Genomic DNA, 144,179 nt, shown 5'->3' with positions numbered 1-144,179 from the left:
AGAAAGCTTGTGCAGGGGAACTCCCATTTATAAAGCCATCACATCTCCTGAGACTTATCCACTATCATAAGAACACTATGGGGAAAACTGGCCCCAAGATTCAATTGTCTCCACCTGGCCCCACTCTTGACATGTGGGGATTATTACAATTCAAGGTGAGACTTGGGTGAGGACATGGCCAAACCATATCACTTTCCCTTCTTGCTTGAAGTCACTAGAGTCAGGTTCTCTCCAGCAGAACTCCATGACAAGAACATTATTGGTTTCAAGTTCATCAGTGACCTTTGTCATGGACAGAATTGTGTCCCTCTCAGATTCACATGTTGAAGCCCTAACCCTCAACGTGACTGTTTGGAGATAGGACTTTTTCAGAGGTAATTAAGGTTAAATGAGATCGTAGGGTGGGATTCTAATCCAATATGACTGGTGTCCTTATAAGAAAAACAAAAAGCTGGGATACACTTGCACAGAGAAAAGTCCATGTGAGAACACAGTAAGAAGGCATTGTCTGCAAACCACAGAGAGAGACTTCAGGAGAAACCAACCCTGCCAGCCCCTTGAACTTTCAGCCTCTAGAACTGTAGGAAAATAAATTTGTGTTGTTTAAGCCACCCAGTCATTGAATTTTGTTATGGCAGCCTTAGCAGACTAATACAACCTCCACATTACCAAATTCAAGGATAGTTTTTTTCATTGTCCAGTTTTACTTTACCTATCAGCAGTATCTGATACAGTTGAACATTCACTCAGGATACCACAACTAATTTGTTCTCCTCTTATTCTCCTACCCACTCTTTCTCATCTCCTTTTTCCACTCCTTTTCAATTATCTAATTCTAAATGTTAGTAGGCTTCAGTCAGTGAACTCATCCTCTTTACTAATTATGCTTTGTCCCTAGATGATCTCTTCTGGTTCCTGGCTTTAGTTACCACTTGCATGCTGATGACTATCAAATTTATGTCTCCTACCTGAATCTCTCTTCTGATCTCCAGACCAAAATATCCAACTTTCTGCAAAACACTGACACTTGGATGTCTATCAGATATCTCAAAATTAACATATTGTAAACTAAAAATTTGCCGTCACCTCCAACTCACCTATGCCTCCTACAGGTTTTAAATCTCAGTTAATAAAATCTCAATTTTGCTCCAGGCAAAACAATTGTGTTTTACTCACATCCAGATCCTGTCTATCAGCAAATCTGTTGGCTGTGCCTTGAAATATATCATGGAACTCGTTTACAAAAATGAAGGTAAATTTAGTTAGGAAGGAACAAATAACCCATTAATTACGCCACACACAGTTTAGGTTACCCATATGCAATTGTTTGAGTGTGTCTCCTAAAGTTCGTATGTTGGAAACTTAATTCTCAATGCAATAGTGTTGGGAAGTGGGGCCTAATGGGAGATGTTTACGTCATAACGACTCCACGCTCATAAATGGGTTAATGCCGAAGGACTTGAGGCTGTGAGTTCACTCTCTTGTCTTCTATCACCCTGTTATGCCCTTCTGCCATGGGATGACGCAGCAAGCAGGCCCTCAACGGATGCCAGCACCTTGGTCTTGGACTTCCAAGTCTCCAGAACTGTGAGGAAATAAATTTCAGTTGTTTATAAGTCACTCAGTTTCAGGTATTCTGTTACAACAGCACAAAATGGGCTAAGACACCATCCATATAAGCCTCCCTTTCTAAGGAGGCATCTCCAGCCACACAACATTAAAGAATTGGCTTAGAAAGCCATGTTTTATTCCATGTGATGATGCTTCTCCTGGGCCTAACCGATGAGACCAGGAATGAGCCACAACAGAAGGACACTGAAATACACAGTCCTGTAAACTAATCTATCATCTTTATAGCCTCATTCAAAGAAGCGAGATGACACAGTAAGAGTCCTCTATCCAGCATTTGGTTTGGGAATGCTGAGAGATTGAGCCCCTGGACAGGCTTAGGACAGAGAATGATCCAGGAATGGCAATGAAGGACCATGTGGACAGCAAAGATAAGAAGGAGGAGCAGCGGGGAACAAAATGAATGCAGATGAAGTTAGTTTACAGGGGAACAAAACTGGAGCAAGAAAAGAGCATAAAAGCTGTGATAATAAAGCACGGTCTCAAGAGAAGACTTGCTTCCTAAACTTAGCAATATGTCTGTAAACCACTGTTTTAAGGTAACTTGAATAGATTCTTATTTTTTCCTTGCAAACAAGCTAGTGTAACAAATTCACCAGCTAAGTGCACTGGGAGGTTATATTTATATTAACGATATAAAAAATGTATCTTACTCAAGCATTTGAGCAAATGTTTGTGAAGTCAGGTGTGTTTGCCTAAGGGTATCAACAAACACAAATGTACAGAATCACAGTTAAACAACTAAATGTTTAGGGCAACTGCAGACAATAGTATCTCTCTGAATGGCATTTTCTTAAAACAAATACATTTAATGAGCCACTTGCAAATGATTTTTGTCCCTGTGAAAATCTAGTGAAGCTTAGAACTATATAGCTGTGATTTAAATTCACCTGACAGAGGTAGGTGTAGCAAAGGTACAGTCTTTCATTTCATTCTTTATTTTCAAATATATGAAGCTAGAGATCAACCACAACAAGAAAAGATGGAGAGTGATCATTTCTAAGGGGATAGAAGGCACATTTTGATTTGGTGATGCTGATTTTGTGGCATCTATTGTGTGAAGGTGACAGAGAAAAATAGACCCCAGAGACATTAATCACACAAAATCTGTCACTAAGGAGGGACACAACCAACAATTTTACCATCAAAATGCAATCCATAATCAGGAGAAAAGGGAATTGCTTCGCTGTGTGATTCCAACCCTGATAACTAATTACTTAGATGCCAACTCCTAAATAGTGGAGCCAAGACAGACAAAGGGTCTATTTTCTCCCTTGGCAACAAAAGCATTTATCAATGAACTATATTCATTTCTTACAAAAAAATTTTTGTTAGTTTAAGATTCGAAATAAATCATTCTTAAAACTTTGATAACTAAAATCCCTCATCTTCAGTATGAATCTGCAAGTAGAAAATCTTAGAAATGTGATCAGTAGCATTTATTCCATATATCTTTAAAACAGCGTGGTATGCTGTTTGGAAAATTCTAAACGTTTGTTGTTACCTTGAGGTAAAATTTCAGTAAACATTAAACCAGAAGAAAGAAGCTTTATGTAAAGGCCAGATTGGTATATATTTTTGTGTACACATGGTTTACATTTCCTGTTGAGAGTTAACAAAGGAAGTAAAATATGCAAAAGAAAGAAAAAAATAGTTGTCTTTGGCTTTCAGATTTCAAATCCATTAAAAGATAGGTTTTAGAGAGGTGGTTGCTTTATCTGAATTGTTTTTTCTTTTTTTTTTTTTCCTATTCCTATCCTAGTTATTAACCAAATTAGAGTTATTACCCAAAGAATAGAGGTCCTAGAATCAGGCCCAGAGGGAATTCAAGGGCAGCAGCTTTTGTGTATGAATTTGTGCTGTTCTGTTTAAAGAAAGCCATTCAGGCTTTCAATAACTTTATTTTTATCAATGTTTTAGGGGGAACAACAAAAAAAGAATGATTATTGTGTGTCCATGAGGGTGGGCGAGGGTGGGGTACTTGGGATTTGAGTGGTCTAAACACAAAACTGGAAGAGGAATTGGTGGAATTTCTATTCAGTGGTGTCTTGGGAAATGTTAAACCTAGTGGGATGTTGTAGTATCTAGATGATACAACACAAAGCATTATCTGGTAGGTCTGCAAATCAGTTGCAGTGAGCAATCAGTCGCAGGTTAAAGTAACCACCCCCAATAATTACCCCACAAGTTTTCTGTGATTTCCAGTAGAAAAGTAAGTCCTCACGCTCTCTAGATCTTACATGAAACTAAAACCTCTTTACTCAGAAATGTTAGTAATTTCTCACTGAAAGCAAATTAATTCAGCCCCTTTTGGCATCAGCCACTACATTTTTATTGGCTACTTACCCTGTGACTAACTTGTACAGTGCCTTCTGGGTATTCCATGTTTATAACACATATTTCCTGCCCTCAAAGAGACCTGCAATCTACAAGTCTGTGGTGGAAGCAGATCTAACACATAAGAAATAACAAAGTTGGAAGGAGGAAAGGCATAGAATGGCGCAAACTGTCTGACTTAAAAAGCAAAAGAAGCTGGGCGCGATGGCTCACGCCTGTAATCCCAGCACTTTGGGAGGCTGAGGTGCGCAGATCATGAGGTCAAGAAATCAAGACCATCCTGGCTAACATGGTGAAACCTTGTCTCTACTAAAAATACAAAAAATTAGCCAGGTGTGGTGGCGGGCACCTGTAGTCCCAGCTACTCGGGAGGCTGAGACAGGAGAATGGCATGAACCCGAGAGGCTGAGCTTGCAGTGAGCCGAGTTCGCGCCACTGCACTCCAGCCTAGGCGACAGAGCAAGACTCCATTTCAAAAAAAAAAAAAAAAAAAAGGCAAAGCAAAACAAATTACCTTATTGTCAATTCCTCAATCCTAAAATAGTTGATGTATAAGTGAATGTGAAGTATTATGACAGTAAAGGATAAACTAATTTTGTCCATGTTTATGCTATTTATTAGAAAAGCTAAAAGAGTCCGGGCGCCGTGACTCACGCCTGTAATCCCAGTACTTTGGGAGGCCGAGGTGGGAGGATCAACTGAGGTCAGGGGTGAAACCCTGTCTCTACTAAAAGTACAAAAATTACCCTGGTGTGGTGATGCTTGCCTGTAGTTCCAGCTACTCAGGAGGCTGAGGCAGGAGAATTACTTGAACCTGGGAGGTGGAGGTTGCAGTGAGCCGAGATCACACCACTGCACTCCAGCCTGAGCGACAGAGCAAGACTCTGTCTCAAAAAAAAAGAAAAAAAGAGAAAGCTAAAAGAACTTATATTATTTAAATTTGAAAACTATGTTTCATAGCTAGTAAGTGTTAGCCAGTTTTTCTTGATATGCCACCTTCTGCAAATGTCTCTAATAATTCGTTTAATTTTCATGACCTGGTTATGTTGCTTAGGGTGACTAAACTCCACCTTTGAAGCCTTCTTTATTGCTCCACTCTCTGTTTCCAAGAGGCCACTACCAAAGGTGCCAATGAAATCTTTTCTATGGTTTAAATATTTGATTAAGGGTTTCCTTTTCTTCACAGTGTAATACATGATGAAATATTTGAATTGATTTTTTTAAAGTATTTCTATATCATCTTTACTTGTCAGAACATGGCAGCTTTAAATTATTTTTATAGTGTTTTATGTAAATTTGGCACTTGGGTACACAAGCATCATTTGTGTTCTAAAATGTATGCAGACAGCATTTGGGTATATTATGCCAGTTTATTTATTGAGAACACTATAGCATTCATACTTTGATATTAGTGGGCTCTGTAAAATACTGTACTAAGTGGCCATTTCTTCAAAATATTTTTTAATCCATTTATTCGTTTCCACAAAATGTTAGAAGCAGAGTTCTATGCTGGGAATCAGGAGTCTTAAGTCTTTCTCTCTGCTATATTGCTAAGCTGCGTTCTGACCTTGGGTCACATCAAAATCTTTAATGATTTCCAATTTCCTAATAACAATAGCAACAATAACAATAAATGTTAACATTTATTGAATGCTTTATTATACACCAGGTGCTACATGATTTAACTCATTTAATCTTCACTCTTCTCTAATGCAGTAGGTACTGTCACAATCTCCATTCACTATTAGGAAACAAGCCCAGAGAGCTGAGAATCCCCTAGCTAATAAGTCACAGAGAGAGTATATGCACAGCCTGACTCCAGAATTCATGCTTTCATCCAGGTTACCTTTGAAACCTAAACTCTGTAACATTCCATTTATGTCTTTCCACCATGTGTTTTATCCTTATTCTTCAACATCTTTCCTCAACTATCTTTCGTTCCAAACAAATTTAACTCTTCCATTGCCAATTTATCTTTTAATCTTTGCAGGCTGTGGATTTTTACTTAGGTTTATTCCTCTGTCTGGAATGTTCTTTGCCCATCTTTACCTTTCCAAAGTGCTACCTACCCCTTCAGAAGTAGTAATTACTAACAACAACAAAAAAGGACAAGTAATTACTAATAACAACCAATAGAAAAATAAAATACTTTTCAATATCACACCAAAACTTTAGCAACCAACTACACAAAGAAAAAGATATTTACAGAGAAATTGGATAAATTTTGAATAAATGGAAGATAACCAATTACATGGATAGGGCAATATATTACGATAAATATGTCTTTCTTCCCAAATTGTTCTACAAATTCAAAGCAATCACAATAAAAATTCCAGCTGATATTTTTAGAAAATTGATAAAACTCCATCTAAAATTACTATAAAATAATAATGGTCTACAAGTATTTATATTGGTTTTGAAAAAGGATAATTAAGGTTGAGTTAGGCAGAATTAATTTACTACATATTAAGATATATTACATGGTTGGCCAGGCACTGTGGCTCATGCCTGTAATCCCAACACTTTGGGAGGCTGAGATGGGTAGATACTTGAAGTCAGGAGTTTGAGGCCAGCCTGGGCAACATGGTGAAACCCTGTCTCTACTAAAATACAAAAATTAGCTAGGCATAGTGGCACACACCTGTAATCCCAGCTACTCGGGAGGCTGAGGCAGGAGAATTGCCTGAACCTGGGAGGCGGATGTTGCAGTGAGCCAAAATTGTATCATTGCACTCCAGCCTGGGCAACAGAGCAAGACTCCATCTCAAACAAACAAACAAACAAAAGAAGATATATTACAAGGTTAAAATAAAACAAAGAGCATGACATAGGTGAAGGAACAAAAATGTCAGTGGAACAGAATGCATAGGTTATGTATATTATGTATAGATCTATTCAGACAAAGAAACATATGTTATTCAAAGAAATATGTATCATTGATACTTCAAAGCGAAGAGGACAGGATAGTTTGTTCTATATATGGTGTTGGTAAAACAAGATCCTTCTACAGGAAAAATTTAAACAGATCTCTACTATATACAAAATGCAAAAGCATACTCCATAAAAATTATTTAAAAAGTTTCGAGAGGTAATACCATTAAACTAATAGAAGCAAGTGTTCCAAAATATATTTGTGACTTAGAGAAGAAGAAAAAAAATTGAAATAAGATGGGTTTTTATCTGATAATGGGTAATATAGACAAAGTTAATTGACAAGAGACTGGAAAAAGAGATTTGAAATGTCTAAAATAAACACACTAATACTCTCCTTAATTACAGAAAAAACCTCAAAATTTTTAAAAAAGACAGAAATCCCAGTTTTTTCAATGGTCAAAAATACTTTAAAAGCAGTTAACAGAAGGGAAAGTTCAAATACAAATTTTATGAAAAGAGGTCCAATCTCATTAGTAATCAAATAAATTTATATTATAAAGATGCTATTTTATATTCACAAGTATTGTAGAACCTATTTTTTGGTGAGATCATGTAGAAATAAACTCAGCCATACAACCTGCTGATTGTGTAAATCAGCATTCAATCTGGAAAGCAGTTTTTTAATACTTAGTGAAATAAACTCAGCATGTACCCTATGACTTTCAAGCACCTTGTTCCTAGGGGTCAGTAAGGGTCCAGGTACATAAACATTTTTCTCAGCATTGTTTGACATAATGATTTGGTAACATTAAAATGATAATGATAACATTTGTAGCACAATACCATTCATGTAAGGATAACACACACACATCAACAACAGCACCACATCAATTTATTTTGCAAAACTACATATATATTTAATGACATATACCCAACACACCATAGTAAATGTCTACAGGATAAAACAATGGGAGGGGAGGTTCAGGATGGAGGGAGAAAACTAAAGGTATGTAAGTAGGAGAGATATTTTGCTTGAACTCACAATAATAATTTGACATAAATGGAAAAGTATGATTATCTCAAATCTCTGCACCTGAAGATCAAGAGGAAAAACAGAAAATATACTTTAGATTCAGATAAATACACCTGGACTGGTGCAATGAGGAACCCCTGGGAGGGGGCTGGGAGGGTTCTTAGGTCTGAGGAGAGAAACAGGGAGGAGCTTTGCCTTCTATTCACTGCAGCCATATGGAGTCCCACCTTCTCTCTTTCACTCTGATGATGTGATGGTTTTGGCTAAAAGCACATTCTTATTTGCAGAACAAAGAAATGGAACTAAGAGAATCCATAAGGCACATGGAGGAATCGTTTAAAGAATGGTTGCTTTGGTATCAGAGTAAAGCTCTGTCCAGCTCTAGACAGGCCATGTGACTTTGAGTGAGTTATTTATTCCTGTTTTATAAGCCTTGGTTTCCTTATCTGTCAACAGAGGCAATAGCACTTACAGTGTGGCATTGTTACAATGCGATAATTTATTCATTTCATTCTACAAGTATTTATTGTCTCTCTCATATTCTACTATTCTCGGGGCCAGAATACAGCATGAGCAAAACAAGTTAAAAAAAATGCCTAGCTCTTATGGATTGTAGCTGGCAGTGGGGAGGGACTACAATAAATAAGGTAAGTAAAATGTCCAGAATGGCAGATGATGATAAATTTAGGTGAAACAGAAAAGAAGGAAAGGAGAAAGGAGAACGGGAAGTGCCCAGAAGTAGGGCAATTCTTTTTTAAATAGGATTGTTGGGAGAAACCTTGCTGAGAAGTTTAAACATAGATCTGGAAAAAGTAAGTGAGTAGGCCATACAGATAACAGGGAGAAGGGCAATCAATCTTGGTGACCATGAGGGAGAAGCTCTGTTGCAGAAGAATAAGGACTCAGTATAATTGGAGGGGAGGGAGCAAAGGAAAAGGCAGTAAGGGTGAGGGGCAAGAGCTCAGCATCCACATCACAAGGGTTTTGTGGACCATTGTAATGACTTTTGACCTCTGCTCTGAGACAGGAAGCCCTTGAAGGCATCTAAATATGGAGGTCATAGGATTTACCTTACTTGAAAAGTGAACTTGCTGGTGACTGTGTTGAGCTAGACTGCAGAAGAGCAAAATAGAAGAAAGAAACAAGCTAGGCTGCGCACGGAGACTCACGCCTATAATCCCAGCATTTAGGGAAGCCAAGGCAGGAGGGTCGCTTGAGCTCAGGAGTTCTAGACCAGACTGAGCAACAAAGTGAGACCTTGTCTCTACAAAAAAAACCAATGTTTTAATTAGCTGGACATAATGATGTATGCCTGTAGTCCCAGCTACTCAGCAGGCTGAGGAAGGGGGATTGCTTGAGCCCAGGAGGTCGAGGTTGCACTGAGCTGTGATCATACCACTGCACTCCAGCCTGGGTGACAAAGTGAGACCTGGTCTCAAAAAAAGAAAAAAAGCAGAAGCTAGGAGGCATTTGCAGTGATCTCATCAAGAGATGATAGTGGCTTTACCAGACCAGACTTGTAGAGCAGAGATAGAGGGTGAGAATCTGGGTCTGTTTTGAATAGGCTGACAGATTTAGATGCAGAGTGCGAAAGAAAGAGATACCTGGATAAGTGCACATAAGCCACCAGGCGTGACGCTTGGAATCCATAAGTCGCCTTCTAAAGCAATCACCTCAAATATTAGTTTATACCAGAACTCCCTGGAGGGACCCTGTTACAATGCAGACTGCTGGTATCTGTGCTCAGAGATTTTCATTCAGTACCTCCAGGATGAGCTGTCTCTGGAATCTGCATTTTTGACTGGCATGTTGGGTAATTCTGGCACACACGGTCTACACAACCACCCTCACAAAAACACTGATCTCTACACAGGGGTGAATGTTTTCAAAATTTTACACATTCATGGAAGAAATGCAATTAAACTAGAAAAAGCTAATGAAAATCTTGAGAAAATTATTGCATTTTAATTCTAAGACAGGGAAAAATATACAGAATAAATGAAATTTATCCCAAAATGTAATAAGTGTGGAGGTAGGTGGTAACTATGGTTAATGCTTTCTTCTTCCAGTGACTATAAAAGTCAAGATGACTGAGTGTACCTGTGAAGATATACTTGATTGCCTTTATATGTGGGATTAATGAGCTATATAAAAATTGAGGTAAAAGCAGAAATGAGAGGAAGGGGACGGACTCTATGACTATTCTTTTACCATTATTTTGTGTTGAGGTTAAAATTAAACACCTGTACATTGGCCGGATCAAAATCAGAGGAAATGAAAAGTACAAACCACTGATCTTCACCTCTCAGCCTGAACTTAAAGAGTCAAGCTGGAGGATTAGAAAACATTGTAAAGCCTTCTTTTTTTAATCTGAGTATTATCTTTCTTTTAAAAATGCAGTGACTCATGCCTCTAATCCCAGCACTTTGGGAGGCCAAGGCAGGTGAATCACCTGAAGTCAGGAGGTTGAGACCAGCCTGACCAATATGGCGAAACCCATCTCTACTAAAAATACAAAAATTAGCCGAGCATCGTTGGGGGCACTTGTAATCCCAGCTACTCGGGAGGCTGAGGCAGGAGAATTGCTTGAATACAGGAGGCCGATGTTGCAGTGAACTGAGATCACTCCAGTGCACTCCAGCCTAGACGACAGAGCAAGACTCCGTCTCCAAAAAACAAAACAAAACAAAACAAAAGTGGAAACTACTTAAAGTACCTCAGCCAAGGTTTCTGCTTTTGTAGATTGAAGGCCCTCAAATGCATCCTAAATTAGGATTCTTTTTTGGTCCAAAATAGCACGTCATGCTAAACAAAGACAAGTGGCAAAGTGTAGGTTGTAATTTTAATTAAATATCAAAGGCTCACATGCAGAAGTTCCCTGCATACACAAATTCCCCCTAAATTAGCTACTTTTCTTCAAAGCGTGAAGCCTAGTGAGAGAGCTTGTTCTCCAATTTCAATGTCAGTATTTGAGATGTGAGATTCAGGAATCCCAGATCATTTAGATAAGGTTCAGATAAAGATCCTAATGTTTGGATGCTTTTGAAACTCTTTAATTCAACACCTCCATCTAACGTGGGAGTTGGGTGTTTGTGGATAAAGCCTAGAGATTGTTTTAGAGATGGAGTGTATAAACATCAAGGTTGCTGGCAAAGAGTACTTTTCAGTAATTTTTATAACTAAAAATACAAATGGCATCATCATCTTGGCTTGAGAACCCCTAGAATATTATAAACAACCTTGTTATGTAACCAGAAAAATTAAAGACAGAGAATGCCAAAAGTAGCTTACTCTAAGGAATCATCACAGAGGGGTAAGTAACCAGGCAAAATGTAGTACAAGCGCAGAAAGGCCAGGCTCAAATGCTTACAGATGACAGACAGTTCAATGTGGACAAATGAAATGTAATTATGACTTTGATGAGTCTTCTTGCCACAAGACAATGCTTTGTAAGAAATAAAATATGAGATTTTTTCTGAAAGGATGAAAAAATCTCCGGAGACAAATCGCTACGTGTCATTAATGAAAGAGAAACAGAAAGAAAAAGATAAATCAATGCAGTTAGCAAGTCTTAATGGCTCAATTGTGTATTCACTTCACCAAATCTGAAAACTTGAGAGAACACAAAACAAAAGACGACTTTGGAATTACAAAATCCTAGAAATGAGTAATAGACTTCGAAGGTCTGGAGAATCTTTCAATGGGGCGGGAGGGAGGGGGGCGGGGGAGTATCCTGCATTCTCTCAGGTTTGATAAGCCTAAAATTAGAAAATGATGATGCTCACAAGATTTCCCAAATGACAGCATTTTAGAATATGTTATTTCCTCTTTCTTTTCTTTTTTTTTCCCCTTCTCCTTGTCAACTACAATCAATCCTTCAAGAGGCAAATAAGGGCAATTCATATTTATGTTGAATTCAGTGACTATTTGGTGGTCATAGGACCAAAGCCAGGAAGAGGAAAAGGTTTGATCTAGAATAATGGTTCTTGACCTCCAGGAAATTTTGCTTCCTAGGAGACTTTTGACAATATCTAGACACATGTTTGATTATCATGACTGGTGGGGGTGTTACTGGTATCTTGTGCATAGAGGCACACAAGGGTGGTGCTAAACATCCTATTATGTTTGGGGAAGTTTCCCTGTAATAGAGCCATCCAGCTCAAAATGTTAGTAGAACAGAAGCTGAGAAACCCCAGACTAGACCTTTAAGGAGCCATCAGTTTATGTTCTTTGAGAAAAATAGAAAGAGAAGAATTCAGAGTATAATGAGAATATATCTGAGGTGGTGATTAGTTTATTTAGGGGTGTGGAGTAGACAAGAGAAATACTTCAGATTGCAAGTGATCTTTGAGCTCCCTGGTTGATAGAGGTGAAAAGAGACTGAAAGCAGAGAGACATAAAAGTGAGTGAGAATGTCAATGTCTGTTAAATAACAATCAGGAAGACATGAGTCTGGGGAGAAGCATGTAACATATTCATTCATAAAGTGTTTACTATGTTGTATTAGTCCGTTTTCACGCTGCTGATAAAGAAATACCCGAGACTGAATAATTTATAAAGAAAAATAGGTTTAATGTACTCACAGTTCCACATGGCTGGGGAGGCCTCACAATCATGGTGGAAGGCAAAAGGCACATCTTTCATGGCAGCAGACAAGAGAGAATGTGAGCCAACTGAAAGAGGAAACCCCATATAAAATCATCAGACCTTGTGAGACTTATTCACTACAACGAGAATAGTATGGGGGAATATGCCCCCATGATTCCGTTATCTCCCCCCAGGTCTCTCCCACAACACATGGGAATTATAGGAGCTACAATTAAAGATGAGATATGGGTAGGGACACAGCTAAACCATATCATATGTGCAACTGGTAAAGATGAATTGCAGAGGGAACCTCCAACTTTGAACACTATGGTCAAGAGGTTGGACTTATTCTATAGCTAATGTGAAGCCATTTAGGGTTTTTGAAGCCAGAAACAATGTTATCAGCCATATAATTTTAGAAAGATAATCCTGGTGTCAGAAAATAAAATGAGCTGAAAGAAAAAGAAGCTTGAGTAAAGTTGTTGGAGTATTTCCCAAAATGCATTCTCAGACTTGTTACGAAGTGTCATTGGATAAAAGTCTTCTGTGGTCAAGTAAGTTTGAACAATGCTTAGTTAAACTAAATCAGACTGAATTCTCTACTATAGCACTTCTCAGAATCCTTGCTTAGCTATTTGCACATTGTGACCCTTCACAAGGAGCATGTTGCAAGTATATTTGCCTACAGAAATTGTTCATGGCTTATACTACAGGAATGTGTTCCAAAGAACACTTCGTAAGAAACGTAAGATTTCGGGGGAAAAATGTTGGCAATGGATTAATCTAAGAGCTATTGGGATGACAGAATTAGCTTTTAGACTTTCAGCTGAGACAATGAGCAGACAGTGATACACAGGGAAAATCCTTAAGGATCACGATGTTCTTGTCACCTCAAGATAGGCCTGGAGGTGGGAAGTAAGGAACTCTAACAAAGTGTTAGAAGAAGGATGATGCTTAAACTATTTGCCAATACTAACCACTTATTATAGTTGTCTGAAATGCTGGGTTGAGAAGGATTCTAAGATTTCACCAGGAATCAATGTGAGCTTACATAAATCTAGTTATACTATATTAGTCTGTTTTCACACTGCTATAAAGAAATACCCCAGACTGGGTAATTTATAAAGGAAAGAGGTTTAATTGACTCACAGTTCCCCGTGGCTGGTGAAGCCTCAGGAAACTTACAATCATGGCAGAAGGGGAAGCAGACGCCTTCTTCACAAGGCAGCAGGAGAGAGAGAAGTGCCAGCGAAGCATGCAGAGCCCCTTATAAAACCATCAGATCTCGTGAGAACTCACTCACAATCACTAGAACAACATGGGGGAAACCACCCCCATGATCCAATCGCCTACTTTTCTTGTGGGGGTTAGAGGTCCCTCCCTCGACACGTTGGAGATTACAATTCGAGATGAGATTTGGGTGGAGACACAAAGTCAAACCATATCAGAAACCTTCCATGGAAGCAAGGAAAATAACAAGTAGTGCTCCTGTCATATGTTTGTCACATATGGATCAGAGGTACCCAGCTTAGATATGGTTTTAAACATTCTTAGCTCATGAAAACTTTCTTAAAAAGAAATTTCACCTGAAAGGTAAACATAACAGATAAAAGTAAAACTGTCTATGTAATGTCTCGCCTAGATACTCCACCTGCTCTATTACTTCTTTCTACCTTCCTTCCCACTGACATTACTATTCACGATAATTTCGATAATTTCTGCAGTTAATTAACTAGTTGAGAAAGATAAGGTTAGCAGATGCTCAGGAAAGCTAGATAGGATGAACACACACATCTCTACCTTATCAGGGGAAATACTTCTTTTTTTCTTTTCTTTTCTGACATTTAGTTCCCATTTGTTCTTTATTAATATTCAGTAAAGACTTGGGGAACTTCCAGAGTAATTCAGTTTTACCAACAGACAATTAAAGGGAGGGATTTTGGTTTCACATGTGAACATCAAGATAAAACATTGGCATGTACAGCTAAGGGACCCAGGTGATGTTGAGGAGTAGATTGGCTGCAGTCACTGAAAGTAGGAAAACCCTAAGAGGAAGACGTTATCTGTGGTAAGCAGAGTCAGTGATCTCTTCTCTCTCTCTCTGGCAATTACCGTTGCTGAACCTCAGAGGTTTTAAGATGTATTTAATTACTAGAGAATGATTTCTTAACTTAATCGTCTGTCTTGTAAACTCACAGTGAAGTGCAAAGCACAGGCTCAACATGTTTTAAAATCATATTTTGTCTTGGAATCAACCAAGAAGTACTACAAGAATAATTTGTCACTTTGACAAGCTTTGAATAGCTAATGAAACTAGCAGATACCTGGTTTTTTAAAAAAGATTAGATCTAGAACAAAAGCAAGCCAATAATTTGGAGTAGGACAATAATTGACAGGTTTTATCTGATACATTCTTGTCAAGTAAAGCAACTTAATATTCTCTTCTACTGGTCGCAACCAAACAAATTCTGAAGGTTCACAGCTAGGACAGCTTCCTCTTCAGCTTTGCATCTCCAACACCTAGCATACATGCTCAGCACAGGTGTAGTAGGTTCTCAGGTATCATTCGCTGATGTAAGGTTATTGTTTTCTGAGTATCTAGACAATGTGCAACAGCTACCTTACTTCTGAGAGATTTAAACAATAAGGTGGATAAAAAACTCTAGCTCTTTTCTTGGAGGCCTTGTAGATATGTCTGAGAGTATAAAATCTGTGCCCAGATAGTTGCAAAGTCCAGAAAGCATGCAGATTCTGCCTTCTGACAATTTTTGAGCAATGGGACTAGCAAAGTTACTAGCAATACATTTTTATCCATAGGTTGATGTGATTAACAAAGAAGATGGGGTAATTTTTGCTAAATTACAAATTCCAGCTTATTATAATACAGATTAATAAGCATATTTTAAGCAGTGAATCTCTGAACATTTTCCACATAACTGGGTAGTTATTTGGTGAGATATGACTTTTTAAAATGGGTTTTTTTAAAGCATTGATTTTGTGTTTTGAATTATCTAAAATGTATTCTGTGCACTGTGGCTATGAAATTTTGAAGAGGTATGGTCTTGATCACTTACTCTGGATTTGTTTCAGCCAAAGCAATATGTTTTTTTCAACTAATTGTAAATATCACCTTTCGGTGGTTTTAATGAACCTAATAAAAAGATATGGTAATTTGTCTGCTCTATACAAACACTCAGTTATGAGAAAATTAAATAAGAATGAAGCCATATTAACCCTCATTACTAAGTCAAAGTAGGTATATATTTGTATAACTTAAGACAATAAAACAATATTATATCTGAATCTTCATAATTTTTGAAACAAACATCTGATAATCTTTACAGTTATATTTCAGATGCAATAGATGGGATTATTCCTTATACTTCGAATAAGGTGAAACATCTACAGGGACATTTGGACTTGAACCTGGATAGACCCAGATTTATTCTAACAATATACTTGGTAAGAAGCAGGCACTTTTTCTTTCCATTGTGTGTGTATGTATGTATGCCCTGTTTCATTAAAATGAACCCTGTCATTAAAGAAAAAACTCAAGGATATGTTGTTAGACCTGTGTAGTCCTGTCTACATGACAGACAGTATAACTAACAGGATCTTTTAAAGCTGATAAAACAATTTTTAAAAAATAGTGAACCCTAGGTTCTGCCTTTTGGAACATAGAAAAGCATGCATTTTGCTCTCTGGACAATGGATCCCTCTGAAAATGTAAATCACTACATATATATATACACACATATATACACACATATATACACATATATATACACATATATATACACACATATATACACATTATATATATATATACACACACACATACACACACATATCACTACAGACACACACACACACACACACTCCAAATAAATAGTCTTCAACTGTATGCCTCCACGTTATTTTCTGAGCACACTAAATGAAACCTTATTCTCACACATCTGGACATACTCAGGGCTTGTCATGTTGAAATTAAGAACTCAAGATGGCAATGACCCTGCTGTCATTGGGTTTCAACATTTGTATCAGTGTCCTCTCTTTAAAATAGGGGAATTTAGACAGTTCCTGGAGGGGTTCTGGAGATCTAAGGCACACAGATGTGTGCCTCATCTACATGAGAAGGAAATGTTTCATTGTTTGGTAGTGGTTTCCATGCCAAAAGTTTGCAGACACCGAAGATATTGACACCAAAGTTTCAGAGAATAGGAACTGGTAGAGTGGCAGGGAGTGGGGATATGGGCAGAATCTCTGGATTTTGGATGCTAAAACCAATGAAAGCTTGAAGTCCCAAGTTATATTTGCCAGGAATTTAAAAGCTGCATCTTCTCCATTTGATGGGCTCTGATGGCCCACAAGAGAGGCCTGCCAAAAAGGAGGAGCAAAGAAATTTCCCTTCCTTGTAAGAGTATAATATCTCCCAAATGTCTTGCAGAACCCAGTAATTAGGAGTTGCCAAAACATTTTAACATCACATTTGGCACATTATGGCACAACCCCACTGACTTCATGTTCATCTGCAGAAAATGAAGGAGGGAAGCAAAAATGGAGATGGAACGAATGAGAAAAAATAGCATAAGATCACCAGGTCATCAAGGCAACAGCAGTGATATTATCTGGGAAACTGGAAGAAATCCAATTGTGGATAAAGATAAATTACAGATGAAACCAGTGCTAAAAAGAAAAAAAAGAAATGAAATAGAAACTAGAAGGTATGTAACTTTCAAAGGAGAAAAGGCAGATTCTTCACTCATCTTATCTTTTAAGAATGAGATATTGCACCATCTGCTCCCCAAACCGTTATTTCATTTCACTCTGGATTTCTCCTTGGTCTCCCCCCTGTGTTCTCTGAATTTTCAGATTGGCTCTCTTCCTGTGAGTCACATCCTTTCTTTAAATGTTTCCGTATTTCCCCCTGTCTCTGCAGCTTATGTATGACTCTTTGTTAAGCATTTCAAAATATTACATGTTACTGTGTTGTAATACTTTTCTTGTATCTAGCACCTTTTATTTTTAGAACCTGGTGTTTAAACAAATATTGTCTAACTGCTGTGTTAAAAAATGCCTATACATTTTATAGGTGTAAAGTTACATCATAATTTTTTAAATGATAGAATGGCTAGCTCACACTCTCATACTACAATGCTTACTCTAACTTTGTGTTTGTGTGTAGCATTTCAAGATATACTCCAAATGATAATAACTTCTATTATTGTATCATTGGCTTTTTCTATAACATTCTACATGGTATATTAACACACATGCCTTAGAATTATTCATTGGTAATTATCTGCTTCACGTTGACTAAGCCAGAAACTTACCATCTCTGTCTCCCTTACTTCTAGCAGGTGACCAAAACCTTGCAATTTACCTTATTAGCAGCTTTCTAGGTTTTGCAAACTCTGACCTGTGGGTCAGTTCCAGCCACCCACTTAGTTTTGTAAATAAAGTTTTATTGGAACACACTCATTTGTTTACATATTGTATATGACAGAGTTAAGTAGCAAAATTACAAATTGGATGTTATTACCTTCCTGTTTAAAAACCTTCAATGCTCCTTATTTCCCTCAATATAAAGCTCACCCTTCTAAATTCAACCTGCAGAGACTACTTCTACCTCTGACTCTTCTTTTATCCCCTTCCTCCACATAGACATTTCATGCAAAGCGTGAATGACATTAAATCAGTTTCTGCAGTATTCCATGCCATACCAGAAAAAGCTTCTGGCTCCAAAAGAATATGTTAGGTGCCTCTTCTACGCTCTTACATAGAATGTTATGTTTCCGCTAATCTAGTCCTTACTAGAATTGCACTGTAATTTTACTTATTTGTCTGAATCCTCTGCAATAATCTGCTGCAGAGCTAGCATCCTTGCTGCCACATTTAATGGAATCAAATACAGCACCTGAAACATAGTAGGGTTTCAGATATATTTAATAACATAAGTAATAAAATGCAGATACCATTCATATACTAAAGAAAAAATCTATAATATCAAGATGAAGTTTAATCTGGAAAAGTGCAAAGAAAACAACTGTTAAGGAGAAGTACACAAGGCCCAAGAGTGGTAGAATGAACATGAATTTTTGTTGGGACATCAGGGAAATCTGAGAAAGTGGTGATATAGCTATGAGAGATAATGATGTAATAACTAGACATTTATGGATTGTGATATATAAGGAAGAGGAAACCATTCCATGACTATATTTCACACTGCTTTGTCCATCATTATAAGCATGCGGATGTCTCCACATCCACATTTTCTTGTTATTAATGATTCTAACTTACCCACTGCAATTATTTAGATATGTATTTTGATTAATTCTTCTTCTTCTAAATAATTGCATAGTTTGAATCTCACTGTTCTGAAATATGTTAAAAGTAGTAGCATGAAAGTGGTAAACTTCTAGAAGGTAGAAGAGACATTAGGGTTGCTGCTGAATCAGAAGAAGGTTGCAGGTATAGGCATAGGAAATACATGCTTTATTTTCCATAAACACATTTTACAGATGGTGACCCATTGTCAGCATATCCTATATCTTAACTAGTTTATCTGTAGTTGGTAATGAATTGTCTCAGATACAGCTGTATGCCTTTTCCATATGTATGAATATCATCCTGTGAGACATATGAAGTTTTCTTTCTTTTTTTTTTCCTTGAGACAGAATCTCGCTCTGTCACCCAGGCTGGAGTACAGTGGTGCAATCTCGGCTCACTGAAACCTCTGCCTCCCGGGTTCAAGCGATTCTCCTGCCTCAGCCTCTGGAGTAGCTGGGATTACAGGTGCACACCACTACATCCACTAATTTTTGTATTTTTGGTAGAGATGCGGTTTCACCATATTTGTCAGGCTGGTCTCGAACTCCTGACCTCAGGTGACCTACCCGCCTCAGCCTCCCAAAGTGCTGGATTTACAGGTATGACCCACCATGCCTGGCCTGAAGTTTTCTATGTTACCTAAATGGAAGGAAGACAGCTTGCCTATCACATTAACTCCATTTGCCTCGTTAGACCAATCCCTAACCACTGTAACCATCGCTTTAACTGAAGTAAAATGAATGGAGGGGTTCACAGGCAAGAAAAGCAGCCAGGAAATTAATGTTTTAATTCAGCTTAGAGTATCTGGCCCTCCCAAAACAACTTGGAAATTGGGACTGAATATAGTCTTCTTCAAAAGTATTGTAAAAGTAATTACATTGAAATATACTTTTATATGTTCTGTACAAATTTCACCCACACAATTTTTTAAGTGGTCTTGTTAGCATTAATCCTGTTGGAATCTTTGCTTGTATAACTACAAAACGAAAGTATACTCCAACTAATAGATGTGCTTTAAAACATTTCTAGGAAGGAAAATATGAATAGAATATCAGAAAATAAATAATAAAACATTCACAAATGAAAGAATTTTAGAGGGTTTGGAAAGCTAAGTGTAACCAAAATATAAAAAGGAACCTTATGTAAATGCGTCCTAGTGAATAAAGAGTGTACTCTGACCATAGTCCCAAAGGTGGTCTGGCTTCTGGCTTGTCTCAAAGTAGCCTCTTCCTACATAAAAGACTTTGCCAATAGAATTTATGAATCCTCTAGAAATAACATTTGCCTTTTAATCTTAAAATATCCATGGAAAGAATTGTCAGCATTCTTTTCTAACTATAACTTTATAGCATTGGTTTCTAAAGGCAAATAAATGTGGAATATTATCTGAGTCACATAAACGACTTGACTTACCCCAAGAAAGGAAAGCCCTCCTACTGTTCTTAATGGTTATGTGACGGGGACAAACCATGTTTGAACTGTTTGAATACATATCCCCTTACTTCTGCCTGGTGGGATTCATAGTCACCCACTAGGCAGGGTTAACTAATGACTGAAATGAAATCCAGTCATTTAAAGAAATCTCAAAGGCTTCCTGGAGTTAGGCTGGAAAGATGTCACTAAGAGAAGGGCCGTACTTTATGCTTTTGCAATGTTTACAGAACCTGTAACACAATGGAGCATGATTAATGAGACTCTTCAAACTCTAGCACAAGCATAGGACTTTGTACTTGTCATGTCTGAAGATCAGCCTTTATCACCCCATAACATAAGAAATGTAAACCAGAACCTAATCATTTCCTAAAGGAGTTACCTTGGCTTTTATTCTCAAGTAAACTTAGGGGTTAAAGAGGAGACGTTCTCATTTTTTAATAAGAATGGCACCTTTGCTTTGGGAAATGCTTTTCCCTTAAATGTTTTTACATTTATCATTTTATGCTATACTTACAAAATGATGTAAAGCATGTTTGCCAGAAATTATTATCACCTGTGACAGATGAGACATCTGGGGCATAAGGAGATTAAGTGACTTTCCTAAATACCCAGCTAGTTTGAAGCATATTTGATACCAAAACTCAGCCTGATTCTATTCCAAATAGACTGCAACATGCTATTATGCTTAAACACACCCTATAAGAAATTAGCAAAAGAACCTGGGCAATTAGCAAATTTTCTTAGTATCTTTGAATCTACCTTCTATTCTTTTCCTAAAGTCTGAGTAATGTAAAGGATTTTTAAAAAGATAATTTATATCCACAATAAAATATTTTCCATTGTGTTAATTCAAGGAGTTGATCTCAAAACCTTCAGCATTGTGTTTTTCTGTCCATTCAAAGCTCACACCTCATTAAACGTGCTCACCCTCATCTCTCTTCCATTCGGGATACCGTTGTAAATGGGTGATGGATGGCTCACAGGTTCAGTAGATCCAGTAACAATTCTAACCTCCTTCATTCTATCAACAGTTTCCTGAGGCCTGACAAACAAGATCTTCCTGCCTGTAAAAAGTCTATTTAAGAGCATACAAACTCAATTTTACCACATCTTGTGGGCAAACTTCCATTTGAGAAAAATAAACTCAGAATACCAACTAGGGTCCGTTTTCAACTGAGAGCAACTATGTCAGTTGTCCTGAAGCTTCTCGTGTCAGAATCACACATCGGTGCTTTGGTTCCCTTTATATTGTTGAAAGAGATGTGGATTATTCATGCTAGAAAAGCATGATAACCGTCAACCCAAATGTAATAGACATGATATGACCCTATTCAGTTTTCTTCTTTTTTCCTTTTCTATTTTGGTTACTTTTTTTCAGGTAATCTTCCCAGTAAAATGACATGTTTGTCTATTCCAGATATTACAGTGGAAACCATGGAAAAACACTTTTGGTAGTTGTGCTTATTTATTTTCTCGTCGCTCACAGCTCTGGAGCTGTCATCATTTGAGAGAAGAAAGAGCCTTTATCTGAGTTCCTTGATCGACAAGATGTTGTCTTTACTTGTTTTCCCCCCTTTGGCAACTGATACTGTGTCTGACTTTCTTCTTAACCCATCTGTCTTATGCTTTCTTGTTTTGCCAGAAAAAAGAAAAATTTGACGTCCTCACAAAATGGTATTTATATTGCCCTAACTGGACAGAGTAAAAAACACATGACTGATGAATATCTGAAGGAATTAAACCGTTCCTGAATATGTTAAAATGCTTCTTAACTATATTATGAAAGATAGATTTTTATTAATAAACAATCATGTTAACTTGGGCCATAGTAAACAAACATACCATGGGTTGTAAAAATAGAAGAATCTTTTGGCAGAAGAGCCTGGTGAGCAGAGAACTAATACAAATACAGAAAATTTATTTACTCTTGGTGATTCATAAACTTTTAAAAAATGTTAACTTTTTTAAAAAAGAAAATAGAGTAAAAGAGATATGTCACTTTGTATTTTGCTTATTTTATATCTAAATTTTACAGATCAAAAAGTGTATTTAATTAGATTGGAAATTACCTGCTGTTTTGAAAAGTTAGGGAACTACAGGAAAAATTGTTTAGACTTGCGTATTTGTTTACTATTTCTGATACATTTAATATTCTTTATTTATTCTCTTAATTCAAGTCCTATTTATTGATGATGTATGAGGATCTAACAAGAATTTGACCAAGATATAGGTATTGACCTCTTCCTTCCTAGCTTTTTAAAAAACACTTTTATTTAGATATATTTTGCATATCATATAATTTGTTCTTTTTGTGTGTGCATCTCTCCATACATCTTTTTAGTAATTTTTTTTTGATGGAGTCTCACTCTGTCACCTAGGCTGGAGTGCAGTGGCACAATCTCAGCTCACTGTAGCCTCCACCTCGTGGGTTCAAGTGATTCTCCTGCCTCAGCCTCCTGAGTAGCTGGGATTACAGATACATGCCACCATGCCCAGATAATTTTTGTATTTTTAGTAGGAAGGGGTTTCACCATGTAGGCCAGGCTGGTCTCGAACTCCTGACCTCAGGTGATCCACCCACCTTGGCCTCCCAAAGTGCTGGGATTACAGAAGTGAGCCATCGTGCCCAGCCTCTTCTTAGTAAATTTACTAAGTTATGCATCCATCATCATGAATCAATTTTAGAACCTTTTCATCACAGCATTATGATCCCACATGCGTATTTACTGTTAACCCCTATTCCCTCTTCTCTCCCCCAAATCCCTCTCCTCTGGCAACCAATAATCTGCCTCCTGTCTCCATAGCTTTGACTTTTCTGTGGATTTCTATAAATTAAACCATATAATATGTGATCTCTTGTGTACATCTTCTTTCATCCAACATAATGTTTTTGAGGTCCTTCCACGTTACAGCATGTATGCAGAGTTTGTTCGTTTTGTTTGCCAAATAGTATTCCATCATAGGATACGCCACATTTTGTTTATCTATCCACCAGTTGAAGAACATTTAGGTAGTTTCCAATTTTTGACTATTATGAATAATGATACTAGGAACATTCATGTGAAACTATTTGTGTGAACCTATTTTCATTTCTCTTGAGTAGACACCTAAGAGTGGAATTGCTGGGTTGTATGGTAAATTTATGTTTTAACTTTTAAAGAAACCATCATGTCAAACTTTTTTCCAAAATAGCTGCACTGTTTGACATTCCCATCAGGAATGATTGAGGGGTCCAATTTCTCTACTTTCTTGCCAGGTCTTGTTTATTGTCTTTCTTATTATATCCTTTCTAATGGGTAGGAGTGGCATCTCATTGTGGTTTTGGTTTGCATTTCTTTAATGATGCTGGAGCCCCTTTAGCTATTATAGGCTTACTTCTATAATTTTTAAAGCCTCATGCTTAAGACAGACCTATGAAGAAGACATTGTCGCTTTATGGGATCTGGCTTTTAGTTCAGAGATATTTAAAATGTTTTGAAAGTACTTTTGGTTTTATCCATAATGACAAGAACAAATTTTCTTGCTGATGAGAGAATAAGATGCACAGTAGGTCACTGCGCTGAACTCCGGACAGGTTTCTCAAGACCTAGCATTCACTACTAGCTACCTCACTGTAACCTTGGATAAGGAGCTGACACTTAACTCATAATAGCATGTCATGGAGGGTGTGGGGTGGCAGGCCTTCAGATAAAATGATTCTTTTAGGAATGCTCTGAGGGATAAAGGCTCTACAAATAGAGGCATTTTAATGCCTACTGCTTAACTTTCTATCAACCCTGATCTACAATCCATGTTCTTGTATCTACCGAATTTAATAATAATCTAACACTATATTATTTATAAGGCATTAAAGGAAAAGGAAGAAGGAATTCCAGTATATAAACATGAAAATGCAGCAGAATAACTGGAAGGAAAAATAAATAAATAATTCAAAAACTGAACAATGCTGACCTTTCTGTGGTTTGATATTGTGCTTGGGATTGACTAGACAGACATCTCTTCAAAATATCAAGGAAAATGAGAAGGACTTTCAAAAATCAAGCTCTTTGTCATAGAAAAGAGCCCCTAAGCTGTTGTCAACCTACAAAACAGGTGGTTGGTCCAGACTAGCTCTTCTGTGTTTAGGAAGAATTTAACTCCTTTCCCTATATGATTAATAAAAAGCAAACATCTAATACTAATAAACTCACTTGTATTCATGGTAAGTGATTGTCCAGCCTATTTATAAAGTATTGTACTAAAGGAAACTTTCAAAGGTAAGACAGAGACAGAGAAACAGGCACTATTTGTGAGGAACTGTTTCTTTAACTTTCTTATCAAGTTTTAGTGTTAATTTTATTTTTCAAAGATGTTTTATGTAGAGAAAAAGGAAACATAAAATCCAAGTGTTCCAACCATGTGAGTAAATGAGATGACTAAATCCAGAAAACTCAAGCACTAAAATGATTCAAGAATAAAATTAAGAAGCAAAATAAAAGACTTACTTGAAAAACTTTACAGTTACCTCTATTAGCTAAGAAAAAGAAGGGTGAAAGAAAATTGGCTGAGCAATTATATGAATTTTTAAATAATACATGTAGTGAAAAGGCAAGCTCAGAATTCTCTGGTTTGAGGAAATTTATTTCTAGGGTAGGTCAAGTTTATTTCTAGGGTAGCAAATGGTGGCACCTGAAAGCACTGCAGAATTAAGTGTGCAGGGACTAAGCAGCTCTACACCTTTGAAGCTCTCAGGGGTTATATTGAACAAGGGTACCAATAAAGCAGGAAGTAGCAATGCAATTAAAACTCCATGAAGCGGCTGAAGGTTAGATGGACTAAAATATATCTCACACTAAATTATGTTCACATTAATTATATAAATTATGTTTATATAATTTATATTATTTAATTATATAAATTATATAAATATATAAATTATATATGTATATATTATATAAACACATTAATTATATAAATAATGACAGCTTATTCTTATTTTGAGCTCTGAAACACCTCACTTTACTTGATCTTTTCATACCTACCCTGAAAGATGGTCTTTATTATATTTTTTTTTTATTTGATAGAAGGGATGCTGAGGCTCAGAGCAGTTACGTGATTTCCCTGGTAAGTTGGAGACATGAAGTAAGATCTTCCAAGACCAAGCTTAGAGCTCTTTCTAACTGCATAAAGTTGAGTGCAAATATTCATTTTTTTCTGTGAATAAGCACTCTTGAAAATTGCCCCTGTCCTTCCAAAGAAGGCAATTTTATTTTTCTAGCATGTTGATAGATAATGAGAGAAAGTACATATTAATTTTAATTCAGATTCTCATTTACATGTTTGATTAAGTGTGTTTTCCCAGATTAAAACATCACTTCCCTGTTTATCAGAACTATAGTTAGATATAGGTAGACTCGGTAACATTTCATACAATGGTAGCATCTAGATTTGAATAAGCCCCTAGGTATATCTTTTATCTCTTTGTATGCCCTTCTTAAAAAGGTGTTACCTTCACTTATTCCTCCCAGTGCAGTTGGAGAATGTTTGTATCAAGTTTTTGCCAGCTTCCCTGTGGAACAGAGAGCAACTGCTTAACAAATGTCAGGTTTATGTAAGAGGAAATCTCCATGGTTTAACGTGCTTTTGTTTCCTGCTAGTATGTACCTTCTGTTTTTGTTCACGCATAATCATCTTGTAACCTGCACAGAAAGGCAAAGAAACCATGGCTTGAGGAAATGGATATTCAAGCAATTACTTCCACTCTGATTTTCCAATTCTTGGCTCAAAGGGCTTTCCTTGAGACTGGGGACTCCAGTAGCTGGGGCTGCTGTATGCAGAAGGCTGGATATAAAATAATGCTACGAAGTCCCTGGTAAAATCAGTACATTGTCAAAAGAGCCTCATCATCATTTGAATGAGGCCTTTTCTCTAGAGAGAACCTGTTTCAGGGCACAAAAGTACTTTGCATATATCTAAATTGTTATATTTCCCTAAAGAGAGGATAATTATTTTTCTATGTGTCTCCTCTAGACTTTGAGGTTTGACAGATAGGGACTGAATCTATTCATCAAGGGCCTGCTACATGTTTTGTGTTTTCTACAGATGTGTGTTGGATAAATGGATGAGCCATTTACTGTAGAGTAGTGTTTCAAAATCAGAAGGGTATGCATTTCAATGTCATAGATTCATGTGAATCAAGTCACACTCACTAAAGGATGTCATAGATTGAGTATTTTATACTCATAAGAGAAAAGAAAATCCACTTCTCCATAGTGTGGTAGACATGGGTTTCCTTACACTGGTCCACGCCTTGGAGAAAAAGATGCTCTCTACCTGACAGAGGAGCTTATTTGTGAACTCAGCAACCATGTTTTTAACATCAATCAGGTGAAAGTTCTATACTGGAAACTAAGAGAATAGAAAAGTGAAACCAACTTAATTCTTGGAGTCAATAAGATCTAGACGCGAGATTAAACATGTAGATTGCTAATATTACTTTAAGGGAGAATGAAATGAGTACCATAATGGTGGAAAAATGTAAGAGGGAAGTTTAGGATGTAATAAATATTATCTTTTCATAGAGAAGTTGGAGTTTTGAACCATCCAGAAATGTGGCAATGGGACTGGAAGAAAGGGAGAATTAAAAAAAAAAAAAAACTTTACCAAGATTTGGAGAATGACTGGGTTTGGGAATTGTAAAACACAGACTAACTGAAAGTTGCTTCAAAATATGTAGCCAGAGGAGATTGTTGAGCACTTTCCTTTTTCCTTTTTCTTTTTTTTTTTTTGAGACAGAGTCTCGCCCTGTTGCCCAGGAGAGAGTGCAATGGCACGATCTCAGCTCACTGCAACCTCTGCCTCCTGGGTTCAAGCAATTCTCCTGCCTCAGCCTCCAGAGTAGCTGGGATTACAGGTGCACATAATCATGCCCGGCTAATTTTTTGTATCTTTAGTAGAGACAGAGTTTCACCAGGCTGGTCTCAAACTCCTGACTTCGTGATCCACCCGCCCCGGCCTTCCAAAGTGCTGGGATTACAGGCATGAGCCACCGCACCCGGCCTGTTCAGCACTTTCCTAAGGAAATACAGGAGGACTTCTCTAAACTGCATACAGGAAAAATTTCGTGAGAGATTATTCCTGAGTAAATTCGATATTTGAGATGTTTACAAGTCATAAATGCTTATTTTGCTCATTTAAAAATTCTAAATTCATGAGGGTGGGCCACATTTAGTGACTCACTTTCAAAGAACAGAGTATTGAAAGGGCAAATAACTTTATAGTAGAGAACCCTGGTATGAAATATCGTGGAGAATGTTAATATCATCAGTGGCATCATGCTGATATCATGTGCCAGCTGACATGATGTGACCAGTAAGGCATTCCACCTCTGATACTTTTTACCAAGAACTATAGCTAGAGTCTAATCATGAGAAAACTTTAGATGAACCAAAAGTGATAGATATCCTACAAAATACCTGACAATCACTTCTCAAAACTTACAGGATCATACAAAACAAGAAAAGACTGAAGAACTATACAGAATACAAGAGATAGGATATTTAAAGGCATTGTGGTATCCTAGGTGAGATCCTGAAATAGGAAAAAGACTTAGTGGAAAAACTGATGAAATATGAATAAAGTTTAAGGTTTAGTTAATAGCAATGTAGCTGGTTTCTTAGTTTTGATAAATGTTCTAAGGTAATGTAAGATGATAACATCGGGGAAACTGACAATGTTTACACTAATATAATTTGTCAATATTTTGAAGGCTGATATGGTGTGATGTAATGATAATATCATCAGTAGTAACAACAAGTCAAATTTCTAAAGCACTTTCACATATGCTGACTCATGGTGGGACAATGTTATAAGGCTGGCAGAAGAGGGATTTTTTTAATGTCCATTTTATAAATGAAGAGGCACCTCAGAGTTGAATTTACCCAAGATCAAAACTGAGCTGAAATCATGATCTTATACTGTTTTATTTTTACTTTCTCAAAGTATTAGAAAAGAAAGGCCAATGTACATATGTGTGTATAAATGGGGAATGATATAAGAAACATGGGGGTGGGGGATTAAAGAATTTGAGATGACAATCAATTTCAATTGAAAGGAAAACTATTGAGGACAGAAGTCTTAAGAATAGTGGGCTGACCCTCTGTTTTTTGAAGCTTGCAGATTTGCTTTTTGTTTTTCTTTCACCCACTTCTCTTATGGATCAGTGTTTCCTAATAAAAATAAAGTAACCTAATTGTTATAGTTTTGTAAGTCTGCAAAATTATTGCTCTTTGGAGTCCCTGAGCCACATTTCCTATTCGTTTGCTTCCTCTGGCCCCATCATCACACATTTCTAAAGCTGACTCATAGGTCATGTGCATAAGAAATTTGTTACAACGATTCTGCTTGTACTTTGGCGTGATATTTTTCCTTACTTAATTTTCCTTGTCCTGATTACAATAGCTGCAACCAATAGCTTTTAATAGGTGGCACATACTCATAACATGGTTTGCTCATGGTTTAGAAAGAGCAATAATTTAAAATATGAATTCTGTACATCTGCAACAACCCCCTCCCCCATTTTCAATCTCATTCATTTTCTAGCAGTATAAATCAGAAAGCAAAACCTTTGTTGCTTTAAAGATCCTGCTTTGCCTTTTTAAAATGTGTTCTTAAAGATGAAATAATTATGCTGCTTTCTTGGATCAAGATTTCAAAGGAAGAACCTCCTGCGGATACTTATGTACACTTACATACGAAAATGGATGTTTAAATGCAGGTAGATGAGTATTTGTTCTAAAATGTGATCTTCCTTGTTGATGCTGGAGCTTGAGGAGCTATCCCTATGCTCTGCTGCCACCTTGGAAACTCAGAAGGATTTACAACGGAGTTCTGCACAGGGGAAGCTGGAAGCAGCATTCCCACAGCCTCTTCTGGGGCTGGCAAGGCTCAGAGAGGCATTTGAAATGGCTATTATTGACACCCATAGACTTGGGTGTGTTTCAGAGAGAAATTATAACATCTATCTCATGGGAAAACACACTTTCTCCGTTTTTAAATAACTCCGTTTCAGCAAGATCCATGTGTGTAGCCTCTGAATGCTCTATAAAGGCTCCATATTTCTTTCTTTCTTTCCTCAGTCCGGAATGGAGACAGAAGAAGGATTCAGTTGAAGATGTCCGTGTGTGGATCTCAGTTTGCGCTCTGAGCGACGTCCTGGCTCATTTGGGCATAACGGTGACAGCAGAGGCGCTCTGCTGACAGTTTTTTCTTGTCTAAGCTTCCATTCCGCATTCACAATATGACTCGCCTTTCACTCCAGTTAACTTCTTGGAAGTCCAGAGCACTTAGTCAAAGCTGTTTACAAAATGCAAAGCATTTGGGCGGCCAAAGCAGAGGCTCCTGTATTCTCTATCTAACCGCCTCCAAAAAAGCTGGGAAATTTCGCGGATCAAAATGTAGGCGCTTAAAGCTGACCCGCTGCTGTCAATGTTGGGACTTAGATACATTTTTGCATCGTCATTCTTGTGTGTGTTTCCCGTTTATTCCATTCTAAGGCTCAGGCTCGCTCTGTCTCTCTCGCGCGCGCTCTCCCCTCCCTCTCCATTTCCCATTCACACATCAAACTCCGTCCTCCGCACCCTTATCTTCCGGTGTCTTCTTAGTTATGTGAATGTGTGTCATTAGGCTTACTTGGACACTGGATGGGTGAGTGGGAGGCAGCTTTTCTTGCGGTTTCATTTACACTCGGCATGGGTGGGTGGGTGCCCTCCACAATTCGTCTCGCACACGGAACACAGTAAAAATCTGTAGCTAGAACGAGTGAAGAATTGCGAATCTTTAAAGCGCAGCTAGGACAGGAAATAATACAGGGTTGGGGGATGTGGACGGGGGCGGAGAGCAGAGAAGTAAAGGAATAAAACCAACTTCGCTGGCAACTTCAATAAATCCGGTAACTGGAGGCAAAAAATAGACTCCGAGGGCTGGGTCTGGTCCGGATGAAACGCTAGGGCTCCTTCCCATCCTTGAATCTGGGCGCTGGAAGCCAGCCACGGGCGTCTTGCCACGCGAGTGCCCCTAGACAGCAACACACCCACTGGAAACGCACGTGAACAAAGCTCTCGCCCCCGGGAGCCGCTGCCTGCGGTTTCCTAGTCGATCCCAACTTCTCTAGGGAGTGTCAGGCGCACACAGGGTTAAGTTAGTTCCCTCCCTGGTAGGAGGGAGAGGAGGAGGAGGGGAAAAGCAGCATACTGTCTCAGGCTGGGTACCTTGTAGTTAGTTGTACGTTCGAAACCTGTCGCCGTCACTTGGGCGTTTGGCGTTATCCATTGTCACCGCGGAGGAACGAGCGCTCGAGATATCATCAGTGCCCTCAAATCTCCGCGCCAAGGCGCTGCGCTACTCCCTTCCGAGGTGCGCCTCTGGTCTTTCGTCCCGGGTGCCCAGCGGCGGCGAGGCGGCATCTCCGCTCCCGCAGCCGTGTCCACCGAGCCCTGGGATCAGGGTGGCAGTTCTCAACGATGGGCAGGAGGGACCTCGGCGGCGACCCCTAAAACAATACCATGCCCCGGGAGCCCCGCCGCTGCCGCGCCAGCGTCTTCCCTTTCCACCTCCCTGACCCTGTCGGATTCGGATGAGCCCATTGCAAGGAGAAGACGCAGCCGTCAGGTAAAAGGGGCTGCGGTGCCAGGTGAAGTTTCCAGTAACCTGCTGAGCTGCTGCTACGCTGGCACCACGCTGTCTCTTCGGGGGATTTTTTTTTTGAAAGAGCTGGGGGTGGTCATCTTAAGTGGGGTGTTCTAGGCTTTGTCTTTCACCTGGAGAGAAAATAGGCATCTTAGCTCTCTCTCGACTTTGGGGACATCTGTCTGCTTGTCGAATCCACCTCCTCTAAGGAGCTTCATGACTGAGTTCTGGGTCAAAACGCAAATTTTCTTGCCTGGTAGATGCATCGATGCTAAATTGGGGTTCTCAGTGCCCCTAACCTTGTCAGAGTTCAGTCTCCTACTTCCCTAGATTGAATCTCTTAACTTTCACCAGTAACAACCCTCTCCCCTCCACAAGCTGTTGTTAATGTCACCAGCGTTATTATCAAGCTGTTGTATCTAAAGACACCAGCCTGCTACCTGCCTGTAATCTGGGATCGATTAGCAGTTAAACAGATGCGGTGGATACTAATTCCTTTTCCTTGGAGTTGGGGGGGCGGATGCTTTTTCCAAAACCAAGTCCCTTCCAGCCCTGCTTGTCCTCTTCGGGATGGCGGGCACTGAGCTGGGGCCATCGCGCCTTTCTTGAGCGCCTGCGGAGGTGGCGAAGGCTCAGGGAGCACAGGAGGCGGAATCGGGATCGAGTTCCTTGAGCCGCGTGCGTGGGACGCAGGGAGAGGGCGAATAACGCCCCCAGGCGCTGAATGCAGGGGCAAGGAGCCAGCGAGGGTGGCTGGAGCAGGGCCTTGCCAGCTGTTACCAAGTCTCTGCACAGGCTTGGGGGCTTGGGGCCTCCTGGAAAGATCCCTCCGCCGCGCTGACCAGTACCGGGCTCGCTCCCGCATTTTGAGGGCTGCCGCGGTCTTTCGTCATTTGTAATCAAGCCCAAGATCAAGGTTGCAAGTTGAGGTCGGGGTACTGACAACGGGAATGAAGCCATAGGGGAAGAGGATGACTGGGACGGGCTGGACCCATACTTGATACCCGGGAAACTCCTAGAGCGTGTGGTGCTCCTGCCAGCGGCAGTTACTGGTGGAGCTGAGGCCACCGCTACTGTCGTCGTTGGCGCTTTGCTTCGGAACCTCCCAGCAAGATGGCACTCACTGTCTGTTCCCTTCCGATTAGCACCCCCAGCCGCGCCCCCTCCTCCCCGGGATACGTATTAGTCACACACTGTGGGGAGATGGGCTATGTAAATATAAGTCAACGCGCTTTCCTAGCCACCTTTGCATAATGCAACAGGAACAGCGACCCGCGCGCACGAACCGGGTAGTGTGCGCGTGTGTGTGCGCGCGTGTGTGAGCGCGTGTGCCAGCGTGCGTCTCCGCGCGGCCGTGCGTCTGGGTGGATCCTTGCGTGGTTTGGGAGGCAAATCGGGCGTTTCTCTAAGTCGTCTTAACATGATTTAGGCTCTCAAATACGTGAAGGCGGTAGACACAACAGGGATGCGAAGGAAATAAAAAACAATTGAGGAAGTGGTGCCAAGTCACTCAGGCTTTGAACTGACGACGAGGAGAGCGGTCGTGCCTGGGGCGCGTCCGGAAATCATCCTCAGCCTGTGGCGGCCACCGCCCCAGTTAAACTCTTCTGCCGGGGGAGTTGAGCGGATCCCTGGGGGGTTGGTCCTGGGCTAGTTTTAAACTCTCCGGTTGCATCTCGCGTGGCCCCACCGACGGCGCGTCTCGGCGTAGCTCTTGGCGCGGGCTCGTTCTCCCTCTTCTGTTCAGATTCAGCCTCACCGGACTTGTTACAACATGACAGCAACTTACTGGAGGCAGGAGGAGCAGCACGAAATAAGATGAGAAAACCAAAAACATCTCCTCCTTCCTAGAGACGTGCACCTAGTATTTTGTTGTTGTTGTTTGTTTGTTTTACATTACCCTTTAACCTTTGGAAAGAGATTGCGAAGTGGAAACGTTGCCTGTACAGAAATCAGGCTTCTTAGCTGTCAAGACTGTTTCCTAATCTTTAGGCTGAATCTCTCTTTGTCCGCTGCAATCTATGGGGAAATTTAACAACGCTCTTGCCAGAAGCAGTCAGGGTGAAGGAAGAAAGTGGGAGTGTTTAAATTAATGCTATTAAATTTTGGATTACTCCCCCAGTTAAAGTCATTTAAGGTGGTCCAGGATGAGGGAACTAGTGATGGGGTGAGGAGTGGGGAGCACATCACCAAGGTTGCCTGCATTTGAAATAACGCCATTTTGGTTGAGAGGTTTGCTGTATTTTACCCTCTAATCTCACATTTCGATCATTTCTCAGTGTCTAAGTAATAGATCCTCCCTCTTGGCAGTACACCATTAAGCAGGTATGGGGAAAATCTCCTTTCAGGGTTCAGATGGTGACATTATCCCTAAGGGCTGGTAGTAGGGACGGCATGTGCCAGGTAGATAGAGAGAAGGTCAGGGTGCATCTGCCGGGTTAGCTAGGCGCTCTGCAACTCTTTTCAGAGAGGACAGGGTTAAAAGCCAAGTCTGACTTTGCCTCTTGGAAATCGCTGGGTAGCAGCCGCGCCTCCCAAGCATTCTTTAAACCAGAAAAGTAGGAGGGACTCCGGGAGAGAGGGAGGGAATGAGGGAGGGAGAGAAAGAGGGCTCCAGAAGCGGAGCGCGCCAGAGTGCGAGGGACGGAGGGAGAGGAGGAGCGCGGGAGCTGCGGAGGCGATCCCGCGAATTCATTACTGTAAACATATCTGGGGGTGTCAGGAGGGGTGGGGGTGGGGGCCGCGGCGCCTACATTAGCCCGGCCGCGTCGGATTGAGGCAGTAGTGTGGTCTGAGCAGCCTCCAGACCTACGCCGGGAGGGCGCAGCACTTGGAGCGAGCCCTGCGCTCGCCCCCGCGCAGCGCCGCACTCCCGTCTCCGAGCTGTCCGCACACACGCGTCAGAGGAGAGCCCGCCTAGTTCTCCCGCCGAGTCCCGGGATCCTCCAAATCCGAGGAGCTCCGGCGCCGCGGGGCAGCTTTCCGCCGCCTTCCCCGCTCACTGTACTTCTTTTGGGGTTCGTTGGCTTGGCGAAGCGGAGAGGGGGAGGCGGAGGAGGAGAGAAGGCGGGGGCCGCGGCGGCCGGAGCCAAGAGAAAGTGGCATGCCCGAACCCTGGAGGCGGAGGTGGCGGAGGACGGGGGAAGACGATGCCGCAGCTCCGTAGGGGACGCAGGCGAGAGCAAGCGAGGCGAGCTGGGCGCCCCGGCCCCGGCCCGCTGCGGGGAGGCGCGCGCCGCTCTGAGGCCCCGGCCTCCGCACCCCCGCGCCCCGACGCTGCGGGCGACAGGGCTTGGCTCCAGCAACCGCCGCCGCCGCCGCCGCCGCCACCCGGAGGACCCAGCAAAAGTTTGGATCTGGGGGAGGGCGCGGCGCTGAGCGGGATTACCACCAGGGCTGGAAGGAGACCTCGAGAACCTTTGCAGGTAACGCGCGCCCCCAACCCTCTTCTTCCATGCTCCGCCGCTGCGCTCCCGCTTCCTCCCAGAGCCTTTCTTGGCCCTCGCGGGTCTGGCAGAAAGTAAGAACGAGGCGAAGTTTAAGATCCCGGGGATGAGCACCGAGCGCTGGCGGATCACTAGTCACGTTAGAGGGGCAGCTGTGCTGAGAGGCAAATCCCCTCAGGAGTGGATGAGAACCCTCAGCCCCAGCTGGTGCCTATCTTGTAGCTCTTTGGAAATTTGGAATGTGAATCCTGGGGCTTTTAGTGATTCAAATTCTTCAGTCCAGAGAAGTGGTTCATGGATTTCACTTACCTCGCGCTCCCCCCTTCACACTCTTACCCGTTTAGCATTTTTTAAAAATGATTTGAGCCCACTCCCTATTCGCCTGCTTCGTTTAGCTGGACAGCAAATTTCAGGGGTGAAATATTGCAAGCAAAGAGGAAAAAATATCTTTTCCCTTTTTGACATCCCTGGAATCCTCCTTCCCTCCCTTCACCTTCTGGCATCATCAAATAGGAACTTTAGAAGTTACATTTTCATTCAGGGGTGAGGTGAAACGTGTTAGCTATTGGTGATGTGAATTTGCCACGACTGTCCGTATGTGTGTTTGTGTGTGTGCCTGTGTTTGGGGGAGGGGGTTAGTGGTGTTGCAGAGAGGCGGAATTTTTCTCGGTGGCCTGACGCGCAGTGGTCCTAAGGTATTGAGTGGCCGCGTGTGCGCATTGAGGCGGCGGCAGCGGAGAGAAGACGGTCACGTTTCCCGAACGGCAGCCTTACTTAGGCTAAGAAAATAGCTGCAGCTCACTCCAAAAGCAAAAAGATTCCAGCCCCAACTCCCCGACGCCCCCTTTCCCCCAACTGAGTTTTTAGTTTCAAAGCAGCTCAGCGTTTGCTGCTGCTGTCTTTATTATGATCATTATTTATTCGCCTGGAAACTCATCCTATCTTCTCCTGTGAATGGGAATCAGTCTTCAAGAGCTTTTGATTAATTTTAGTAAGAGAATTTCTTGTAAAGCTTACAGTTAGCTAACCAAGTGCAAGGCACAAATCCGTGTAAACGCTCGCTCAAGAGTGCAAGTGCTGATTACATTTCTTTACATGCTGCATTTGCTATGCAAAGCCTCTTCTAAATGGGAGTTATTGCTCCCCACTCAGCTGGGAGGCTCTTTAATCACACAGGGTTTCAGGGCGCTTTGGAGCATGTCCACTCGCTCACAGACTTACTGCTAAATTTATTATGTCTAACTTCTCACAACCAAAAGCTAATATGAAGGCTAGCTTCCATATCGGACCGATATTGTCTGTAGACTTAACCGGTATGACCTTAATAAATATCCAATGAAAAGCCCCACCTCCCCCCCGCAAAAAAAAAACATTTCGAGGTAAATAGAATGCAGATTGGCATTTGTCCAGGGATATATTAGGTTGTTCAGTGTGAATGTAAAATTTTAGGTCCGTATTTAAAGTGTTAGAACTAGGTTCTTATTTGTTTTCATTACTGAACAACATGGGCCAGCTACTTATGACGGGCAGGCCACCAGCCACCATATTAGCAGAGAATCAATCTGTGGGTAATACGCGTACCATGAAAAGTTGCTTCTTTCTCCACAGCGTTATTGCGCCTGAGAATACTACTTCTCTTCCTCCCCTCCTTGAAAGCCTGAAACAGGATAGGGTTAAACCATTTAGGGATTTTTAATAATCACTGAAGACAGTGCAACACCATACTGTCATGTTGAGTTGCAAATATCTTTGACTGGAGGAGGTTGGAAGATGAAATTTCAAACATTATTCCATGTCTCTGCCAGTAGATACAAGAAATTGTAAAAAGAATTGGGCTAGCTGTACTGTAGCAGAACCTATTACAAAGCTAGCATGGAAGGAATGCTGTTTTTTTTTTTTTTTTTTTAAAGCCCATGTCTTAACACTTCAGTAGTTTCATTGCAGTTTTAGAAATTCCAGGGGATGCTTTTAGCAGAAGAAAGTAGATTCCCAAATGACACCATGCTGGGCTACCCTGGAGTCCCCAAAGCAGTCCTGGCTTCTCCTGTATGTTAGATTTCAGATGACGTGATCATATACAGGTTTGACTTTGACCGGCTGGATCTAATTTGAACCTTCTCTGATGCCCGTTACATTTATATTCTGGCCTGCTGGAGAGTTTGATTTAGGATTTAGACAACTTTATATTTTCCCAGTTTGAAGCTGTGGTTTTAAGAAAGGCTCAAGTATGTTCAAGTCCAGAAGCTTTATTCTGTAGAGACCCAGTGTGAACATCTGATCTAGTTTGACTCTTGAGCTTTGTACTTTACAAGGAAGAATTCCTGCTTCTGGGATCTGAAGCGTCTGAAGTTAAAAAACAGCAAGGGTGCCGAGCGGCTTTTGGTTTTGCTCTCTGTTTAGAAGATTCAAAAGAGGTCAAGGTGATGTAATATTTGTATTCAGGTCAGACTTTTCTGGATAATCATCTTTTGATATCTTTAATTTCAATTCGAGTTCCTTTTTCACTAGATTACTTTAATAACTTCGTGGTTTCTGCTACAGTGATTCAAATTCAGTCCATTAGTGACCTCTATCTGTGAGAAGTGAATTCTCATTGTTTTTTTTTTCCTTCTCATCAAAGTCTGAAGATGATGTCGGGGGTGCTGGGGATGAATCCCAACAGTTCTGTAGTTCTTTCTGGATATTTCCGTTTACCTAATTTGATTTTTCTAATACAGAGTTCAATATGGATAAGGACATTTAATTACAGTAATAAAAATGTTATGGACTAATAGAGAGGCAACTAAATGGTTATTCCATATAGCATTGACGATGTAATCAACATAAATAAAACACCAGAGCTATCCACTGCCAATGAAGGGATTGTACAGTCAGGCTGACTGTTGTTTTGGGACTCACAATGCTGCTGAATGTAAGTGAAATTTTATTGCTCCTAAGTGCTTACATAACAGACGAGCTCAGAATATGTATGTGGTAACTAGACTTCATGGTAGCTGTGTGTATATGTCTTTAAATTCATCTGTGCTTCTACTGTGAACTTATGGTACAGATCAAAGAGTGTGAGAAGAGTATTTATAAACAGATGGTCCTTTTAAGGAGACTTTAAAAATCTGATTCCTAATCCAGGTTTGTCTTGTGAGGGTTTTCAGATAGAAATTTCAAGTTTAGCCGATTATTTCAAACGCTAATTGAAGACAAAGTTTACTGAATTTCTTAGGTGGGTAGATACCATTATCTGACATTTTCCAGATGCTTTTTGATATAGTGGTATTTGGGGATATGGAATTTTTAGGAGGTTTTCTTTCTTTTCCCTTGGGCAATTTTTACACAAAAGACTTTTTTAAGACTAGCTATTATTATTATTAAAGTTAAACAACCATTATCTTACTTCAGACAACTTTCTTACCTTTTCTACTCTCCAGATTGCTTTTGTGCAATTATATCTTTCTTCTAAAACTACATGTCGCGAATTGAAGTATCAGTATACTTTTACTCCTTTCAGTAATAAAGGACCTCCAATTACGTATCTGTTTATAGTAAAACACACACACACACACACATACACACACACACATCGAGAACCATTTTAACACAGAGATTCTTTTCAAGGTTTTAAGTATGTTCCTTTTTTAAAGGCTATGACACAAATATTGTAATAAAAATATCCTGTGTTCTGATGAATACAGAGACTTATTTCAGTCTCATGGAACAGTAAAACACTGTACTAGTAAAATAATCAGTGGTATTTTGAGTACATGGTCAAAATCTGTTAGAACCTTCATGTTTTTTTTTTTTCTTCGCGAATTTCACATCTACTGGTGTTTTTGGTTTTCTTTGATTCCTTCTACTGTGGCTCTTTGAAGTGATTCAAAATTAAACAGTAGCTACTTTTTCAGGGAAATTCATCATGTCGTGTTCAGGATTCCAGAAGAGTTAATGATGCAGAAAAAGTTCTGTAAAACATCTTTCTAAAAGAAGTCCTTCTCTCGCAAGCTTCCCACTTACTGGCCTCCTGTACCATTTGCAGTGAATTGGAACTCCGTTATTTATTTATTTTTCAAATACCACCTCTAACTTAATTTAATGTAGGATGTGTTCCTTCAAAAGTGCAGTGCCATGTGCCTTGAGTCACCCAAACAAAGCAGCGTCATTGTTACATCCGGATCTGTTAATCAGGGAAGGTCAAAGAAAATATTCTTACATAATTTGGAAAGTCAAAAGGGCACGTTGATGATTATCAAACAGTTATTCTACTGATACTTAATAAGGAAATACTTTTTCTGGCAGTTTAATGGTTAAAGACCTCAGCCATTTTTGAAGCATTCACAAAATAACTCTTTGGAGCTACTAACCATTGGATGCTCATTAGAACTGAGCAGTTTTTCCCCCCACTTTGTTCTCAGGTTGCTTTTAAGGGAATGTGCAAGAAACTTGGAAAAAGGTCTTCTGTTCCCTTCAGTTCACATGTCATACTGTTATATTTCAGTTCTATTTATTAGAGCTTTCAAGACACAGATAAAAGAATCTTCCATCTGAACCCCTTAAGAACCTGAGGGCTTTTGGATTTAAACCCACTGAAAAAATATCAGGTCCCAAAGTTTATAGATGATATTAGGCCTCAGAACTATTGAAACCACCTTCAGCAGGGAGCAAAAGAACAGTGGCTCCTAAAATTGGTTCACAAATATACTGTCCATTGAAGTCAACAGAGGTCATATGGCTGAATGGAAAACATTAGACGCATATCAGTCCTGAAATAGGTTCACATGCTGGTGTCACTCTTAGCCCCAGCTGCCTCTACATGTCACTTTCATCAGAATCCAGCATCTAAACAACCTCTGTAATGATTTCCTCTCCCACTTTGCTCCCAAAATTGGACTCAAGTACTTAGACAAAGGAAATAATGCAAGGAATTGTAATATTCATCATATCTAATAGACAAAGTGGACGTAAGAGGTTTGTTTGCGTGCATATGGGCCATAGAGGTTCCGGGAATCTCTTTTTAAGATTGATTTTGAGAGCGCATTCGTATCCACCCTCATCACTCCGGGCCCTTACATTTTCCAGTTCTCACATCCAGGATTTCATTTATTTCTCACAACTGCCTCTGAATTTATACAGGAAAGTCCTACCTGCCTCACTTCTGACTGGGTAACTGGAGCCAGAAAGAAGTTAAGGGCTACTAAGGCTGGGCATTTTACATTTTATCATATAGATGTAGAATTCTGCAGATAGAATTGAGAAGTTCCATTCTTTATGAAACCACACAAAATGATGAGAGTTGTTTTAGTTAGAAAAGTAAAAAAAAAACACAAGCCTAGAAATATTTAGATTTAAAATAATAGCATTTCACTCTTCAGCATTAGATTAGATGACAAGTTTGCCTGTTCTGAATGAGTATCATCCTATGATGTAGGTATTTGGCACCTTGACTGTGGTGGGGAGTGAGAAATAAATGAGATTGCTTTGGGGGAAAGAAAAGAAAATCTACATTCTCATGTCAGCATACTTCTTTCTATATTCAGCCTTGTATGAACTACTTAATCTCCTGGAGACTTAATTTCCTCTCTGCAGAGTTCAACAGAGTTGTTGAGAGGTCACATAAGATTAATGTGTGTGAAAATACCTTGATAACAATACAGTGTTATATTCCTATAAAGAGGCATTATTCAAATTGGTAACATTTATCACTGCATGCCTGTCTCGTGCTGTGATAGACTAGGTTTTATATAAATAAGATGGTAACCAAGACAGAGTCCTGCCTTTCAGGAGCTTTCACTCTTATGGGTTCAAGGGATATTGTCTAACAAATACACTGTCTGGTAGTCCCTGCATCATTTCTTCCATTCAGTTAATAATGGATTATCTCCTTTAATGAGTTTGCGCTATTTTGATGAAAGTATCCATTTTAAGGATAAAGGATAATTAGGGTGAGTTGAGTTCGAGGGTCAAACTTGATTTTGGAAAGAGAATTTTGAGGATTTTTTTTGGAAAAATAAATCATCAGTGTTTTCTGAAAGGAGGTTGTTTCTCTTTTTGACTGGATTTACAGTTTAACTATCCAGGTTACCTTTTGCAAACACACACCAATAGAAATACAATGATTTTTTAAAATTTTGTTTTGCAAAACAAGGCAAGCTAGTGCAAAAGAGTCATTTTAGTAGTTTGGCAAACCTCCTCAACCCATTACCAGTGAATAGAAAGACAATTTATTATGAAGCCAAAGTGTATTCCAAAGCTTGGCTTTATTTTGATGTTAGTGTCATTAAACCCTGTGGAACAGTTCTTTACAGTGTATTTCTGCATGTTTTGTTCAGTTCTGTTTTTACTATTGTCAAATCTGAGACACTTAATTTTAAATGTTCCAAGAGTGAGCATGTTTATTTCTCTTTGCTAAATTGTTTACATTTAGGCCTTTGTAAAGGTTAATTCTTAATTGTTTTTGTGTTGCATAGTTGAAGGCTTCAGAAAACAAATGCCTTGGTGAAATCTATATTTATAAAATATGTGGTTGGATCCTGATTCTTGGCCAAAATGAATATTTCTTTCAGTGATTTGAGGTATGAAGTCTGTATCCAACAACATTCTTTTCAATCTATGATTTGCTATTGTCGGAGTTCTGACACTTGCTTTTTTAATGTTTTTTTTTTTTAAAGTTGACTAGTACTTTAGCAGTACATTGTAAAGTATGTGGCCACAGAACTGTATTTTAACATGAAAAATTACTTGCATAGTTTGGCAAAATTAATCTGAATACCTTTTGTACTGGTAGTGTTGAATGATATAATATTTGAAGAGAGAAAATATTTGCTACTACTTTAAAGAGGTCTACTAATAAAATGAGAATCATCTGTAGGTATATAAGTGGGGAGTTAGTATGTGTTTATATATCTGAAATGCACCAACAAATATAAGGCTTATGTACTATGGGGAGGAAGTACGGTTATACCCTGAAGCTAGGTGGTGCCAGTTTAGCCCATATGTCCTTAATATGATAAAAATAATGATATAACCCAAATAGTTTTTAATTGGTGATTTTCTTTTCCAAATAAGTCTTAGGGAAACTGTAAATGAAGAAAAGTACAAAATGCAATCAGAAAATATATTTAAGTCTGACTGGCTTGATCTTCATGAAGGAAATATTCTTATGGAGGTTTCACCAAATGAAGAAAGCTTGTTCATTCTTTCAGGAGATTATTTTTAGCACTAATCATGAACTGGGCATAGAGTAAGATGGGACAGGCCAAAAGTAGGTAAGGCATGATCCCTCCACTTGAGACCAGCTAGGCTGGTGAGCAGAGAGGTAGACACAAAACCTAATTGCGTTGCAGTTTTATATAAGATTGAAGGGAGTGCAGTCAACACTAAGTGTGCCAGAAACGCATAGTGTTAGTGAAAAGAGCTCTTCATTTGTAGATGGACCGTCCTGGGCTCTAGTGCTAGCTCTGTGACTTGTTAATTTTGTGAACTTGGCCAAATTTTTAAATGTCTTTTACTCTTTGTCTTTTCAAGTGGAAAATGGAGGAAAATACTTTCTACTCCTAGAGCTATTAATTTTAGGATTGAGATAATTCTTTAAAATGTCTACCTGTTCTGGCACATAGTAGAGGCCTAATGAATGCCTACTGTAGGTCCTTCTGTCTCCAAAATGATAATGATTTCATTGTGTTACCATTACAGTCTGCTGACTTGTCTCAGTTTGGGGAATGAACTGGGTCCTAACTTGGACTTTATTCGTTCATTGAAAGCATAGCCTTTATGGCAATTAATGGGTTTATACCCACCCCCATGCCTTCTACCTCACAGCCATGTGTCCTTCTACCAATGACACCAGTGCCTGCAGCTTCCAAGGAGTTCCACGTCTAGACTATGACACTGAGCTCAGTGAGCCATGGTCATGTCTTTGCCAAAGTACAAAGATTTTTATCAAAATAAATTTTAACAACTTTCCTCACACAGTTCACTTTATACATGACTCTTGGCAGAGTCATGAAAATATTTTATTGTAGAAGATTAGCATGTAAATTATCGTTATGCTTGCTTAAGACTTATTCTATCCTTACAGAATGGTTATACCTTGCTGTGGACATTAGAATCAGAATGATACTTTTGGACTATGAGTTCAGTGTTGAACTATTTCTTTCAGAAGATAATTTTCCATTAAGTAAAGGAACTTCTTACTGCTTCTACTGCAGATACCTCTGAACAAATAGCAGTGCTCAGATGTCCCTGTAAAAATACATGATACCGGGGTTATTTTTCATTTATCATTATAATTGCATGTATGTATAGTATAATTTCTGTGTTCCACTCAACATTTGAGATTTGCCCCTGTTTTTTTCAACACTATGAATCTGTAAATTTATTGATGTAGGAAAGCTATATTTAACAAGATGTTAGGCATGCCCCAGACCTCCAAGCTAGGAAATACATAGGCTTTTTCTGTTAAGATCACATAATATATAATGTAATATACACATACAATTAATCAAATTGGACCTGAGAGAAGCAGGCACTAGAGTGTATTTTGTAAGCTGTTAACATCTTAGTAAGTAGCTTCTGAACCAACGTTCAACCCAGCATAAAACAAAAAGACCTTGTTTTGCTACTTTAGGAAATGTAAGAGAGATTAAAATTCTTTGGGAAATGGTTTTAAAATGTAGTTTTGTACTCAAATAGGTAAAGAACAAGTCCAGTGGTGCTGACAGCAATGGAATTTAAAACTCGATTCTAATAATCTCTGAGTCCCGAAGGAATGCCACGCAGACATCCGTTTGAGTCACGAGCTTGTAACTGAGGATTTGACAAAGATTGAATCCTCACTGTGTGCCAGGCACCATGCTAAATTTTGTGCTAGGCCCTTGGGATACTCTTTCAGACAAGACTTTGTCCCTGCTCACAGAGAAATCTGATAGGTTGGCCTATAGTCAGTCTTTTCTAAACTTGACCTATCTACCTGAATTAACCGAAGGAGCTGGTTAGAAATGCAGATTCCTGGGCCAAGAAGAAAAACCTAAAGTCCAACTTCCTGTAACCATCAACACATTTAACTCTGTAAGCTTAGAGTTTATTGTAACCTTCTCATGCCCTTTGCTGTACTCAGTGTGCAAATCATGAAGACTAAGGTGGATCCTGTTTTGGTGGAGATCCTGATGTGTTAAGTCTGTGATGAAACCTGGGAATGTGAGTTCTTGAAAGCTCCCATTACTGGAAATCACTGAGCTAGATAGTTTTTAGAATTTTTTTTCTGACCTGGAGAATCAGTGCTTTTTATAGTTGTCTGACTTGTAGTCACTTGTGACTTTCTGAAAGTTTTTCTGTGTGTTTTGCCACATAGAAAATATTGCTCAATTTAACTCCATCTGCTAGAAAAGTACCTTCAGAGAGGCCAGATATCAGGGCTGGCTACTCTATTGGTAGCGGCAGTCTCCTGTCTGTTCTCCCCACCATCAGTATCCCCTAATCCATTGTACTGTTCTTGGTGTCCCGAGTTAATTTTCTAAAAAAAAAAAAAAAAAAGAAAGAAATCACATCATATTCCTTTAGAAACCTATACCTCTGGATAAAGCCCATCAAAACTTGTTATCATGCCATGCGAGATCTGTGACAATCCAGATCTCAAACCACTCCTCAGACCTCATTGTTTAGCACCCATTCCCTGTACCCTCATGCCAAACATGGTGAGGCATGGCCCTCTTGATACTTTGCCTTTCCCATGCTGTTTACCATTTACCTAGAACATTATTGCATACTCTCCATTTGGCAAACTCTTCCATTAAGAGGCACGTGGATGACACTTTCCCTCCCGGTCACTCCTTTCTCTGGGCTTCTACAGAGTTTTGTTTGAACCTTGATTGGTTCCCTGTTTATGTTGTATTATAAAATGTGTCTGCTTACATGTCTATCTCTCTCATTAGACTTTAGGAACGTTGGCCCATTCATTTCATGTCCGTGGTGCTAACAGAGTTGCCCAGGGTACCACATTCTGCAAAAGTGTAATTGAGTCAGTAAATGGAACAGCACTGACCAGACCTGGAACACAAGAAGATCTTCATAATCCAGTGAGAAGGACTGCTTCCTCAGAAGTACTTTTTTATTCCCATACATTGATTGCCCAATGGAGGGGGAAATACAACCACCACCTTTCTGCCTTACTCTGAGCAGGTTTGTCAGACAAATATTGGCTGGTTAACCCAACCTTGATCAGCAGCAAGCTTTCCAAACCACACATGAGGCAATTCATATGCCACACTGGATAGGTCTGTTTAAAGAATAATAATTTCACTTGATGATATGCCTTTCTTGGCACTGAGTAAAAGTGTCGGTTAAGTAGATGTTCACACAGATGTGGTTTTCCACAGAATGAGAAATTTAACTCATAGCATTAACTTTGTGTATCTGTCTTGGCATAATTAACAAGAGCAAAGCAAAGGTCTTGTGAAATTTTGTGCATTTGCTCTCTTCTTTATTTTTTGCTTGTTACCGTTTTGTTTAGTTCATCCTAGTCCCATTATTTCCTGATAGAGGCCTCTGAGGACCTAGGGCTCTCCAGAGAAGGGAAAAGAAGACTAGAAAACACAACGCCTTAATTTGGCTCCACAAAACAGGATCCACCCTTAGTCTTCATGATTTGCACATTGAGTGCAGCACAAAGCTTGGGAAGGTTACGATAAATTCTAAATTTATAGGTTTAATGTGTTGATGGTTACAGGAAGTTGAACTTTAGGTTCTTCTTGTTGGCCAAAAGAAAATTCTAACTATATTTTGCTAAGTTTCACGGTAGGTTTTCATTTGATGGACAAAGTTGACTTGCATACAAGTGATGTATTTACAAACACACATTAAACACACTCCAATCCCCTCCTCCCCTTTTTTTCAACGAAACTTTTCAGTGGCCGAAAAGAGTAGAAGAGGATAGAGCATAGTTTGATATGCCCCTTCCTAGCGTTGGTTTCATCTGGGCTGTCTGCATGTTGGGAATACTTTCCAAGCCAGTGGGAAACATGTGAAAAAACGCCTGAGATGATTTTTGATCAGACACTACCCCTTAATACTGGAGGCTTATAACACCACCCCAGATCTTTTCATGTTAATTTATGCAACTGTTTAGAAACAATGTGCTCTCCTGATTTCTTGAATTACAACGAGTATTGGCAGGGCCAACTTCTTATCCAGAAGTCCAGTAATAACAACAACAATAACAACAATATTAATAATGATATTGATCATAAGGTCTATTTAGAGTGCTGCTTATGCAGTTCATGTATATTATCTCATCTAAACCTTGTAAAGTAGGTTCTGTTGATTAAAGTTGTGAATAACCCCATTTTACACAAAGGAAAACTGAAGTAGAGAGAATTGCCTCAGATTGCTTATTTTACTTTAGAGTTATTAATTGTCTTAAAAGGGTAGGTGAACACTGGATAATTTCCAAAATCAACTCGAAATTTATTTGTCCATGGCTTAAAAATCAAATTCAGAGGTGATTACTCACTGTCCAGTGAGTATAAATGATGAACTGCTAACCAGTGGTCCAGCTTCCTATATTTGTCTTTTCTAGTAGATAACTGCCTAAGAAATCATTAGTTAATCTTTGCCACTTTTGAGTGAGATTCATGAATCTCTCAATGTATTTCTGTAACATGGAAATAGTGAAGAATCATTAATTTGAAAACAGAGCATGACAACTTCTAGCACATTTTCAGTACTAAGGAAAGCTTGTGGATACATGCCTAATGATTAGGGGCTATATTTATTGTAGAGAACACTCTCCATTTTTTCCCCTTACCCTTTTACCAGCGCTACTAATAAATAGTTAAATGGATTGATTTGAGATTCACCTCTTTTTCCCTGTGGAGGTGATAATGGACAACGGAATGACCAGAGGGAAGATAATAGCATAAAGTGTGTGGCCTCTGAGAGGGCCTGGGAAAAATGGAGAATTGACTGTGTTATTAATAGTTCAGCTTCACTGGTTTTCGAAATCTATGTAATTGCTCAGGCGGTAGACTTTTATTGGGTAGAAAAATGACAAGAGATGGGCTGGGAAAGGTTTGTTCCACATTGATGAATGGAAAATAAGCACAGTATGTGCTTGCAAATCTTTACACTGTTGAATTAGATTTTCGACCATCCCTCGCTTTTTGCACTTTCTGTGATGGCACTCATCTCTACATGTATGAAAGTTGTGTTTTTTGAATTCTAGGGTTTTAATTAAGACCCTTCAGTTATTTGTCCATGGTATTTCTTTTTTTTTTTTTTTTTTTTTTTTTTTTTTTTTTTTTTTTTTTTTTTTTATACTTTAGGGTTTTAGGGTACATGTGCACAATGTGCAGTTTTGTTACATATGTATCCATGTGCCATGTTGATTTCCTGCACCCATTAACTCGTCATTTAGCATTAGGTGTATCTCCTAATGCTGTCCCTCCCCCCTCCCCCCACCCCACAACAGTCCACGGAGTGTGATGTTCCCCTTCCTGTGTCCATGAGTTCTCATTGTTCAATTCCCACCTATGAGTGAGAACATGCGGTGTTTGGTTTTTTGTCCTTGCGATAGTTTACTGAGAATGATGTTTTCCAGTTTCATCCATGTCCCTACAAAGGACACGAACTCATCATTTTTTATGGCTGCATAGTATTCCATGGTGTATATGTGCCACATTTTCTTAATCCAGTCTATCGTTGTTGGACATTTGGGTTGGTTCCAACTCTTTGCTATTGTGAATAGTGCCGCAATAAACATACGTGTGCATGTGTCTTTATAGCAGCATGATTTATAGTCCTTTGGGTATATACCCAGTAATGGGATGGCTGGGTCAAATGGTATTTCTAGTTCGAGATCCCTGAGGAATCGCCACACTGACTTCCACAATGGTTGAACTAGTTTACAGTCCCACCAACAGTGTAAAAGTGTTCCTATTTCTCCACATCCTCTCCAGCACCTGTTGTTTCCTGATTTTTTAATGATGGCCATTCTAACTGGTGTGAGATGGTATCTCACTGTGGTTTTGATTTGCATTTCTCTGATGGCCAGTGATGATGAGCATTTCTTCATGTGTTTTTTGGCTGCATAAATGTCTTCTTTTGAGAAGTGTCTGTTCATGTCCTCTGCCCACTTTTTGATGGGGTTGTTTGTTTTTTTCTTGTAAATTTGTTTGAGTTCATTGTAGATTCTGGATATTAGCCCTTTGTCAGATGAGTAGGTTGCAAAAATTTTCTCCCATTGTGTAGGTTGCCTGTTCACTCTGATGATAGTTTCTTTTGCTGTGCAGAAGCTCTTTAGTTTAATGAGATCCCATTTGTCGATTTTGGCTTTTGTTGCCATTGCTTTTGGTGTTTTAGACATGAAGTCCTTGCCCACGCCTATGACCTGAATGGTATTGCCTAGGTTTTCTTGTAGGATTTTAATGGTTTTAGGTCTAACATATAAGTCTTTAATCCATCTTGAATTAATTTTTGTATAAGGTGTAAGGAAGGGATCCAGTTGCAGCTTTCTACATATGGCTAGCCAGTTTTCCCAGCACCATTTATTAAATAGAGAATCCTTTCCCCATTTCTTGTTTTTGTCAGGTTTGTCAAAGATCAGATAGTTGTAGCTATGCGGCATCATTTCTGAGGGCTCTGTTCTGTTCCATTGATCTATGTCTCTGTTGTGGTACCAGTACCATGCTGTTTTGGTTACTGTAGCCTTGTAGTATAGTTTAAAGTCAGGTAGCGTGATGCCTCCAGCTTTGTTCTTTTGGCTTAGGATTGACTTGGCGATGCGGGCTCTTTTTTGGTTCCATATGAACTTTAAAGTAGTTTTTTCCAATTCTGTGAAGAAAGTCATTGGTAGCTTGATGGGGATGGCATTGAATCTATAAATTACCTTGGGCAGTATGGCCATTTTCACGATATTGATTCTTCCAACCCATGAGCATGGAATGTTCTTCCATTTGTTTGTATCCTCTTTTATTTCATTGAGCAGTGGTTTGTAGTTCTCCTTGAAGAGGTCCTTCACATCCCTTGTAAGCTGGATTCCTAGGTATTTTATTCTCTTTGAAGCAATTGTGAATGGGAGTTCACTCATGATTTGGCTCTCTGTTTGTGTGTTATTGGTGTACAAGAATGCTTGTGATTTTTGTACATTAATTTTGTATCCTGAGACTTTGCTGAAGTTGCTAATCAGCTTAAGGAGATTTTGGGCTGAGACAATGGGGTTTTCTAGATATACAATCATGTCATCTGCAAACAGGGACAATTTGACTTCCTCTTTTCCTAATTGAATACCCTTTATTTCCTTCTCCTGCCTGATTGCTCTGGCCAGAACTTCCAGCACTATGTTGAATAGGAGCGGTGAGAGAGGGCATCCCTGTCTTGTGCCAGTTTTCAGAGGGAATGCTTCCAGTTTTTGCCCATTCAGTATGATATTGGCTGTGGGTTTGTCGTAGATAGCTCTTATTATTTTGAGATACGTCCCATCAATACCTAATTTATTGAGAGTTTTTAGCATGAAGGGTTGTTGAATTTTGTCAAAGGCCTTTTCTGCATCTATTGAGATAATCATGTGGTTTTTGTCTTTGGTTCTGTTTATATGCTGGATTACATTTATTGATTTGCGTATGTTGAACCAGCCTTGCATCCCAGGGATGAAGCCCACTTGATCATGGTGGATAAGCTTTTTGATGTGCTGCTGGATTCGGTTTGCCAGTATTTTATTGAGGATTTTTGCATCAATGTTGATCAAGGATATTGGTCTGAAATTCTCTTTTTTGGTTAAGTCTCTGCCAGGTTTTGGTATCAGGACGATGCTGGCTTCGTAAAATGTGTTAGGGAGGATTCCCTCTTTTTCTATGGATTGGAATAGTTTCAGAAGGAATGGTACCAGTTCCTCCTTGTACCTCTGGTAGAATTCAGCTGTGAATCCATCAGGTCCTGGACTCTTTTTGGTTGGTAAGCTATTGATTATTGCCACAATTTCAGAACCTGTTATTGGTCTATTCAGAGATTCAACTTCTTCCTGGTTTAGTCTTGGGAGGGTGTATTTGTCGAGGAATTTATCCATTTCTTCTAGATTTTCTAGTTTATTTGCATAGAGGTGTTTGTAGTATTCTCTGATGGTAGATTGTATTTCTGTGGGATCGGTGGTGATATCCCCTTTTTCGTTTTTTATTGCATCTGTTTGATTCTTCTCTCTTTTCTTCTTGATTAGTCTTGCTAGCGGTCCATCAATTTTGTTGATCTTTTCAAAAAACCAGCTCCTGGATTCATTAATTTTTTGAAGGGTTTTTTGTGTCTCTATTTCCTTCAGTTCTGCTCTGATTTTAGTTATTTCTAGCCTTCTGCTAGCTTTTGAATGTGTTTGCTCTTGCTTTTCTAGTTCTTTTAATTGTGATGTTAGGCTGTCAATTTTGGATCTTTCCTGCTTTCTCTTGTGGGCATTTAGTGCTATAAATTTCCCTCTACACACTGCTTTGAACGTGTCCCAGAGATTCTGGTATGTTGTGTCTTTGTTCTCGTTGGTTTCAAAGAACATCTTTATTTCTGCCTTCATTTCATTATGTACCCAATAGTCATTCAGGAGCAGGTTGTTCAGTTTCCATGTAGTTGAGCGGTTTTGAGTGAGTTTCTTAATCCTGAGTTCTAGTTTGATTGCACTGTGGTCTGAGAGACAGTTTGTTATAATCTCTGTTCTTTTACATTTGCTGAGAAGAGCTTTACTTCCAACTATGTGGTCAATTTTGGAATAGGTGTGGTGTGGTGCTGAAAAAAATGTATATTCTGTTGATTTGGGGTGGAGAGTTCTGTAGATGTCTATTAGGTCCACTTTATGTAGAGCTGAGTTCAATTCCTGGATATCCTTGTTAACTTTCTGTCTCGTTGATCTGTCTAATGCTGACAGTGGGGTGTTAAAATCTCCCATTATTATTGTGTGGGAGTTTAAGTCCCTTTGTAGGTCACTGAGGACTTGCTTTATGAATCTGGGTGCTCCTGTGTTGGGTGCATATATATTTAGGATAGTTAGCTCTTCTTGTTGAATTGATCCCTTTACCATTATGTAATGGCCTTCTTTGTCTCTTTTGATCTTTGTTGGTTTAAAGTCTGTTTTATCAGAGACTAGGATTGCAACCCCTGCCTTTTTTTGTTTTCCAGTTGCTTGATAGATCTTCCTCCATCCCTTTATTTTGAGTCTATGTGTGTCTCTGCACGTGAGATGGGTTTCCTGAATACAGCACACTGATGGGTCCTGACTCCTTATCCAGTTTGCCAGTCTGTGTCTTTTGATTGGAGCATTTAGCCCATTTACATTTAACGTGAATATTGTTATGTGTGAATCTGATCCTGTCATTATGATGTTAGTTGGTTATTTTGCTCGTTAGTTGCTATAGTTTCTTCCTAGCCTCGATGGTCTTTACAATTTGGCATGTTTTTGCAGGGGCTGGTACCGGTTGTTCCTTTCCATGTTTAGTGCTTCCTTCAGGAGCTCTTTTAGGGCAGGCCTGGTGGTGACAAAATCACTCAGCGTTTGCTTGTCTGTAAAGTATTTTATTTCTCCTTCACTTATGAAGCTTAGTTTGGCGGGATAGGAAATTCTGGGTTGAAAATTCTTTTCTTTAAGAATGTTGAATATTGGCCCCCACTCTCTTCTGGCTTGTAGAGTTTCTGCTGAGAGATCAGCTGTTAGTCTGATGGGCTTCCCTTTGTGGGTAACCCGACCTTTCTCTCTGGCTGCCCTTAACATTTTTTCCTTCATTTCCACTTTGGTGAATCTGACAATTATGTGTCTTGGAGTTGCCCTTCTCGAGGAGTATCTTTGTGGCGTTCTCTGTATTTCCTGAATCTGAATGCTGGCCTGCCTTGCTAGATTGGGGAAGTTCTCCTGGATAATATCTTGCAGAGTGTTTTCCAACTTGGTTCCATTCTCCCCATCATTTTCAGGTACACCAATCAGACGTAGGTTTGGTCTTTTCACATAGTCCCAAATTTCTTGGAGGCTTTGTTCATTTCTTTTTATTCTTTTTTCTCTAAACTTCCCTTCTCCCTTCATTTCATTCATTTCATCTTCTATCAGCGATACCCTTTCTTCCAGTTGATCGCATCTGCTACTGAGGCTTCTGCATTCTTCGCGTAGTTCTCGAAACTTGGCTTTCAGCTCCATCATCTCCTTGAAGCCCTTCTCTCCATTGGTTATTCTAGTTATCCATTCTTCTAATTTTTTTTCAAAGTTTTTAACTTCTTTGCTATTGTTTTGAATTTCCTCTCGTAGCTCAGAGTAGTTTGATCGTCTGAAGCCTTCTTCTCTCAACTCATCAAAGTCATCCTCCATCCAGCTTTGTTCCGTTGCTGGTGAGGAACTGCGTTCCTTTGGAGGAGGAGAGGTGCTCTGTTTTTTAGAGTTTCCAGTTTTTTTGGTCTGTTTTTTCCCCATCTTTGTGGTTTTGTCTACTTTTTGTCTTCGATGATGGTGATGTACAGATGGGTTTTTGGTGTGGATGTCCTTTCTGTTTGTTAATTTTCCTTCTACCAAACAAGACCCTCAGCTGCAGGTCTGTTGGAGTTTACTAGAGGTCCACTCCAGACCCTGTTTGGCTGGGTGTCAGCAGCGGTGGCTGCAGAACAGTGGATTTTCGTGAGACCACAAATTCAGCTGTCTGATAGTTCCTCTGAAAGTTTTGTCTCAGAGGAGTACCCGGTTGAATGAGGTGTCAGTCTGTCCCTACTGGGGGGGTGCCTCCCAGTTAGGCTGCTCAGGGGTGAGGGACCCACTTTAGGAGGCAGTCTGTCCGTTCTCAGATCTCCAGCTGCATGCTGGGAGAACCACTACTCTCTTCAAAGCTGTCAGTCAGACAGGGACATTTAAGGCTGTGGAGGTTCTCGCTGAGTTTTTGGTTGTCTGTGCCCTGCCCCCAGAGGTGGAGCCTACAGAGGCAGGCAGGCCTCCTTGAGCTGTGGTGGGCTCCACCCAGTTCGAGCTTCCTGGCTGCTTTGTTTACCTAAGCAAGCCTGGGCAATGGCGGGCGCCCCTCCCCCAGCCTCGTTGCCGCCTTGCAGCGTGATCTCAGACTGCTGTGCTAGCAATCAGCAAGACTCTGTGGGCATAGGACCCTCCGAGCCAGGTGCGGGACACAATCTCCTAGTGTGCCGTTTTCCAGGCCCGTTGGAAAAGCGCAGTATTAGGACGGGACTGACCCGATATTCCAGGTGCCGTCTGTTTCCCCTTTCTTTGACTAGGAAAGGGAACTCCCTGACCCCTTGCGCTTCCCGAGTGAGGCAATGCCTCGCCCTGCTTCGGCTCGCGCACAGTGCGCTTCACCGACTGTCCTGCACCCACTGTTAGGCACTCCCTAGTGAGATGAAACCGGTACCTCAAGCAGAAATGCAGAAATCACCCGTCTTCTGTGTCGCTGGGGCTGGGAGCTGGAGACCGGAGCTGTTCCTATTCGGCCATCTTGGCTCCACCCTCTTGTCCATGGTATTTCTATGTAAATATTATTAATACTGTCTAAATTATGTGATCCATTCCTTAATTCCTTCACTTCCCTCTAAGCCACTAGACTGTGGCTTCTGTCACTTCTGTGTTCTTTTGTCACCATCTGCTGATTATCTGTCAAGAGGCCACTGTGAATTATTTCTGCCCTGGGCCAGTCTAATGGAATCCTTGGTGGGACTGTTTAGGGAAGTAGGTACTACCTAGGTGTGGTAGCAGTTAGGTGAATGGCTCCACAGCCAGCCAGCTCCATTACCACATGAAAGCACCAGCACCATTTGGCTTCCTGGTGAATTCTGCGCGGTGTTTCTTCTGTCTATGGAAGTGCAAATTTAGCTGAATTGGGTGGAACCAAAACGCTTGCCCTCTGCAATTTGCTCCTGAAAAATGATCAGGCCCTATAAACGAAACCTTAACATACCAGTGTCTCTGCTGCTAGAAATGGCTTCCTGGTTTGTCTGGACTACATGCTTCTGTCAAGAATCAGCCTATGGCATGGTGTCCCTCTTCCTTCCCTCCAAGTGCTGAACTCACTTGGATTTTCCACTGGACTTCAGTGTCAGCGTGTTTTAGAATGAACTAAACATTCCCAATAAAGTCCTACTTGTGCTGAATTAACATTTCTTTATTAAACAAAATATGCTGCCTAGAATCAGTTTGAGTGTTCTTTGATAACTGTCTTTTATTCATCTTCACATGTTCTGTCACTAGTCTTAGGCACTTAAGACAAATTTCTGTTTTGGTTATACTGGGGTCATTGTAATTAAGCCTATATTTCTCCCTCCCTTTCATCTTTCCTTTCTTGACCTGCACACCAATTAAATTACTCTTCCTCATTCTTGTGCTGACAATATTACTCTCCATTGTTTAGAGGATCAAGTCTAAACTCCCCAGTTTGACTTTCAAGGTCCCTCCTTCTCAAACTTTCCCTAATCTTTCCAAAGAAACTTACTCTTCCCTTCTGACCTAAATTTAGGATGTGTCCCCATTTTTATCTGCATAGTAGCCCCAAAGTGATGTAAAATTTCACCAAATACTTTCTTTCTTTTCTTTCTCTTTCTTCCTTTCTCTTTCTTTCTTTCTTTCTTTCTTTCTTTCTTTCTTTCTTTCTTTCTCTCTCTCTCTCTTTCCTTCCTTCCTTCCTTCCTTCCTTCCTTCCTTCCTTCCTCCCTCCCTCCCTCCCTCCTTTTTTCTTTCTTTCTTTCTTTCTTTCTTTCTTTCTTTCTTTCTTTCTTTCTTTCTTTCCTTCCTTCCTTCCTTCCTTCTTTCTTTCTCTTTCTCTCTCTCTCTTTCTTTCTTCTTTCTTTTTTTTTTTGAGACAGAGTTTCGCTCTTTTGCCCAGGCTGGAGTGCAGTGGCGTGATCTCGGCTCACTACATCCTTTGCTTTCCAGTTTCAAGCGATTCCCCTGCCTCAGCTTCCCGAGTGGCTGGGATTACAGGTGCCCACCACTACACCCGTCTAATTTTTGTATTTTTAGTAGAGACGGGGTTTCACCATGTTGACCAGACTGGTCTTGAACTCCTGACCTTGTGATACACCTGCCTTGGCCTCCCAAAGTGCTGGGATTATAGGCTTGAGCCACCTTGCCTGGACGCTTTGTCTTTATTTTCTGAGGGTAAGCTCATCTCGGGTATGAACCCCAAAAATCTGAGAGGTCTCAAGTAATTTAGAAAGTTTATTTTGCCAAGGTTGAGGATGTGCACCCATGACACCGCCTCAGGAGGTCTTGAGGACATGTGCCAGGGTGGTAGGGGCACAGCTTGGTTTTTATACATATTAGGGAGATGTGAGGAACCAGTCAATATGTGTAAGATGTACATTGGTTCAGTCCGGAAAGGTGGGACAACTTGAAGTAGGAAGGGGGCTTTCAGATCATAGGTAGATGAGAGAAAAATGGTTGTATTCTTTTGAGTTTCTGATTAGCTTCTCCAAATGAAGCAATCAGATATGCATTTATCTCAGTGAGCAGAGTGGTGACTGAATAGAATGAGAGCCAGGTTTGCCCAAGCAGTTCCCAGCTTGACTTTTCCCTTTAGCTTAGTGATTTTGGGGCCCCAGGATTTATTTTCCTTTCACAAGGGCAAAAATAATGCTGAATAAATGTTTGAGAAGTTGAATTGAACTCAGGTGTGTGGCCTCAACCTACTTCTGTGAAACTTCCGTAGAGTACCACTCTGTCTATCTCATGTATGCTACTTCCCATTAGATTTAAATATTGGGTAAATTAATATTTACCAAGTTTGCACAAATAACTCTGATATATATGAATTTTAAAATTATCTCATAGAAGAAGCTTCCTTTGTTCCCTCCATGGAATCTTTTCCAAAGCAGTGCAGCCTCTTGCTTTGAAAACAGGAAGGTAGAACATTCCAACAGCATCATAAGTCCTCTGTTTATATTTTTAAAACCTGTACTCTTTCCAAGCCTCTAGGCAAGAACAAATAGAAATAATCAGAGGCCTTAGAACTTGATTATGTTGAATTGAATTATTAAGATGAGGCTCGATAGCCAAAATTAATTGTGCTATAGTTTATATTGAAGAGATGCTTGTGATATTGCAAAACCATAGACTAGCTTGCTGGAATCTTCGAAGACATCTGGATGTTTTGGAAAATACAACAATCACATGATTTTTATTATCTCCATAATTGTATTCTTTTTAAAAAGGAGCTGTGTAAATGATACAAACAGGAGGCAGGGAAATACTGGGTAGAAGAAGGTGGTCCCTGGTGTGAGAGCCACACCCTCAAGCCTGGACGCGTGGTCCGAAGTGAGAACATGCATCTCTGTTTTCCCTACCTGAATGTTGCCTTTTCCAAAACCATAATGGCCTGCCCTGTCCCCCATCCTGTACCCATAAAAACCACAGGCCCCACCAGCAGAGCAGCAGAGCAGCTGACAAAGACAGAAGAGAAGAAGTAGCTGGACATTGGATAGAAGCAGCTTGACTTCAGAGGGACAGCTTGACAGTGGGACCTTGGAGAAGAGTTTGACCAGGATGGCCAAACTCCAGGGGAAGACCACCTTCCCACTCCATCCCGTTTTCAGCTCCTCATTCCACCGAGATCCACTTCCATCAGCAATAAAATCCTCCAGGTTTACCATCTTCAATTCATTTGTGTGACCTGATTCCTCCTGGATGCCAGACAATGACCCAGGTGTGGGTGCAAGAGACTGTCACATTGACCCTCCACTGAGCTGTCTAACACTTAAGCCAACCATGGATGGCAAAACTAAAAGAGCACACTGTAACACAGGCCCTCTGGGACTCTAGGGGCTTGTGGGCAACCCCTAGATGCTGCCATGGGCCTGCACGGTGTTTTGCTTCTGCCCAGTTGCCCAGAAGCTCTTGTCCTGGCCTCTGCACCTGCTCACCTGTGTGCTACCCTGCCCATGAGGGGTCAAGAGCTGTGGGCTGGGTAAATGAGCCAACCCCTTCGCGAGTCTTGCAAAGGGTCCGAGGGGAATATCTCATTTCATAAAGATATAGAGTGAACATAGAGAGAAGGTCATGGAGTTTGGAATCAGACAGACTAGATTTGAATCCCGGTTCTGTCTCAAGCAGCTAGGATGACTTCAGCATGTTTCTCGGTGCTTGTGTTTGTGTCTACTTCCTCAATTTTTCAGTAGAGAAAAAATAATACTCATAGGACCACTCTGGTGAATTGTTGAATAGATTGTGTGTTATCTGCCACACTTCAAGTACTAGCATGCATTAAAATCCCTATCCCTTTGCCCTCCAATGTAAAATAATATGAATTCTGTGGCTTACACATAGCTATTTTTGTTTTGGTCCTGCATAGATAAGACAATTCTGTAAGGCTGTGTTACCATTCTCCTAAAGGGCCTCCCTGTGGGGCCACAGGACATCTTGCCTAATTTCTTTTTAACAGTATTTATTTCTGTGGTCAAGAAGATAAGGTACCTTGGAAGTAGTCACTGTTCTATCTCCATTTGGATATGCTTGTTGAAGAACTCTTACAACCACTTATTTCTGGGAAAAAATAAATAAATATTTTCAGCCATCTCTTCACCTCAAAAACAGCAGGCGTCATGGATTATTGGAAGGGAATTACCCAGAGCAAGTGCTCTTAAAAACAACTGCATGTAGAGGAGGCTGGCTTATCAACAGGCAAAAAAGGAGATTTTTTTCTACTAAATTTCAGCTTGTCACTATAAACGAGAAAATAGCCACATTCGTAATATATTCTATGGGGACAGTGCTGTGAGTGTTTCTACTGGTGGAATTCTCAAGTAAGAGGTTCTAAGAATGAGCATTTACTCTTAGAAAACCCTAGGGAATGGCTGTTAGGAATCAGGTAAACAATGAAATGAGAGCCCTTTCAAACAGGGAAGCAAAAAAAGGCAGATCAAGTAAATGAATTCACTGTAGACCACATTGTGGAAAATGTGATGTGATACGAGCACATTTCATTTAGCATGAGTAACTAATGTAATTACAATCAGCTAATGAGTATTTTTTTCTTTTTCTGCATAATATTAACATCATCCAAAGTTAAGAAGGTATTTTTTTCAGATGAAAACCCTAAAGTCATGCAAAATTATGTGGACTTCCTTTCTGATGCTTGGAGAGAAGTTAGGGTTGTTTTAGCCTTTACCTACATTTCAGTTTAAGGCTTATCCACAATCTAGAAACTCAATGTTAAAAGATAAAGAAGGATCTATAGAACACATTTTTTTTTAACTTAAAACATGGATATTAGAACTTATATTTGATTATATTTTTCTTTGTGCTGAAGGATTGATCTTGTCTAACACACGTTGAAAATCTGGAGGGGGTTTCATGGGAAAATTGTAGCATTTCCTTTATTAGCTACCCTTAAAAATAACAAGAATAATTAATCTGCTGGTTTAGCTTAAATTTGGTCTTATGACAGGCATGCATACAAGCTGGCTTGTCATTACCCTATCCTCCTCCATGATTCTGTCTTGTGAAATCATGAATGGAATTTCTATGAAAATATATAGCAAATAGTTTCCTGAAAAAATTACTATTCACATAATTCATCATTCTTAAGTGACAGAGATTTGTAAATAATGAAATCCAGTGAGAAATCTTTAATTTCATTTAGCTAGTAGCTTAGAAGTGATTCTGATTCCACCTGTTTACCAGAACTCCTAAAGAGAAAATGAAGGAATTTAAACTTCAAATCCCATTTCCTTTCCTTTTTGAAATTAAAAGCACCTTGCTGATGGAGGAGCAGTGGTTGGTATCTGTGCAAGGTGGTATATGGGACCATTTGATCATAACTGGTGTGATGTAAGGAATGGGGTTGTCTGGAAAAATTAGGAAATGGGAGGCGCGGGAGAGAAATTTGAGAAAGGCACAGGCATGCCACTGGTGGAAATTACCTTCTAGTATCTCCTTTTCTGTTTACAGTAGTTCTTACCTTTCTCCAAGGGATATGTATTGAGTATTCACAAAAAAAGTAAAATGGCTCCAGTGTTACCTCCATTTGTCCTGTTTATTATTGTGGCTATGAAGTTTTTGGCTAATTATCATTGTACCTAAGTTCTTTACTAAATGGATGGATGAGTGCATTCATACAGGGATGGATGGATGCATGGCATGGATGAATATATATAGGGGTTTCGCCCTGAAATACTTTAAGATTTATTGTATTTTAGATTTCAATGGACCCGACTGACATTACTGATAATTTAATTCACTTCTTGCCAGTGAGAAAAGGTAGCCATGTGGTGAGAAACTTGAAGGTGAGAACCATTTTCCATAATCTTTTCCATTTTTGTAACTCACATATTTTTTATTGCTTAAAGTTTCCATTTTGATTATCGTTTCACTTCTTTATCATCTGTAGTAAGGCATATGTATTTATCCCTGTTTCTAGATTTCCAGAGAGGAAAATGAACTACCAAAGGTCATGTCCGTTTCTGTTTTGTGCATCTGTGTAGCAGATGGACACCTTATCAACAACTCTTGCCATGAATTGGACTGTCAAGCAATGGGGGATACTCAAAATATCAATAGGATAGTGAGCAGGAGCATAGCATTGTAGGTTTTATGTTGCCCCTAAACAAATCTGTGGTTTCTGTCAATTTACTGAACCTTGGAGGCACAGTTTCTTCATCTGTACAAGACCAGGCAGTTCTAGTAATTCTCTGAATCTCAGAATCTAGGGAGCTTGTCTTAGTGATTAGAATTTGGCTCTGGATTTAGTCTACTTGGGTTTGTAGGTACCTTCGCTGCTTCATAGCTTTGTTACCTTGGCAAAGTACTTAACCTATATAATCCTCACTTTTCTCATCTGCATAGTGGGGATAGCAGTAATAAAACCCCTTGAAGAGTTGCCATGAGGATTAAATAAAATAATCCACAGGAGGCATTTTGCATAGTGCCTGATGCAATTAAGTGCTCAATAGATTAGCAGATCTTCTACTGTGGCTTATTCAGAAAAAAGGTGAGTATCACTGATGTTTTTAGAAAGCAGTTGATATTAACAGGTTCCTATATGACTGATCCAACTGCCTGAATCATGCCCAAATCATTAAAGCTTTCTAAAGGGCAGAGCCATCATAGCTAATCCCACAATGTCCCACAGGCCTCTTCAAAGAGAAAAATGGCCCCTCTAGGAGCTCAGCAATTGTTTGAGGATGATAATGTTGATAATTCCACCGCATCATTGGGTTTTCTGGTGCAGACAGGTAAGACACGGGGACCTTTGGGTTGATGGCAAGATTTGGAGGGCTGATTGTGGCGCCTTTGATGTGAGGAGGTATTCCTGCAATCCTTCCGAGACACCTAAGCTGCTGTAAGTAATGACTCTTGTTGCTCATGTATCTGATGCTTCTGCCACTGTGTTAAGTCTCTGAAAAATTTGCCAGCCTGACACCCAGGATCTAGTTGCAGAACACTGCAGGAGTAACGGTATTTTTTCACGTGGTGCTCAACATACAACTCCTACATTGAATTTTAACTATGGGATTTTTGTGAATTAAAGACTTTCAGGTAAAATAGATACAGTGAATAAGGCGGGGAATACCTAAGAGAGCAGCCGCCTTTCACCCATTGGCCCTTTTTTTTTGATTTGGTTAAGATTCTGTGAATATCTGCATTAGTTATTGTTATGAAATGCATACCCAGCTCTTCTTTGTAGCCTTCAGAAAGAGCAAAATAATTTAGTGTAGTGCAGCATTAAGGTTTCTTGGCCACGAAACACAAATAAAGACTCTGTGATGATAAAATTTTAGAATGCAGACAGGGAGTTTAGTAGTGTCCAACTTTTAAATTCCTGTGCCCAATAATCCACATGCTCTCTCAGTGAGGCTATGCTGCTGGGAACATCTAAGGTAAGGGCGTTCAATCTTTTGGCTTCCTGGGGCCATATTGGAAGAAGGATTGTCTGGGGCCACACATAAAACACAATGATAGCTGATGAGCTAGAAAAAAAAAATCACAAAAATTCTTATGTTTTAAGAAAATTTATGAATTTTGTTGTGCCTTCATTCAAAGCTGTCGTGGGCCATATATGGCCCATGGACTATGGGTTGGACAAGCTTGATCTAAGGGTTATTTCCTTTGTTGAATCCTGTGGGGACTACAGACATTAGATTCATAGTTTTATCCCCAGATCCAAGCACTGATTAGTCATCAAGTCAGGAGTTAACAAATATTTGTGGAAGGAAAGGGTGAGGATGGAAAGGAAAAATTGAGGGAGAAAGAGAAAGGGAAAAAGATTAGAGCCTACCTCCAATAGGTGACTATAAATATTTTGTTGTTGTTGTTTTTAGTTTTCATTCTGCATTGTCACTTTGGGGAAGGATAGAGTGTTTTTATGCTGTTGAAGAAATAGCATTAACAGATGAGTTTTCAGGTGTCTTAAAACTGAACTCTGCCTATAAGATGGACACAGTTGTCCAAACTACTTTAAAAACAATAGATTCAGTTTTATATTCATTCACTTACAGGGTAGGGTAGATACTTGTCAAATGTGGTTTTGAGGGTTTACACTGGAAAGAAAAATCTCATCAAAAATATGAAGCAAGGCCTCCCTTCTCTTTTCATTCTCATTTGGAAGAAAGGGGAGAACATCTTATTTTATTCTTTTTTAAAGAGCATAACTTATTCGAAGGCTTTGTTACACTCTGCAGGACACTACCCATATTTAAGTAAAAAAAAAAAAAAAAGATTCATGAGTGAGCCAGCAATCAACAAGTATTTACTGAAGCCTCATATACCAGAAAATTCAAAGTGCTAGTTTAAGTGGTCTTCCTAAGGTATTTAACAAAGTCATGTCACAAAATACATTGTAGAAGATTAAACATTTATCAGTGAGTCATCACAGGCCACAAGTGCTCTTACAACATACGTCCAGTATGTGCTTCATTTTCTGATATATTAGTAAATCTGAGAAATATTGTCCAGGTTGTATAGGATGTACAATATTTTCATTGTCTTTAAGTGCCAGCAGACTACAGATGGCTCTCAGATCCCCTCGGATCACTTCTGTGTAGTTTGTGTACCTATTTTGAATCCTCTTGTCTTTTCCTGAATTGAAAGCTCACACTCCAATTAAAATTGCTTAGAAATTCAGCTCACCTGATAGGGTTGAGAATATACTTGATCCCTTATTTGTAAAATTGAATTCACTGACTTTGATCTAAATAATTAGGGTTGTGAATATTAGTCTACGTTTTAATCTAATCAGAGGAATGGTTACTTCTCTTTAATTTTTCCTTTCTGATTATAAAAATAGAGGGTTGCGCTATGAATTTCAATAAACAGCTTGGTTGGGAGAGCAATTCTGTCTGTATCATTACAGGATGCCCATTAAGGGTTGACTCTAAGGTCCCTTTTCCCTGTGGCTGAAGGTGGTAGTTTGCTGTCCTGCAGAGTCAGTGGTGGCATCTGTCACATGCCACTTCCGCAGAATGCACTGATGTGGATTAAAGATCTGTAACATCATTTAATAATGCCTATCTATTGGAGATAGGCATCACTTTGATAGTATAACTTTGGGCCTTAGAGATGTGGTATGCAAGTTAGAAATTTGATTATACTATTTATATAAAAGCTGTCTTTAATGGAAGAGAAAGAGCTAAAATCTAAGGTGGTAGCATACTAAAGCTTAGTTTCTTACTTTAAATATCACAGTAGATTTGGATCCTGACTTATGAGGCCAAAAAGGTTAGCAGTCCTGATAACCTTGCTGTACATTTAGAAATGAACTAGTCAGTATGTGAGAATATGCGCAGATTCCTAGAAGATGTTACACATCAGCAGATCAGCAGTGTATTAGTCCATTTTCATGCTGCTGGTAAAGACATACCTGAGACTGGGTAATTTATAAAGAAAAAGAGGCTTAATGGACTCTCAGTTCCATGTGGCTAGGGAAGCCTCACAATTATAGTGGAAGGAGAAAAGCACATCCTACATGGCAGCAGACAAGAGAGAATGAGAACTAAGCAAAAGGGGTTTCCCCTTATAAAACCATCAGATCTCATGAGACTTACTTATTCACTACCATGAGAACAGTATGGGGGAAACCACCCCATGATTCAATTATCTCCCACCAGGTCCCTCCCATAACCGGTGGTAATTATGAGAGCTACAATTCAGGATGAGGTTTGGGTGGGGACACAGCCCAGCCATATCAAGCAGTTTAACTATTTCTCCCTTATCTGAAATCTTTTTTATTGTATTGTATTTCACTTTTTTTTTTTTTAGAGACGAGGTCTCACCCTGTTGCCCAGGCTGATCTCAAACTCCTGGCCTCAAGTGATCCTCTTGCCTCAGCCTCCCAAGTAGTTGGGATTACAGGTGTGAGGCCCTGTGCCTGGCCTCTATCTGAGATCGTAAAATGAATCTGGTGAGGAAAGAGGAAAATTGGAAGAAAGCCAACTATTAAAAACTAGAAAACACTTTTAAGGACTTGAAGAAATAAGCATTAAGACGTATACATGTTTCTAATTTCTAGCAATGAGATGTTAGTATAATATAGATGGAAGGCATATAATTAAGAAATTTACCATTAAGTTGGGAAATCCTATCCCATGAATACAGATGTTTTAGGCTTGCATAAAACTACATGGAATATAATCAATGCAATAATAATAAGCAGTGCTGTCTGGACATTTAAAACTTTTTTAAAAAGTTTAGTATCCTAGAGACAACTATACAGATTTTGCGAGAAAACGCCCACTGGGTCATTGAAAAATAAGCTTATAGGGGTATATGCATGGCACAGTAATTTCATTGGTAGGAGATTTCTTTTAGATTTTTAGCTTGCCTTTAATTGGCTCTATCCTACATTCCCGAATACCTTCTTTTCTTTTCCTCCATTTCACATACAACTGGTGATCTGTTAATTTCATAATGTTAGTGATAAAATACTGTTGCTAAAAATATTTCAGCTTGCCTGAGCTTGATCTGGGGAGGACACATGTTTCTGGGAGAGAAGCCACATTCAACCCTGTAATGCCGTGTATATGCTACTCTGCAGGGCGCACCTATGCCAAGAGGCAGTTGGAGAAAGTGGTTAAGCTGGTTGTGGAGCCAGACTCCCTGGGTTCAAAGTCTCATTTTTCTACACACTGGCTAACTTGTAGACAAGTTACTTGTTTCTCTGTACCGTAGTTTTCTCATGTAGAGCCTGGAGATAAGACCAACTTTATAAAGTTGTTGAGAAATTAAATGAGTTAATACATAGAATAGTGCTTGGCACATGGTATATACACAATAAGTATTAGCTATTGCTATTAGTTGTAAGTAATGCCTTACTAGCACAATTTCTGTACCTTTTGTGATTGATCTGGTAAACCACGTTGTATTAGTCTGTTTTCACACCCCTAATAAAGACATACCCAGGACTGGGAAGAAAAAGAGGTTTAATTGGACTTACAGTTCCACATGGCTGGGGAGGCCTCAGAATCATGGCGGGAGGCAAAAGGCACTTCTTACATGGCAGTGGCAAGAGAAAATGAGGAAGATGCAAAAGCAGAAACCCCTGATAAAACTATCAGAGCTCGTGAGACTTATTCACTACCACAAGAACAGTATGGGGGAAACTGCCCCCATGATTCAAATTGTCTTCCACTGGGTCCCTCTCAGAACACATGGGAATTATGGGAATACAATTCAAGATGAGATTTGGGTGGGGACACAGTCAAACCATATCAGATGTTATGAATAAACCTGCAAAACACAGAGACCCTGCTACTAAGGTAGAAGCTTAAAAACCATGACTAATTTCCAGTGTTTTTTTTTTTTTTTGAATCATTTTTTTATTAGCCAGCTACCTTACTAGTTTGCAAATGCCTTAAGAGCAAGGTTCATATCATATTCATCTTGTAATGCCTCTGCCGCACCTAACCGAGTATTGAAGTGTTGAATTAATACATCTTCTGGAATTTCTTTTTTCTTCGGGTTACATTAGGAATATGAAGTATTATGAGTAGGGCACCTAGATTTTCAAAAAGGAGATAGAATAGGTGGCATCTCCACTAGGCCCAGATAGAGTATAAAAACAAAAGCACAGCAGGGCGCGGTGGCTCACGCCTGTAATCCCAGCACTTTGGGAGGCTGAGGCAGGTGGATCACCAGAGGTCAGGAGTTCGAGACCAGCCTGACCAATATGATGAAACCCCATCTCTACTAAAAATACAAAAATTAGCCAGGTGTGGTGGCATGTGCCTGTAACCCCAGCTTCTTGGGAGGCTGAGACAGGAGAATTGCTTGAAGCTGGGAGGCAGAGGTTGCAGTGAGCCGAGATTGCACCATTGCACTCCGCCTGGGCAACAAGAGTAAAACTCCATTTCAATAAATAAATAAATAAATAAATAAATAACAAAAGCAAACTAAAAAGACACTTCTCAGAGCTACTTTGCTTATGTCACTAGTTCATGGTAGAAGGAAAATGGTGACTGTAGAAACGGTCAAACTGGGGTCTTTTTCAGGAAATGAAACATGTAATGTAGACGTCTGTGGAAAGCATCCATAGACTTCTGTAGAAAGCACTGATGATGCTGTATGAACAGACCATAAGGAGATTGAAGCCCTCCATGTATTCTGTTTGCCCTTGGAATATATGTGCATGTGCATGTGCTTGTGTGTTTATTTTCATTTGGGTTTATGCCCTATTTTTAATTTGTAAGCAGAACAAGAGGCAAAGGGCTCTCATATGCCCCTAGAGTTATATAGTCAGGCTTTTCAGGAATTTTTTTTTAATCCTTCAACATTTATCTTTGCATCAAAAATAAACTTTTTAAAAAAGTAAATAAGGATAAAAGAAAAACCGAGTAGGTGGGAGGGAAGGAGGAATTTGGAGTCATGGGAATGGGCAGGTGTTCAGCTGATTTAAAATGAGAAGTAAAGCATGTTCCTGGATAAATGTCGATATGCATTATTAAATGAAACAGTGGTAAAACATAGACTGTCAGAAGCATTTTTCTTCTAGAGACATGAGGAGAATTGAAATGCAGTTTCAAAGGAGAAGTCTCGTTCGGTGTTTCTTCAATCATTTTTTTGTTTGAAGCTTTAATTACAGTGCTCCTTGCTACCTAATGCTTTCAGTTTAAAATCACATCACAAAAGAGAGGGGAAGATGCAATTGCTCAGATGAAGGGCAGCCATCACAGGAGCATTGAGGTATTTATTCACCAGGGAGTTCCTGCTACATGGTTCTTTTCTAGATCAACATTTTGTTTTTGGAATGCTTTTGTATCATGCATATTTGACGTGGTTTGTCTTTAGAGTGATTGCTGTGATACTGCTATTGCCAGAGTAGATAATAACCTTCAGGAAATAATGTATTCTGAAATAAAGGAACCAGTTATTTGCATAGTTTTCTCTGGATTGGATAATGTGTACAGGTGGCTAGTGGCTTCCTAAAGGTTTAGTATTCTAATCAAATAAACTTGTATTTAAATACATTAACAAAGACCGATACACGCACATAGAAGCACATGTGTACACATAGATAGGTGCACGTGCATGTGTACACATACATCACTGTCATAGCTCTTCATGCAGAATACTTTGCTATTCAGCCCCATCAACACAAACTTTTTTGAAAATGTGCTCAGCAGAGGGGTACAAGCATACAGAGGACTCAGATCCCAGTCTCAACTTCTTCACAGTCTGGTTGGGACAGACTTGGGAGCAGAGATGCTATGATGGGGGAGGCTGTGTACATTGCAGCCTGAAAACAGAGTAGAAGAGGGGCCCTTTCTCCTGCGGGCCCCTGGGAAGACTCCAGGAGGTGATGGATGACCTTTGAGCTGGCCCTTGGTGAAAGAACATGGATTAGCTAAGCAGAAAAGAAGAAGGAATACTGGATGCAGTAAGTAACCACTTTGGGACTCAATTTACACCAAAATGAGTATTAGTTCCTTTGGTTCCAAATGGCTCAGATGTTCTTTAAAGGCACTATTCTTACTGCCCGGAGGAAAGAGAGTGAGCTGAACCATACATGCTTGTAGGAAAGATTGTATCTATGTCATATATGTATATCTGTATGTAATATATCTACCCATGATTATACGTTGTCTATAAAGCCCCTTTACACTTTTTTTTTTAACCTCACAGCAGCTCAGCAGATCAGTTTAATATGATCATTATTTTTCAGCTAAGGAAAGGGAGGCTCACAGAGATACATGGCCCAGTTTCCCTCCAATGATGTTCTGGGACACATTGTTCTTACTCAGGTCTGTGCTGCCCATTGTCTCCCTGAGGTTAGATCACAGGTTACAAGTTAGATCTCTGATATCCGGATCTCCTGATGACATTAGCAGCGTTTAGTCAGTGACTTTCCTGGGCCTGCCTGGATCACTGTCACTTCATGTTGATGATCTCTCTCAAGAAGCCATAGAATTTGAGCAAATGCAGACTTCCCAGAGGCTTTGCCGGGTGCTCCATCTCACTGCCCTCAGGAATTTCAACAAATCTCTTAATGCTATTTTGTCATTTCTGTACTTCAAAGTGTTTCTGCCAGGCATACCTTGTCTGTCCCAGCTCTGACTCTTTGGGGCTGAGTAGGTTTACTTGTTTATTTTTTGGTTCTTACATGTCTCCAACTCCATGTGGATTTACATCCTATTGGGTGAGGTTTTGTTCTTCCTTGTGTCTATAGGTGAGAAGACGTGAACATACAGTTAATTGAAACTAAGTCTAGAATCATGAAGCCAGAAGGAGAAACGCAACAGAATTAGAAACGACATCACAGCCGGGCACGGTGGCTCATGCCTGTAATCCCAGCACTTTGGGAGGCTGAGGAGGGCGGATCACGAGGTCAGGAGTTCAAGACCAGCCTGGCCAACATGGTGAAACCCCATCTCTACTAAAAATACAAAAATTATCAGGGCATGGTGGCCCGTGGCTGTAATCTCAGCTACTTGGGAGGCTGAGGGAGGAGAATTGCTTGAACTGGGACTCGGGAGGCAGAGGTTGCAGTCAGCCGAGATCGCACCACTGCACTCCAGCCTGGGCTGCAGAGCGAGACTCCATCTCAAAAAAAAAAAAATAAATAAATAAATAAATAAATAAAAGAAATAAAAAATAAAGAGAAAAAAGAAATGACATCACAAAAAAGGGCTGGCTCCTCATAAAGCAGTCTTCACACACAGAATGCATGCTATGTGACCAGGAATTTGTAGCAGCTGAGAAACCATAGTTGTTCATAAGAAAAAAAAAAAATTAGAAGGCACAATATACCAGTATGGCTAGCCTGCCTGTTTTAGGGTCTCTGTGACGCTGGTGGGAAACTTAAAAAAAAAAAATGAAGAATTTTCTTTTCTTCTTTTTGTACAATTAGATCTTCTTGACTAAGAAAAAATGCAGACAAGCAATTACTTCGTTACTTTAATCACTCCCCTAATTATAACGATAACCTTGTCACATTATCATAATTCCCCAAACAGAAAAATGCATGCTCCAAATTGCACCAATATTTGGTAATTTTACCTTGTTAACGGCTCACTGTCAGTATGTAGAGCACTAAATTTTTTCCCCATTACCTTTCTATTGCACAGTCTATATTTCTTTGCCTCAGAAAATGATAATACATTCTGTACAACATGTTTGTGTTGCACAACCGCATGATTTGAATATGGCTTTTTAACATCTCGCAGTTTCAGAAGCTATCTCCTGAGCAGTTTGTAATTCTCCCCTGGCTGTTTGATGGTAATGGGAGCTGTACATGTATCTGGAGAGAGGAGAACCAGCCTGGGGTAAGAAAGTAGCTATTTATCAAGGTATCTTACAATCTCAGTTTATGTTGTTGTAAAACGTTACTGTGCATGTTCCCTGAGATTATATCCGCTAGAAATTTGTCAGCCATTGTCAACATACTGTAAGGAATAAGCATGTGTATTATTCTAGTCAACTTAATTTTATTCTGCATTTCTTTGCCCTCATTTTCAAAGAGACTGACTACTGGGGAAACTTGCTTAATGGTGCCATCTGTTAGGTTATGAATGGTATAGAACGAATGTTGGAAATGTACTAGAACACTCACAGCACCCTGGCAGGTAGATGGCAAGGCATCCTGATGCATGGCTCCTGCCATCATGGAAATTCTCCCTCTGTTATTACAGCAGATAATATTGTTGACAACCAATAAAGCTACAGAATGACTGCCTAGAATACAATGATAAAGTAGGAATGACATAAAATAGAATCGTACCAGAAGCCTTTCCAACTAGAATGCCAAATTGCCCTTTTTTAAAAATATATATAATAAAGTAACCTTGAAAATCATTAGTTCTTTAGACAGCCCCAGCCTTTGGTAAAATTATGAAATTCTGTTGCTGTCATTGTCTTTGTATTTTGTTGTCGTTGTGGTTGTTGTTTGGTTTTAGTGCCCCTAAAATTCCAGAGCTTCTCATCCTCACATCTATGTGACACTTCCGTCATTTCCATGGACACATTCATTCATTTCTTTTCTGTCCTTAAGCTTTCTTACCAATGAAACTGGTCTCAAGTTAAGTTGAAGACTCTTTCCCGCTACAGGGAATGTGACTAATACCAATACTTAGTGTTAGTTTTCTGACAGTCTTTACACTTTAAAACTATGAGTAAAACCTTGGACTAAATGCAGGTATCTGAAAAAATAAGTAACAATGCCGTGGAAGGAAAGGCATCCCTTGTTCAGTACACACCTGGTCACCTTCTTTAGTCCATGGGACTCACTCACGTTTCCAAGAGAATATTTCATTTCCACACAGACATAGACATTTCTGACAGTTAAATCCAAAGTAACTCAAATGTTACGTAACATTTTTACATTGCTTTGTGTGTTTCTTGGGTGTGTGGCATTTGGCATCAAGAAGACCAGCGTTTCAATGCAATCTCTGCCACATTTTGGCTGTGAAGACCAAATACAGGTTATTTGACTTTTGGGAAACTCAGTCTCCTCCTCTGAGAATTGAGGTTAGTAATACCAACTCATGAACTCATTCTAAGGATCAGATGAGATAATAGATCAGAAAGAATAGGTGGGTTTATAATGTTAGTTACTTGAAGCTAGTTCCCAAATCTCCTAACTCACCTTTCTTTTTTTTTTTTTGAATCTAGACTCAAGATATATTAAAGACTATGCCCATGGGCATCAATTCTTTCCTGTCCTTTAGGGCAGTATTCAGGCCACATGGTTCAATAACAGGAAAGAATGTCATCACATGATTGCATCATGTTCTTCAAAATGAAATCTATTGAACAGTATAAACAACAAAGAACATCATTTGTCAGAATGACCTGGGGGAAATAGTCCAGTGAAACTAAGCAAAGGGAACTTTATACTGTGAGGGAAAATCAATGGATTGTAACAGAACCCTGCAAGAAGAGACATAGCTTTCAAGTTCCAGAGACCTAGAGGTGACTGAGAAGCAGGATGTACCAGAAACTGGGCTTCTTGTTCTACTTATCTAGCGCCCTTTCCACAGTGTTGTATATGTAAATAAATAATAAAGCAGTGTGATTTTTAATTTTTTTTTTTTTTTTACTTACATAAAGTTAGACATCAAAAAGCATCTCTTGGACCTCCACTCCTTAAAAGGAACACATACTAAGTTTGAGAATTATGGTTCTCTGGGCATTGCTGCCTGGCATTACAGAAGCATAGGGAAGTAGGGGTTATCACAGTTGTTCCCAGGTAATGTCACAGTAGTTACCCCTGTCACCAGGGCCTTACAGCCACTTCCTAATGGTGAGATTGGAATGAGACTGGGTGTGTCTGACTCCATGGTCTATGTTGTTTAACAAATGCCAGATACATTGAGTCCCACACACCTTGTGTTAGTTTGTTCTCACACTGCTGTAATGAGCTACTTGAAACTGGGTAATTTATGAATAAAAGAGGTTTAATTGACTCACAGTTCCTCAGGCTGCACAGAAAGCATGGCTGGGGAGGCCTTAGGAACCTTACAGTTATGGAAGAAGGGCTAAAGGGAAGCAGGCACCCTCACATGGTGAAGCAGGAGGAGTAGAGAGAAGAGGCAAGTGCCACATACTTTTAAAAATCCAGATCTCCTGAGAACTCATTCACTATCATGAGAACAGCAAGGGGGAAGTCCACCTACATGATTCAGTCACCTCCTTCCAGGCCTCTTCTCCAATGTGGGGATTACAATTCAACATGAGATTTGGGTGCAGACACAGCAAAACCATGACTTGGCTCAGATCTCTTATCTCCAAACCCTAGTACTTTATGTAATCTTAAAATAGAAAAAACAGACAAACAAAAAAAATAGATAAAGTTGACTTTTCTCAAGAAAAGTGAAATGTTCTATTTCCTCTTAGGTGGAGACCATGAGTATGTCTGCTATTTGTACATAACTCAATGGATGATAGTTGATCTAAATTCCAGGGAAGACATGAGAGTTTAAAAGGAGACACTCATGTAGAAGCCTTATTGTGAAAGGGCCCCTACATTTGACACTTAAATGGACAGCCAGAAGTCAGGATACTTGTCCTCTTCCCACATAGGTGACCTTATTAAGGGAAGGAGAGGGTGGACAGAGGGTTTTGCTTTTCTATGGCCCTGTTTTCAATGTTGACATGGCAGAACATCAAAGTGGCACTTGGCTACCTGCTCTTCTCTGCCTGTACGTAGGGAATATTTCAGCCAAATGGCATTGTTTTCTCATAACCCACGAATTGATTTGGCCAGTGACTACGTATTACTCGAATATGTATTGCTTGGATTGGCTTCAATTGCCTATATCAATTTAGAAGCTTTAACAATGTTTAACCCATATGTCGAGTAGCAATTTGGGAGTATTAAAAGAAACACTGGTTTCCCTCATCTTAGTACAAATGAATCGTCTTAGAGAAATAGAAAGTAATCAAAAATTAAACAAGTAAATACAATCACCTGTAACCTGGGTTAAAAATATATTTAGGTAATTAAAAGCCTGAGTGATTACATTTCCATTGGACCAACCAAGATTGTTCCAAATGTATTCGTGGAAGATTTAATCAAGGATATTTTGACATTGGCAAAAGGGCTGGTTTTCTGGTGGGTTATGAGACTCTCAAATAACATCGAAAGGCAGTATTTGAAAGTAAGATTCTGTCATGCACACCGTTTTCTGTGTGCACACCGTTTTCTGTGTCTTTTGAAGACGTGGGTAACACTATTACAGAAAAATACTATTATACCTAGCATGATTGAAACAAACTATATGTAATTTAATGTAATAGTTCTTAAACTGTGCAGCTTTGCATCCTCTGCAAATCAACTCCTACATCTGGACGATGAGAATTCTAATAGCAGTGATCTCAAAGGGGGTTTTGGTTGTGATGTGAGATAGATAAGATATTTATCATGTGATCACTAGTTTTATCAAGTGAAGGAGATAAGAGACTCATCATACGATCACTAGTTATCTTGGCTCTCTGCCTTACCATTTCTATGATAGCAAGAAAAGAGTAGCAAAGTTATGAACTCTGCCAGTCTTGGTATGCAATTTGTAAAATAGTATGTATAACAGTCAGTGGTACAAAGCCACAGAAATCCTAAAGTGTTATTTTAAACCAGATTTCCATTTTTGTCACCTCCATTCCTTTCAGGGATCTTGGGAAAGGGAACGAACTACTTTACTTTAAAAAACAGTTTTTGGATTTTTTTTCTGAATGAAGATAATGAAAGCCTTCCTGACCCAAATAGCATGCAGCCTGGAGTGTCACATATTGTTTTTGCGTAGGAGTGATATTAATAACCTCAGTATGCATGAAGTCATAAAAATAGCTTTTGTCATAACATCACTTGTGTGCTGCTATTTGTCTCGTAAGTAATCTGTCACGTTCATTTTAAGTTAAAGTGTGGATATGTGACAAGTGGAATCTACAATTGTTTTATTGGGCTGGATGTAGAAATAATGACCTTGATGTTGCTATTCAGAATATTATGTGGCATCTGGAACCCCGATAGTTTCCCAATGTTATTAATAGTGATATTACTACTTCTCCATTACATGCATGGTTAGTGATCACATTTATTTATTTATTTATTTAAATTTTTGAATGATTTTAGAAACCATATGCATGGAGATGTATTAAGATATATATGCTTCTTGTGGTGAGGTTATTGGTTTTAAAATACACATTGTTAGCTTTTAAAATAAAAGTTGGTATTTCGAGTTGTCATGCTTGAAAGACACTTGGAAGTAGCATTAAAAGAATCCTAGATTGAAAGCTATTTTAGCTCATGAGGGAAAATGTGCTTGATGTGACACTGATAACTTCATACTAATTGAATCCATGGGGCCTTGGAAACTGAAATGGAATTTATGATAAAATACGCACCATGAGGTCTTATCTTAATGGAGAAAACACTGCTTTATTAGTCCTCCAGATAGAAACTTCATTGTTTGGGGAATGATTTTAGTAGAGGATGAAAGGAAGAATAAGCAAAATACACCAATTTTTTTGTCAACTGCCACCCCTCCCACCCCAATGTTCCCACCAATCATTAGAATAAGAAACATGAGTCTTTGTCCTTTGCCAAATCTAAGCCATGCCAACAGGTAAACCCGTATAGGAAAATGACACAATTAGGGAAATTTGCAAGTGCTATTATGCCAGCAGTAGTTTTTTCCGTGAAGTAATCTGATGATTCATACACTGGAGATCAGGAGACAAAGTAGATTCTACCTGGATAGAGACCCACTTTCACAATGATACTTGGCCTAATTCATTTTGGTTGAGGGCCTTAGAGAATGCACACAATCTGACAAATAATAGTGCCCATATGAGTTGGGGGAAAGAGTCAAAGTGTTGTACCCTGATGAGCCACGCATGTGTGGGTCAGGGAAGATGGTTTTCACCGGATGCCTGTTGAGTCTGATTGTAGAGACTTTCAAGAGAGGGTTTTATGGAGGAAAAAAAGAAGCAAACGTAACAAAGTATTATTCTGCTTTAGACTGAAATCAGGGACTGTTATCTGAGAATAAAATGACTTCATAAAGGAATCAAGAAAATTATCTTGATGCTTAGCCTGTAAGATAATCAAAGGGAAATTCTCAAGTTGAATCCTAAAGGAACACTCAGTCCTCTTAACTTCCATGGTTGTGTGTGTGTGTGTGTGTCTGTGTGCAAGATAGAAATATCTGCAGCTGCCGGGCGCGGTGGCTCACGCCTGTAATCCCAGCACTTTGGGAGGCCGAGAAGGGCGGATCACGAGGTCAGGAGATCGAGACCATCCTGGCTAACATGGTGAAACCCCGTCTCTACTAAAAATACAAAAAATTAGCCAGGCATGGTGGCAGGTGCCTGTAGTCCCAGCTACTCGGGAGGCTGAGGTAGGAGAATGGCGTGAACCCGGGAGGCGGAGCTTGCAGTGAGCCGAGATTGCGCCACTGCACTCCAGCCTGGGCGACAGAGCGAGACTCCGTCTCAAAAAAAAAAAAAATCTGCAGCTATTTTGGTGAAAGCACTTTGGAAAATGCAATATTTAGTATTGTTCAGTAGTTGATCCAAATATATATGGTAGAATATACAAGGTTTATATTCCTGGCCTAGTTGCAGGGGAAGAAAGTGTCATCTCGTGGCTGAAAAATAGTCTCTGTGTTGGGTACTATGAAATCTTCGGCATGAAAAAAGAAGGAACATATGCCTTCTATGTATCAGCTTCCCAGGAATGAAGCAAACATAAATATTTTTCAGTTTGGTCATTTGTGAATTAGTCATGATGAAAAAGCTGTCCGTTTCTGCCAGATGAAGAGTAATACAGCACAGAACTTTGGGGCAGTATTAATATTTCTGTTGTGCCTAAAAAGTAATCAATATAGTTTCCATGGGTCACACAAAATTTCTCATGATTGAAACAGTGTCATTGAAAGTTGGAGGAAGGACACATCTGTTAGAACCTATTTAAATGAAAAATGTATTTATGCTTTCACTTCATGGTAATTTTATCAGAGGGGCTGGGTTTGGGGAAGCTACCTGCAAACACGTGCATAAAGTTTGGGCTTCACGAAAGTGGGTGAAAGCATTATATTTGAGCTGCCACGTTTGACATGTCCCCTCAGAATCCCATGGACACTGGACAGTTTCCTGAACGCTGTGGTTGCCTCATCCCTGGTGGGTGTCTGCATGTAATAGAATCTCCAAAGATACCTGGAATCTCAAAGCTTCCTTCAGCATCTTCCTTTATTAGACCAACTTGAGGCTTTCTAGAAAAGCATACACTCCATGTTTGCAATGTGTGTGTGTGCCCAGTTGCCACATTACACTGGTTAAGAGCATGGATTCTGGAGCTGGACTGCATTGGCTCATATCTTAGCTCTGCCACTTCTTCAGGAGCGTAAGTTTCTGCATCACCCTGCCTCAGTATCTTTCTGTACAATGCACATAGTTAGAGTACCTACTCTTAGGGTGATTGTGAGGATTGAAAGAGTTAGTATCTGTGAAAGCCTTAGAAGAGGGCCTAGCACACAGGAAGTGACTTACATGATTTTTTTTTTTTTTTTTTTTGAGACAGAGTCTCACTCTGTCACCCAGGCTGGAGTGCAGTGGCACGATCTCTGCTCACTGCAACCTCTGCCTTCGGGTTCAAGTGATTCTTCCGCCTCAGCCTCCCAAGTAGCTGGGATTACAGATGTGCATCACCATGGCCGGCTACTTTTTGTATTTTTAGTAGAGATGGGCTTCCACCATATTGGCCAGGCTGGTCTCGAACTCCTGACCTCGTGATCCTCCTGACCTCGTGATCCTCCCGCCTTGGCCTCCCAAAGTGCGGGATTACAAGCGTGAGCCACCGCGCAAGGCCTGATTTTTATTTTTTCTATAGAGATCAGGGGAATGTTAACTTCCCCTAGAAACAGCATGACTTGCTGGCCTCTCAGCAGGTGAGTTACAGGAGGCCTGTACAATACCACAAGAAAGAGGCCTGACTACTTATTTGGAAAGCTGCCTTTGTTCTCCTTGTGGAAGTTTCCTTGAGAATTTGACCCTTTTCCTGTTTTATAAGGGGACAAATAAAGATGAGATAGGGAAGTGGGGGTAGGCATTGCCTTTGTTCACAGTACCTTGCTAATCTGCAGGGGATGATTGCTGGGGGAAGATCATGGGCCTTGGAGACGGAGCACATAGTTTTGGCTCTAGTTCTGCCCTAGGTAAGTCACTCAGTTTCTCGCTGAATGGGCTGAGTTTTGCTTTCCTACTTGTGCAGTTGAAAGCTTCTTGTAAGGAGAGTGAACGTGGAAATCATAAAATGATTGGACAGGCTCAAGGACCACGTGTAAAGCATCAGTACCAAGTCAGTGGTCATTGCTAGGTATGTTTCTGAATGAATTTAATTGTTTTTCTGGTATATCCTGCAGTTGGGGATTTTAATTAAAAAAATGTGCTCACATTCAAGAAGCCTGGACCAGCTCTGGACCAAATTGCACAAGAGATGGTGTTTGGGCTTCAAATCCAGTTCCTGCTTTTGTTGTTCTTGTTGTTCTTTTTCTCTTTGTTTCCATAAACTTCTTCAGGGACTCAATGGCCTGATCCTGTCTTCACCCCACAATTAATGAGACCACTTCACTATGGAGCCCAACTTTGGCTGCTCTCTCCCCCTATTTCTGGTATCTTTACCTTTCTTCTCTTACCTACTTAACTTTTGGAAACCCAGTTTTACTGTTCTGTAACCTGCAGATGCCATTACGGACTTCAGAAGTTAACATATGCGGTATGTAAAGCATCTAGCACAGTGCCTGGTGTATATCAGCCGCCTCTCTCTGCCTCTCACTCATTCTGTCTCCCCTTTTCCCTCTTCTCCCTTCTCTTAAGGATTCGCCTGCCAACCTATCTTTTATTTTAGAAATCCCAACTGTGGTACTGATGGATCAGTAAACCCTTTCATGATACCTAGTAGCAGTTTCCTAGTGACTGCAACTCTTAACTGAAACAAAAGACCTCATAGATGGTGGGTTTTTAGGCTTTGTGACAAACTCGTGAGGGCTCTGTGGGGACAAAGGAAGACATTTTAGCTACTCCAGATTACCATTTTTGCCTTTGAGCATTGTTCTTGAATTTCTCCTAGAAAGAAAAGAGGAAATGAATCTGCCTCAAGCAGCTCTGCCATCCCCCCACACCCTTGGCAGTTGAATACCGATTGTCAAGCCTACCATGGGCAATGCAGGTTTCCTTTTGCCAGCCTAGCATAGAGTGAAGGGGAAGTTTGTCCTCCTCTGGCTCCCTCAGCTGACCAGGAAACCATACCAGGAGCAGCAGGGAGGGCAGAGTCTAGTGGAGTCCTCTGTGCTGGGACTGTGGGACCAGGACAGGGCAAGGACAGCAGGAAGGAAAGATCAGCTCATGCAGCGAACACCACCCACACTGGATGCATTCAACTCGGTCCTTAGAGATAAATGTTAGAGACAAAGGCACCATTAGGAACCAGGACATTGGACGTGTACTTTAGAGTTCTCATAAAGTCGGCAGACAGTCACAGTGAGGAATGCACTGTAAGAATTTCAGATGAGGTTTATTTTGTCCCCTAGCCCTTTGGTTACCATGATTTGTTTTGGTTTTAGCAGAGCTAATGAAAAATACATTTATCTTGCTACACAGTGATGAGACAATAGCAGAATACCAATCCTGAAATCACGTTATTAAAGCATTTTCTTTTTCTGTGCTTTTGGAGGGATTTTGCATTATCCAAAAAAATGATGACAAGTGTTGTCATGACCAAACTTTCTTTTAAAAGTTTTGGCCAGATTGAATTGTAGGATCATGTTAACGTGACAGTGGGTCTTAGTGGTATTTGTAAGATGTTGGTATGGCCATTTTATCTACCACAGTGTTCTTTAAACAGCCTTTCTCCAAATGGGCATAACGTCTTTCAGCATTACAGAAATCAAAAATAGAAAGTGACAAGCTTTCACGCCAAGTAAGACTGTGTATCTCCACCATCCCGTTCTCTAGCTTCTGATGTTAACAGCCATAACCCAAGAGGGTAGAGCTGTTATTTTGACACATAAATTGTACCTTGGGCTCCTTTGAAAATGTTCTCTGGTTCCTTGTCAAGTTTGCATTGAATATTAAAGATGGAAGACCTTGGTTTTTATAGGTGTCACATTCCAACTCCAAATTAGATTCTATGTGAGGATATTGTAAATAACTCAGTAAACACATATGAAAATTGAACATGTAACAATTCAACTTCATTTTCATTTTAGGAATTAGAATTCATAGTCTTACTTTCTTACCTTAATCTGATTACAGTATTGGAAGTATCCAAATGACTTTACATTTAGCTATCAATTATTATTTTTTAAAACATAGCATAGGTGTGCTTCAGTTTGTACAGTTAATGGAAGAGCAAAGAGTGAAGTGCATAGTTTTACAGACTTTTTTAGGTTTCTGTTTCCCTTTAAATTCTCCTTATTTTTTATTTATTTATTTATTTATTTATTTATTTATTGAGACAGAATTTCACTCTGTTGCCCAGGCTGGAGTGCGGTGGCACGATCTCGGCTCACTGCAAGCTCCGCCTCCTGGGTTCACACCATTCTCCTGCCTCAGCCTTCCGAGTAGCTGGGACTACAGGCACCTGCCACCATGCCCGGCTAATTTTTTGTATTTTTTTTTTTAGTAGAGATGGGGTTTCACTGTGTTAGCCAGGATGGTCTCGAACTCCTGACCTCATGATCTGCCTGCCTCGGCCTCCCAAAGTGCTGGGATTACAGGCGTGAGCCACTGTGCCTGGCCAAATTCTCCTTATTTTTTAAAAAAACACCTCTGATGGCTTAATGTATTCCATTATACTTGCCTTTTCTTTGCACTTTACTGAGTCAAGAGTTTAGATTTTAAAGCCTGTTACTTAAAATTTATGGTTTTCAGTAGTGTTACATTTGGATGATGGTAGGTGGTGATAGTAGATCTAGGGTCCTGGTAACATCCTGAAGATTTGGAACTCAGGGCTTTTCTTCATCTGCTTTGCTCAAGACTGAGATGGTTTCAATGGATATACTTTACTTCAGCCCTGGATGATATCTGTGAATGTTTTTCTGTAGAAAATGATGTCATCTTAAGAATCCCATCATGTTAACTTAGGGTCTGCTATCATGTTTTTATATTCCGGAATTTCTTTCAGAATAGAAATTATTACCCTCTTATAGTTTCAGAAATTTTAACAAACTATAAAAAAAGTCGTGGGGTGGGGAGAATATTGAATTCTTAGGTGGTCAAATAATGTATAATATGACATTTTCACTTAACTGTTGACAATTGGCAGCGTGAAGAGTGTAACCAGTGGATGGGGTGGTTGACGTAGACATAGGGAGAAGAAATGGTTTGTATAATCTCTGCTCTTCCCTTCGATTGACATGCTCAAAGGCTGGCTATACCAACGATTGATTCCAAGAATTAGAATCGAATGTAATCATTGTTAGTCCAGTATTGAATATTTTCTCGACGTGCTTACCATGGTGGAGTGGGAGGAATCTTATTTAGGTGGGCTATGGTGGGTCAGCATAGGGACAAAGCCAAAGGGAGGCACAGCTTCTCTGATTTCTTGTGTATTTGATGTCCGAAGAACACAGTTAGGACCTTTTTTGCTTATCAAGTGTCTCATGATGTGGAGCGTCAAAGCTCTCAGTGGCTCTTGTTTCTTATTACAGTGACCTAAACCATTTGTCAAGAGACACCATTGTTCTGCATTCAGTGAAATAGAAAGGTGAGTATGTGTGTATGTGTTTTGGAAGGATGGGATAGTGCCAGTTTACTAACAATTTCCTATAATCTGCAACCAGTCTTACCTATGCAACCCCAAATATTTTGGGGTCCAGAGCCTTGAGAATGATCACTATTATTTTCTGACAGCTGCATAGGGGTGAGACTAACCATAAAATGTTGAGAACCCCCGGCCTAGACAGCTATGGCCTCACTGTTGTGTCTGGCATTCACTGCTACAAACAACACAAATCATGTACTTTATATCTTGAAGTCGTCACTCAGCCCTGTGTTTTCTCATTTCTGTGTCTTTACTTAGATCATAAACCTAGGATTTCCTCTTCTCTGCTTATCTAAATCTTACTCCTCTTTCAAGGCCAATCTTAAGTGGCTTATCTTCCACGAAAAATTCCCAGACTGTTTTAACACACGGTGGTTCCCTTTTTCTCGGAGCTCATAGTCATTATCAATTATACCACTTTGGGCTATTCATCAGGAACTGCCATGTGTACTTTTATGTTCTTTTGTAGTTGTTATTTAACTGTCATTTTCATTAACTTCTCAAGCAGGTATGCGTTATCTCCTCAACCCAGACATAGGGAGCAGGACAGTATATCCAGTAATTTTTTGTATTGTCTGCATAATTATTCACATCCCGTATTCATGGCAGGGGCTGTTATTAAGCATGTGTTGGTTAACTGATTATAAGACAGTTATGTGCAGACAGTAGGCCTCGCTATTCTTTTATAGCTCATTTGTCCTGCGTGTTGCTAGGCACAGAGTAAGTTTGGTGCTTTAGTCGCTGTAAGTATATGGTGACTGGCTGACCCACTGGGTCCACAGAAACACACATTCATGCTTCTCATTCTATACATTTAGTGTGCCTTGTGCCCTGCTTGTGGAAGATAGTTCAAACATATTAATTGACTTACTCTTCACAGTAGCCCTTTGAGTTAGTTGCTGTTATTTATATGTTACAGATGGCTAAGGGACTTAGAGGGCTTGAGTAGCCTGTCCAGGTCTCGCGGCCTGTGGAACCAGGATTTGAACACAAGTCTGAGTAACTCTCTCAAGAGAGAGTTTTTATCACTCACTACTTTCCACTCTAATGAATTCTTACTACATACATGCCATGCTTCAGTTTTTTAGTCATTCCTATCTCCGATTAGTCACAGTTTTGTGTGCATACATTTCTTTGTGAATCATCATTTTGGGCATAGAACTGGGTTGAAACTCATAGTCAGCAACCCAGATTTGTCTATCATATCCTCTATCAGAGGAAAGTTCCTATCAGTATAAACAGAGGGATGGGTGGCAAGTTATTTTAAAAGCTGATCTATCACAGGGAAGAAAATTCTGCTAAGAGAGGGAGACCCTCCCTCTCCCACCCCTTCACTCCTACCCCACACATCACACTCACACATCACACATATCACATACATCACACTCACACATCTCTCTCTCTCTCTCTCACATACACACACATCTTTGGGAGCAAAAAGTAATTGAGTTTTACTTTTAGTGCAGTGCAATTAGATTTTTCTTTACTCATTTTTAATATTATATTAGCTTTCTCTGATAAAATGAAGAAGCAGTTTAAACCTGTTGAGGTAATTTCTGAATCAGATGTGGGTTTCTTTATGCTCCATCGTGATTGGCCAGTTGCTTTGTAGTGAAGGAGTTTGCACTTCAGCTAAGCCTGGAAAAATGTCTCAGCTCTTTTTGCTGGGCGTGCCAACCCTTTCAGCTGTTCAAGACACAGGATGTGAGGAGGAATTGTTTAACAGTGACAGCACGGGGTAAATTCTGACATCTATTCTTGGTTTTGTTTCTGGACTGCTAATTTAGGGTGAGAATGATTTTCCCCTCAGCGTCCTCATCTGGGTAATGAAGTAGTCCAGGACAGTATTTTTGCAGCCATTATTTGGGTTTACATGATCTCCTTTTGACATTCTCAAGTAAACACTGCTTTAAGATTTAAGACTTTTATACCACATCTAAAGGCTCAGTGGAGTGAGTTGAGCCATCAGAGAAATCTGGCTTGTTGTGTCTTCCTCATTTCTTTTGATTAGTCTGAGTTAGCAGATCATTTTCAAATGGCTGTGCATCAAGGCTCACCTGGGAGCTTGTAAACATAGTGGTGCTTGGCGCGTAAGAGGCCGGATCCACAGGGGAAGGTCCCAGTAGTTCAGATTTTCAGAGTTCTTCCCAGGAAACCGTGAAGCATACTAGTGATAAGGGCATCTGGGCTGCACCATTAACCAGCTCAAAAATAGTTCATTCAAAATTTCTCCATGACTATTTCATTATTTTGTTATTAGAGTTGATAGTTTTAATATGTAAAAATAGAGGATATAAATAATATTTTATATATAAATAAATATATATTATATATAATAGTATGTTTAATACATAAGAACAGAAGATAAATAATAAATAAAAATAGGTATATTTGAATTTCTGATAATGCATATTCTTGCATACATATATCCCACGCAATATTCAAATCTTGTTTTACCTTATTTGGCAATGCTTCATGCCATAGAGCCAGGAAAATCTCAATTCTTTCACAAAGACTAATGCTGAGAGGTCACAAAGGACCTTGAGACAGAGGGTTTGTAGAGGCTTTGGTACTGCCTGTTAAAATGTATTCTGAGTCCTTTTGAGAACCATTATAGTGGAAATTTGGAGATGCCTTTTTAATTTTTGGTTCCTTCTCTTTCTGTTGCATTTTGCCAGTGCAGCATTCACTTTTATTTCTTAAATAAATTGAAGATTTTTTTTTAGAGTGTCAAGGAATTTAACCACATAGCTCCTATTAAGCCATCATTTCATACAGAAATTTTTTACAATCTTTCTCATGTGGATACTGCCACCTTCTCCTAAATTGCAAAGTATCTTGACGTGAGGCGTGTAAGAAATCTAAGATCTCCCCACTGGCCAATTTGTTGTCTTCACAAATAGTTATTCTTTCAAATACAATATTTCTTACTGTAGTTAAATTGTACTTCTTTAGGCTCCTTTGGAAAAAAAAAAAAAAAAAAAAACTTACCCAGGACATACCAAACAAGGTAGGAAACCAAGGCATTGGCTATTGTTCAAGAGCAAACCAGGTCAGCGCCAACAAAGCCAGGATTCATTTCTATTGAAACTGATCTCTGGGTACCACCCACAGTTATTGCAAACCGACTCAGCAAAAAAGGCCTGTGGCCATTCGAAAAGCAAATATTTTTGCTTTGGCTTTTATTTAATAAGTTTTCAAATGTAATTTTCTAGGCCCCTAATAGGCACACTTATCTTGTGAATATGGCACATACTAGCACAGAGCCTGCAATGGGGGTTGTGATTGTCAAGGATCTCCTGCTTCTGGGTGCTTTGGGGTGGAATGTGGATGAATGGAATAATGGCTTCTGCGACTGAGAACCACATTCCTCTCTGTCTGCAGGTGAGGACAGTTTGATTAGTTCTTAAAACATTTTTTTGCGAACTCAAAAATATCTACTAATACTTCTGATTTTCCACCTTAAAATATTGTTGTCGAAGGAATTAAGGAGTTCTGCAGCTCAAAAACAAAGTGTTCCCAAATTTACTTACGTTTTTGGTAAGCACATGTTAGATTGGACCTGGGGAAATAAAACAGTTGTCTGTGTTGGGTCAGGCACAGTGATGATCCCAGGCAAGGGGTAGTCAGTGGGGAAATGAGATGAACAGTTTGCTTCCCTGAGGCCCCAAACCACTGTTTTGTACAACCAGCGTTGGAAATCCTTCCCTCAACTGCACTTTTTTTTCCATAGGGCAAATGGACTAATGAATGAAGAACAATGGGCAGCAATTTAAACCTCTAGAAAGTGAAAGTGTTTAGGAGGGAAGACAGAATGAGCCTGGCTTTGTTGCCCTTCATCCAGCTCCTGAAGCCCTAGTCTACAGCTAAATGCCTTCACGTCTGTGTGTCAAATATTCGTCTGTAAAGAAGTGATAATGCCACTTACTTGGCTGGGCTATGGAGAAGATTAAAGCAAGTAATATATGTTAAGTGCCTAGCACAATGCCTGGGAGGGGTATAGCTTTTAAGGAGTTCAGGAAACCTTAATTCCCTCTTGCCTTTAAAACTCCATTTGTGAGGGTATATTCTAGAATTAGAAAGGGTACTTATTGCACTAACTCGTTAAGAGATTGTTCATGGACGTGTTTATTTATATGCTGTGTTTCCTCTGATTAATAACCTACTTTGGAGCTCACCATGACCAGGCATGAGGTAAAATGATCTTCCTTTACTCAAAATGTGCGCCATATTTGAAATTCTGGCTGACAGTGGCAGCCTCAAAAACTCATGACCTCAGTTATCCGGATTTCTTTCAGCTCTAGTGCTGTTTTAATTATAAGTATTTAATTTTTATTTTCTTTCGTGGCAAGAGCTGTGTATTTCCATCACCATGGTTATCTTCTGATGCCTCAAAGTATTTGGCTGTTTTCCTTTATTTAGGCATAAAGGCAGAGACATTATAATTTGTCCAAAAGTATTTGCTGTCTCCAAACAGTAGACAGAATGACATACATTTATGAAGTGCTAAACCATTACCATTGTTTTGTGTTTGGTGCTTGCGAACTGGGAGCTTTACATGTTATTAAAAGCTTTCAACACCTTCTTCTCCTCCTTTGAAAAATAATCAGCATATTGCTTGCCTCTCAGCATTTTTTTAAGGAAAGCCAAAGACAGTGTTTTTCAATTTCTGAAAATCTAATTCCAAATGCAATGGCAGTACACACTGGTTGGACCTTTTAGGGGTAGGTTAACAAACTATTTCTCCTATTTCTTTTCAAACCCATTTCAGATTTGCAGCTCTCCATATTAAAACTAGTTGCTTGCTTGGTGGTGGAAATATTCCATTGTATTGGAGAAAAGGTATTGTAGACATACCTTGAAAGTATTCCAAATGTACCTGAAAGAGCATTGGCATTCAGCCATCAGAGGGGAGCAGAAATTCTGCTGGCAGACCCCAAATCTTTGACATGAAATTCACAAAATGTGCACACGTTTTGTATTTCTATTTAGAAAAAGTGGAAAGCCAGCTCTGCCCATGTGTGCTCCTGATCTTAAATACTGTTATTCTTCTAAATATAGTTCAGGACATTTGTCAGTGAACTGTGAAACTATTGTTAAAAATAAAATGGAAATTCAAACCTCAAAATAAACGATGAGCGATTTGTAATGCATTACCACTTGCGGTTTTTGCTTGGCGTTGGTAAATCTGACGCCCATGGAATCCCATTTTGGGGGAACCCTATTTAAATAATATAGTAAAAGCCTTTTGAATCTTATAATTCTGGTGGCTACTTTTGCATTTGAGTAGAAAACTACAAAGCTGGATTGATTTTTCAAAAATGTATTTTTATATTTTGTCAATATACATAAAAATGGAGGAGAGGAAGTGAAATGATTCATTTTAGATGACAAATGAATCCATTTTCCCCTGCAGTGCTCTTACAAAATTCCTGTTGACATTCAAGTTAAGCACATGCATGAAGAGGAGAATTCTAGTCACAAGCTCACTGCTGCTGTCTCTAAAGGGAGATGCATGGATTTTTGTTAATTCCCTGCAGCCATGCTCCCTTTCAAGACTATTTTCTAGGCAGTCTCCTCTCTTTTAGTCTGGCTATTAGCCTGTGAGGACTATGCCCTACTTTCCATGTGTGTTTTCCTGATTTTTTTTTTTTTTTTCTTTTGAGACAGGGTCTAACTGTGTTGCTCAGGTTAGAGTACAGTGGTGCAGTCATAGCTTGCTGTAATCTGGAACTCCTGGGCACAAGTGGTCCTCCTGCCTCAGGCTCTCGAGTAGCTAAGACTACAGGAGTGCAACACTGCACCTGGCTAAGGTTTTTTGTAGATATGGAGTCTCACAGTGTTGCCCAGGCTGGCCTCAAACTCCTGGCCTCAAGCGATCCTCTGGCCTTGGTCTCCCAAGGCACTGGGATTACAGGTGTGAGCTACCGCACTAGGGCCCGATTTACTTTTTTAGTTTTTTAATTGTCAATAGGACTTGCGCGAGAAGGTCATGAGCAGACTTTGGGCTTTATTCAGGAAATGGCTATCACTGTCTCTGGAGATTGTGTCAAACTGAGTTGAGCGGGAACGGGCCCAGTGTTTCTAATGTTGCATCCACTGCAACATTTTTGTTGTTACCTATGCACAAAAGGACACCCAGGTTGTTGTTTAAAATATATATATATTTATATATATTTTATGTATATATATATATTGGCACCTGTGTTTTAGCCCCTAGTTCTCCATGTAGACGCTTAGAAATCTGCTCAATATTCTCCTGCAACAGTTTTGTGTGACTTGTGCCAGAGCAAAGAATCACAGGCTCACTATATTAACTAGGCAGTGTAAAAGCATATTGCAAACATTATTATCAGAAGAGAACAACTTTATAAGTCTATAATCATTTTGAATACTAATGGCAGCAATAACAGTGGTAACCGATGGGTGATAAACCGAGGACGGATGGCTAAGTGCTGTGTCGGAGAAGTCAGCTTATAAATCAGAGGCAGAGCAGAGGGAAGGAGGACAGACCTGACTTCAGGACAAAGCTTTCAACCCCGACACAGGCAAAGAAAATAGTCATCCTAGCATCGTGGGGAGATACGGGTTGAGGGATATAATAAACCTCTTTTAAGGAACTTAGTGATTTTTTCACATATTTACTTTACGTACCTCAACCCAGGGGGCATTCTTTCACCGAAAGAGTATTGCTTCAAATTGAATCAATGCACACACACAAAAAAATCACAGGCAGCTCTACTGGATGGTGAAATACAGCTGCCTTGTCATGGGAGGAGTTAATTGAGTCTCATTGAGACCTGGATGGCCATCCCTGCTCCTCAAACCACAAGGCACTCCAAAGGCTGGAGATGTCTTGCAAACCTGGGAAATATTTGAGCAGCAGAAACACATCTCTCCCAGTTGGAGTCTCAACCTTCTGATCCACCCCAGCACCCCTCATAGAAATCAGCTTTGGGAAAACACTTTGAATTCTTGTTTTGAGACCACTGGCATCTGCAGTGAATCTCTGTTCCTCTCCCACCCTCCCCTGTGGATAAGGTCCTTCTTTCTGCTGGCCCTGTTGGACTTTTGTTTCTCCTTCCCCCGGGAGCTGCCTTTGAAGTCAGTGGGAGCTGTGCAGTGGGCTGGTGAGAGTGGGAGGCTGGAGTGGGGGAACCAGGACCAGATGCAATCCATGCTGCTTACTGGGATTACGGGTTTCTCCTTCTCCTTCCTTTTTATGTATTTATTTTTATTTTGAAATGTGTGTCTTCTCTTGGCTAAAATAAAGACTGGGGGAACTGGTCTGGCTTTAAAGAACCCTCTGGAGCCAGCTTATTCATACAGAGTTGACTGTGACAAGCAGCTGCCACCAAAGCTACGAGTACCAGGATTTGGAAATTGGACATATACCCATTTCATTTATGCTTAGGTTATTTGGGAGGGGTGGGGAAGGGCTGGAAAGTGTCAGAAAATGTATAAATGAATCCTGTTGTCCTCTCTTTTCTAGTATCTCGTTTTCCAGCCACTTGGAGCAAATTAATTTGCCTCTCAGAACCCCAATTTTCCTTATCTATAAAATAGAGACAAAATTCTTAGCCTATGGGGTTGTTTTGAAGATGCAAAGACTGATATTCTTAAGCACTTTACATAGTTTCTGGTTCATTTTAACTGCTTAATAATTCGAATTCTTTGTCATTATCAAGACTGTACTTATGAGATGGCAAGTTTCTACTGAATGTGTAATAAGGGCTTACAGGGCAAAAATGACAGGGCTCTCTTTAAAAGCAATGCCACTGGGATACTAGTGAATACTTCTTTGTGAATATATCCACCAATACTCTAGATTGGGTCAGGGGTGGTCATTCCATGCACAGGGTATTAGAATTTTTTTTTTTAAATAAGTGGTTATCCAAAGGGGTTGATGCCTGGGTCATTTGGAGATTTGTCCTTGAACATTCTCCAGTCTGGCTTGGGTTGTCTCAGTTTTGTCACTCAGATTTGCATCTTGTCTTTCTTTCTGTTTTTAGTTGCTTGGATTTCTCCCAAAGTATTTGTGGCTGAAATTCCTTTTGGACTCTGAGCTGCCTTTTTTACATAAGCTTTGGATTGGAATCAATAGAATGTCAAGATGCCAGGCACATTCAGCCTAATAGCAGGTGGGTGTCTGCTGGACAGTGTGCCTGGTTTGCCTGACAGTAGCAAATTTAGGCCAGAATTAATGAGCCAGGGAAGGTACTGTTGGTGTTGCAAGATTTTTGCAGTTTTCGGAAGTAATTTTGTTTCTCCCTTTCAATGGGATTTTCAGAAGTTTTCAGAAGTAATTTTGTTTTTCCTTTTTAATGGGATTACATTTGCAAAAGAAGTTTGTTTTCATATATGTGCGAGTGCATGCATGCCCCTTTATTATAATACCTTTAAGATGGCATCGAGCCAATTTATTTTCAGAAAATAATATTCACACATACCTAAAAATCTGGTTCATAAACCTCAATAGAGTTTCATTAAAGTTAAGTTAACGGTTTGTCTTAGTCTGTTTAATGTTCAAAGAGAAGAAAACACCCAAAAGTGGAGTGAATTGCTGAAGTTTCTTGTGTACACTTATTAGGACATATTCCTGCTATATGACGAGCTATCATCAGAAAACAATCAGTCAGCAGAAGCCAGGTCATGTGGGCTGGTGAGTAAAGGAAATGGGTGGAGAGCCAGACATTCCTGTATTTCAATCTTGCTTCTGCTATTCAGCGGATTGAGAAAAATGCCTGCCTTTTGATTTTCTTTTTCCTCTGGGATTTTACTTATATATCAAGGAGTAAAAAAAGAAAGCCCTCATTTATCTAGGTACTTTTAAAGAATAAATGTGGAAATGCAAGTAAAGTACCTGGTGTACATCCTAGGCATTCCAAAAATAGTGGCGTTCTGGCTAATCCGAAGAGATTAGATTAGAAGTCCATAGTGATGATTCAGGTTTCTTTCATGTTTTATATATTAGCTGGCCTTTTTGTTTTTCTTATTCTCTATCTTGTAACAGGCATTCTCTTATTTCAGCTTTTAATTTCTAACATAAACTCAACTCTGAAACCCATGCCTTCTAATTGTTGACCACGGATACCCTTGAAATTTGCGTGACCGCCCACAGTGGGATGGTATTAAAACATCCTGATCTAGATTTGGGCAGAGGATGAATAAAATGGAAATGAGGCTTATGCAAATTAGCTTCCCATTTGTTTGGAGATGGTCGAGGGCAGAGGCAGTCCTTGAGTCTTCCAGATTTTAGAACAGAGCAAGCAGTGCTCTGAATGACAAGCCCGTGGCTTCATGTGGCTCATAACAGGATACCACTTACCCCCAGAGAAGACTGACCTCTATATTTAGTGGTCAAAGAAAGGAAAATAATTGTTTGATGGTACCACTGAGTCCTAGTTCAAACAGTTTAGAAAACTACCACATCTCCACTTCTTGGAGCAATATGGTGGTTGTTCCCTTCCCCTAGGTTCACAGCCTGAGTCTTCATGGGCCTTCGTAGCACAAGTAAAAGAATATTCATGTTAGAAGTTGACTCCAGAATGGAGACATCCATTTTCTTCTGGAATAAAAGATTAAATTATCTCTATAAAGTAGTAACATTATATACATTCTTACAAAGTTGGTTTTACAGTATTATTTTAAATTTATAGAAATGGATTTTATATAATGAAATTATTTGTTTTTATTCAGGGAAAATGTGTATTTATTTATGGGTCTATGAGATTGGTGCCCCAAAGTTCTTGACCCATGTTTCATTTGAGTAAAACTTGGTGTAATGTTTGGAATCATTTTGTAGTGTTATTTTTAAGATCTTTCCACCCCCAGTTAGGAAGTGTGACACATGTGATTCTATGTCATTTCATTTCAACTTGGGTCTTATTTAGCCTTTGAAAGGATGAAATCCTGACTATGATTGACAGCTGTGTCTGTAAACATGGATGCAGTTTGGTATTAACTTTTATCTTTGCAAACAGTGAGGGGCATGGAACAGTGCCACTAACAATGGGAGGTACTTACATAATATTAACTAACACTCTACAATCTGTGTGATATAGGAGGTTGAATCCATATGTAGATCCTGCTCTTAGATCCTGTAGATTGATGGTAAGGCAAAAACAAATGCAGTGTTGATAGAATTCTGTCGAGTAGCCATATGAGCATTATTTTGATACTTATGAAATACAACCTTGTGATTATATGATGTATGTGTTTGTATATGCATGCAGGGTGTAGTTGTGGTTTGTTTCAATTTAGGAACCTCTATGAAAGTTACAGAAAGCTTGAATGGAGACCCTAAGGAAGAGGTAGAAATTACTTGTTCAATAACTCTTAGAGGTCTTTTTCAATACTACTAATTGATTGTGATTTGTACGTAGTGTTTGTTTGAGGCATTGTAGCAAAGTGGTCAAGAAGTCTAGAATTAGGCCAGTCAGAGCTTAAATCCTAGCATTTATTAGCGTAGATTTTGGGTGCATTATTTATCCTCTCTGGGATCAGTTTCTTCATCTGTGTAATGGGAGTAACTGGAGCATCGACCTTATAATCCTACTGTGTGAATTAAACGAAGACATCTCAAATAAGATGCGTGGTACGTAATTAGGCACTGAGTAAACCATAACTATTGCCATTATAATCATTAGTATAATATGTATAATGGGAATAATAATTAGTCCATCTTTTGGACTAATACAGGCCTTTATGGATTACATGTCTAGCTGTTTTTATTATTAATTTAGGATGACAGCACCTAATTTGAGAATTGTTAAGTAATGGCTAGCAAAAAGGGTCTCATTTTATAAGATTCTGTGTATGTTGGATATATATATATATATATATATATATATATATATATATAGTTTTTACTATCTATTTCTATAACTTTCTGCCTCGTTGTTTGATTTCACAGCTCTGGAGGTTAAAGCTAAGCTACCTCTCCACTCTCCTGTGCCTGCCCTTATCTAAAATAGAAAGCCATCTGAAAGAAAAGAACCTAGGGAAAATTCCCATGTGAGAAATGAAATTGTCCTTGTGAAGGGTTAGGGCTCTAGGAACTGTCTACAGAAAATCATTGAAAGATAATCTTTATAGGATGCTGAAAATTACTGGCAGGGATCAACTCTGAAGGTTAAATTGTCTCTCCCAGCACTTCTAATAGGAAATACAAGGGAGATTTATTTATTTATAATGTCCACCCTCATTTTGTATACTGTGTTGTAATACTTAGAGAAATAAAGGTAATGGAAAAGAATAGGTAAAGTACATTCATTTTGTTAAATCAGAAATTCAACAAACACTCTTAACCCATTCAGAAGCCTTGCAGCTGGTGTGCTGAAGTGGCCAGATTTCCCCTAGTTGTAGCTGTCAAGGAGTTAATCCATTGAGCAACTGATGAGCACTCTGTCCCATGAACAGAATTCAAATGTGGGTTAAAGCAATGAATTTTAGGAGCAGAACGCTCCTATTTTGGCAACAGTTACTTAAGCCCCAAGTACTTCCAGAATTAAGCAGTAGATGCTGTGGAGAGACGCTCCTAGCACAGCCCCGGACTCCTACAGAATAAAGTCAGGATCAGAGCTCGTGGTCCGCTTAAAGAATATTCCCTCAAGGCATTGTGCATGGAAGGAGATACAACTTACTTTATATAACGTGGAGTGCTGCATGTTGATTGCCATGCCCTAGAAAGAGCAGAGGCAGGAGCCTCCTGAAAATCAGGCAGAAGGAAGAGAAAATGGACTTTTCTTAAACTAATCAGAATCTGACAATGGATATATGGATGTTTTAAGAATAGGTGGTGGCTGAATGCAAAGGTGCACCTGTAATCTCAGCTACTTGGGAGCCCGAGCTGGGAAGATCCCTTGAGCCCAGGAGTTTGAAGCCAGCCTGGGCAATGTAGCAAGACACTGTTTCTTAAAAAAAAAGAATAGGGAGGGATTGGCATTAGTGTTTTGATCTGCCTCTGTGGTTGCATTGGACCGTCTTTATTCTTGTAATAGGTTTTATTTATTTATCCCTCAGAGAATATGGGCTGCCTCACTTCCTCACCAGTGAGTTTGCAGGCTCAGGAAAGCTCTACAATTAAATTGCTCTATTGTTTTAACCTCTCTGTTTAAGCAGTGGTGAACTAGGGCTCCTTAGCTACTTGCCTCGCAAAATGAACAAGTTGATTAATATTTGCACAGGACTAGAAAATGCCTTTTCTGAATGAGATGTGCACATATGGCTGCATAGTATTGACTCAGGACATTGCACTTATTTCTTTGTTTAAATCATTAGCAAAAGAAATCACATTAAAAAATGCCGAAAGGTATAAAGAGAAAAATGTGATGGCCAATCAAAGCTGTGAATGGCCTTTCTTATGCTGCGTCTTAATTCTGTATTTCTGTAAAGCAGTAGGTATTGAATGCCTAGATGGAGTGGCTCAATACAGTCAGATTTTGAGGTTTTTCCTTAGACACTCTGCAGTTCTTTCTCCCCTTGGTGTCTTTCAGGACATGACAGTATGCCCCCCAGAGCCACAGAGGACAGACATCCTTCTCTGGGCCTCCGTGCCTGCTCCTCTGCAAACAGGGCAGGTCCTGCCCGGGCTGAGCAGAGAATCACTTCCTGTGCAGTTGCTGGCTGCCCCTGCAGATGCTGGCTGACACAGGGTTCTAAGTGGTGCTGAAAGCTGCTTTATGAGCCTTGCAGAGGCGGTGTGCATGTGTGCAGCTGCACATCTGCGAGAATACTGGTGGGTTCAGGCAACGCTGGCCCTACCTTAGCCAGGCCTTCTGTGTGGGAGCTATATGAGGCTTTTGTACACTTGCTTACTTTTCATTGCAAATGGGGCCGTATCCAAAAGGCATAGAGTTGGGGTGGGAGGAGGGTGGCGGGGCGGGGAGAAGGTAGAGATGATGGATAAAGATGTAAGAAGGATAAGGAGAGACCAGATGCAGTCGAGGGCTTTTGTGGCATGAGGAAAGGATATTTAACTTGGCACCGAGAAATGGGGTGGAATTCTAACGCTGCTCCTGACCTGCTGTGTGACCTTGAGCTCCAGTTTCCCTCTTTGTAAAATGGTGGCCCTGATGACTACCTACAAGGTTGGAGGTAGGAATAAGGGACCTAATGTGTGTCCAATCATCTGTCGTCAACACTCAATAAGCCTTTTCCTTTCGTGGCCATCCATCTTCAGGTTTGACAGAAGTGAGAATCTGCCCCCTGGGTTGAAAGGGCAAGATAGTTTGCTCAAATATTTTATTTCTCTTATAAATCTCTTGCAGGTTTAGTTCATCCCAGACTATTATTTTTCAGGGCAGTATTTATATTGTCACTGCGTTCAGGCCGCCTTCCTCATTTGACGGGGCCCAGCAGTGTTCAATTATACTGATAATACCAAAATTATCTTCATTTTAAAAAATGTAAACCTTTTTATTTGATTATTAATGTAAGGTAAGTTTATTGTTGATAATTTGGAAAATCCAAAGTTAAAGGATAAAATTACTACTAATTGTGATCTCAGCACACAGAAAGAATCGTGTGTGCATGTGTGTATTAATCTAAATGACAGGATATTTGGTAAAAGGAGATATAAAGCTACAAGGGCCCTTGCGGCACCTGCCGTGAGGTCTGTCTAGGTGAAGAGCTGGGGAACCAAAGATGAGCAGCTGAATTTTCTGTTCTTGATGTTCTGCGGGAGTAATGATGCACCAGATGATAATGAGAGAATATATTTTGATAATTTACTTATTTGATATTGGTGCTACATGCTTCTAATTAAGTATATATATTTTTAGTTAAATGTGTATATATATTTCATTAAAAGCATATTTTAATGAAATATATATTTAATTAAAATATATATTACACTTCAGTTATATAAGCTATATACAATTTTTATATAGTCAGTGTATATTTATTATATTTTTATATAATCAATGTATATATAATACATATATACATACACATATGTATATATTACATATTAATATAAATATGATTAATTCTAACAACTCCATGATACGTAATTATTTTATCTTCATTTTACAGAAGAGGAAAAGAAGCCACAGAGAGGTTAGTCAAGTAAATTGCCCGTAAGTCACACAGCAGTAAACACTGGAGTCAGGCTTCAATCCCAGGGCACTCTGGAGCCTGAGTTTTCTTATGTGCTCTGCTTACTGCACTGACAATACTGATATAAGAAACAATCCTCAATCAATAACATACAGTTTCAGTTACGGAAAATGAATAAGTTCCAGAGATTTGCTGTGCGACATTGTGCCTATAGTTGACAGTACTGTATTGAACACTTCATTTGTTAAGATGGTAGACAGCATATTAAATGTTCTTACTATAATAAAATGAACACTTAAAAAAGAATACTTAAAATTGATGTTTTGTAATCGTGATAAAACTCACTCATATTTATGTGCCGATTCTTACACAGTTTAGGAATTGAAAATATGGTATTTTGATATATGAAGTAAATGTATATGTACACACACACACACACACACACACACGTATCTCAAAGTAAAAAGGAAAAAATAAAAAAGGTCTTTGTTTAGGTTTTTGTTTTAGCAACTGAAATTTTAACGCCAATCAGGCAAATTCTCATGGGCATGGCAGATAGGGAATCAGTTTAGTTTTGATCCTGTCATTTGTACAGTGGGGTCATGCTGTTTCTGAAAGTCAGAAGAAAGAAGTTCACAGCCAAAAGGTTGACGTGGGAAGATAAGCTGGTTTTCATTGAGCTTAGGTGGAGCTGGTTTTCCTTTATAGACCAGTATATATTCTCCTGCTTGGCCATAGGGAAATTATATGCTATTTTATACACAATTATATATTACTTTCTACAGCCAGTATCTAAGTTGATATTTAGCTCTTGGCTCTATCTAAGACAAACGTATTGCAATTGCCCATTTTACCATCAAACGAGGAAGCTTTGTTTTACTTTGCTTTCAAAATGATACTTGAAAACGCACACGCATACACACACCAGCACTTACATTCTTTTAGTATTTCAGGAAGTGGGCATGAGTGGGTTTTAGCCTTGAAACTGCTTTGTCATCCAGTTTGTAGCTGGCTAAGGAATGGAAAAAAAAAAAAAAAAAAAGAAAGCAGAACTCATCTTGATCATTGTAATTGGCACTGACAGCAAACACCAGTGTGCCAATAGCTCCAAAGAATTCCTATGCAAAAGCTACTTCAGCTGTCCGAGATTTTCCTGATTTGTTTTGTTTGTGCATTTGATGTATAATCTTGTGGTTTGGCCCTCCTCACCACCTAAAACAGAAAAAACATATTCAGTTCCTAGGTCATTTTAACTGGAACTTGCTCTTCAAGTTCCAACTATGTCAACAAATTAAAGGACTTGACCATGAATTTTTTTTTTTTTCTAAGTGAACACTTTGCCATTCCTCAAACCCTACCGCAGGTTCAGCAGACACATGCAAGCGGCCTCTTTAGATGTGGTCACCGTTGACAGCTCAAAAGAACAAAATCAAAACCCTGAAGACTTTACATGAAAACTCATCCTTGGAAGAAGAGCTCGTATTTCAAAGATGATATTAAGACGAGAATATTTTTTAACATCCTCTTTTAGCATAAATTTCTCATGATTAAATATTACCCACAATGCTGTATTGTCTCGTCACCTGGTTAGTAAGATGTCTAGAACTTTGGCATGGTGAATGATGAGGAAATGTTCTGGGGGACTGCTTTTATTTCAGCTTCTTTTTTTTGTTTGTTTGTTTGTTTTTGAGATGGAGTCTCACTCTGTCTCCCAGGCTGGAGTGCAGTGGTGCAATCTCAGCTCACTGCAACCTCCGCTTCCCGAGTTCATGCCATTCTCCTGCCTCAGCCTACCGAGTAGTATTTGAGCTTCTTTCTTATTGATAATGATGGGATTATACAAAAATATTGTAGAATGAAACAAGTGTGACTATTTGAGTCCTGAGTTTTATTTTCTTAATACTATTATACACTTAAAATTAGTGCGTATTTTTGTGTCCTCTTATCATTTCTTTCTTCTCCTCATATCTTGTTAAGTGAAAGACAGACGAGCACTAATATTACTAAAAATAATAAAAATACTTCCAATTCAATACACATTTCGGTAACTAGATGAAGGGCTTTGCTTGAATTGTCTCTTGTGGTACCCTCATCTACCCTTCAAGGTAGGTATGCTGTGTTAATGATAGTATTACTTAAATAAGACTTGGCCTTCTAGAAATTAAATGACTTGATCCAGGTCCTATCACTAGCTCAGTTTTTTTTTTTAATTTTTACTTTTTTGGGGTACATAGTAGGCATATATATTTATGAGGTACATGAGATGTTTTGATACAGGCATGCAATGTGAAATAACCACATCATGAGAATGGGGTATCCATCCTCTTAAGGATTTATCTTTTGTGTTACAAACAATCCAGTTATACTCTTTGAGTTACTTTAAAATGTACAATTAAGTTATTATTCACATAGTCACCCTGTTGTGCTGTCAAATAGGTCTCATTCGTTCTTTTTTTTTTTTTTTTCTACCCGTTAACCATACTCACCTTTCCCCCACCCCAGCCCCCAACTACCCTTCCAGCCTCTGGTAACCATCTTTCTATTCTGTATGTCCATGAATTCAATTGTTTTGATTTTTAGATTTCACAAACAAATGAGAACATGTGATGTTTGTCTTTCTGTGCCTGCTTTATTTCACTTAACATAGTGATCTCCAGTTCCATTCATGTTGGATGGATGATAGGATCTCATTCTTTTTTGTGGCTGAATAGTGCTCCATTTTCTTTATTCATTCATCTGTTGATGGACACTTAGGTTCTTTCCAAATCTTGGCTATTGTGAACAGTGCTGCAACAAACATGGGGATGCAGATATCTCTTTGATATACAAATGGCAAACATTTTCTTTCTTTGGGGTATATATCCAGTAATGTGATTGCTGGATTATATGGTAGCTTAATTTTTAGTATTTTGAGGAGCCTCCAAACTGTTCTCCATAGTGGTTATACTAATCTACATTCCCACCAGCAGGGTACAAAGGTTCCCTTTTCTCTGCATACTTGCCAGCATTTTTTATTGCCTCTCTTCTGCATATAAGATATATTAACTGGAGTGTGATGATATCTCAATGTAGTTTTAATTTGCATTTCTTTATTGGTCAGTGGTGTTGAGCACCTTTTCATATGCCTGATTGCCATTTGTGTGTCTTCTTTTGAGAAATGTCTATCCAAATCTTTTGCCCATGTTTTGATTGATTATTAGCTTTTTTCCTATAGTCGCTTGATCTCTTTATATCTTCTTGTTATTAAGCCCTGGTCAGATAGATAGTTTGCAAATATTTTCTCCCATTCTGTGGGTATGTCTCTTCACCTTGTGGATTGTTTTCTTTGCTGTGAAGAAGCTTTTTAACTTGTGATCCCATTTGTCCATTTTTGCTTTGGCTTCCTGTGCTTGTGGGGTATTGATCAAGAAATTTTTTGCCCATACGAATGTCCTGGAGATTTTCTCCTAGGTTTTCTTGTAGTAGTTTAATTCTTTGAGGTCTTAGATTTAAGTCTTTGATAGATTTTGATTTGATTTTTGTATATGGCAAGGGATACAGGTCTATTTTCACTCTTCTGCATATGGATATCAAGTTTTCCCGGTACCATTTATTGAAGAGATTGTCTTTTCCCCAGCATATGTTCTTGGCACTTTTGTGGAAAGTGGACGCACTGTAGGTGTGTGGATTCTCTATTCTGTTCCATTGGTCTGTGTGTCAGTTTTTATGCCAGTACCATGCTGTTTTGGTTACTATAGCTCTGTAGTATAATTTGAGGGTAATGTGATTCCTCCAGTTTTGTTGTTTTTGCTCAGGTTTTTTTTTTTTTTAAACATAACAGTATAGACCTTTTGAGCTCTTTGTTGTAGGATGCTGAGCTGTGCATCGTATGGGATTTTGCAGCATTCATGGTCTCTACCTACCAAATGTCAGCAGCATCCCCAGTCCAGACTGTCAAAAATGTCTCCAACATTGCCAAATTTCCTTGGGGTGGGGGCAGTGAGGCAAAACTGCCCCCATTAGAATGACTTTGCTAGCCATGTGACAGAGCCTGGGAATGCCCTAGATGAATTTCCTTCCTCTTAACCCATGTGCTATACAATACCTGTCTTCTTGTCCCTTCTGTTTTTTCATCTGAGCATAACAGTTTAGAACTTGAAAAGCAAATCACTAATGTCTGCTTTTTCATCTCAATGATAGGTGAAGTGCATTGATGAATACTTCCTTTTCTCTTTGTGGATATAGTAAATTAAATCTTGTATAGAGATCCACGTATTGTGAAGGCAGTAGCATTTCCACAGTATCATGCATATGGAGAAGAGACAGAGTAAGGATTTTTTATTTTATTTTATTTTTATTTTTATTTCATTTTTTTGAGACAGAGTCTTGCTCTTTTGCCCAGGCTGGAGTGCGGTGGTGCGGTCTTGGCTCACTGCAACCTCTGCCTCCCCGGTTCAAGCAATTCTCTGTCTCAGCCTCCCTAGTAGCTGGGACTATAGGCACCCACCATGCCCGGCTAATTTTTGTGTTTTTAGTAGAGATGGGGTTTCACCATATTGGTCAGGCTGGCCTCAAACTCCTGACCTCAGGTGATCCACCTACCTCAGCCTCCTGAAGTGCTGGGATTACAGGCTTGAGCCATAGCATTTTTTAAATTGCTCACCTCTCTTTCCTAATTGTGTGCTTGGGATATGCAGTAGTTACATGTTCACTGAGTCAGACTTCTAATCACTATTTCCTCTGAATTTCTGTGTGGCCTTGAGTGAGTCACTAAATCATTTGTATTTCTTCTTTATCTTTTTTGGGAAAGCAAACACCATCTTCTACTGTAATACCTTTTACTTTTGACTTTGGAGGGTAGCATGATAGTAACTGCAAAACTCTTTGAAAGGAATTCCAAGACATCCAATTCATTGAAAAGCAAATATAATTTTTGGAAAAAGAAAGCATTGTTCATTGGAATTAATTTTGGAGATGAACTAGTTCATTTATCAGCCATCAGTATTTAAAATTCAGTAAGAAGAAAGCCAGGAGGTAGTAACACAACCCCTTTCCAAGCCATTTTCTCAGGGATAGGCCCTTTCTCAAGCCTGGAGTCACTGAGGATTGGGTAAATACAAAACCATTGTAGAAAAACTGAATGAAAGCACGCATCAGTAGTGACTGGATGTTGGTATCATCCACTCATTTCATAGAAGCTGAGGACACATCTTGCCCTTTTCCAGTATAGATATGTTTGAAGTACATTGTCTTGTGGGAATGCCTTTTCCCAATTAGAAATTCGACAATGGAAAAAAAGATTTGGCCTCTGAAGTTCTGAAGATGCACAGGCAGGGGACACACCACAGCCCTGCCTCTTGCTTGAGGAAGTTACAGAGCAGGTTGTAATTAAGCACTTGAAATGTAACAGGTGAATCCTTAGGTGACTGGGAATCCCATCACCTCAACCCTGCAAAATAGCCATCAAATTGCTTTTGCCAATTAGTACATGAAACAACTGAGAATATAACAAATCTCCATGTATCTGGAGCAGTAGGCAACTAAATGTTTCTTCTTAACTGCTCTTGATTTATTGAGTGAAATGTGGTGTTTTGTCTGGTGAATACATAGCATTTTTATTGCTTAATAAATATTTCATGAGCTAAGCCCTGACTCTTATGGATGTGGGGAATAAAGAGGCATTATGCTTATATAGAATGCTATATAATTTTAATATGCATTTATGTCATTGTTTTAAACACATAAACAGTCAAGAAATGAATAACTCCATGAAGTTGAAATTAACAAAGTAAATTACAAATTGACTTTAAAAGTGTCACATTAAATACTTTTTTACATAGTTGCTGATTTTACCCTGCCTGCAGTGGGTAGTTAAAACAGATGTGACAGGAAGAAAACAAAAAAATATTTTATAAGATTTTTTTTTTAAGTGATAGGATAAAGATGGTTTTCTTGTGATGATAGAAGAGAAAATATAAAAAAAAGAAAATGTCCCCAGGGAAAGAAGGTGGTAGCTTCCCCTTTCTTCTGCTCATTACATCCCAAAAACCACATCCTGGTTCCTCTCCTTATCTGGCAGCAATTGGGCTCAAATTGTGGGACACATGGTAAATGGGAACCTCCACTCTCCTTTCTTTTTTTTATCAGGTAGATAGAACTGGTAGACCATCCTGTTTGGTGATAAATATACGTCAGCTCTAACAACAAATGGGGTCTGGAATGTGCAAAGAAGTATCACCATTACTTGCCAGGTGAAAATCTGGAATCAGCCGGGTGCAGTGGCTCAACGGCTGTAATCCCAGCACTTTGGGAGGCCGAGGTGAGCAGATCACCTGAGGTCAGGAGTTTGAGACCACCCTGACCAAAATGGTGAAACCCTATCTCTACTAAAAATCCAAAAAATTAGTCGGGCATCAGGTTGGGCACCTATAATCCCAGCTACTCAGGAGGCTGAGGCAGGAGAATCACCTGAACCCAGGAGGCGAAGGTTGCAGCGAGCCGAGATTGTCCCACTGCACTCCAGCCTGGGTGACAAGAGCGAAACTCCATCTCAAAAAAAAAAAAAAAAAAAAATGAAAAAAAGAAAAAAAAAAAGAAAACCTGGAACCACATGCATTCTGTACGTGTTCATACAGGATACCATGCAGAGTATAATGGAATATTCAGAGCTGGAGAACATTCTACATTGTTGGCTCCATGTGCATGGGGCTTTCTTTGTAGTCATTCTTTAATGTGTTCAAATTACATACATGTTTAACACAATATTTTCAAGTAATAGTTTCAAATCAGTGGATTGGAAATGCAGAAAAGATATCTTCATCTACTGTACACTAATCTCAATTCACATTTGGATACGGGTAACATTTCTTTTTCTTCTTAGGCTAAGTAATTGCCAGCAGGTTATACTGTTTTTTTAAGAACATTTAGGTTAACTACAAAAGAGGACAGGAAACAGACATTTTGCTAGATGTTTATATAATTTTCCTAGATTAACTTTTAATTTTTTTTGAAGCATGGGTTGCTTTCAAATGGTTAATTTTAGGCTTTTCCTAAAATTTTCAGATTTTCCTACAATGTCTATGTGTCCAGTTCTGTGTGACTTTTGAAATTCCATGAAATTAACCACTATCTCTTGCACATAATGTTCAAACTCTTTTTCTCAGACCTCACCTTCTGGCTGCAGGGCCAGTAGGGTTAATTTAGAGCTTTTCGTACCTTTCATACGACTCTTCCTTATATATGATTGTAGCTCTGTTGATTCGGTAAGACTGAAAATGTGTTGAGCCCAAATCTCTGAGTGCCAGTAGGGTTTTGAATGTCATGTACTTTCTGAGGATAAGAACCAAGGCATTGTTGGGTATTTATAGTCTACCTCAGAGCCAATGAATAATGTTTTACAAATTCTTGACTCTTTACATCATTGCCAACCTTCTACTGTTTCTTTTGGCTATTTAGCATTGTTCATGTGACTCTTAGTTACCTGGGCATTTTTTCCCCTTTAATTGAAACAATTTTATAACTAGCTCTGAGCATTAAAGATACTTAGCATCTGATATTTAAAAATTATGTTTTTGTGTAATTCCAGAACTCTGGGAGGCCAAGGCAGGCAGATCACTTGAGGTCAGGAGCTTGAGACTAGCCTGGCCAACATGGTGAAACGCCATCTCTACTAAAAATATAAAAATTAGCCAGGCATGGTGGTACATGCCTGTAATCCCAGCTACTCCAGAGGCTGAGGCAGGAGAATCGCTTGAATCCAGGAGGCAGAGGTTGCAGTGAGCTGAGATCATGCCACTGCACTGCAGTCTAGCTGACAGAGCGAGACTCTGTCTCAAAAAAAAAAAAATTATATATATATATATATATATATATATATATATATATATATATGTATTTAAAATTCCTAGTCACCTTACATATTGTGGATCCCATCATTTGTCTACTTATTTAGAATATTCAGGCCCAAGTATTTGTTAATAATTTGTTTTTAAATTCATTAAAATAAGTATTGTTTAATAATATTAAACATACACTAAGCATATAATATTTAACTGTTATTGCTTAAATATTAAACACTCTCAGTTAAGGGACAGGAGGAAAACATTGTGTAGGCCTTGATCAGTATGGCTGGGAAGGCCTGGGGATTTGTATTGTGTGTGGAATGTGTGTGCACATGTCTTTGAGTTTGGTTTGTGTGAGTGAGTGAAACTTCATCGAATAGCTCCTCCCAGAGTGTGCTGCTCCCTCATGCCTGTAAGTCTCAACTCACATACCCTAGGTGCAGCTTAGCTTGACCATGACTATTTAAACCTTGGCCCTCCACCACAAACTCTCAATCTCTCTTACCCCAGTAGGTGCTCAATAAACAGTTGAGAACTTTCTCCCTGAGCTCTGAAAGAATGCGGGTCTTTGGAGTTGTTTTAATCTCACTCATTTGCAGTTGAGAAACACATGTTTGGTACTTTTGAATCTAAACCCGTCTCCTATTCAATTTTCCTATAATCCTCATAAAAACTAAAGTTTACTTAATGGAGTTGACTCTTGAAAAATGCTGGAGTTAGGAACACGGACCCTCTGCACAGTTGAAAAATCTGCCTTTACCTTTTGACTCCCCCAAGGTTTAACTACTAATAGCCTATTGTTGAGTGGAAGCCTCACCGATAACATAGTCGATTAACACATACTTTGTATTTTATATGTATTATTGACAGTATTCTTACAATAAACTAGAGAAAAGAAAATGTTATTAAGGAAATTGTAAGGAAAATACATTTGCTTAAGTAAATGTATTAAGTGGAAATGGATCATGATAAAGTTCTTTATCCTCATCGTCTTCACATTAATAGGCTGAGGGGGAGGAGGAAGAGGAGGGGTTGGTCTTGCTGTCTCAGGGTGGCAGAAGTGGAAGAGATGAAGGGTGAAGGGGAAGCAGGAGAGGCAGGTACACTTGATGCTACTTTTATTCAAAGAAATCCACATGTAAGTAGACCTGCATGGTTCAAACACATGTTGTTCTAGTGCCAACTATACTTCCGTAATGCCTAAAGTCATTAACTAATAAGAGATGTGTTTTATAAGTTAGAAAGACCCTGGCTTTGGGAGTAATATAATCCTAGGATCAAGTGCTGATGTTTACAGTCTGTGTAAATTTAAGCAAATGAATTTACTTAACTTTAGTTTTAAGATAGATTTCACAAATGGGCTAGAAATAATGACCTACAAGAATTTTGTGACAATTAGCAGTAAGATGTTAAAAAAAAATGCCCAACAAGGTGCTTGGCATTGAGAAGGTGCTCAGTAACTGATTTTCATACATTTCAAGTATATATGGGTGCTTGTTTGTTACGTATGTGTATATGCACAAAGCTAGAGAAATCATGGATTCCTTTTGAAAATGTGGAAGAAAGAACCCATTGAAGTCTATATGAAGAGAGCTTAGGAATTAATGTCCTGCTTTTATCTAAGGTATAACTGCCTACCATGTTCAAAGGGCATCGATAGAATTAATATTCAAAATTTTCTTTGAAGCCCTGATACAGAAGGACCTGGAGGTAAAACCCATAGCTATTTCTATAGGGGAATAAGTTCTCAACATCAAGTAACAGACCCAGTGGGAAAACTAGGCCATTTCTGGTTTGCTATGTTTTCTTGACTTCACATATATATTTTCTTGGTTCTGTGAAGAAGATTTGGAAGGGTTCAGTTGGCGGGCAAGAAGTGATTGTGTTTCTTTGTCTGTTGCTTGAAGTTGAGCTGTACAAGTCCCCTGGGGCGGGTTTGGAGGTCTTTGAGATTTCTGCAATTGGGATTGGACTGGTTTTCATTCCGATTCAGACGGGCTGTGGCTGCATCTCTCAGGAAATTACAGTTCATTTTTTGACTGTCCAGGAAGAGCCTTTTAAAATACTGATGCCCAAAAAACAAACAATGACTCCCTGCATAGGGCAAGGAGGCAGCATCTCACCCAGGGGCCAGGAAACAGGCGCCCCTGAACCTTTGCCGTTGTTTGTTTTCACACGTTATCTTCTCTTCCAGATCTGGAGACTGACATAGAAACTGTCCTCGCGGATTTAGGTGTGGTCCATTAAATTACCACCAATACTCATCTTCACAAGAATCTTAAATAGAATCAGGCGTTTCTGTAAATATTGAAACAACTGGACATACACTTTTCATGCCGCTCTGTTTTCCTTTCTGAGGAGTTCCAGCACATTTGTTAGCTATTTGTCATGTTACGCCTTTTACAATCATGGACCAAACCAGAGATTAGACACTAACGTAAGACAGGCTTTGTTGTTGTTGTTGTTGTTTTTTAAATGTGGAAAAAGGATTTTAATGTGGGAATTTATTTTCTGGAATTGTCCAGTGTACAAATAGATAAAATAATTTCAGAGGTAGAGATTCTAAAGTAATTGAACCTATCATCTTGCTAAAGACTTTTTTTAAAAAACATTTTCATTATTTAAATTCTCTTTGCCTATCATGATGGTACCTGGGAGAATTCAGATTTTTCACAGGTGAGCAGTTACTGTGCATCTGGCACAGATGAGAACATGCTAGTTGTGCCTTGTTATGGGGTGTGTTGACTTTCAATTGATTTTAAGCACACTTGAAATGGTAATGAGAATACTGAGCTGGGAGAGAGCATATGGCCTTAACGATTTGATTCTCAGAAAACAAGCAAACATTGAAAAATGATAGAGTTTTCTGAGCGTCAACGTCAAGGTGAAAGCTGGGTGTTTGAATGGCAGAAACGATTTATTCTTTATTATTTTTAGCTATGACTTTATTATATTTTATTGCGTTGAGATGAAAAAAATAAAGAGGAACACCAGTGTTTGCTATCCAAGTTTGGATCAAATTAAATATGACATAAGGCTTTGCTCAAAAGGTATGACAACTTTGGCGCTTTTGAACTCAAATCATCCTTTCAAGCAAAATTTAATATGAAAAAGTCAATTAAAATATAATAAGGAAAAATGTAGCTCAAGGAGCTGGAAAATGAGAGAATATATATCAGGCCATGAGAGAAAGATGAAGAGAAATATAAGCTGTTAAGGCATGAACTACATATATATATACAATGCTCCATACATATTCTCTTATTAACTAAGACAGGTATGTGAGAAAAGGAGATGGGTGATTTAGAGAACATTGATTTCTTTATGAGAAAATACATCATATTACAAACATACGTTGTTAAGTTTGTCTTTTTATTTGTTCTACCTGATTTTGCTGGCTGCCATTACCAGCTAAATGGCAAAGTCTGTGAGCTTATTTTTTTCTTAAGTTGCTCTATTTTCTTGATTAGAAGCTTGATACTGGAAGTAACAAGATGTGGTCAACTTTATTTATTTATTTATTTATTTATTTATTTATTTATTTATTTACTTGAGATGAAGTTTTGGGCTTGTTGCCCAATCTGGAGTGCAATGGCACGATCTTGGCTCACTGCAACCTCTGCCTCCCAGGTTCAAGGGATTCTCCGGCCTCAGCTTCCTGAGTAGCTGGGATTACAGGCATGTGCCACCTCGCCCCGCTAAGGATGCGGCCAACTTTAAGATATTTATTTGGTTTAAACAACTTGTGAGGAGTCCAGTCTGTTCAGAGACACAATTATTTCTACTTCTGTGGAAATATAAAAACATGAGTGAATTATGTGGAAACGTGTGGCTTAAAATTGTATACTGATAGATGTTACAGCTGAGTGGGACTGCTGAGATGATATATTCTGTTGGCATGCCTTTATACCCACAAAGTGATTGATTTGCAGTCAGAAACATAATTGTCTGCAGTTGGGAAGCCATCTGAGCTGATCTCAGTTTCAAACTCTTTTTCTTATGGCTTGCCGACACTTGTCACTACTTCCTTCAGTTGTTTCACTCAAAACTGTCAATCTAGTCACTTCATATAGACACACCCTACGTCTAATGATGAAAATAATCATTGCCGTTTATTGAGCACTTACTCTATTCAGGCCATTTACTAAGTAAAAACTTTGCATAAGTAGCCTCATTTAATCCTTATAACCTTGTTGCAAGGAGATTTTGGACCGGAGTAGTTACATGATTTGCTGCATATTTGCCCAGTGCTCATTAATGACAGAGGAAGTGTTCGGACATACAAGTCTGTCTGACTCCATTTCAGAGAAAAGGGAATGATGGAGTGGGATTGGGTGAACTGTGTTTCATTCATCCTGGAATTAAACAGATTTCATAACTGAATAAAGGCATTATACTGGAATTCTAAACTTAGATTTTCAAGTGATTTTGGGGTGCAGTGCACAAGTGATACTAGATACTGGGAGCAGATTCAGAAAACCAAGTCTTCTCTATCATCCTTATCAGCCCTTTATGTCCACTGAATTCATCGTAGGGCTTGGCTTCTGATGGTGATGTTCCGATGCTCTGAGAAGTTCTTTAGAAGTTTGTGTGATCATAGAGCTGCTTCTAAGTTGGACCTCATAGGATTTTCAAGCTGAAGGAAACCTTAGACGTTATAAAATTCCTCTTCTTCCTGTTACGGTTTTAATACGCAATCCTAGATAAATGAAGTGACAACACTTCCCATTAGTGACAGAACTAAGACAAAGATGTAGGTCTTTGGAATTCAATTTATCTCCTTCTCCTATTCAGACAGCCTCTCTTTAAAAAGCTGTGTTGTGTGATAGGTTTAATGATGTGCAACTTATTTTATATAGCTATACATTAAGATGAAATAAGAGAAATGGGATGGGTTTTTTTTTTTTTTTTTTTGAGATGGAGTCTCACTCTGTCACCCAGGCTGGAGTGCAGTGGCACAATCTTGGCTCACTGCAAGCTCTGCCTCCCAGGTTCAAGCCATTGTCCTGCCTCAGCCTCCCAAGTAGCTGGGACTACAGGCGCCTGTCACCATGCCTGGCTAATTTCTTTTTGTATTTTTAGTAGAGACAGGGTTTCACTGTGTTAGCCAGGATGATCTCGATCTCCTGACCTCGTGATCTGCCTGCCTCGGCCTCCCAAAGTGCTGGGATTACAGGTATGAGCCACTGTGCCCGGACTTTTTTTTTTTTTTTTAAAGGTGACAAGTATTGCAAACAGCTTTTGATCCTATGAAACACTATTAACTCAATAGGCTAAAAGTATTTGCAAGGTCAGAAATGGCCATATTTTGGCTGCTGCCTCTCTAACCACTCTGAAGAACAATCTTATAAGTAGGGCGCTACCAAAGATACAACATATTTCTCTTCCTAATTCTTAAAGCAACCATGTAAAGTAGGTATTGTTATTCATATGTACCAGGAGAAAACTGTGACCTAGTGAAGTTAAATTACTTTCCAGTAATTTCAGAATATTCAGGGATTGAACACTGGTTTCTCTAATGTGTTTTCCTCTATACCACATTGAATTGAAGGAAGAAGTTTTAAGTTAGTCTGATAGCACCATGTACAACTAAACAAACTTAAGTTGTACCTTAGCCATTAATTAATCTTTAATCAGTTCAATTACTCTTTCTCCTTCTCTCTCTTTTCTTTCCTCCCTCCGTCTTTCCTTCTTTCCTCCTTTTCTTTCTTTCTTCCCTTTATCAGTTGATTAACAAATTATACGTGTATTTTACAGGCGAAGAAACCAGGCCACAGGAAGATTAAGTAACTTCCCCAAGGTCACATAGCTAGGAAGTGTTAGATCTGGGACTTAAATCCAAGATCCAAATAAAAAGGCTGCATACAGCCATGGAAATGTTAAATATTATTGTCACAGGCAGTAGAAATAAAAGTTGTTAATAGGACAGTATATGATGGGCACAATGATACCTTCAGAATATCATCTGTAAGTAATTGATGGTGTTTAGAGACTGGAGACAAAGTGATGTGACGCAAGTGCACTTCAGCTCATTTATGGGGGTAGCTATAAATAAAGGAGGAGAGGCATGTGAGCAATGTTGTAAAAGAAGAATTGACCTCACTAATGATTCATTTGGGCGATAAGAGGAAGTAGTAGGAGGCAGCATAGGCCCCTTTACTGTAACGAAGGATGTTGATGCCATTGGTCAAAATGGAGAAGTCAGAAAAAGAGCTTGAAAGATTTGGTTTGAAGTTCCAGATGGACGTGTGGCTGTCAGTATCCATGGGTTTGGAAATGCAGGGCTAAATTTCTGATCAGAATGTTCTAATTGGGTTAAAGATTTGGTATCCAGATTTATAAGATTAAAGTGGTAGCATTTAATCATGTACATTTAATCTATGTACTGAGGAAGAGGTGGTTGGAAATAGAACTATGAGGACTGCCCACATTTATGTGCAGGGAAGCAAACAGGCATGGTCAGAAAAAGGAAGACTCTGACAGGACATCAGAGAAACTGATGGAGGTTAGAGCTTGGGGAAAGGAAACGTGGTCAAGAGAATTAATCCTTGCAGAGAAGTCAAGGCAAAGGAAAATTGAAAGAGACCATTAGATTTTGTATTATGAAATCATATTGTGGACTTTTTTGCAATTTCAAAAGTATTTCAGGAGAGTGTAAGCTGGATTATAAGGAGCCAGGGAGTAAGAAATAGAGACAATATGATTTACATGGAAGCAAAAATAAAGATGGAGTGGGAGCTGGGAGAACTTCCAGTGCTGGGAAAGAGTTTTTGGAATAGTGAAGACCTGATCCTCTTTCTCATCAGAGAAGACCTGGTTGGGGGTCGAGTCTGTGACTTACGCGTTATGCTGCACAGAGTGTTACCCATTCTAACTGCTTAGTAGATGTTTGTTGAATGACAAGTTTAGTCTTTATCAAGCCAGGAGATAGATATGACTTTCATTTTATATTGTGTAAAAAAATAGAAATAAACAAGCTATTGGAAGTCGTGTCCTACAGTAACAGGAGGGTGGGAGGGAGATTGGACGAGGGGCACAAGCTGGACCTCAGAAAGGAGAATGTTCAGCTGACCAGGTAGGGACTAAGGTACAGGAAGCAGTGAAGATGTAGGGATGGAAGCTGAAGTGCTGTAGGTAGTGTAGGATGAGATAGAAGGGAGATGCAATGTGGAAGAAACCAAGTAAAATGATGTTGCCCTGGGCAGGCAGTAAACTGTTAGTCCAAGCCATCAGGGCCAGGTTGAACTCACCATGGACTCATGGACCATTGTTGAGCCATTTTTTAAGCATTGCTTACAAGCCTCTTTGAACTTTAAATGACACAGCATGATCCTAATAAAGAGGTTCTGGAACACAGCCAGATTTCCAGGACTAAAATTATGCCCAACATCACCAATTCCCTGGGGAGACCACAGGCCTCTGGATAATGGAAGACAGCAGGCTGCCCTAGCAGCTGGTGAATGGCAAGCTGCAATGGATTAATGCTTAGGGAGCAAAGCCCTGAAGACCTTCCCAGCCCATAGGAAAAAGCACAACCCTGGAGTCAGAATACTTGGGTTTGAACCCCATCTTTGCTACTTGCTAACTAGACAAGCTTGAGCAAAGTCCTGCTACTCCCTGAGCCTCAGTTTGGTCGCTTATGAAATGAGACCAATGATAATACTTGCCTTAGAGAGATGTGAGGATCAAGCAAGATGCATCAGAGAAAACTTTGTAAATTCTATGCAAATATTAGTTTTTTAAATAATTATAATTATTACTGGTAAAGTCACAGAGATGTGGATGGCTAGGAAAGAGTACTAGCGGGAGGATTTCCCTGTGTCTGACATACTGTGCTCAAAAATGGGAAATTTTCCCTTGAGGTCACCGTGGAATGTTTTGAATATCAGGTTCTAGAAATAGTTGCTTCTGGAAGTCAGGTGGAAGTGTTCATTGTCTACCACCAACAATGATTATTGATCTGTATGAAGGAGCAGCCCTTTTCACAATAGAGAATTGCTTTTTACCCATATCTAAGCCTGCGAATACAATTTGTTATTATTTATTTATAATGAAGGGTAGCAAAGTGTCTGCTTAGATATATAGTGGCTTATAAATGCATTTGCACGTATGTATTTACGTATGCACTCTTATACATACATACACCCGGTAAATGCATACATAAATATGCATGTATATTACACAAAAATACACATGTAACTACTTGATTTTCTTTACTGTCTCCTGACAAAGCAATCTATTCAAATTCAGTTTCTCAAAGTAACCATTTTGCTAACACAAACTTAGAATAGTCCCTTTGCTCTGACTTGGAGTTATCACTGCAGAATTATTCCTGGTACACTACTGGCTTTGCTCCCTGCTCAGCTTCTCAATTAGAAGGCGAGATGGCACTTCCGATTTTATTAAAGCACCCTGGAGCTCAAAGAACAAATTGGAGAAATCAGGATTGATTACGTTATGTGCTCTCTTTGTCTTCCTCTGGGTTTGTTCAAAGCCAAGTTTGAGCTTTCAAAGCCAGAGTAGCTGAATGGAGTTCTAAGCTCAGCACAGGGAACTATGATTTGGCAAAAGTTCCATTTATGAAGAGTGAAATGGAAAGAGTTGGCATAATTTTGCTTTAGGAACTGCACCTTCACATCAGTGATTTTTGCCCTGTTAACTGAATAGATCTGGCAACTTATTAGGAAACAAGTTGCTGGAGTCTCACAAACGGATGGTGTCTTCTTTGATGCATGTGAATTCTTTGTGTAGGGGACCCTTCATTTCTGTTTAAAATGGAACAAATAAACCATTTGGAAGAGGTATTGCAGAGAAATCTACCATAACCCCACAATAGTGATTACCTCTGTTTTAGGGTTTCGGGTTTTTTTGTTTTGTTTTGTTTTGTTTTGCTTTTGGAGAATGGGGGCATTTTAGCATAACTTCCTTCTTTACATCTGATGGGGAATGTGAAAAGTATAAATGAAGTTTATCTTAAATGCCCTGTTCTCTTCAAGTCTTTCAAATATTCCAACTAAATAGGATCTGTCTCTTTTGTGTCTGGGTATAATTTTGTTGATACCTGTATGGCATTTATGACCATCTGCCTTAAATTATTAATTGAGCTATCATCCTTGTCTTCCTCTCTCCTAAATAATGTGCAAGCAAGGACTTGAGCTGATTTATTTCTGAATTCCCTGAAGGTACTTGGTACAAGCTGCGACAGAGAACAATGCCTATAGAGCTATCTACAGAGAACAGTAGATAGAAGTCCCTTTGTGTCTATGGGAAAGAGGAAAGTTGAGGTTCTGGGCATCGATTATGAAGGAGAAAAAAAAGATGTGTCATGATGCTTTCTAGAATAATGGGATTGACTGAATAACTGATAGCCTCAAAACCAGCATATAAAGAATAGCTGTGTCTCACTGCTCATTGCTGAGTGAGGCCTTCTGAGGAGGATGAGATAAGGTCAGATAAATAACTTCTGATAATAGATGATGGGATATCCTTTTCATTTTTACCTTTCTTTCTTTCTTTCTTTCTTTTCTGTCACATCCAATTAAGACCTGGATTGAGACCAGGCACGGTGGCTCACCCCTGTAATCCCAGCACTTTGTGAGGCTGGGGCGGGCAGATCACCGAGGTCAGGAGTTTGAGACCAGCCTGGCCAACCTGGCGAAACCCCATCTCTACCAAAAATACAAAAATCTGCTAGGCATAGTAGCATGCACCTGTTGTCCCTGCTACTTGGGAGGCTGAGGCACAAGAATCGATTGAACCCGGGAGGTGGAGATTGCAGTGAGCCGAGGTCTCTTGCCACTGCACTCCAGCCTGGGCAACAGAGCGAGACTCAATCTCAAAACCTGGATTGAGAATGGAGAACAGATCCGAAATTAAATGTATTCATGTTTCTGGATAACATAAGGTAACTTTTCCTTGTGTCTTGAAGGTGCCATTTTTACTGTGTTAAAACATGGCTGCTTTCATGGAAGCCCATTTCTGTTGCTTTCTTCAATATCATTTTGATGCACAGAAGAACTTCAGGAAGCCATCCTACCTAAATCTATCACAACCTGTCTTACTAGTTAGTGAAAACATTTTTGTGGAGTGTCTTGAGGGTGGGATGGGTTGGAAATTGTCACATATTTTAAGATTGTAAAGGAGCTTAACTATAATCTGCTTTGTCTCCTTTCATGCTGTTGGGTGGCATGACGCCTAGGAAAGGTAAGTGATGTGTCTGCCTTAGTGGAACATTCAGGAGTAAAATCATGACTTCCTGACTCTTATCCAGATCTTCCTTTACTTATACCTATTTCCTCTGTTTTCAACATTTATATATTGCCTGGTAATCTCCAGTGTGCTCATTTTATTTACGTGACTAGATTACAAATTTACTAAGCACTCGAATCATATCTTTGACTTCTTTTGAGCTCCCACCATCTAGCCCAAGTCTTTGAACATTATAATTCACTGTAGTATTGTTCACTTTAAGGATTAATGATTGCTGTGGGCTGCATTTGTTTTCATAAATTGCTCTGGGTGAAGAAATTGAGAGAGAGTTGGAAAACTCCATCAAAAAAGAAAAAAAAATCAGAAGCATTTAAAATAAATAAGCCTAGGACTGTTTTTAAAACTGAGAAGATTTTTTGTTGTTGTTGTTCTTATTGTTTTTGAAATTGGACTAATGGTAGAGGGAATAAAAGGATGCAGATAAACTAAATTGCTCTAAATAGCTGTAGTTCAGAGCAGTGCTAAAGAAATACCTTCAAAGAGCACTTAGAAAATGGGGAAGAAATTAGTCTTTCCTGCTGTGTGTGTTGGCAAAGGGGTGAAGTGGGTGGGGGTTAGGAAGGAAAATAAGACATTTGGTCCTCCCAGCCTAGTCTGGCTGTCACTCCTGTTAGTGCCGACAAGATTCTTTGACACAAAGAGTTCAGAATCATCACAGGTCACAGAGAAGATGCCAGTAAGAATTCATAGCCCTTTTGGGGCCTAACTGCAGTGAACCTGATAAATAATTCAGGCAGTCAGAAGTGCCTGAGTATGGAAGACTTTAACTGAGCGTTTTTATCTTTTCTTTTAATATCATCTCAGGCCTTTCCAGCTGATATGATTAAAATCTACATTTCCCCACACCCCCTCTTTCTATTGTCAAGAAAGACCATTTAGGGAGCCCAGAGTTTTGTTTTCTCTCAGCTACATTGTGCTTTCGATAACTGGGAAACCTAGTTGGAGACTGGGAACATCATTAAGCCAGTACTGGCAGCTCTCTCCTGCGAATGGTGCTCAACACTTTCGCTTGAGTTTTGCCTCAAAAAGTCATAGATTTTCCAGATTTTAAGGCTGATAGAACCATGATATACATTTGAAAACTTACATAGTGTGCAAGTTACCTAGTATCAGACATAATTGGGACATTTACTTCAGTTAAATTAAGAAATCATAAAGATATTTAATAATAACTTGTGGCTGGGCACGGTGGCTCATGCCTGTAATCCCAGCACTTTGGGAGGCCGAGGCAGGCAGATGACGAGGTCAGGAGATCGAGACCATCCTGGCTAACACGGTGAAACCCCGTCTCTACTAAAAATACAAAAAAATTAGCTGGGCATGGTGGCGGGCGCCTGTAGTCCCAGCTACTTGGGAGGCTGAGGCAGGAGAATGGCATGAACTGGGGCTTGCAGTGAGCCGAGAATACACCACTGCACTCCATCCAGCCTGGGCAACAGAGCAAGACTCTGTCTCAAAATAAATAAATAAATAAATAAAATAACTTGTACACGGAAACATCAAATTGGACATTAATTGGCCAATCTTTTGACGTAGAGCTCAGTTTTCATCTGCATATTTCCATAGCACTGATTGAATTCGTATTATTTTCTCCCCCAAATATGTCAACTCTGACTTCTAGTTTGCTTTATTATATTGAGAGGAAAGATTTGTAAGATTCTCTTTTCCCCACTTCCCCCTCCCCCCATACACCATCAACTTTAGCTTGCATTCATGATTTTTTCTGAACCATTCAAGTAAGTTTTCATACCATGAGTAACTTCTTTTTGTACTCCTAATATTGCTCAACCAAATATTTCTTTATATTATATAATTACAGTTAAAAGGTATAAGTGGCATCATATACTTAGGGACTCTTGGTGAGCACACAGCTCAATGGTTAAGAGTACTGTGTGGAGATATTAGAATACTATTGTAGCAACTGCTAACACTCAGTATGTCATGGGCTGGTATATTTTGCTGAGGGTGTGAGAACAGTGTTTTCTATGACTAAGTGAAATATTTGTAGGAAATTTTCTGCTACATATATCCCATCTACCTGTAATCTTGGGAAAGTTACTTAAACACTGGATGTCCCAGTTTCTACATCCCTAAAATGGCAATGTAATATTTACTACACAGTGTGGCCATCAGAATTAGGTAGCAAATCTCAAGCACATGGCCTGGTGCATTACATGTTACATGTTAGCTGTTATTCTTTTTTTTTTTTTGAGAGGGAGTCTTGCTCTGTTGCCAGACTGGAGTGCAGTGGTGCGATCTCAGCTCACAGCAGCCTCCAACTCCCTAGTTCAAGTGATTCTCCTGCCTCAGCCTCCCAAGTAGCTTGGATTACAGGCACACACCACCACGCCCAGCTAATTTTTGTATTTTTAGTAGAGACAGGGTTTCACCATGTTGGTCAGGATGGTCTCCATCTCCTGACCTTGTCATCTGCTCGCCTCAGCCTCCCAAAGTGCTGGGATTACAGATGTGAGCCACCGCACCCGGCCATTAGCTGTTATTCTTATTTCCATGCTCGGTAGTTTATGATAGTGTCTCTCAAACTTCTTGCATTATTGCACCCCCTTCCCCCACCCCCTGCCACCATGCAAAGGAGATTGCCTAGATTTTTTTTTTTTTTTTCTAAAGATTGTCTTCCCTCATGACATTTTAATACTACAGATCTACTTTATATCTGTGGATGTACTGTAGCCACCTGGAGGGACACAAATTCTCATAATAGCTAAGGTTTTTTTAAATCTCTTTTCCCCAAGAACCAGCTTTTATCCCACTGGGGAAGACGCCATATGCTCATTGGGAATGCATGATCTATTGGGTTATAGATGATTGTGTTCTTCCTCAACCCAAGGCATCAGAGCACCATGTTAGAGGAGGGCTGACTTTCTAATGTGGGATTGAGCAAGTTTTGACCCGAGAGTCATGCTCCCTCCTCTCCTGGAAGTTTTCCTGCCGAGATGGAAGCTTAGATTTGGGAGCCATTGGTGCAGAGGGTACAGTAAGGGATTGATGCACATCAGTGATTTTTAGAGTCTGGGAAAGCAATTAGAGTTAAGCGATATGACTTTTCTTAATAACCACTTAGCAGCAGTTTTCATTTTTGTTAGTGGATTGTCATTGAAGATTCAAAGTCATTATTCATTGAACAGAAAAGTAGGGAGTCAGTGGATTCTTGCACCAGCTAGGGGTGGGATCACAGCACCTGGGAAAAGAAAGTTTTCAGCTCCAAGAAGAAGAAATGCTTTTGGGGAGGCCTGGAAGCTGAGATTGAATTCAGTGTGAATGTCCAGAAGAAGGACTTGCCTTAAGTTTACAAACAAGTTTTTGCTTTGCAGTCCGTCTAAGAGAGTTGGTTGTAAGTGAGCTATTTCTTAATCACCTTCTGTTGTAATTAGTTGTGGCATGCTTGTCTTATGTATTATGCATTTTATGTGCTTTCTACTGTATTAAGAAATCAAGCGTCTCTGTATGAGTCAGCTCATACTGCCCAAACAAAGTACCACAGACTGCACAGACTGGATGACTTGAACAACAGAAATGTATTTTCTCGCAATTCTGGTGGCTAGGAGTTCAAGCTGTCCGCAGGGCTGGTTTCTTCCTAGGCTTTTCTCCTTAGATTGTATTAGTAGATAGCCATTTTCTCTTCTCTTAGGTCCTCACATGGTCTTCCCTCTGTGTATATCTGTGTCCTAATCTCCTCTTCCTGTACAGACGCCAGTCATATTGGATTAGGCTCCACCCTAATTACTTTATTTTAACTCAATGCTCTCCTTAAGACTCTATCTCCAAATATAGTCACATTCTGAGATACTGGGGGTTAGGACTTCAACATATGAGTTTTGGGTGGGAACAGTTTAGTCCATAACAGTCCGCTGCCTCTCGTGTGTTTGCCTGATAAATGATTTTTTTTTTTTTTTTTTTTTTTTGAGACAGAGTCTCGCTCTGTTGCCCAGGCTGGAGTGCAGTGCAGTGGTGCGATCTCGGCTCACTGCAACCTCCACCTCCCGGGTTCAAGCAATTCTCCTGCCTCAGCCTTCCAAGCAGCTGGGATTACAAGAGTGAGCCTGCCACCATGCCTGGCTAAATTTTGTATTTTTAGTAGAGACTGGGTTTCGCCATTTTGACTAGGCTAATCTTGAACTCCTGACCTCTAGTGATACACCCACCTCGGCCTCCCAAAGTGCTAAGATTACAGGCGTGAGCTACCTTGCCCAGCTGATAAATGATTACTGAACAAGTGAATGAACAGATGAATGGATGGGTGGATTTTTATTTAATTGTGGTAAATCTGTTGAATTAGTAATTCTAGCAATATTTGTGAGTTAAGTCATAATGTTTCTTAAAGTTTTTGTGTTTCTTCCACCCTGAAGATATGCTTAAAAGAAGACATTCTTCAGCAATGTTTCTATTTATTCAGGAAGTATGCACGACCCTTCTCTTCTTGGAGGCAGGTCTGCTTGTCATGTGAAGAGCCGCTGCCCTCAACAGGCCAATGCAAACATTTGCCAGCATCCTGAGCAAGAACATGGGGAGAGGCCTGCTTTAGATCTAATTGTTCAAAAGTTACAAATCTCATTAGCAAGTTGTTTAAAAAGTGTAGGCACTTTGCCTATTATGACCCATCTGGCTTTCAGAATGTCCTGGAAGGCCAGGCAGATTTGACCTTAGAATTCTCAAACTCTACCAAATACAGAACAGAAAGTGGCAGTGCAGGGATAACTGGTCCAAAGTATCTTCCTTTCCCACTGAGGTTCTGTCCTGAAACCCAAGAGGCTTTGCACACACACAACCCATCTCTGCACTCGTCCTCCCCAATCCGAACAAGCTCAGAGGTGTCATAACCTCAGAAGGACAGACCCAGTGGAGAGGTCCTCCAGGGCCCTGTGAGAAAGTTGGAGCCAGGAAATCCTGGAATTTGGGTACCCAAGATGGAGCCTAGAAGGAGCAATACAGGCTTTGTATGGTCATATCCCTTTGAACCTGTGCGTTCCTTACCCTGATAGGAGGGGTGGTGGTTGTAGGTCTAAGGTTGGTACTGTGGTCAATTTCAGCTTTTTCAGGAATTCTCACTGGTTTTGAGATTATTCTCATATTCTGAATTCCCTGCAGAATGGTCAAGAGAGTTGGGGAGAGGGAACATTTGGAGAAAACACTAGAGCCAGAGCTTAGCCACCTGAAAAGGTAGTTAATGGAGGTGGCTGTTGCACTGGGAATTTGTTTCATGTAGTCTTGACCCTAAATACCTAGTTTCTGCATCTGTGAGTCCCCCCAAAAGGCAAAGTAACTCCTTTAGGAGACTTGGTTCTAGAAACATATGAGCAGATTTCAGAAAGAACCAGAGCATGAATGGGCACCTGCACACCTTAAATGGGGCCTGCCCTCTGCAGCGAGCCATGAGCTGGGGGAGCAGCCCCGCACCTCTATTCTCAGGTGAGACAGGGTCACCTCTCATGAATGACACAGCCCGGGCAGCCTTCTAGAAACGTGTCAGACTCTATTGCACTTGTAACTTTTTTATTGCTATGGTCACCAAAAGCCACTTTTTCAAATTATCGGAGGTTGTTTGCCAGGCTGTGCACAGAACTTCAGAAGAAGGAAAAAAACCAATGGTTTCCTTCACCACACATAGAATAATTTATAGGTAGGGACCAATTTACTTGCTAGGGAACAGCGGGTGGCCTGTGCCTTCCCCGGTGGAAAGGACATTATGCTAAGCAGGGTGGCAGGCTTCAGTGCTCATGATAGAAGTCAAGAGACCCTTCTAATTAATTACATGGCTGTCTTTACCCAGCATGGGTTCCTCACTTTCTCATCAAAGCCCTTGTTTAGTCAAAGCTGTATTTCTTTTATTTATTTATTATTTATACTTCCTTTCTTTCTAAAGAGAATTTGAGACAGCTGGAAAAAAAATGTGTGGGGATGTTTGCGAGAAGAGACTCTCTGAAATGGTACATTTGAAGAGAGAATTCTGACAGAAGTTCAGAGCATACCTTTCTTCTCCAGGCTCTTGTTCTTGATAAAATTTCCTGTTCTACTTCATCATTACTTCTCAAGAACTTCTTTCAGCTCTTTATTGGGTAGATCCAGGTAGCGTCTTTGATCTTTACCTTCTCACCATACCTTCCCTGCAGGCTTTTCATTGCCATGAGAATAGAATCTAAATGGCTTACCAAAGCCATAAGGATTTGCCTGTTTAAGTCCCTTAAAACTCTTGGTCCTATTTCTGCACTTTGCCTTCTCATTTCTCATGAAATTTCTGAGACACACCAGTCCTTCAGTTCCTCCCAGAGCCAAGGCTCTCCCTTCCTTGTATCCTTGTGCCTGCTCCTGCCTGGACCTGGACTGACTCACTGGCCTCTCTTCTCCTGAGCACCATCATTCTGCACCCTGAATCCCCCATCCTTAGCAACTCCTCATTCTTTAGGAATCCCATTTTCTAAGTTGCCATCTGTGACCGCCATATTTAAATCTACCTGACACACACCATTATCATCCTCTATGACACTTCTTTATTTTCTTCATGACATTGCTTACAATTTTATCATTTCTAATCTCAAGTTTTGTAGTTTTAATTAATTAATTTTTTTGAGACAGAGTGTCACTTTGTTGCCCTGGCTGGAGTGCAGTGGTGCAATCTCAGCTCACTGCATCTTCTGCCTACTGGGTTCAAGTGAATCTCCTGCCTCAGCTTCCTGGGATTACAGGCACCTGGCACCACACCCAGCTAGTTTTTGTATTTTTAGTAGAGACAGGGTTTCACCATGTTGGCCAGGCTGGTCTCGAACTCCTGACCTCAGATGATCCACCCGCCTTGGCCTCCCAAATTGCTGGGATTACAGGCCATCTTGCTTTCTAAACATAGCACCTTCCTGACTGTAGGGACTTTATCTGTCTTGCTCACCTGTGCATCACGCGGGCCTCCTGCTTTATCAGACACACAGTGGCCACTCAACAATTGTCTGATGAATAAATGCATGAGAAATACTAGTTTTAAAGAAAAGGTCTGATACACTTCACTTGGTTTGGAATGTTTACCAAAAACCTTTGCTTTTCTAGAGAGGGTTGCAGGCTAATCCAAAAGAATTGGTTTATAATTATGAAATTTTAAAAAGCGTCAGAGAACCAACAAGGAAAGATTTTTGAGGAGATGGAGGCTCATCAGGAAAGCACAACATGTGAAGTTGTTGCCCACTCACATCTTTTTCCTTGACCTGTTTCTAGAATGTGTTATCTCAGACAGCTGACCTGTCTTGGAGATGTACCAAGTATGATCCTCCCAAGGACCAGGGCCTGCAGTCCAGTCAAGCTTGGGAGTGTAGCTAAGCGAGGAATGAATAACCCACTTTCATTTCAAGCATAGGATTCTCTCATCACTCTCACTGTTTTAAATCTTCTTTATCATCACAGACTTTACATTATTCTCTTTTGTATGAATGTTATTTTTATTGACCATTGAAGATTGGAACCTTTTTCTGGAAAAACATCACATAGTTGAGTCAAGGATGAAAAGTCAAAACTACCTTTTCATGTGAGGGGAGAGAGAGAGAGAGAGAGAGAGCGCGAGAGCGTGTGTGTGTGTGTGTGTGTGTGTGTGTGTGTGTATTGGGACCACCTTTCAGCTGTGTTGCCTCCCTCTGGTGGCCATTATATGCACATGGCCTGGGTGACATGGACTGAATCAGAATGTAACTTACTTTTCAAAAAAAAAAAAAAAAAAAACTAAGTCATTGTGTGCTCCTGAGTTTTTAAAATTATTATTGGTGGGAGCTCTTTCAAAAAAAAAAAACAAAACAGTTAAGTGGTTGAAATTGATTAACACTACGAAAATACCAGCTTTTGGCCTTTGGGGTAGAGTTTGAAAGCTGCCATGGCCTTCAATGAAAGCAGCATTCTGGTTGTGTATAAACCTGTAAAAGGATCTGCCTGTATGTTTAAATTCTTCTGTGTTTGGAGAACACATCTCAGAATTCATTCACGTGATCGAGGCCACCATTATAGATTATTTTAAAGGTAGCTTTTAAAACCTGCTGTGTATTTTCAATATTCTCCTTCGAATTATTCCTTAAGAGTATTGTGCAACCACACTGGATATGATACTGAGGCAGCTTATCTGGGTTTCATTTTAAGCTTTAGAATGACTTGATTTGATCTTAACCCATTTCTAGTCATGTTCTTGTGGTGGGTGGTGGGGGAAATGTCCTTGAGAGAAGGAGAGGGTCAAGGATAATAAGCAATACTAATTTTTCTTCTGTTTCTTATCCCCTCTCGTTCCTCAAATCCAGAAATAGTCTCCTGAACATAGCCTGACACCTCAGCATGTCCGGTGTTCTGAAGATGAGAAGGCACATTGTAAAAACCTATTTATTCAGTGAGGAAATTTTATACCATTTACATTCAGAACCATCTCTATGATACCAAAATAGGCTTAAGCAATGAATTTTTCATTTTATAGACTCAAAACCAGATAACTCACCTGGAAATACACACTATGTAATTTCATTTCATGGGCCTAATCAATATCTTCGACTGAAATGTGTATTCCTCTTGTGAAGGAGACATAAGATTTTCTGTTTTGTTATGTATATTACATATGTGCAATATTAGGGTAGGAAAGTAGGCCATGTTTATATTTTTGGATTCAGTTTATTTTTTTATAAGCTTTTTTATAGCTTTCAAAGATATTGGCCTATTTTATGTTGATTCTAACTGTGTGGAATGGTAAAGTAGTATGCAATTAAAGTTCGGTTGAACTGTCACATTGGATTTATATAAATATTTAAAATATATTGTTATTATGTAAGTAAAAATTCATATTTTTTGTGATAGATCACAAATACTTGATTTCAGGTCACAACCATCATAGAACTGAACTGTTAGGTACATACATGCCTCTCAACAAACCAAGTATGTTATAATGTTTCTGAGTGACCCTATTTCTGCAGTACTATAAGTCAATAAGAGCATAGAATTTGATGTTATTTGGTAAAACAAATATAGTGCTATAGTAATTGCAACTATTTTCTAGTTGCATGTTCTACACCTTTTACAAAGGTCATCTAGTTTCTTTATGCCCAGGGACTATTCATCCATCGCTCTATCTATCCCTCAATCTTTCCAGATAGCTTTAGGTAGCTTAAAACTCTTGAAAGCTATTCTGAAATATTATCTCACTGATTCCTTATGGGACCTCAGATTGAAGATGTCAAAGAGTTTGTGCAGACTGCCTTTTCAAACAAAGTAATCATCTGAAGGTCGTTCTTTGACTCATTCATTTGTGCTACAAACAGATCTTGAATGCCTGCCACATACTGCTGTAGGCTCTGGGGAAATAACGGTGAGCGAAAGCAGACAGGCTGTCTGCCTAGAGCTTACAGAGAAGCAGGACAGAGGTTAGGAGCAGGCCCTGCAGCCCATCCCTGAGTTCAAGTCCTAGCCCTGTCACTTACTCACTGATCAACTTCATAAATGTCTGCACATATTTTCAGGATTGATGGATGGAAGATGTATATGTATATTACCAAAAGAAAGAACTGTGATCCATGAATGAATGAGGAAAGTAAAAGTTGATGGATTCAGTACAACCAGCTCTCTACCAAATTAGGGACAAATGCACGAGCTTTTGTTGTTGTTTAAAGCTAGTCTTAGGAATGACCAACATAAAGAGTGTGTGTTTTCCACATGTTAGGTAATGTTCTAAGTGATTTACAGCCTCTAACAACCGTGAAATAGTATACTATTATTTCCTCCATTTTATATGAATTAACCGAGACATAGAAAAGTGACATAGTGTGCCCAAGTTAACACAACTGGTAAGTGGAAAAGCTGTGCAGGTCCTCTGTCTCCAGAGCCCAGCTCTTGCTCATAACACCTTTTCTACCTCTCTTAAACCAGTTTATTGAGTGCCTAATTGGTACTCTTAGTCACGTTACATGATTTATATCTAATCCTCCCAACAATTTCCTAAGCACAGCTGATTATCCCCTTTGAGATAAAAAAAAAAGTAAAATTCAGAGAGATTAAGTCAGGTGCCCTTTGTCATGCCGTTAGGGAGTGGAAGCACTGAGATAAGATATTAAATTCTGACTTACTCCAAACCCTCAACTCTTTGCACAACACCAGATCAGACCCAGAAGAGAGAAGGACCAGTTGTTCCAATTCCCTGAAAGCAATTCCTGATAGGCAGCGGCTGGGTGGTCAAACCTTAAAGTGACTGATCATCAGCCCCACTTGGGAAAGCTGAAAAATTGCACCTGACCCACCTCCTTTGCAGACCTATTAAACCACAATCTGCAGGGGTGGGGCCCAGAAACCTTCATTTCTCATCACTTTCCCCTAGTGTTTTTAATGACCCTCAGGTTTGGGGAACCACTGTACCAAGTGATGAGAGGGAAAAATTTTCCCCAAAGGTTAGTCTAAGAAATCAGTTATTTTCTCTGAAACATAAGATGGTTGGTACCTGTTTGAGCAAATGAATGAATGTTATGAATGAACTGAATTATATTCCTTTGAAATGGATTGAAAGTATATAGACATTCACTATAGAAGATACATCTGTTATGGACCATATACTGTTATATCTTATTAGTACTCTCTCAATTTATTTGCCTCCTGAAATTCTGCTCTACCAGCTTCCCTTTACTACTGGGGACCAACTGCCCAACCAGTTGCTATCAGGAATAGCTTTCAGAGCATCAAGACAATTGGCTATTCTTCTAGATCCAACCATCATGCAGGCAGTAGTTGACGTGGAAAGAGGCCATCCAGTCCTGCAGTTCCAGATTTTAAAGGGAGCCAGGGATGATCAGTGGGATCTCCCTCCTAGTAGGCTGAGAGAGGCAGGTAGCAGTAGTGAAAGTGTCCTCAAGTTCATGCATTTGAATCTATAACACTGGTTATTTGTTCTCAAGTTACCCCCATTACTCCAACCAATTGGAAACCATGTGAGAACAACACTTCAAATATATTAGAGTATTTTGTGTTTGCCAAGAGCATAGCTTTTCCTTTTTGGTCTGATTTTAATGTTTTCAACTTTAGACTGACTGGAGCCTGGAAATGGTCAAGTGTTTAAACAAAGTGTTTCTTTTCTTTTCTTCCCTCCCTCTCTCCTTCTTTCTCCTTTCCCTTGTTTCTTTCTCTTTATCTCAGTAAAGAGAAATATCTGCCTAATGATCAACTTCCGGGGGCTTGGTTGAAGTTTAGTGAATGAGATAGAAAAATGGTTTCAGGCTACGGGGTGGCTATTGATATATGTTTCCCTAAATTCCTTTGCTAATCCCCACACCTTGGTCAGCTAACTATAGGACTCTCCTGATTATTGTGCAAACTATTTATAACCTATAGTCAAGACTGGGGAAATGTGCATAAAATCTATAGATTGCTTTAGTGTTTCCAGATTTGTAGTGTAGTTAGGCCTGTGGATTATGTACCTGCCTGTGTCTGATTTTCGGCACGAACTGCTTAACTCTAGAAGCTATAAGTCAGATATGACCCTGGGAAACTTTTCTAAGAGAATTCCTCTTCAGTATAGCTTTCTCATTTGTATCACTTCGGGCACTGTGCTGCCTTGTCACAATTCAGCCAGTGCTGAAACCGTTAAGATTTTATTAGGTTTGTCCTTGTCATTCTATTACGCGATTGGCAATGCTTATTGACAATTCTTATTTTCTGTACTATGATTTTTATAGTCTTAGTTTATTAAGTGCTCGTGGAATACAGGCTCCTGCAATTAACTAGAAAAAGAAAAAACCTTAGGCAGCACTAGGAGAGAAACACTGAGCAGAACGCTATAGCATGACTTATGCGCTTTGAGTCTCAGTTCCTATGAAAAGAGTTAAATTACAATAAAGTAGCCTGGAATTGCTGCTTTTACTGTCATCTTTAAGAGACTGGCAAGGACGGGTTCTTGCTGCCCCCAAAGAGCATTTTTTTTGCATGTTGATTTATACTCAGGCTTTTGAAACTGTAGTCTCCTTTAAATGAAAATTTCTGTTTTTACCTAGCACCTGCCATTAAGCCGTTCTTTATAATTTCTGGTTTCCTGGAGAGGAAGCAACATATTCAATACAGTATTCACACAAACAGGGAAACATTTAAAAGACAAAAAAAAAAAAAAAAAAAAAAACCCTTTTCCTTCTGATATTTGAAATTCATCTTGTAAAGCAATTATTTTTATCACCAACATTTAGGCTTATAGGTGAAATGCCCAATGATTTTGAAACATGAGTTTGTTTAATATCTTCTAGAAGCACGACTACCTCAGTGAGAAGCGGACAGAGAGTTGGGAGAAAGTATTGTGCAGTTAACCTTTTTTTCCTTCTCTCAGCTGGGCTGGGATTCATCTCTGGCTTCACATTACAAGCAGTTTGGATCTGTATGCAGAACTTACATTTCTTCCCTGGCTTGGGGCCCTCTATCCTTCTGATTTTCACAGAGCCATCCTTTCCCTGCCGTGTTTTTCCTGATACCTCATGGGCTAGGGTAGAGCTCTTTACACAGGACCACGATTACTTGATGCTCTAAGGTTAAGAACTCTTTACATAGAACCCTAATTCCCCACCTACTCATTTTTCTCCCCTCACTTAACTTGTAAGTCTCATGAGCCAAAAACTACATCAGCTCTGTATACAGCTGTATCCTCGTTCTAGTGCTCAATAAGTATTGGTTCAATAAATGAATGGAAAGTATATTACATTTTCATGCTTTTCGATGTCCATGGGAGAAGCATTTTTAGGTTATGTTTATTAGAAATTTATCTTAATTTTCTCTAGAAAATTATGGCAATAATGCCAACTTTCGAAAGCACTTGTAAGAAGGTGTGTGTAGATCATCGGTTCTCAACAGGTGGTGATTTTCCCACTCCAGGGGACATATATATGGCCACATCTGGAGACATTTTTGGATGCACACCACAGCCCCACAGCACAGAATTATCTGGCACAAAATGTCAGTAGTGCTTAGGCTGAGAAACTGGGGTAGTTGGAAGTGCATAAAGCTTGGCAGGTCAAGGCTGATTTTATTTTGTTCTACACAGTGGAATTCGGCTCTTTGGATATCATTAATAATAACAATTACATAGAGAATAATCAGCATTATTATGTTCTTGCCATGTACAGACATAAGCTTTTCACAAGTATTATTTTATTTAACCCTGTCAACTGTGCTGTGAGTTAGGAACTATTATTATCATTTTTCAGATAAGGAGGCTAAGACTTGAAAAGAGAAATGTGTACTCAAGATCCTGCTGCTACTTGGTGATAGAAGTAGGATGAGAACTCAGGATCTATGCTTGGTGACCATTATACTTTCTTTCTCTGTAAATATGGTCCCCAACTTAAAGTCTAAAAGGATCTCTACCTTCATTATTCAATAGGAACCACAGCTGGAAATGCAAAGAAAATTTAAATTTAAATTTAGAAAATCATTATGGCCTAGGTGGTTGTAATTTTACCAATATTTATACTGATTGAAACAAAAATACAGTGCATTCACTGATAGGTGTAAGCTGCTGTTGATACACGGAACAGAACAAATCTGCTATATGCTGTTATTTTGTGGGATTCCCAAGAAGGTCAAAGAAAGCTCTGAGAGTTTGTTTTCATTCAAAATTGAACTTGTCACAGCCGATCAACACATTGTGGTCTCGACGGGACTTTTCTCCTGTTAAGGTGTATGAACAGTGACAGTTTGCCCCATGTAATCTTATTAGGAGCTTTCTTCAGAACCACATCATCTTCTTATATAATTATAAAAGAACCACTCATGAGTAAAATATGCCTGCAAGAGAGCAAGGCCCGGGGGCAAAGGGTTGGCTGATGGGGGCCTATTCTCTCCTTGCAGAGAACAAACACAGTTCAGGAAATGGAAAATGTACGATTCGGATGCATAATAATAGTTTGTCGGCCCATCCCTGAGTACTTGGTTTACTCCCAGTGTTAATGTCCTTGAGGCTGTTAGTTGATGAAGTCTAAGCAAACAGCATCATCCTCGAGTATTGATTTGTTGCTTAGCCCCTAATACTTGGCCTATAAGACAATGTAGAAGGATCTATTTTTTCTTACATATGAACTTAGAGACCCTGGTGCTGCTGTTTTTCTCCCTTAGGACATTCTCTTCGGTGGTTGCTTCATCACACTTTGAAGATTCCAGTAGAATACTCAAACATATTACATTTTATTCTTTAGTCTCACTTTCCTAGCTCTTGTGGAAGTAATTATTAATAGCACCAAACAGTTTTTTATTCTTAAATGTTTTACAAAAGTGGGCTCCTATGATGACAAGTCACTCTTTAAGGTCCTACTACGCATTAGTACTTGTCATCCAGATAAACATTTTCTGTTAAGGCCAAGTGTCATACATAGTCATTGCACTGCTCCACCCAGAAGATGTAATTTACATATAAGATGTTATTTGAGACTGTCTCCCGGGGACAAAAGTGATTAGTATGCCTTATGCCTTAACTCTTCTCAAAAGAGTCATGTAACATGCTCTTGCATCTATTTTATATTTAATAAATTAAAACATGAATGATTAAATAAGATGTTCATGGTGCTTCACAAATTTGAATGCGCCCACCCCAGGCTCTTGCTAACATGCAGATTCTGGGCCTGAGGGTTAGCTTTTCTACCATCTTGCCAGGTTAGGCTCATGCTGCTGGACGAAGGACCACACTTGAGTACCAAGATGTTAGGGAACATTAAGATGGTTTGAAACCTGAGCTAAGGATGCCATCAGGCTGGTAGCATTAAACTCATTTTTCCTGTGCCACCTCAGTTATATAAATTATTCTTTAAGTTTATAGATAGATTTCTTTTGGAAGGAATGGCATCCTTTTTCAGCAACAAAATGTATATTAGGTTTTGTAAAAAATTAAATAATGCTTGACTTTTTTTTTTTTTTTTTTTTTTCTTTTTGAGACAAGGTCTTGCTCTGTCACCCAGGCTGGACTGCAACAGCATGATCTTGGCTCACCTCCACCTCCCAGGCTCTGGCAATCCTCCCACCTCAGCCTTCAGAGTGGCAGAGACTACAGGCTCACACCACCACACCTGGCTAATTTTTCTAATTTTTAATAGAAATGGGGTTTCACTATGTTGCCCAAGCTGGTCTCGAACTCCTGGGCTCAAGCTATGTGCCTGCCTCAGCCTCCCAAAGTGCTGGGATTACAGGTGTAAGCCACCATGTGAAATCAAGCCCAGCCATGCTTGATTTTTAATAAAGCATCATATCTCTCTATTTTTACCTGAAAAAAGATCCCCTCCCACCCACCTTCTATTTCCTAAACAATAAAAAATGAATTTTACCATTTCTGGTCATCAAAGGCGTTTTTTTTAGATGGCTTACAATCTTTTAAATTATAGAACACATTTACAACGTCCTTAACACTTAAATAACATTTCCAGTGTTCTTTTTTTCTTTTTAAATTATATTTCTAAAGATAGCTAAGGGAACAATTTCAAATAGTTCCTCTGTGCTTTTAGATGTAAGTTGTTTCAATCTCCATGTATTGGTGAGAATTAAGAGACTCTCAGTTTGCCATGTCCTGTCATGTTAGCTTATTTTATAGAGAAATCAAATCTGGCACCTTTCAATTAACTTCTTTACCTCTCTAATCTAAAAACAGATGGAATACATTCTGGAGCAAGAAGGCATGATTACTATCTGTGGATTGCCTTGACTTCCTCAACTGTATCTTCTGTCATTTCAAAATTTGCTAAAAGACCTCTTATAAGAGCAGGAAAGCACAGACGGAAGGAAGGTGGTGCTGTTGAAAAATAATTTACCCCTAGTAGTGAGCTTGGCAACTCTTCAAGGGATCACAATGGTATATCTCATCTGGACCTAGAGGTCCCGAAGGAGGAGATAAGTGGAAATGTTTTGTGGGCTGGAGCTTAGTCATTCTCCTCGGTGACTCGAGGTGCAAGCTATTTTGGAGGAAGATAAAGAGGAGGGGAGACAAGAAGTGGGAAAGAAAAAAGTCTCTCTGCCTTCATACATGCTTCTTTCACTAGGTTTATACTACTTTTTTTTTCTTTGAAAAAATTTTTCTTTGAATTTCTTTTTTTTCTTTGAATGATTTTTTTTTAAATTACCTGGTAATGTGGTCATGACATATGTTAGGTAACAAAAAGAAAAATAATGATTCCAATTTTGTTAAGTATATGTATAGAAAAAAGGAAAGTAAGCAAATTGATCAGTTATCTCTGAGTGATAATATAATGAATAATCTTTATCAGCTTCGTACTGTATTCTTTATATTTTATTCTCTAAAATTTTCCATTAAGCATGAATAAGCTTTTGTATCAGAGTTTTAAAATACATTTAAAAGGAAATGGCAATTTATTCAGCTACAGCTTTTTTATAACATAGTATATAGAAAGTTCATATAATATCAATATATATTCCATATATAATACATTTGGAATAACTTTTCTGTAAGGATGCATCTTTTTAAGTGACTTTATTAGTCTCCATTTTGCATTTTTAAATATATAACTCTACAGGGCTTCACATTTTCCCCTTTACTTTTGCTAGCTGTCAGTCATCACCTCTACCTTGAAACTAGTCTATGACCGGTAGGATTTGTAGATAATTATCATTAACTGATTGAGTGGATTCAGCAGTGTGCCTGTTGTAATTAAGTGTTTGGATATGCAAATAGATAAAGAATAGATAAAAGAGAAGGTACTGATTGGGATGTTAAATTCACAATATGATGGTTGATAGTGACAGGTAATAGCATGATGTCCTTTTGAAGATACTATATTAATTATTTCTTGAATACCTTTCCAACTAAGTTACTGTTATTTGAAATTCCACTTAATGCCAATGCTGGCCTCTCAACATTTCATCCCAATCTCATTGTTTTTGAAAGGCTCAGGGTCATATTTGGCACTTCTTTCATTACTGCCTTTAACTGACCATTTCCTCTTTTCTTTCCTACAACAGATTGCAGATTGAACTTAACCAAGAAGTTCATAGGCTAATCAAGGCTGGCTTGACCTACGAAAGAAGAAGAGAGTTCTGCCTGCCCACTTGGGCTTGTGTTGACACGGCTGATAACTTGCCACCACCTGTTGCCAGTGTGGAAAAATTCTCCCTGTTGAATTTTTTGCACATGGAGGACAGCAGCAAAGAGGGCAACACAGGCTGATAAGAACAGAGACAGCAGGGAGATTATTTTACCATATGCCCTCAGGACGTTCCCTCTAGCTGGAGTTCTGGACTTCAACAGAACGCCATCCAGTCATTTTGATTTTGCTATCTGTTTATTCTTTTTTTTTCTTTTTCTTTTTCCCACCACATTGTATTTTATTTCTGTACTTCAGAAATGGGCCTACAGACCACAAAGTGGCCCAGCCATGGGGCTTTTTTCCTGAAGTCTTGGCTTATCATTTCCCTGGGGCTCTACTCACAGGTGTCCAAACTCCTGGCTTGCCCTAGTGTGTGCCGCTGCGACAGGAACTTTGTCTACTGTAATGAGCGAAGCTTGACCTCAGTGCCTCTTGGGATCCCGGAGGGCGTAACCGTACTCTACCTCCACAACAACCAAATTAATAATGCTGGATTTCCTGCAGAACTGCACAATGTACAGTCGGTGCACACGGTCTACCTGTATGGCAACCAACTGGACGAATTCCCCATGAACCTTCCCAAGAATGTCAGAGTTCTCCATTTGCAGGAAAACAATATTCAGACCATTTCACGGGCTGCTCTTGCCCAGCTCTTGAAGCTTGAAGAGCTGCACCTGGATGACAACTCCATATCCACAGTGGGGGTGGAAGACGGGGCCTTCCGGGAGGCTATTAGCCTCAAATTGTTGTTTTTATCTAAGAATCACCTGAGCAGTGTGCCTGTTGGGCTTCCTGTGGACTTGCAAGAGCTAAGAGTGGATGAAAATCGAATTGCTGTCATATCCGACATGGCCTTCCAGAATCTCACGAGCTTGGAGCGTCTTATTGTGGATGGGAACCTCCTGACCAACAAGGGTATCGCTGAGGGCACCTTCAGCCATCTCACCAAGCTCAAGGAATTTTCAATCGTACGTAATTCACTGTCCCACCCTCCTCCCGATCTCCCAGGTACGCATCTGATCAGGCTCTATTTGCAGGACAACCAGATAAACCACATTCCTTTGACAGCCTTCTCAAATCTGCGTAAGCTGGAACGGCTGGATATATCCAACAACCAACTGCGGATGCTGACTCAAGGGGTTTTTGATAATCTCTCCAACCTGAAGCAGCTGACAGCTCGGAATAACCCTTGGTTTTGTGACTGCAGTATTAAGTGGGTCACGGAATGGCTCAAATATATCCCTTCATCTCTCAACGTGCGGGGTTTCATGTGCCAAGGTCCTGAACAAGTCCGGGGGATGGCGGTCAGGGAATTAAATATGAATCTTTTGTCCTGTCCCACCACGACCCCCGGCCTGCCTCTCTTCACCCCAGCCCCAAGTACAGCTTCTCCGACCACTCAGCCTCCCACCCTCTCTATTCCAAACCCTAGCAGAAGCTACACGCCTCCGACTCCTACCACATCGAAACTTCCCGCGATTCCTGACTGGGATGGCAGAGAAAGAGTGACCCCACCTATTTCTGAACGGATCCAGCTGTCTATCCATTTTGTGAATGATACTTCCATTCAAGTCAGCTGGCTGTCTCTCTTCACCGTGATGGCATACAAACTCACATGGGTGAAAATGGGCCACAGTTTAGTAGGGGGCATTGTTCAGGAGCGCATAGTCAGCGGTGAGAAGCAACACCTGAGCCTGGTTAACCTAGAGCCCCGATCCACCTATCGGATTTGTTTAGTGCCACTGGATGCTTTTAACTACCGCGCGGTAGAAGACACCATTTGTTCAGAGGCCACCACCCATGCCTCCTATCTGAACAACGGCAGCAACACAGCGTCCAGCCATGAGCAGACGACGTCCCACAGCATGGGCTCCCCCTTTCTGCTGGCGGGCTTGATCGGGGGAGCGGTGATATTTGTGCTGGTGGTCTTGCTCAGCGTCTTTTGCTGGCACATGCACAAAAAGGGGCGCTACACCTCCCAGAAGTGGAAATACAACCGTGGCCGGCGGAAAGATGATTATTGCGAGGCAGGCACCAAGAAGGACAACTCCATCCTGGAGATGACAGAAACCAGTTTTCAGATCGTCTCCTTAAATAACGATCAACTCCTTAAAGGAGATTTCAGACTGCAGCCCATTTACACCCCAAATGGGGGCATTAATTACACAGACTGCCATATCCCCAACAACATGCGATACTGCAACAGCAGCGTGCCAGACCTGGAGCACTGCCATACGTGACAGCCAGAGGCCCAGCGTTATCAAGGCGGACAATTAGACTCTTGAGAACACACTCGTGTGTGCACATAAAGACACGCAGATTACATTTGATAAATGTTACACAGATGCATTTGTGCATTTGAATACTCTGTAATTTATACGGTGTACTATATAATGGGATTTAAAAAAAGTGCTATCTTTTCTATTTCAAGTTAATTACAAACAGTTTTGTAACTCTTTGCTTTTTAAATCTTAAAAAAAATAGTTGCTGAAGTACTGTACAGGGTTGTACAATGAGAACCCAATGCCAAGGCAAAAAGAACGAGTGATTCTTCCTTAGGATACACATCAACCACTTTGCTGTTGAAGCTGTCAGAATAAATTCCTGGTGGTCAGATGAAAGGGCAGATTAAATGGACTCATCAGGGTAAGAGGAATAATATGGGTAAAACAAGAAATGGCCCAGATAGTTTCACACTATTCCTATACCTCCAGGTCCGGAAGACAGGTAAAAAATTCTATAATGTAAGAATGGAGGTAGTTACCCTAATATGACCCTATGTGGGAAATGCTGAAAGCACCAAGAGGAAGCCAGTTCCCATGAGATAAGTTAACCCGGCCTGACAGAATCAAGAAAATTGAGATTTGAAAGGACCTGAAAATGCAGGGGTTGGCTTTCTGACTGGGAACTTAAAAATCACTCTTCATGCTTCCCTGGTCCTATGTGATAACAGAGTTAGAGACTTGAGTCTGATTTCAGTCATCTTCAGGGACTGGTCTGATGTTGTAGCAAGAAGACTCCCTTTAAAAGTGTTACTGTTCAAATCATATGTCAGGTTGAATCACATTCAACAGAGATATATTCTAGAATACTTTTTTAGAAGAGGCTAATAAAATAAAGGGAAGAATTATATTGAATGGAATTATTTTTGATAATGAGAATTATTTGGGTAGATTCATGGAGGCTATGTCAACATGATATTTAGACCAACAGGTGATCAATGTTTGGAAAATACAACGACTTATTTAAAAATTACCCTTACTGCTATTTAGACAAAAACAACTGATCAGTGGTTCTGTTATGTCAGCTGACTTTGTTAGTATCATGTTGAAATAGCTTGAAGTAATATCTTTTATCCCCTTGCAAATTCTTGTCTTCCAATCATCTCCCATATATTTTCATAATTAATTGTTTATGATACCTTTGTTTTTCTCCCTCTGCTCAGTATTTCAAGGAAAATTATGGATGCCAGTCTTGGCTGCACAAAATATCCATTATGTACTTAAACATTTTAAAATGCATACTAATTTTCACTGCCGATAATTCTGTAAGGACACATCAAAGCTGGCCAAAATAACGAATTTTTTTAAATAGCAATATCTGGTTTCCACCTTGGACTGACTTTGATCCTGTTCCACTTTTGAAATTTTATTTGTTCCTTTTCCATCGTGGATGTTCCTCTACTTTGACAGTTGTGGAGGGCTAATCAATCTTATGTTAGCAGGACAACCCATGAAAAACAAGTCAGAGAGTGAAGGCTTGTTCCCCTAATCCTGGCAGAGCAGGGCATAGAAAAGAGAGGATGTCCATGCTTAATTCTAGATACTTTTGAGGCAACATCTTCAGAAAACATGTAATTTAATCTTTGCCATCCTTAGATAGAGAAGGGCTATGGATCACATACATTATCAAAAACTACTCCCTTGGAAAAAATATCTTTTGAAAATCAAATTTAAACATTTCACTCTGTGCTGCATATTTCGTTTACCACTGGCCATTATTATAGGGACCCATGAAGTAAATGTCACAATCATCTTACTAGCTCTCTCTCTCTCTCAGCAAAAGAAAACTGTGATGTGTCTTCTCTGTAAAAGTTTAGGTATAAAATGCTATGCAACTTTTTCTTTATAGTAAGAGCTTTATTTTCTTTAATAATATAGTCCAACTTATATGTTTTAATCTCCCTTGTCCCTCAGAATAAGCAGAAAATATAACTGCAGCTGTATGTCGTAGACATAAGAATTGAAACTGTGCAGTCAGTAGAGCTGAACTTAGCTATGAATTAATTTAAATTAATTCTAAAGTGACTCTGGTTTCCATTTTAGTCTATTAGCTAGAGGGTTTTGGCTATTGCTTTTTTTAAAGTTAGGTCCACACAGTGAAGGGAAAAGAGTCTGTGAAGGTGATGAGTGTAGCAGTAAGACATCTAAAATCAAGACAATGACATGGGGGCTTTGTGTACTTAGCTGGATAATTCCCTTCCACTGTCCTCTTCCCCTTGGCCGTGTAGATAAAATTGTGCATTCAAATGATGGTACTTTGACTTTTGAGGGTTTTTATTTCTGTTATTCACAAAATAATCATTCTCATTTATGTATATTGTATGTTTAACCCCCAGTGGGATTTCTGGCTGCTGAAACCGCTTTGGGCCAGGAAGAACAAGGATGAAGAGGTTCCTGTCATTTCTTATGGGGTTCACAGAATTATTTGGGGCTTAAATGGTACAATGGAGACAGTCATGTGCAATGCTTAAGATGGTCTGACAGGGTCCCTTTTGCTGGAGGTGTTCCTGAAGAGATTGAACCTAGTAACAGGCTTTATTTTCATCCGTGTACAACATGGCAAAGACTGCTAAGGTTAAAATCCGTCTCGCATTTGTTACAGCCTCACCTGCACCAGGATAGAAAGCACATGATGGAATCTGTGATGTCTAATGTGTCTTATGAAAATTGCCAAACAACTGTCCCTGGGGATTCTGCTTTGACTGGCATTTTTAGTCATGGGAATGTATTTTTGCTGATATACCTGCTCTATGTTTGGGCCTCTCTTGCTGTCATTAGATGTATTTTGAGATGATTAGTCAAGAGTCAAGGTTGAGAGTACAGGCCAAGACCATGGAAAAAAAGCCATGCTCACTGGCCAGTAAAGAGCTTGATGCTGCCTGGCCAAATGAGGTGATTCAGATAGAATCTGATCCCATTCAGAGCTTGGTAACTGTCACTGTGCAGAAGACATTGAAAAGGAAGAGGCATAGTCATGATCAAAAGGATATATTGACCGTTATCTATAGCCAGGGTAGTTGTTAATACCTGCTTGTTTGGGGAGATATGTTTGATTATAGAGAGACTCTGGGCTACCGTCAAACACCGTCAGATGCATTAGCAGCCTACTGCATGGGACAATCGCAGGCAGATACGAGGAATGTATCCCCTGCCTATTTTCCTTTAACAAATGGAAAACATTCTCCCCTGTGAGAAATAATGCAATTTCTAATTATCAGGATGTTCATTGAAAATATATTAGACATTCTCTCTGAGGTTAAAAACAGTATAATGTGACCAGTCTGGTAAAAAGTATTAATGAAGTAGCTAATATTACAGCTTCATTTTCTACTAGCACCTATCATAATGGTCTTAGTCATTTCACACAAATCAGAACTTCCTTCCCCACTGGGGAGGACAACATCTTCATGCTGTGATCGAAGCATCCATTCAGAACACGAGGCAATATTGTAGTCCATAGGGAATGGATGCTTCACTTGATCGCCGGACCTCGGCTGCAGAGGCCATCGCAGCTTTTGAAAAGTGAAGTGGTTAATTTCCATTGGCATCTTTGCTTATAGCATTTTTCTCTAACCTGTAACAAGGAGACATTACATTTTACTTTAGAACATGAGAATAGCAGTTTTGCTCACGACTTACCATTCCAGCTGCATGGGAAAGCAAAGCAGAAAACAGTGCCCCAAACGGAAAAAAAATACTCACACAGAACAAAACAGTTCTTGATCTTGTTCTTGGTCTTGTCAAACCTTGCCTGATGCTCTTTCTAAAGTCAAAATACAAATGCTAAGAAGGCATAACCTACATCCTTCTCTGATTTCTTCAGCAGGGTCAAAAGACAAGTTACTAGCAATGGGGAATGCTTGTCACTGGAGAAAGAGTTTTGTATATGTCTGATACCGTTGTTATAACAAAACAAATTTTTTTATTATAGTTTTTTGTTTTCTACCTGCACACCCACCAGAAGAGCACAAAGCAAGGCCATTGCAACAGGCATTTTAAAATTAATATCAAACATGCACATGCTTGTACACACACACACACACACACACACACACGGGGGCATTTGTAAAGGTGTCCCTGGAATGTAAGATTTATAACCGTTTAAGGCAAGGTGAAGGCATTGCCAAGTGTGTGTCCCTCATAGGACTAGTATATATTCACTGAAAGTTAACCTGATGATTTGTTATTGTTTGAACCATATGCTGATTTGCTTCTGGTTTCTGTTTAGTGTGCTTTCTGACAAGGGGCTGGAAGATTCTGCATCACACATCCTCTGAGACCTACCATGTCGCACACTTTGTTAATGACAAACTTCACTCTACACTATACAGTACCTTGTTGATATATTCAGTAAAGTCTTATTTTAAAAGAAAACCACATTGTGTTTATCTAAGTTCATTGGGATACAGTCAATACTTGTGCCGTTAATGTAGAAAAAATGACACGGGAGGGCACGAATAAAAGAGGTAATAGGATTTTCGTATTCTCCTATCATGAACATGACTTGCATTTCTAAAGGCCATTTGATCCTTTCTGTGTGAGGAGTTTATATGAAATCCTCATGTTCTTTTAAATTTCCCAACTAAATTGTGTGTTCCTACGAATACCTTTTAGGTATGCACACATACACAGAGCATCTTATTTTATACTGGTGAAATCTATGTTGTTTAGGATATAGATAATGTCATTGTATTTATCCTATCAGAATACTCTTTTCCCCTATTTCAAAATAGATGCTATTGGCTTTATTTTTTATTTTTTACATTTTTTTAAACATGGTCTCACCATGTTGCCCAGACTGGTCTCAAACGCCTGGATGCAAGCAGTCATCCCGCCTCGATCGCCCAAAGTGCTGGGATTACAGGCATAGGACACCATGCCCAGCCACACTATCGGTTTTTAGATGTCAGATTTCTTTAAGAATTCTCATAGTACTTTTCTGCTTCAGAATTTATAGCACATCCATCCATCCTTTCAGTAGGCACTCAAGGAAATGTATCTATTCATTTGCTCAACTTCAATTCTGATTAGTCTCATGATTTTTCAGAACCCCTTTTGCTAACCCCTCTTGGCCATTCCATTAATAGTGTATTTGACAGAGATTGAATCAGGAAACAAATTTATGACATTTCAGTTAACTAGTATTACCTGTTTGTAGAATCTCTGTTGGAACATTGAAAGACAGTGCTAACAAGTAATTCATATTACGTTTGGGGATTTTATGTAAAGTAACATCCATGCTATTCTTGGGTACTTTTGCCAAGAGTTACAGACCTCATTCTATGCAGACTAAACCATTAGTCAAAAAATACCATTCATTCAAAATAATTCATTAATGTCCTCCTACTCTGTTCCAAACACTAGGCTGAGTTCAGAGGCCTCACAAAATAATGAAATGCGTTCTTAGCCAAATCAGGCAAATCTTCTCCCTCACTATGTCCCTGAAGAAATCTCTTCATCCAATATATTTACTATTCATCTACTTTCTACAGCACTATGTTAGGGTCTTCTGGGGATTCAGAGAAAAATGTTTGTGAGCCATCAAGAAACTCACAGATCAGGTAATAAACACTTTTTCTAATGCATTCCAGTGTCTCAGAGACTGTGTAATCACTTTATACTACTTCATTAAATTGACAGGACATCTAAGGTGACAAAAGAGATGTTTCTACCTGTTGGTAAGGTTGATGCAACTGTCATGTATTAGATGTTCTTGGTTTTTAATAGATGCAGCAATGAGAGAGTACATTGTTAAAGTCAGAACTTAATTTGAATTAAATTTTCAAGTTTCCACCAAGTATTTGAAAACTTAGAAATTGTATTTGGTAATTACACATGCAGCCATTTAAATTTTTATTAAGCACCACAGGGGAAATCAATCTGAAGGAGTAATAATGGCACCTGACAATTACTAACAACCTTTGTTTATGTAAGACTTTGTGCAAACTGTGTGATAACGTATGTTTGCATTTTGTCTTTAAAATAACCCTGTAAGGTGCATTATTTTGATTTTTAGATTTTAAAACTTAGCTTCAAGAGAAATTAAGTGATTAGTCTATAGCTACAAATCCTGTAAATGGCAGAGTCAGGAATTACCCCTGAGCATGACTCCATGGACTCTTGATTGTTTTCCTGCCTCTTAATAAATTGACCATCCTTGAGACTGACTAGCCTTCAGATTTTTCATGATGGAGCTATCATAACTTCTCAGTGGATGCATATATTATCATTTATGGCAAATCAAGGGAACATTTTAGAAGCCTCAAAATTCCTGTCTTTTAAAGCCCTTGGTCATCCATTCCTATTTTTTTATAAAAATTCTGTTTGTGATTATTTGATGGCCGCACATTTATCTGATTTGAAAGTTTCAGATGGAGTCAAGATATGTCTGTACCCATAGGGTGAGCTGAAAGAGCTACTAAAAGGTCTTGAGTTGGGTTATTTTTAGTAATGCATTTGTTTCATACTTGAGATGTTGCTCTAAGTATTTTGTAGATTCTGCTGAAAAAGCACATATGTCACAATCTATTAGGGCATTAGTAAACTGGCTTCTGAATTTGTGATCTTATTTTTTTCCATAACATAGATGAAAATGTGTGCTTTAGGGGATATTATATAAGCTTTATTTTCATTGGCTCTACTGAAAGTTAAGAATACAAAAGTTTTTAATGGTAATACCCCAAACTATATGTCATTTTAGCACACACATACCAACGGGTGATCATATCTGTCTATTTTATTTTTTTTTTTTGGTATGAAGTCTAAACTAGACGAAAACCTCAATATATCCTTAGGGGAATTCTTATTACTTCAGTGACATAATAAACCTCAGTATTGGGTCACTCTTTTCCTAATATAAAACTATGCTGGCTCAGAAAGTCTTCTAAACTCCCTAGATGGGATAGGATGGGCCTTTGTTGGTTTAGTTTTGATTTCATTCAGCAAATATTTACTGAGGCCTGGTAAGTTCTGGTGCAGAATAAGAATGTTTTCCAGGACAGTCAAATTTTGCTCATCAAAAATTTTTCTTGGAAGCTGCTGGTTTTTAATAGTCGGCCTGGGCTCTTTCTGCCTCTTTGCTTTCTTTGAACAGAATATGGCCAGGCTGGTCTCGAACTCCTGACCTCAGGTGATCCACCCACCTAGGCCTCCCAAAGTGCTGGGATTACAGGCATGAACCACACTGCTGCATTTAAATAATCAGCCTAGGATTCTGCTAGTTCCAGCACTAGAATGATCTCTCAAATGTGTTTTCTCCTCTCGGTTCTCTGACTCTTACTTGGTTAAGACCCTTCCTTTAGTCTTTTTCTAATTTAGCCTTTCCAACACATTGAAGGACAAAGGGTACTCATAATCTATAAGGAATGCCTGAGTATGATACTGTACTGCTTGCAAAACATGCATTTTTATTGCTTGCAAAATAGAATTCAAACTCTTTCTGTGACATATGTATCCTACTACGTGTTGCTCCCTTACATTCCTTACCAATATTGCCTCCTCCTTCATTACATGCTCTAGATTATATACATATAATTATATATAGATTATATATGAGATATATCTCATATATATCATATATGAGATATATCATATATGATATATATGAGATATATATATGATATATATATATATGAAATGAGCAAACAAAATGCTTTCCGTTTATCTTCCTGGGATCTCAAGCTCCTTCAAACCACTGTATATGTGCTCAAGGTCTTTCATCCTATGACATTCCCCTTTGCCTGATGACATATTTGTCCTTTAAGATGCAAGTCAAAGGCCTCTCTTCCAAAGCTGCTGGAATCACACTTGCCAATTATCTGACCCCTTTGTGCAGTTAATATAACTTTAAAATACTTTTATTTTTAGCACCTATATATTGTAATTTTTTGTGAGTCTGCTTCATGCCTATACAATGGGGCCCCTGGAAACAGAAAACATATTCTGTAAATTGTTGTACCTCGTCCAGTGTTGAGAGCCATGCCCAGGCCCTGATAGGTGCCCAGCTGCAGGGGAAGAGCCACTCTGTCAGTCGCTTATGGCCAGATGGCTCTTTTTTTTAATAGCCCCAGAAAGAGCTGTGGAGTTCTGACTTGTGCAAAATTAGCCTTGCTCAAACACCACAGTATGCATTTTACAAGAAAAAACAAACATATATATTTTCATTAAAATCTCTTGATTACTCATTAACATTTTTAAAAGAAATTTTGTTTTTATGATTATTTGGTGGCCATGCATCTGATTTGAAAGTTTAGATGGAATCAGTATGTCTACATTCATAGGGTATGCTGAGAGAACAATTAAAATGACCTGAAGAACATCTTTTTTTTTTTTTTTTTTTTGAGTTGGAGTCTCGCTCTGTCACCAGGTTGGAGTGCAGTGGCACAAGCTCGGCTCACTGCAACCTCCGCCTCCCGTGTTCAAGCAATTCTCCTGCCTCAGCCTCCTGCGTAGCTGGGACTACAGGGGTGCGCCACCATGCCTGGCTAAGTTTTTGTATTTTTAGTAGAGACGGGTTTTGCCATGTTGGCCAGGCTGGTCTCAAACTCCTGACCTCAGGTGATCCGCCCACCTAAGCCTCCCAAAGTGCTGGGATTACAGGCATGAGCCACTGCGCCCGGCCAAGAACATCCTTTTGATATATTACAGACAAACTCAAAACTGAACCAGCTTGCAGAAAAGCATACGAAGAGGTATCTTTAAAAATCACCTTAAGGCCAGGCGTGGTGGCTCACGCCTGTAATCCCAGCACTTTGGGAGGCCGAGGTGGGCAGATCTTGAGGTCAAGAAATCAAGACCATCCTGGCCAACATGGTGAAACCCCGTCTCTACTAAAAATACAAAAAATTAGCCGGGCTTGGTGGTGCACGCCTGTAGTCCCAGCTACTCAGGAGGCTGAGGCAGAATAATTGCTTGAATCCAGGAGGCGGAGGTTGCAGTGAGCTGAGATCATGCCATTGCACTCCAGCCTGGTGACAGAGTGAGACTCAAAAAAAGTCACCTTGCAACAAAATATCGCCATCATGAAAAGTCCACAAAACACAAGTAGACACAAAGTTAAACATGTTGACGGTCTGCTAGTCAAAATGAATTCTTCGCATGTGAAAAGCAGAGATTTTTTTTTCATTTTCATCAGCAAAATCAAAAAAGACAGTCATTATTCACTATGTCATATTCCATATAAAAATAGAGCATATTTCATTTAAAGGTTCACGTTGTGTTATCTTGGTTATTGCCATGAGAATAGTCTTTCCTAGAAATGATATGCTTGTAAAGAAGGGAGTGGAGAGTGGTAGTTATTAAGAAATCAGTTTGAAATCAAGCTGACTTACTTTGGAATCCTGCTTCAACCACTGATCTGCTGACTGGCCTTGACAATAACTTGCACTTTATGGTTATCAGTGTACTTTTCCTAAAATGGGGACAATGATGTCTAACACATACGGTGGTTTTCAGAATTAAAGGCATGTATAGTAGTTGACAGAGTATCTGGTACTGAGTATACATTGAATAAATGACATGAAGCACCATGTATTTTTCATGCAGATGTAATTCACAAGCACATGGTGACAAATTGCCACCTTTATATGATGAAAATCAAATTTCTTGTGTATTGGGGTAAGAATTACATGTAGAGATGATCTATTTAAAGGTAATTAGCATACAGAATTCCTCATAACACTCAATAATTTGCACAGACATTATCAAGACAAGTCTGTCAGAAAGGTTTTCGTTATTCTCTATTCTTTCTGGGGGAAAAAGTTGGGAAGATGCGGTGCCATGGGATAACGCACAACCATGGCAGGCCTTTTTTCTCATGGTGAGTGGGATCGTTGAGCAACATTGTTGAACAGAAAGAGAACAGACTTCTTTATAATGTAGCACATATTCTATCTGGCTGGTAGAGTACACGTAGCTGTGGTTATTGCTGAAAATCAATTCAGAATATGTGGGTGTCAAAAAAGCCTCAGGAATGAGCATTCAGAAGGCATTGGAAATCAAAATGCTAAAAACAAAATCAAGATAAGCTGAGCACAGAGGCTCATGCCTATAATCGCAGCACTTTGGGAGGCCAAGGTGGGAGGATTGCTTGAGGTCAGGATTTCCAGACCAGCCTGGGCAATGCAGTGAGACCCTATCTCTAAAAAAAAAAAAAAAAAAAAAAATTAGCCAGGTATGGTGGCATGTGCCTATAGTCCCAGCTACTTGGGAGGCTGAAGCAGGAGGGTCACTTGAGCCCAGGAGATCAGGATTACATTGAGCTCTGATTGTGCCACTGCACTCCAGCTTAGGCAACTGAGCAAGACCCTGTCTCAAAAAAAAAGTAAGAAATTTCTGATATTCTGTTTCAGAAATCTATAATTTCTAGTAAGACACAGTTTTATTTGATTCTAGTACACCACCTATTACGGCATCTAAATCCACACTTGGTTTGCTGATAGTGGGGATGGTAGCAGTCAAATGGAAGAACATTTTAATGTCTCTACAATGCAGATGCAATAGTCTACCACCTGTCATGCAGTTACTTTTTGCAATCGATATCACTATTAAGTTTGTAACCTGGTTGTTATTAACAGGCATGCATCCTCTTCAGCAGGGTCATGCTGTTTTCTTTCTGTACACTTTGTGGTAGTTAATAGTCTTAAAGCAATTCACTCACTACGGCCTGTATTAGCATTATTTTGCTTTCTATTTATGTCTTTCCTTGCTTAATAAATGCAGAAGTTCAGATATTTGATGATGGGGGAAATATACTTTTTCAGTCCTTGACTGCATGATTTAATTGGTTTCAGGACAGTTATTTGGCAAGTATCTATGGGTACTGGCATTCCTGTGGTCTACTGCCAATCTCTATTCTGTTTGGACCAGTATCTGTTTTGATTGGTAGGCCTCAGTTATCCTATTGCTAAGTATTTTACATAACTTCCCTCATTAGTTGGAATACAGCATGCTTTACTAGTGTATCTGAAATAAGGAGGAAGCACAGGAAGTGAGTTGTTTTGTAATGGAGGCCAATTATATCTAACAGCAACAGTGTCTATAAGACTGTAGCCTATTGGATGGGAAGCTATATTATGAAAACATGATGAATCTTTTAAATTCTGAGTCCAATGCTGTCTACATCTAAATTCAAATCCTGGCTCATACTAACCTTGGTCCTTGGGCATGTTTATGCTTCAATTTTCTCATCTGTACATGGGTTAATAACAATACTCACCAACAGTAACCATACTGCACGGTGCCTGACACATATAAAACGCTCAATGTCAGCTACTTTCTGAAAATATATGGAATTAGTGTGCAAAAAGTTGGGCTATATAACTCAAATCTCCTTTATATCTTGGATAAGACCATTTCTCTCTCTGGCTTGTTTCTTATAGTCAAAAGCACAGGAATTTAGTTGATCTCCCAAGTTATTTTGGACCTTAAATTCTGTTTTATGCTTGTTCATTTTCTATGTAGTTTAGATTTGGTTCATTAGACTGATTTGTGTTCTGTGTGCTTTTAAAATTCAGGAAGATGTGAATAGGATAGATAAAGCAAACATATAAACACTCAGTTTCATTGACTTAAGTATAAAGACTAGCATGTTTCTCATTAGTTATAATAACCTTAAACTTGATATGTTTGGGAAGCAACATGCATAACCACTAAAATCAGGAGGTACAGAATCACAAAGAACTGTGACTTTGTATCTGTGTGATATTATTTAATGTCCCTAAGCCTCAATTTCCTCATATACGAAATGAGGTACTAATACTTTTAAGGATTTGATGAGATAATTTATATCATCTTCACTTCAGTGATTGGCATATATTCAAACCCATTATGGCTGAAAAAATACAAATGAATAGAAAGAGAAGCAAGTGAAAACAAAATTCATTAGTTCAATCACTTCTCCCTCAAAACAAGGAAATGCAATCTATATTACTAAATAGACTGTTAATAAAACACTTTAAGTAAAAATTATCAAAGATAGAGTGTCCTACAATAAAAATTGTATTAAAAATTGTTCCCTAAAATATTAAATATTTTGTTTTCAATCCTTTATATAACAGCTATTAAACCCTAATATTTGACAGAAAAAGAATTATGAGAATAGCTAGAAAATATTAAATAATAAATGTGGTTTATTTTTGATGGAATAGAACAGATTTTAACCCTGATCCCTGCCACTTTTATCTGAATCTTGAACAAATGTACAATTATGATTTAAAAAAAAAGAAAGATGACAACTTTTTGGAATAATTAGGAAGTTCTTCTTTCCCAGACCTTCAATACTTTTATAAAACCACTACGTAGCAGGTAACAATGAAATGTTCATTTCAAAATGTTTAGTCTTTAAAGCGGTTACCTAAGAATATCTGCCAGTGAACACCAGCTTTATTTCATCACATCATACACCTGAATATAATCAACATTGCTTTATCAAAGATGTTTATATGTTTATATAATACACATTTCCAATAATTGATAATAGTCTAATGATTGATATTTTAAATTAATGGCTTGTAATTGTGTAATTGGAAAGTGGTCCTTGGGACTCAGATTAAGGTATCATTATCTATTCTTTCATAAGCTGTTATTTATGCTTCTCATCAATTAGTTCTTTGTTATGAAATCTTTAAAAGTTCATGAATTCCGTAAAGGGAATTTAATAAAATGCAACCAGATTAGTAAAATAATTATTTTTTTAAAGTTAGTTTTAAATATTATGCTACCTCTATAAAGGACCAAAATAGTATTTTTAAAAGAATTTATCAAAGTAACTATAATAAAAGTATTTAATGGTATTTGTATTGCAAACATTGAAATTCTACCTGGCAGTTTAAAGAACATCAGTAACATTGCCTAAATGTAGGAAAATCAAAGGTGAAGTCACCTGCAGAATAAAAAAACACATTCTTATTAATCTTAACTAATTTTCTATAGTGACAGAAATTCAAACTTCGAGACATGTTTGAAACATTTTATTTCAGTAAATATAGCTGTCACTATTGAAAGAATTACTCTAAAGGAAATCTGTTTTAAAAAGCCAGTATAAACTGAAAAGTAGGCAATAAACCATCTTCAGGAAAAGAAAAAGAAAGGCAAAAAAAAATGTTTTTACGAAATTACGAACATTCTGGGCCAGGTGCGATGGCTCATGCCTGTAATCCCAGCACTTTTGGAAGCTGAGGTGTGTGAATTATTTGAGCTCAGGAGTTTGAGACTAGTTGGCCAACATGGTGAAAGCCCGCCTTTACTAAAAATACAAAAATTAGCAGGGCATGGTGGCAGGCGCCTGTAATCCCAGCTACTCGGGAGGCTGAGGCAGCAGAATTGCTTGAACCTGGGAGGCGGAGGTTGCAGTGAGCTGAGATCGCGCCACTGCATTCCAGCCTGGGCGACAGAGCAAGACTCCATCTCAAAAAGAAAAAAAAAAAAAAGGAGACTAACATTCTAATAGGCAAAACCAAACAAAAACCAAAAAACAAAAAAACACATTTTACAAAACAATAATCAAAGTGGGCAAGTAAATAGTGGTGTGACATACATTTTTTGGGAAAAATAAGCAACATGTTTTGTGGAGATAAATGTAAACAGATTTTACACATACAAATCATTTCTGGCATGGGTACAAATTTAACTCATCAAGGGTAATTTATAAACTATAAAAAATTTTCATCTAGACCAAGAAGT

The 144,179-nt window shown here is 39.4% G+C and overlaps 1 protein-coding gene across 5 annotated transcripts; it reads left to right on the top strand.

Annotated features, from left to right (window-relative positions):
• Nucleotides 1-30,512: 30,512 nt before the first annotated feature.
• Nucleotides 30,513-134,873, top strand: FLRT2 (fibronectin leucine rich transmembrane protein 2). 5 transcript variants are annotated; one of them, XM_055288535.2, is made up of 3 exons: nucleotides 87,015-87,142; nucleotides 87,592-87,663; nucleotides 128,093-134,873. In XM_055288535.2, the coding sequence occupies exon 3, from the start codon at nucleotides 128,475-128,477 to the stop codon at nucleotides 130,455-130,457; it is 1,983 nt and encodes a 660-aa protein (XP_055144510.1). In that variant the 5' UTR covers nucleotides 87,015-87,142; nucleotides 87,592-87,663; nucleotides 128,093-128,474; the 3' UTR covers nucleotides 130,458-134,873. The 5 variants fall into 5 exon arrangements, with proteins under 5 accessions (XP_055144509.1, XP_063501587.1, XP_063501586.1 ...); XM_055288534.2 differs by lacking the exons at nucleotides 87,015-87,142; nucleotides 87,592-87,663 and adding an exon at nucleotides 30,513-30,871; XM_063645517.1 differs by lacking the exons at nucleotides 87,015-87,142; nucleotides 87,592-87,663 and adding an exon at nucleotides 30,520-30,616.
• The last annotated feature ends 9,306 nt before the right edge of the window (nucleotides 134,874-144,179 follow it).

The sequence above is a fragment of the Symphalangus syndactylus genome, chromosome 8 (genome assembly GCF_028878055.3).
Source record: "Symphalangus syndactylus isolate Jambi chromosome 8, NHGRI_mSymSyn1-v2.1_pri, whole genome shotgun sequence".
Classification (NCBI taxonomy): domain Eukaryota; kingdom Metazoa; phylum Chordata; class Mammalia; order Primates; family Hylobatidae; genus Symphalangus; species Symphalangus syndactylus.
This window is presented reverse-complemented; position numbering and strand designations above follow the sequence as displayed.

What these genes read in the sequence shown, in the direction of transcription:
- FLRT2 (XM_055288534.2), top strand. Translation starts at nt 128,475, where the DNA reads ATGGGCCTACAGACCACAAAGTGGCCCAGCCATGGGGCTTTTTTCCTG.